This window comes from Rana temporaria, chromosome 4, assembly GCF_905171775.1.
Source record: "Rana temporaria chromosome 4, aRanTem1.1, whole genome shotgun sequence".
Classification (NCBI taxonomy): domain Eukaryota; kingdom Metazoa; phylum Chordata; class Amphibia; order Anura; family Ranidae; genus Rana; species Rana temporaria.
Window position 1 is genome coordinate 469,150,821 of NC_053492.1, and position 144,179 is coordinate 469,294,999.

Genomic DNA, 144,179 nt, shown 5'->3' on the forward strand with positions numbered 1-144,179 from the left:
ATACGACGCCTCACATTCGGACTTACGACAGCGTATCTGGAGATACGCCGTCGTAAATCCTTTGTGAATCCGGGCCCCAATGTGTACATTCCCACTAGAACAAAAAAAAAATCATCTAAATGTCTAAAAAAGAGGAATGAAAGACCCTAACGCCGTGTACTCTATGACCCCCCTCCAGTATTCCCAGTCTATGAGCCGTCATCTCCCAGTATGAGGAGGAATCAGATTTTCCATCAGACAGGTGATGAAATATTCCGGAAATAACGTTTTCTTTGTATAAAGCGGAGGGCAGATTTATAGATATTTATGATGGGGATTGAGTCAGCCGGGCCGAGGTTCCCGTACTGGAAGTGACTGCGGGTCTCGCTCACCGTCTCATCTATTCCTCATGGAAAATAATCACATGGAAAAGACGTGCGAATGGCAGCATTGCTACAGAGCTTCTGGGGGGTCTGCTGTGTGAATGTAGAGACCTACAGCCAGGGTCCCCTGAGCGAGGGGCCCCCCATGGGATGGTCACTGACTCAGTAAGCTTGGATGTTTGTAAAGCAACATATTCATGCCGTGCAGAGTCCATACATACAGAATAAGAAGAGATACCGAGAATTACACCCTGGGGGGCCAGATTCACGTACCTGGGCGCATCTTTGTGCGGGCGTAGCGTATCTTATTTACGCTACGCCGCCGCAACTTAGAGAGGCAAGTGCAGTATTCGCAAAGCACTTGCTCCGTAAGTTGCAGCGGCGTACCGTAAATTGGCCCGGCGTAAGCCCACCTAATTCAAAGTAGGAAGCAGGTGGGCGTCATCTATTTAAATTAAGCGCGACCCCATGTAAATTAATGGCCGGTCGAACTGGGCATGCGCACACGCTCAGAATCACGTCGCATATACTCCCTAAGATACGTCGGCGCAATGCCTACGACGCACAGCCCTATTCACGAACGACTTACGTAAACGACGTAAATTTCGACGGTCGTTCCGACGTCCATACCTTAACATGACTTACCCCTGCTTTATGAGGGGTAGAGTTACGCCGGTCGTACGCCTTACGCAAACAGCGTATATTAATACGCCGGGCGCAAGTACGTTCGTGAATCGGCGTATCTAGGTGATTTGCATATTTATAATGGGAACGCCAAATGCGTCCAGCGTAACTATGCACCCACGATACACCGGCATAGGCAAGTTACGTCGGACGGCCGAAGCCATGTTTTTGGACGTATATCGCTTTGTGAATCGGCGTAAAGACGTGCATGCGCGCGCAAACGGGCAACAACTCTGTAAGTTCTGTGTTCTCCTGGCGTCAGTGCCCTATTTAAGGCTTGCTGCAGCAGTTACCAAACTGCTGCATGATCTTCAGCCTTTGTGTGATCCTGAACTCCTGTTCCTGTTTTCCTGTGTACCCGTTGACGACCCGGCTTGCCTGACCAGACTTCTCCGTGTATGAACCCCCGGCTTGTCTCTCGGCTTACCCTTCATCCTGTTCCTGTCTGATTGTTCCAGTGTATGACCTCGGCTTGCCTTCTGACCTGCTCCAGTCTCTTCCTGCTTCCTGTGCATGACTACCGGCTTGGCTCCTGACTCCGCCCCTGGGTTTTCCTGCGACTCTACCTCATCTGGTACTTCCGTGGTACCCCTGCTTGACTACATATCCTGGTAGACAGCTGATCCCCAACACCTTCTCAGCAAGTCGCAGCTGGCAACCCCTGCATCTCTGGGCATAGCACCCCCAGGGGGCGTTCTGCACTCAGTCGCAAGGGAAGCCCTCTCAGCACTTCGGCCTCTGGTAAGGTACGTGACACAATTCTCCAAGGGGGGGCAAACTTTGGAGCACAACTGTAATAATAAAATTGTCTGACTTGTTTTCTTGGGTCGTTGAGGACAGACGGACGTTGTGGTGAATCACCTTGTAGTAAGTGTGGTGGTTGATGACGTCACACATTGCTGGTGACGGAGAAGGTTTTCCTTGACGTCTTGGGATATGTTTGCACTTTCTCCGGTGAACTCAGTATCTGGCTCCGCGGGTCTGGGTCGCGGTGATGTCACCAAACTTCCTGACTGGCTACACGCGGCGTGTCAACGTGATGGACGAGCGCATGTGTTATCATTGGCTGAATCACAATGTTATGATTACAGATGGACTCAGTGGTATTGTGAGTGGAGAAATACCTTCCATCCCGATGTCTAGGAGGGTAAAAATAGACTTTCTCCCAAGTTTATTGTTGAATCATCTTTCCTGGACTGGCCCTTCTATTGCTTGGAAGGTGTTTTTTCCTCCAGATGTAGAACAGGAGTGTGAAGAAAATAGACTTTATTCTGTATTTTCTCATAGGTTCCGTTTGTTTTTTAAGAACCCCTGGACCGATCTGGGTGAAATTTGGATATGTTGGTCCCCCAGATCGGGGCTATCAGGGGATATGTAATGGTAGGGATACCTTGTGTGGAAATGGGTGTTCCAACTTTTGGGATAATTGTGTGCTCTCTGCCTGGAGATAATTGGTTTATTCCTTAACTGATCTCAATGGGGTAGATTCAGGTACCTTTTGCGCCCTCTTACGGAGGCGCAGCGTACCGTTTTAACGCTGCGCCTCCGTAAATTACGTGCGCTACGCTTCATTCATGAAGCAGTAGCTACGTAATTTGCGCGGGCGCTCCTTAAAAATGCCCGGCGTAAGGGCGCGTAATTTAAATGATCCCGTAGGGGGCGAGGATCATTTAAATTAGGCGTGTTCCCGCGCCGAACGTAGTGCGCATGCTCCGTCGGGAAACTTTCCCGACGTGCATTGCGGCAAATGACGTCGTAAGGATGTCATTTGCTTCAACGTGAACGTAAATGGCGTCCAGCGCCATTCACGATTTACTTACGCAAACAACGTGATTTTCAAACATCGCAACGCGGGAACGACGGGTATACTTAGTATTGGCTGCCCCTGCTAATAGCAGGAGCAGCCTTACGCGGAACCCGACGAACGTAAACGACGTAAACTGCATACGTAGGGCGCGCGTACGGTTGTGAATCGGCGTTAGTATGCAATTTGCATACTATACGCTGACCACTACGGGAACGCCACCTAGCGGCCAGCGTAAGAATGCAGCCTACGATACGACGGCATAAGAGCCTTATGCCAGTCATATCTTAGGCTGCAGTCGGCGTATCGAGCTCTCTGAATCAGGAGCAGTCAATACGCCGGCGCAACTAAGCAATTGCGCTGCGTAACTATGGTTACGCAGACGCAATTGCTTTCTGAATCTACCCCAGTATCTCCCAGGCAGAGAGAGGGCAGGTGTACTATAAAAGCTTGCTGTGGTAATGTCGTCTGCTACTGTCATGTAAATGAACCCTAGTCTGGCTCTCAGGAACCTTTCATGGTGTGATGCTAATTGACACTGTATTGTGTGAATTTCGATTGATGATAAATGTGTATTGTGTAGCAGGTGAGAAGAGCTTGGGCCAGATCCACAAAAACGGGCGTAGCGCATCTCATATGCGCTACGCCGCCGTAACTCAGAGTGGCACGTAGGATATCCACAAAGCACTTGCTCCCATATGTGCGCCGGCGTAACGTAAATCGGCCGGGCTAAGCCCGCGTAATTCAAAGTAGGCTTGGAGTGGGCGTGTTGTATGGTAATCTGGTATGACCCCACGTAATTGACGCTTTTTACGAACGGCGTTTGCGCCGTCCGTGGACGTATCCCAGTGCGCATGCGCAAAATCACGTCGCAAATAGTCAATGCTTTCGACGTGAACGTAACTTACGCAAAGCCCTATTCGCAAACGATTTATGCAAACGACGGAAAATTCAACGCTGTCCCGGCATCCATACCTAACATTGCGTACACCTCATAGAGGCAGGGGTAACGTGACGCCGATAAAAAGCCTTACGTAAACAACGTAAAAAAATGCCCCGGGCGGACGTACGTTTGAGAATCGGCGTATCTAGCTAATTTGCATACTCTACGCGGAAATCAACGGAAGTGCCACCTAGCGGCCAGCGTAAATATGCACCTAAGATCCGACGGCGTACTTAGACGTACGCCAGTCGGATTGAGCCCACATTTAGTCGTATCTTGTTTTGTGGATACAAAACAAAGATACGACAGGGGATCGTAGAAATTACGCGGCGTATCAATAGATACGCCGGCGTAATTTCTTTGTGTATCTGGGCCAATCAGTTTATTCCTTAACTGATCTCAATATCTCCCAGGCAGAGAGAGGTCGGGTGTACTATAAAAGCTTGCTGTGGTAATGTCGTCTGCTACTGTCATGTAAATGAACCTTAGTCTGGCTCTCAGGAACCTTTCATGTTGTGATGCTAATTGACACTGTATTGTGTGAATTTCGATTGATGATAAATGTTGTATTGTGTAGCAGGTTAGAAGAGCTTGGGCCAGATCCACAAAAACGGGCGTATATTTAGGCGGGCGTAGTGCATCTCATAGGCTTGTAGGATATCCACAAAGCACTTGCTCCCATATGTGCGCCGGCGTAAGCCCGCGTAATTCAAAGTAGGCTTGGAGTGGGCGTGTTATATGGTAATCTGGTATGACCCCACGTAATTGACGCTTTTTACGAACGGCGCATGCGCCGTCCGTGGACGTATCCCAGTGCGCATGAGCGAAATCACGTTGCAAATAGTCAATGCTTTCGACGTGAATGTAACTTACGCAAAGCCCTATTCGCGAACGATTTACGCAAACGACGGAAAATTTGACGCTGTCCTGACGTCCATACTTAACATTGCGTACACCTCATAGAGGCAGGGGTAACGTTACGCCGAAAAAAGCCTTACGTAAACGACGTAAAAAATGTGCCGGGCGGACGTACGTTTGAGAATCGCCGTATCTAGCTAATTTGCATACTCTACGTGGAAATCAACGGAAGCACCACCTAGCGGCCAGCGTAAATATGCACCTAAGATCCGATGGCGTACTAAGACGTACGTCAGTCGGTTTGAGCCCACATTCAGTCGTATCTTGTTTTGTGGGTACAAAACAAAGATACGACGGCGCATCGTAAAACTTACGCGGCGTAATAGATACGCCGCCGTAAGTTCTTTGTGGATCTGGCCCCTTATCTTTTGTCACCGAAATGATTAGTAATTAACTCATGTAGATTATCTCAGAGACAGAATGTCTGTCTCCTAAAAGATGTGTATTGGAGGCTCATTAGTACCCATTGTATGATGTTGTGGGTGGAGTGTACCATCGTCCATCCGATTACTGCAAGTATTCTTTTTGGTGTATATAAGAGCCTGCCTTCTCAATAAAGTTGTTCTATGCCTGGTACACCCTTCATGAAGTCTTGGCTCATGTTTGGGGGAATATTCTAACCATTGGGAAGAATCATCCTGGAAACTGCATTCATCTCCACTATCCCTCTACCTCCTCTGGTAGCGATAATTACCTATGCTCGGCGATTGAGGGATGGAAAGAAGGCCGCAGTACCATAACCACTGCAGGTCCTAACAAGGAGGAAGAATGAGGTTTGAAGCATCAATGGAAATAATGATTTGCAGATTCTGAGCTCCAGACGTGACGTGACGTAACTCAGAGTGGCTCGTAGGGTATCCACAAAGCACTTGCTCCCATATGTGTGCCGGCGTAACGTAAATCGGCCGGCGTAAGCCCACGTAATTCAAAGTAGGCTTGGAGTGGGCGTGTTGTATGGTAATCTGGTATGACCCCACGTAATTGACGCTTTTTACGAACGGCGTATGCGCCGTCCGTGGACGTATCCCAGTGCGCATGCGTGAAATCACGTCGCAAATAGTCAATGCTTTCGACGTGAACGTAACTAACGCAAAGCCCTATTTGCGAACGATTTACGCAAACAACGTAAACGACGGAAAATTCGCCGCTGTCCCGACGTCCATACCTAACATTGCGTACACCTCATAGAGGCAGGGGTAACGTGACACAGATAAAAAGCCTTACGTAAACAACGTAAAAAAATGCGCCGGGCGGACGTACGTTTGAGAATCGGCGTATCTAGCTAATTTGCATACTCTACGCGGAAATCAACGGAAGCGCCACCTAGCGGCCAGCGTAAATATGCACCTAAGATCCGACGGCGTACTAAGACGTACGCCAGTCGGATTGAGCCCACATTCAGTCGTATCTTGTTTTGTTGATACAAAACAAAGATACGACGGCGCATTGTAGAACTTACGCGGCGTAATAGACACGTTCTTTGTGGATCTGGCCCCTTATCTTTTGTCACCGAAATGATTAGTAATTAACTCATGTAGATTATCTCAGAGACAAAATGTCTGTCTCCTAAAAGATGTGTATTGGAGGCTCGTTAGTACCCATTGTATGATGTTGTGGGTGGAGTTGGGTCATTGTCCATCCGATTACTGCAAGTATTCTTTTTGGTGTATATAAGAGCCTGCCTTCTCAATAAAGTTGTTCTATGCCTGGTACACCCTTCATGAAGTCTTGGCTCATGTTTGGGGGAATATTCTAACCATTGGGAAGAATCATCCTGGAAACTGCATTCATCTCCACTATCCCTCTACCTCCTATGGTAGCGATAATCACTTATGCTCAGCGATTGAGGGATGGAAAGAAGGCCGCAGTACCATAACCACTGCAGGTCTTAACAAGGAGGAAGAATGAGGTTTGAAGCATCAATGGAAATAATGATTTGCAGATTCTGAGCTCCAGACGTGACGTGATAAGAGATGTGATGCAAAGTTCAGGCAGGTTGGTAGCCGTTCCCCCCCAAAACGTAGATTTTTCTTGGCCCAGGATGGACGTAATTCAGAATGGAGGGGGCACTGAATTCTAATGTTTTCCAATTATTCTGGTGTTGGGCACAGATTGGACCAGGTAGTAGGCCCTTTGTGTTTGTAGCAGGGTTTGGCCTTCAAGGTCCTGGCAAGATGCTTAGACCTTGATTAAGGGGGAGGTTTCCTTATCAATCCTTGGCAAAGTCCTCGTGGTGTGTGAAGAGCTCCCATGGATTGACAATGTGTGGGTGTAGGGCTAAAGCCACCCTTGGGTGCATAGACATCCTAGAGAGTGGAGCAGGGGTCTCCAAACTTTTTACTTCGAGGGCCACATTCTATATTATACACATATTCGCGGGCCGGAAAAATCATTCATAAATAAATCCACAGTAAAAGAGTGAAATATAATTTGACTTACTGCTGACAGCAGGACTGCATGGTGCTCCTGTATCCTTTGCTGGCACCTAAACGCTGGAGCATCATGCAGTGGGGCTAAACTTCCAGTGTGCATGAGGCTTTACATGCGTTTCCCCATCGTGTTCCCCTTACATCTGTGTCGCCATCATTTTCTCCAAACATCCATGTCCCCATCATGTTCCCCTTTAAATCCGTGTCCCCATCATGTTCCCCCTAAATCCGTGTCCCCATCATGTTCCCCCTAAATCCGTGTCCCCATCATGTTCCCCCTAAATCCGTGTCCCCATCATGTTCCCCTTAAATCCGTGTCCCCATCATGTTCCCCTTAAATCCGTGTCCCCATCATGTTCCCCTTAAATCCATGTCCCCATCATGTTCCCCAAACATCTGTGTCCCCATCATGTTCCCCAAACATCTGTGTCCCCATCATGTTTCCCAAACATCTGTGTCCCCATCATGTTCCCCAAACATCTGTGTCCCCATCATGTTCCCCAAACATCTGTGTCCCCATCATGTTCCCCAAACATCTGTGTCCCCATCATGTTTCCCAAACATCTGTGTCCCCATCATGTTTCCCAAACATCTGTGTCCCCATCATGTTCCCCAAACATCTGTGTCCCCATCATGTTTCCCAAACATCTGTGTCCCCATCATGTTTCCCAAACATCTGTGTCCCCATCATGTTTCCCAAACATCTGTGTCCCCATCATGTTTCCCAAACATCTGTGTCCCCATCATGTTTCCCAAACATCTGTGTCCCCATCATGTTTCCCAAACATCTGTGTCCCCATCATGTTCCCCAAACATCTGTGTCCCCATCATGTTCCCCAAACATCTGTGTCCCCATCATGTTTCCCAAACATCTGTGTCCCCATCATGTTCCCCAAACATCTGTGTCCCCATCATGTTCCCCAAACATCTGTGTCCCCATCATGTTCCCCTTTAATCCGTGTCCCCATCATGTTCCCCTTTAATCCGTGTCCCCATCATGTTCCCCTTAAATCCGTGTCCCCATCATGTTCCCCTTAAATCCGTGTCCCCATCATGTTCCCCTTAAATCCGTGTCCCCATCATGTTCCCCTTAAATCCGTGTCCCCATCATGTTCCCCTTAAATCCGTGTCCCCATCATGTTCCCCTTAAATCCGTGTCCCCATCATGTTCCCCAAACATCTGTGTCCCCATCATGTTCCCTTTAAATCCGTGTCCCCATCATGTTCCCCAAACATCTGTGTCCCCATCATGTTCCCCTTAAATCCGTGTCCCCATCATGTTCCCCTTAAATCCGTGTCCCCATCATGTTCCCCAAACATCTGTGTCCCCATCATTTTCCCCAAACATCCGTGTTCCCCTTACATCAGTATCCCCAACATTTTCCCCATCATTTTGTGTTCCCATCATTCATCAGTCTCCCTGCATCCCCCATCAGCCCCCACATTTGAGTCTCCATCAGAGCCATCAGGCCCCCCCCCCCCCCCCCCTCACCACACACACACACGTTTGTCTCCCAATCAGCCCTCCCCAGATGTCTGTGTCCTCATAAGAGCCATTAGCTCCCCCCTTCCAATTTCTGTGTCCCCATCCAGAGCCATTCAACTCACCCCCCACATGTGTAACCATCACAGCCCCCCTCCTTGCATGTGTACTTGATTCATACCAGCGCGTCTCGGACGTTACACTGGCTGTGCTGACCTGCTGCACCTCCCGACCCCCACCCCTCTGGTATTACACGCTGGTTAACAGCGAGGCAGGAGGCGGGACCCGGGAGGTGGCAACAGGTCTGCATTAAAGCACCTCATTGGCTGCTAGGATGCCGGGGTCCCAGCAGCCAAGACAGAGAGACGCCGGGAGAGATTGCGGGACCTGCGCTGCATATTGCCGGGGTGAATATGCAGCGCAGGTTCCACAACTGACAGGAGGACTAAGGACTCCAGCTGCGGGCCGTAATAAATGGCCTGGCGGGCCGGATGTGGCCCGCGGGCCGTACTTTGGAGACCCCTGGAGTGGAGTCATGAGCATGGCAATGTTGGGCTCAGCCTGGGCTATTTATTTATTTATTACAGGTACTTATATAACATAGTCACACCTCCCAACTTTCTGAGATGAGAATGAGGGACACCTATCAGCAAAAGTATGCAGGCATAGTACACACCCCCTTACCACGCCCCCTTAAAGGAGAATTGTACAAAAAAACAAGATTGGTTAAACCCACAAGGACTTTTTTTTAACATTACTATTCCTTTAAATTGGCTTTTGGAATTTGGAAATGCAGCAATTTAGAAATCAGATGAAAGGTTTAGCTCTGGGAAACACTTTTTGATAGTTAAAAAGTGCTTTTTATATACATCTATATGGATCAGACCAAAATGAGGGACAAATGAGGAGGAATGAGGGACAGAGGGACATTGCTCCAAATCAGGGGCAGTCCCTCGAAATCAGGGACAGCTGGGAGCCATGACTGCAAGTGACTATTGCACCATTGCTGATTACATACACATGCATGCCCTATGCCTTGCTTCTGAATCTGCGTGTATGTGTATGACGACTGGGGTTCTTTTTATTTTTAAATGTTTTTATTTATTTTATATTAAATCATTTCTAAATAGTTTTTTTTATTTTAATTTGTATTGCTATCACAAGGGGGCTAACAAGCCCCTATGTGATAGCATGGGCAAGTGACAGGTTCTCTTTGTGGAGACATTAGGGGTAGCCCCCAGTGTCTCTCTTGCCCTGCTCCCCAGCTAATAGCACAGATTGTGGGAGGGAGAGGGAAGGATTGTTGGGTTCCCTTTCTCACCACCATGCAAAAGTGATAGGGCAGCTGTAGAGCTGCCCGGATCACTTTTACTGAACAGCCGAATGTTTTAACCCCTTTGAATCCAGGATGTTTATAAACAGTAATAAGAACTAAACTGCATACACAACTATTGGTGGTGTGCCCAGGGACGAACTGACCATTGGGCCTCTCGGGCACTGCCCGAGGGTTCCATGCCACTAGGGGGCCCCATCAGGGTTGCCAGGCTCAATAAAACCAGGGACAGTATGTAAAAATCTGTATTTTTTTTACATCTGTCCCTGATATGTCCAAAACCAACATGCTTTTAATGTGAAAATCCTGAGATTTTAGCTGCCCTGCCTCTGCACTGCCTCCTGGCGTGATGGCCACCTGTAAGCCCACGCGTGGGCCCCATAATCTTCTATTGCCCGGGGGCCCCATGAGTTGTCAGTCCGCCCCTGGGTGTGCCCCATCTGCTCCTCCTGTTGTGTGCCTCCACTCCCACCGCTTGTAATCACATCACTGTGCGAATACTCTACCCAACGCATTTCGTCACCCGGACGTTATAAGGAGCCGTCCCTATTGGAATCCACCAATGCCAATATTAAAGGGGTGGTTCACCCTAAAAACTACTTTTTTTTATTACACTGGCCCCCCACATTACAATACGATTAAGGCTATTAGTTTTTTTTGATGCTGTACATACCTTTGTACAGAATATTCACCCGTGGCTTCCGGGTTGCGAGTCCCGTGGGAGTGGGCGTTCCTAACATGTCTGTGATTGACGTTTTGACCAAAAACAAGCTCCCCCCGTCGCGTAAGCCGTGTCACGGTTGGCGAAAGGAGCGGAATGGCGAGTCGGCGCTATACTGCGCATGCGCATCGCCGTTCGGCTCCTTTCGCCAATCGTGACGCGGCTTACGCGACGGGGGGGAGCTCGTTTTTGGTCAAAACGTTAATCACAGACATGTTAGGAACGCCCACTCCCGCGGGACTCGCAACCCGGAAGCCACGGGTGAATATGCTGTACAAAGGTATGTACAGCATCAAAAAAAAATAATAGCCTTAATCGTATTGTAATGTGGGGGGCCAGTGTAATAAAAAAAAGTAGTTTTTAGGGTGAACCACCCCTTTAAGAACACGAAGGTCATTATTTGCTCGTTATTTACATGATAGATGGGGGACCTGAACATTTGTGTCACACTATACGCCTAATAATGCCTCGTACACACGATTGGAATTTCCAATGGAAAAAATCAGACCGAATTTTTTCATCGGATATTCCGACCGTGTCTATGGGCCCCATCTGATTTTTTTCCGTCTGATTTTAGGAACAGAATATGTTCTATTTTTTTCCGATGGAAAAAAATCATATCGCAAATTCCAATCGTCTGTGTGAACTCCGATGGAGAAAAAAACACGCATGCTCAGAATCAAGTCGACGCATGCTCGGAAGCATTGAACTTCATTTTTCTCCGCTTATTTTGGACGGTTGAAATTTGGCATGAAAGTGTGTATGCAAGACAGCTTGAACGGTATTCCGTCTGAAAATTCAGTCAGGCCTCGTACACACGATCGGTTAACCTGAGGACAACGGTCTGATGGACCGTTTTCATCGGTCAAAACTGATCGTGTGTGGGCCCCATAGGTTATTTAACCATCGGTTAAAAAAAAGCCAACTTGCTTTAAATTTAACCGATGGACGCCTAACCGATAGGTCAAAACCGATCGTTAGTAGGCACGACCATCGGTTAAAAATCCACGCATGCTCAGAATCAAGTCGACGCATGCTTGGAAGCATTGAACTTCATTTTTTTCAGCACGTCGTTGTGTTTTACGTCACCGCGTTCTGACACGATCGGTTATTTATCCGATGGTGTGTAGGCGCGACGGACCATCAGTCAGCTTCATCGGTTAACCGATGACAACGGTCCATCAGAACGTTCTCATCGGATGGACTGATCGTACGTGTACGAGGCTTCAGAGTTTATTACGTTTGGAAGAACCGATCGTGTGTACAGGGCATAAGGGTCAAGGGAGGTTTTTTGAATCCATGACACATACTTTGAAGCCTTATTTTAAAGGCACTGTAATCCGAGGAGGAGATTCAAACTTACCATTCGACCTCTCCTTATGCCGCGTACACAAGATCGGAATTTCACGACAAGAAAACCGTGGATTTTCTTTCCGACGGAATGTTGGCTGAAACTTGTGTTGCATACGCACGGTCACACAAATGTTGCTCTGGTAAGGAAGGGGGTAAATTCTTCCGGGGCTGAAGTGGTTAAATGAAAAACCTTTAACCACTTAAGGACCGCCTCCTGCACATATACGTCGGCAGAATGGCACGGCTGGGCACATCCACGTACAGGTACATCCTCTTAAAGTGCCCAGCCGTGGGTCGCCGAAGCTCCGTGGCCGCTGGACCCGCGGACCCGATCGCCGCTGGAGCCCCGCGATCGGTCCCCGGAGCTGAAGAACGGGGAGAGCCGTGTGTAAACACAGCTTCCCCGTTCTTCACTGTGGCGCCGTCATCGATCGTGTGTTCCCTAATATAGGGAACCGCAATCAATGATGTCACACCTACAGCCACACCCCCCTACAGTTAGAAACACAGATGAGGTCACACATAACCCCTTCAGCGCCCGCTTGTGGTTAACTCTCAAACTGCAATTGTCATTTTCACAGTAAACAATGCATTTTTAATGCATTTTTTGCTGTAGGTATAATAAAAACAATATACAAAAAAATAACATTGTCCCTATAAAAAAAAAAAATAGAACTGCTTTGTCATACATCCAGTCATAGAAATGTAATAAAACAAAGCGGATTATCAGGTATAATAAAATCAGTATGCATAAAACCATTATTGTCCATAATTAAAAAATATTATAGGTTATATAAAAATAAAAAATAAAAATGTCCATAATAAAAAGCTGCTCTGGCCTACATATGGTGTCCATATAACAATGGGGATGCTTTTATGCTTCAACAGTGTTGCAAACATGAATATTGTAAGAACATACGAGGGCCAAATGATCCTTTATATTAAATATTCATTAAATCTTTCTATATAAAAAGATGAAATATCAGGGTGAAAGGATCTCAGTTATGTGATTATATAGGAAAGCATACATTAGAAACGTTATCAGAGCATAAATTGCATCATTAACATGAATTACTAAACAGATCTGTGTTAAAATACTGTTTAAAATGGTTTTATTGCTTTTATGCATATTGTTTCTATTATACTGGAAAATCTGCTTTATTACAGTTCTAGCATTAGATGAATCGCATATCAGAGCCGTATCCAGTTTTATATGGATATTTTTTTGCACATTGTTTTTATTATATCTAATATTCTGCTTTGTCCTAATATATCTACAAGATATTAAATATATTCTAAGACATTTTTTAAACCATTTTTTTTATTAACAACCCATCTTATATATATGTTTATATAATTTATATACTGTATATATATATATATATATATATATATATATATATATATATATATATATATGTATTTATATGTAGCAAACCCCCGAGGGAGCTGCTCTTGTTTGTTCAGTCCGTTACTCTTTCCTTCAACCCCAATGAACTGCCCCAGCCCCTCTGGCACACCTAGCAATGTGATTAATAGAATAACTCAGAGTCAGCAGGAATACACAACACAGTTTTTCTTGTAGTTTACTTAAAGAAAAGTAAAGTTCAGGTTAACATTAGTCAGCCAGGACCTGTGTAAGTACCCGGGACTTGGTTGAAACAGTTTAAAAAAAAAAACAGTCAGGAACTCTATACAAACAACGAAAGCAATAGGTAACAATTAGTATAGATTAAATAGACTCCCCAATAACTTTTGGTGTGTGTGGGATGCTGTGGCTAAAGGGGAACCCCAGGCCGGCCTACGATACCTCAGTACACACCCAGTGAAATTATATCAATACCCGTGGTGTGTCCCCTTTAAGAGCATTTTCAGGCGTAAAGTTATTCCATCAAATAGCTGGACTAGTAATGTTAAGTATGGCCGTCGTTCCCGCATCGAAATTTGAATATTTTACGTTGTTTGCGTAAGTCGTCCGTGAATAGGGCTGGACGTAATTTACGTCCACGTCGAAACCAATACGTCCTTGCGGCGTACTTTGCTGCAATGCACACTGGGATATGTCCACGGACGGCGCATGCTCCGTTCCTAAAACACGTCAATCATGTCAGGTCAACCCATATTTACATAAAACACGCCCCCCCCCAGCATAATTTGAATTAGGCGCGCTTACGCCGGCCACATTTACGCTACGCCGCCGTAACTTAGCAGGCAAGTACTTTGTGAATACAGTACTTGCCTAGCTAACTTACGGCGGCGTAGTGTAAATCCAGCTAATAGAGTGCAGATGCTCTCCTGATGGGGTGCAGGCAAAGGCAGAGGCATGATGGGACTTGGCTCCCAAAGCCAGAGGCATGATAGGACTTGGCTCCCAAAGGCAGAGGCATGATGGGACTTGGCTCCCAAAGGCAGAGGCATGATGGGACTTGGCTCCCAAAGGCAGAGGCATGATGGGACTTGGCTCCCAAAGGCAGAGGCATGATGGGACTTGGCTCCCAAAGGCAGAGGCATGATGGGACTTGGCTCCCAAAGCCAGAGGCATGATAGGACTTGGCTCCCAAAGGCAGAGGCATGGTGGGACTTGACTCCCAAAGGCAGAGGCATGGTGGGACTTGGCTCCGAAAGCCAGAGGCATGGTGGGACTTGGCTCCCAAAGCCAGAGGCATGATGGGACTTGGCTCCCAAAGCCAGAGGCATGATGGGACTTGGCTCCCAAAGCCAGAGGCATGGTGGAACTTGGCTCCCAAAGGCAGAGGCATGGTGGGACTTGGCTCCCAAAGGCAGAGGCATGGTGGGACTTGGCTCCCAAAGGCAGAGGCATGGTGGGACTTGGCTCCCAAAGGCAGAGGCATGATGGTACTTGGCTCCCAAAGCCAGAGGCATGATGGGACTTGGCTCCCAAAGCCAGAGGCATGATGGGACTTGGCTTCCAAAGGCAGAGGCATGATGGGACTTGGCTCCCAAAGGCAGAGGCATGATGGAACTTGGCTCCCAAAGGCAGAGGCATGGTGGGACTTGGCTCCCAAAGGCAGAGGCATGATGGGACTTGGCTCCCAAAGCCAGAGGCATGATGGGACTTGGCTCCCAAAGCCAGAGGCATGGTAGAACTTGGCTCCCAAAGGCAGAGGCATGATAGGACTTGGCTCCCAAAGGCAGAGGCATGATGGAACTTGGCTCCCAAAGGCAGAGGCATGGTGGGACTTGGCTCCCAAAGGCAGAGGCATGGTGGGACTTGGCTCCCAAAGCCAGAGGCATGATGGGACTTGGCTCCCAAAGCCAGAGGCATGGTGGAACTTGGCTCCCAAAGGCAGAGGCATGGTGGGACTTGGCTCCCAAAGGCAGAGGCATGGTGGGACTTGGCTCCCAAAGGCAGAGGCATGGGGGGACTTGGCTCCCAAAGGCAGAGGCATGATGGTACTTGTCTCCCAAAGGCAGAGGCATGATGGAACTTGGCTCCCAAAGGCAGAGGCATGGTGGGACTTGGCTCCCAAAGGCAGAGGCAGGATGGGACTTGGCTCCCAAAGCCAGAGGCAGGATGGGACTTGGCTCCCAAAGCCAGAGGCATGATGGGACTTGGCTCCCAAAGCCAGAGGCATGATGGGACTTGGCTCCCAAAGCCAGAGGCATGGTGGGACTTGGCTCCCAAAGCCAGAGGCATGGTGGGACTTGGCTCCCAAAGCCAGAGGCATGGTGGGACTTGGTTCCCAAAGCCAGAGGCATGATGGGACTTGAAGTTCTGCAACAGCTGGAGGGCCGCAGGTTGGACACCCATGAACTAGAGGCATGTCATGCCATGTCACCAACCCACCTGCCTTTCCCTTGCCAACTAAGCCTAGTGCCATCACCGCATATTTTTCTCCTTCTTTCTACAGAAGTGGTAGAGGGGGGTGTGGGGCGAGCATTTTCTGAGGACTGAGTGGTGCTCATGTAATGATGTGTGAGCCCCGTTCAGTCCTGGATTACTGGGAGCCCATCCTATACTATTATGCGCCCCCTAGAGGGCAGTTAAAATGTCAGGCTGAGCTCAAAGGAAAAAGGAAAGAGAACCACCGTTGTTGGACCAAGGAGAAATTTAGACAGCTCTTTGCTTAATGGGGTGGACCCAATAACTAAAAAGAAATCTGGAGTTCTACTATAACACCATAGCTCCCAACTGTCCCTGATTTCGAGGGACTGTCCCTGATTCAAAGCAATGTCCCTCTGTCCCTCATTCCTCCTCATTTGTCCCTCAATTTTGGTCTGATCTATAAAGTTGTATAAAAAATGCACTTTTTCCCTTTCAAAAGTGTTTCCCAGCGCTAAACCTTTCATCCAATTTCCGAATTTCTGCATTTGTAAATTTCAAAAGCCAATATAAAGGAATAGTAGTGTTTAAAAAAAAAAAACGTACTGTTGGGTTTAACGTATAATTTTTTGGTGTGATTCTCTTTTAAGGGGCGTGGCAGGGGTGTGTGTCCTATGAGTCAGGGCTCAAGTACTGCGGGAACGCGTGGGAACGGAGTTCCTGCACTTTTTTTTACAGCAGGAACGCATTTCCCTTTGCAGGACTAGAGCAGCCGAGAGCAGCCGAGCCACCCGAGCCAATCCTTCACTAAGCGGCGATGCCCAGCTCGAGTCACTGTCAGGGGCAGGCGAACCTTAGTAATCTGTTATGTTACTGGCCACTTCCTGTATATGGATTCATCGGGTAGTGTGCGGGTATTCCGTCACTTCCTCGATGCCGCAATGTCTCTTGGGAGCTTTTGTCATTGTTCCCAGGAGATATTGCCGAGGTCTGCCGCGAGTTATCGCGGGATTTAGAAAGAACTTGCTTAAAGCGAATTTTTTTTTTTTAACATTAGATTGAGGCTAATTGTGGGGTGCAGAATCGGGTGTTTTTTTTTTAAATCAATGCAGTACATACCGTTTTAGAGATAGATGTTCTCCGCGGCTTCCGGGTATGGTCTGCGGGACTGGGAGTTCCTATTTGATTGACAGCCTTCCGACCGTCGCATACAGCGTGTCACGAGTTGCCGGAAGAAACCAAACGTCGGTGCGGCTCTATACGGCGCCTGCGCACCGACGTTCGGCTACTTTCGGCAACTCGTGACGCACTGTATGCGACGGTCGGAAGGCTGTCAATCAAATAGGAACGCCCAGTCCCGCAGACCATACCCGGAAGCCGCAGAGAACATCTATCTCTAAAACGGTATGTACTGCATTGATTTAAAAAAAAAAAAAACACCCGATTGTGCTTCCCGTAATTAGCCTCAATCTAATGTTAAAATTTTTTTTTCAGGTGAACCCCGCTTTAAAGGGTGAGAACAATGACAAAACTCCCAGGAGACATTGCGGCATTGAAAAAAACGTTGTTTTTCCAAAACGTCATTTAAAATGATGGTGTGTGGGCTTCACATCATTTTTCAGGTTCTGAAAAATGACCCAAAAAAAATTTGAACATGTTGCATTGTTTAACGTCGTTTTACACGATGCCGTTTTTCGTGTTGTAAAAAACCCGCGCATGCTCAGAAGCAAGTTATGAGACGGGAGCGCTCATTCTGGTAAAACTACCGTTCATAATGGAGTAAGCACATTCATCACGCTGTAACAGACAAAAAAGCGCGAATCGTCTTTTACTAACACGAAATCAGCTAAAGCAGCCCCAAGGCGAATAGAACTTCCCCTTTATTGTGCCGTCGTACGTGTAGTACGTCCATACCTCCCAACTTTTCAACTTCAGAATGAGGGACAAATGAGCGTACCTCCCTACGAAGTTGTTGAGCGGGGGGTAATTCAGTGGACCAGAGTTGTTGAGCAGGGGGGGGGGGGTCCGCGGATCAGAGTTGTTGAGCGGGGGGGGGGGGGAATTACGTGGATCTGAGTGGTTGAGCGGGGGGGTTGCCGCAGAATCGCGGGACTCTAGCACTGATCGCGGGATTTACCGCGCATCGCGGGACAGTCCAGCGAAATCAGGGACGGTTGGGAGGTATGGTACGTCGCCGCGCTTTGCTAGATCATTTTTTTAAAACGATGGTGTGTAGGCAACATCGTTTTAATGATGAAGTTGGAAAAACATAGTTTTTTCGACATGCTGAAAAATGATCGTGTGTACGCGGCATTAGGAAATACTATATAGGTAAAAATCCGTCCAGCTCCGAACTCCACCCTGCAGCTGCCACCAAATAAACACAACACAAGCTGTTCACAGGAGGAAGCCACAGATATTTATTGAAGCAAAAAATAATCCGAACAAAACCCCAAGCAGCTGGGACACTCGGGGTGATGTACGCCCAGCGCTGCGGCTCCAGAACCCATTCTGTTTATTATTAGAGGCCTTAATGTTGCTCAGAATGATCCAGACTATGGACAGGTCAGTGGGATCACCGCAGGACTCTGCAAACCACAGGATGATGGACAGAAACATCCCAGCAGATTGCATTCCCCTAAAAAAAAGAAGAAAAAAAAGAAATGTATTGAGACAAAAATCCAATATCTGTTGTCCTTAAAGGGCCAGTCACTCCATTGATTGAGAGATGAGAGACCTATGCCGTCATGTTCACCGGTCACATGTTCTGGTGGTAGTGACAAAATGTGACCCTATTATTCTGCTGTATGGTTTTGATTTAAAACATTTAAAAAAAAAATCCCAATAAATGTGTTTGCGTTAAAGTTAACATCTAAGGAGATCAAGGGGTTAATTACCGTATTTATCGGCGTATACCGTGCACTTTTTTGCCCTTAAAATCAGGGCAAAATCGTGGGTGCGCGATATACGCCGATACCCGCTTTCCCGCGCGGAGTTTGAATACTGCGCCGACATATACCGAGCGCAGTACACTCGGGTATAGTCGGGCAGTCTCGGCTCCTTCCGCGCTCACGTCCTGGACGTACAGGACGTCAGCGCGAGAGTTGCCGAGCCTGCCCGATAATACACGAGTGTACTGCGCTCTGTATATGTCGGCGCAGTATTCAAACTCGGCGCGGGGAACAAGCGGGGAGGACGCGAGGACGCCGCAGAAGGACCCCGGACCCGACGAAGAGGACACCCGAAGCCGCAGACGGAAACCGGACCCGACCAAGAGGACACCCGAAGCCGCATTAGGACGCCGACCCGACGAAGAGGACACCCGAAGCCGCAGACGGACGCCGGACCCGACGGACGAGGCCGCCGATGGACGCCAAAACTGTAAGTACAAAAAAAACTTTTTTTCCACAGGATTCGGGCCAACTTTAGGGTGCGCGGTATACGCGGGAACGCGTTATACCGCGATAAATACGGTATGTGTTTTTAACTACATGTAATATGTGTAAAGTGTGCAGCTTTTACTAATAAATCTCTTAGTTTCTCATCCCAGATTTGCAGGGATGAGAAACAGAGAGATCTTAATATAGGCCCAGATCCACGTACCTCGTCGCATCTGTAAGTCCGGTGTAGCATAGCTCAGATACACTACGCCGCCATAACTTACAGCGTATTTTCCGTATCCACAAAAAATTTGCGCCGTAAGTTAACTTACGGCGGCGTAGTGTAACTGTGTTGGCGTAAGGACGCGCAATTCAAACGGATGAGATGGGGGCGTGTTTTATTGTAATTCCTATTGACCCCACGTAATTGACGTTTTTTTTTAACGGCGCATGCGCCGTCCGTGGGGGTATCCCAGTGCGCATGCTCGAAATTAACCCGCAACAAGCCAATGCTTTCGACGTGAATATAATTCTACGCAAAGCCCCTATTCGCGAACGTTTTAGGCAAACTACGTACATAACGGAAAATTCTACGCTGGCCGGACGTCCATACTTAACATTGTGTACGCCTCATAGACCCAGGAGTAACGTTACGCCGAAAAAAGCCTTACGGAAACTACGTAAAAAAATGCGCAGGCCGGACGTACGTTTGTGGATCGCCGTATCTAGCTCATTTGCATAATCTACGCGGAAATCAACGGAAGCGCCACCTAGCGGCCAGCGTAAATATGCACCTAAGATCCAACGCCGTACTAAGACGTACGCGAGTCGGATCGAGCCCACCTTCAGCCGTATCTTGTTTTGTGGATACAAAACAAGATACAACGGGGCATCCTAGAACTTACGCGGCATATCAATAGATACGCCGGCGTAATTTCTTTGTGGATCTGGAACAATGATTATAAAGGTTAACACTCTGTACAGTTAGGATTCCGGTGCCAGGAACCCAGAGGCTAGTGAAGAACTAGCCCAGGTGAAGCTGGGGCTGGATCCTTGGACAGGTAATGTCCATTTATTCAAAGTCAGCAGCTATAAGATTTGTAGCTGCTGATTAAATTATTTTATTGTTTTACAGACCGTAACTCCTCTTTAACAGCTTGCCAACCAGCCGCCGTCATTATACTGCGGCAGGTTGGCACGGCGCCGTGAATCGCCGTAGCTGTACGCCGGCCGCTTTAGGAGCTATAGGGGCCGCGACAACGGAGCCGATGCACGTGCCAGCCAGAACTGTCATTGGGATCTGTCAATGTAAACGGACAGATCCCCGTTCTGTCAGAGGGAGTAGAGAGAGATCTGCTGTTCTTAGTGATCAGGAACAGCAATCTCTCTCTCCCCCAGTCAGTCCCCTCCCCCCACAGTTAGAAACACCTCTCTAGGGAACAGTTAACCCCTTGATCGCCCTCTAGTGTTAACCCCTTCCCTGCCAGTGACATTTATCCCTTTCATGACTAAGCCTATTTCTGACATTTGGGCCCGGATTCACGTAGAATGGCGTATCTTTGTGCGGGCGTAACGTATCCTATTTACGTTACGCCTCCGCAACTTTTACAGGCAAGTGCCGTATTCTCAAACGAAAGTTGCGGCGGCGTAGCGTAAATAGGCCGGCGTAAGCCCGCCTAATTCAAATTGTGAAGAGGTGGGCGTGTGTTATGTAAAATAACCATGACCCGACGTGATTGACGTTTTTACAAACGGCGCATGCGCCGTCCACGGACATATCCCAGTGTGCATTGCTCCAAAGTACGCCGCAAGGACGTATTGGTTTCGACGTGAACGTAAATTACGTCCAGCCCCATTCACGGACGACTTACGCAAACAACGTAAAATGTTCAAATTTTGACGCATGAACGACGGCCATACTTAACATTGGTACGCCGCATGTACGCCTCATATAGCAGGGGTAACTTTACGCCGGGAAAAGCCTAACGTAAGCGGCGTATCTGTACTGCGTCGGCCGGGTGTACGTTCCTGAATTCGCGTATCTAGCTGATTTACATATTTCTAGGCGTAAATCAGCGTACACGCCCCTAGCGGCCAGCGTAACTATGCAGTTAAGATCCGACGGCGTAAGAATCTGAATACTGTATATTTTTTTAAATCCGGTGCCTTTGGCAGCCGAGTAAACCGGAAGTGACGTTGTGACGTCGCCTCCGTGTTTACAGAGAGAAAACTGAAACTAAGCCGTTTCCGGCTTCATGCCAGTCTATCTCTAGGCGCCGGAAGTGGCGGACCTGCAGCTGCGGGCATCATCCCGGTATAACCCCCTAAAGCTGAGGATGCATATATGCGTACGGTCAACACGAAGGGGTTATACAGTAATCAGTGGCTATTTTTAGCTCTGGTTGCTGTGTAAACGTCAATAGTCCCAAAAAAGAGTCAAAAGTGTCCGATGTGTCCACCGAAATGTCGAAGCCCCGATAAAAATCGCAGATCACCGCCATTACTAGTAAAAATATAAATAAATATAGGTAAATATATAATAAAAAATATATAAATAAATATAAGTAAATAAATTATAAAAAAAATATAAATAAATATAAGTAAATAAATAATAAAAAATATATAAAAAAATATAAGAAAATAAATAATAAAAATGCCATTTTGTAGGCTCTATAACTTTTACACAAACCGATCAATATACGCTTATTGCGTTTTTTTGTTTTACCAGAAATATGTAGAAGAATACATATCGGCCTAAACTAATGAACAAATGTGTTTTTTTTTTTAAAACTATTCCTATATTTATTATAGCAAAAAGTAAACGAATATTTTTATTAAATTTTTTTAAATTGTTGCTGTTTTTTTGTTTAATAGCGCAAAAAAAATAAAAAAAATGTATGGCAGAACGATCGCGCAATTGTCAGTTAAAGCAGCGCAGTGCCGAATCGTGGAAAAAAAAAGGCCTAGTCATTAAGGGGGCAAATCCTTTCCGGTCCTTAAAGCGGAGTTCCAAACAAAAATGAAGCTTCCGCTTTTTCTGAACCCCCCCCCCCTCCTGTGTCACATTTGGCACCTTTAAGGGGGGAGGGGGGGTGCAGATACCTGTCTAAGATCACTGCATTATCTGCGGGAGTCTACGCCACACCCGGCGCCCCCCGCTGTCTCCTGGGGAACACACTGGTCCCAGGAGCGAGTGGGGACAAGTGACGGAGCGCCGCACTACTCATGCGCAGTAGGGAATCGGGCAGTGAAGCCGCAAAGCTTCACTGCCTGATTCCCTAACCGAGGACGGCGGCGGCAGCATCCGAGAGACGAGCGATTGCTCGGCCTCGTCTGCCGACATCGCGGGCGCGCTGGACAGGTAAGTGTCCATTTTTTAAAAGTCAGCAGCTGCAGTATTTGTAGCTGCTGGCTTTAAAAAAATAAAAATTTGGGTGGACCACCGCTTTAAGTGGTTAAAGTGGAGGTTCACCCTCAAAAAAATTTATGACATCACATGGAGTCGAGCCATCCTACCGACAGAATGCCGGGTGTTTTTTTTTTTTTCTCAGCACATACCTCGTTATCAAGATTTTCACCCCCCGGCAATCCCGCGGGACTGGGCGTTCCCAAGCACTGCCTGTGATTGACAGGCTTCCGAACGGCGCATACTGCGCGTCACAGGTTGCCGACAGAACCGGAACGTTGGTGCGCAGGCTCCGTATAGAGCCGCACCGACGTTCGGGTTTTTTCGGCAACCTGTGACGCGCAGTATGCGCCGTTCGGAAGCCTGTCAATCACAGGCAGTGCTTGGGAACGCCCAGTCCCGCGGGATTGCCGGGGGGTGAAAATCTTGATAACGAGGTATGTGCTGAGAAAAAAAAACATCACCGGCATTCTGTCGTAGGATGACTCGACTCCATGTGACGGCAGAATTTTTTTTGAGGGTGAACCTCCACTTTAAGTTAAAAGAGAGACTGGATGTGATTATGAACCGGCTCTGCCTGCCTAACACGGTACACAGCCCTCCTCTGGGACTGGGGATGCTGGGTGTTATAGTGAGGCTCCAATTAAAACAACCAATGTACATAAATAGCGCAAGTCAGCGCATTGTAGATCTCTCGTTGTCTGTGAGCCTGGGTACAGCCATTTGCAGCGAATTCCTTCTCGCATGGTGCGTCTCGCTCATCCCTAACCATAAAAGCCGCTCGATAGTTCTCCTGACATAATTTTGGAAATGGCGCGGCGACATTACAGAATATTTGGTCATCTTGGCATTGACCAGATTTTTGTTTGTATGGAGAGTTCGGTCTGCAGTCTCTATAGCCGTAGAGGAAGCGGGCGACCCATACAGGGACCAGTATAGGACGGGTGCCGACCTTTACACGCTGTGCCCGCTCGTCTTCCAAACCACATGTAATTCTGGGTTTCAATGGTGGCGGTAAAAGTCAGTAAACACTGCAGACCGCGGCTGTTTATAGTCACATATTTTTACCCACTGGAATTCATCCCGTACTTCGCCGGGCCCCGCGATTTAGAAGCGCCATCTCAGACGTCACACATCCATAGGCGCGAATGCGATATGATTACAAGCCGTGCTGTCGGCTGCGTCCAAACGGCGAATGCGCTTTTCCTGTGTTTTTTCTTTAATTAAACCCTCGTCTATTTCTGTGAGTTCCAACGACAAATTATTTTCACTCTGCTCAGAAATATCTCTGCATGTTTGCAGCAAATACCCCTCTGTGCAGGAAATGGGATTATTTTAGTCTGCCGTTCCTATTTACGCCGTGCAAACATTGCACAAGGCTTCCAAAAATCTGAAGAGGTTTGTTCTGAATTCTTAGCCCGTTCACAACTTCACACTGTTCTTAACCACTTAAGCCCCGGACCAATATGCTGCTAAATGCCCAAAGGCGTTTTTACAATTCGGCACTGCGTCGCTTTAACAGACAATTGCGCGCGTGCGACGTGGCTCCCAAACAAAATTGGCGTCCTTTTTTCCCCACAAATAGAGCTTTCTTTTGGTGGTATTTGATCACCTCTGCGGTTTTTTTTTTGCGCTATAAACAAAAATAGAGCGACAATTTTGAAAAAAATTCAATATTTTTTACTTTTTGCTGTAATAAATATCCCCCAAAAACATATATAAAAATGTTTTTTTTTCCTCAGTTTAGGCCGATACGTATTCTTCTACCTATTTTTGGTAAAAAAAATCACAATAAGCGTTTATCGGTTGGTTTGCGCAAAATTTATAGCGTTTACAAAATAGGGGATAGTTTTATTGCATTTTTATTAATTTTTTTTTTTTACTACTATTGGCGGCGATCAGCGATTTTTTTCGTGACTGCGCCATTATGGCGGACACTTCGGACAATTTTGACACATTTTTGGGACCATTGTCATTTTCACAGAAAAAAATGCATTTAAATTGCATTGTTTATTGTGAAAATGACAGTTGCAGTTTGGGAGTTAACCACAGGGGGCGCTGTAGGAGTTAGGGGTCACCTAGTGTGTTTACAACTGTAGGGGGGTGTGGCTGTAGGACTGACGTCATCGATCGAGTCTCCCTATAAAAGGGATCACTCGATCGATGCAGCCGCCACAGTGAAGCACGGGAAGCCGTGTTTACATAGGGCTCTCCCCGTTCTTCAGCTCCGAGGAGCGATCGCGACGGAGCGGCTATAAACGAATAGCCGCGCCGTCATCCCGAATCGCTCCCCGCGGGAATCCAACCGCCGCATGTAGCGGGGGGGGGTCCCGATCGGACCCCCGACTGGCGGAAAGGCAGGGACGTACATGTACGCCCATTTGCCTGTACGTGCCATTCTGTGGACGTACATATACATGCGGCAGTCGGGAAGTGGTTAAAGACAGACTTCAGAAAAATCACAAGCCAACGTCTATAAAATAAGGGTGTATGAGCCCAGTCATTTACTTTTCGTAATACATGTGTAGCGCCCTGCTACTGTTCATAGCTGTTGCTGTTGTAAATCTAGAGGGTGGCCAGAGAGTTAGTTGCCTATTTGGCTAAATTCAGGGCCTCTGTTCCAGCTTTGGCTGTACTATGTGTGTACACTGTTGTTGTCTGGGGAGCTGGTCCCCCCCTAGACCGACAGGTGGCAGCAGTAGTGTGGATATTCCTCCTCGGCAGCCAATCAGGAGGGTTGATCGCCTCGCTGTGCATGCTGGGGAGGGGTATTTAAGGGCATACTCCATTGGTTCGGGGTCGTCTTTGCCGCCATCCGCCTGGGCAGTCGTCCCACCACCCCCGTGTGTGGACCTCCTGGCTGGGGTGTGTGTTGCAGTGTTCCTGGCTCCGGGGCCACGTTGGTCCAGAGCAAATGACCTGCTTTGTGGGCTCAGTGTGTAGACTGAGTCTGCGGTTGCAGAACCGTCCTGTGCTGTCCGTCCCGAGGGAGGAAGCCGACCGATGAAGTACCTGTCTGAGGGAATACCGAGCATGAGGCTGGTATCTCAGGAGAGGCATACTGCTTCATCGAAGGACACATCGTTTCTGAGAGGCTGGACGAAGGTCGCCTATCAGTCCTAAAATAATACAAGCTGTTCAAGGGAGATCCAGGTGCTTAATCCAGTGTTGAGAAGGATTTTGGACTGAGAATATCTCCACCTTTGGGAAGGTCTGTGGCAGAGGCTTTGCTAAAGTTCCGAGTGACACTCTGGCTGCTAGGCCGGTGGGAGTGGCCTATCCAGATGCACTATACTCACTCTGGCGACAAAAGTTGTCAGTGGAAGCAGGACTGCTTCCGAAACCCAGTTACACGCCTGAATCCATTACCTACTACTACTACTACTACTTTTACCATTTTTACCCCGTTGGGTAAGATACCTACAGTGTGGACATTGACTTCATTACAGCGCTCATCCAGTACCCTAGACGGTGGAGAAATAGAGGTAACATGCCACCCAAATCAAACCAGCAGCTCCTTCGGGGATAGTGCAAGATGTGGGGGCTCGTCCGGGATTGGGTTTTACCTCTGGCAACTGAACTGAGTGTTTTATTTCGCCATTGAGAGTCTGAAATTGTTAAGGTGTCACTGTGCTGGTGAAGAAGGGGTTAAGGTCAAGTGTTGAAAAGTTCTGGGCGCACGTGCAGCGGAATGACGTGTCCCAGCAACGTGCTCAGAAAATAACTCAATAACTCAAAGTGGGAGGAGTTACCCTGCGTGAGACGTAGGCGTGTTCTGTGCCAAAGGACAGTGTGATTTGCCCGCTCTAGAGAGAAGATCGTGCAAGTATGTCCGCGTATCCAACGCCATTTGAGAGGTTGAGGCCTATCATGCCTCTCACGGAAGTTAACCCGATTCCTGTCCCTACCGGAGCTTCCCTGACGGACACTGGAATTCGCATGAAGACACGGGGGTGTTTTTTACTGTACACAAGCAGCGGCGTGGAGGCACTTGGCGTGTCTTTCTCCAGGTGCACAGACCTAATGATCCGGATCCAATAATTCGTCCGATGTGCGAGTTGCGGTGAGTACCTCTTTCAAGTGGATCAGCCCACGGAGTCGTCCCGCGCTTATCGGGTAGACTGGGTTACAGGGACTGTGACTGCGGAGGAAGTTACTCCCTGGCCCACTCCTACTACTACTACTGCTACTTTGACTTTGATCACCACGCCAATTGTATCCCCAACTGTGAGTGACTGTGATGCCAGTGAGAAAATTGTGCCCACCGTGAAAGTGGATGCTGCTACTGAAACTGTGTGCACGGCGATGGTGCCCTCTTGTTTTGCAGTTAAGGAAGTGGGAGACCTGAAGGCCTCCCACGGCGGTGGTCGAGGCCTACCAGGACCAGACTCCAGGAAGGATGTTGCCCCTGTCGAGGCCAAGCGGAAGACTGGTAAGCAGGCCAGGGACAGTAATTCAAAAGTTGTGCGCACTTGTTTGCCTGCGGAGGAGTATGCCAGCTCTGAAATTGTGTATGTTACAGTGTTCCTGGCTCTGGGACCACGTTGGTCCGGAGCAAATGATCTGCTTTGTGGGCTCAGTGTGTAGACTGAGTCTGCGGTTGCAGAACCGTCCCGAGGGAGGAAGCCGACCGATGAAGAACCTGTCTGCTGGAATACCGAGCACGAGGCTGGTATCTAATTTTTACCCCGTTGGGTAATAAAGCACAGAAAAAGATACCTACAGTGTGGACATTGACTTTATCACAGCTCTCATCCAGTACCCTAGACGGCGGAGAATTAGAGGTAACATGCCACCCAAATCAAACCAGCAGCTCCTTCGGGGGAAGTGCTACATGTGTATGAATTAGTGTTGCGCTATGAACATGAATCAAATATGCGTACATGAAAAAAAATTCATCCAAATATGTATGGCACTAAAATACCACAACCATGCACATGAATCCAGATGAAATATGAATAAACCTAAAATATTTCCACAATTCAGAAAAAAAAAAAAAAACCAGCCCTCTATGTATGCTGAACAACACTTGATGGGTGTCTTTTCAGAGCTGTTCTCTGTATAATCTAGAGCAGGGGTCTCCAAACTTTCTAAACAAAGGGCCGGACTACTGTCCTCCAGACTTTAAGGGGGCCGGACTGTGGCCATCAGGAGTACAAAATCCCCCATCATTGGTGTCATTGGGAGAAAGTCTGCCCCGTCATTGGGAGAAAGTCTGCCCCGTCATTGGGAGAAAGTCTGCCCCGTAACTGGGAGAAAGTCTGCCCCGTAACTGGGAGAAAGTCTGCCCCGTAACTGGGAGAGAGTCTTCCCCGTAACTGGGAGAAAGTCTTCCCCGTAACTGGGAGAAAGTCTTCCCCGTAACTGGGAGAGAGTCTTCCCCGTCATTGGGAGAGAGTCTTCCCCGTAACTGGGAGAGAGTCTGCCCCGTAACTGGGAGAGAGTCTGCCCCGTAACTGGGAAAGAGTCTGCCCCGTAACTGGGAGAGAGTCTTCCCCGTCATTGGGAGAGAGTCTTCCCCGTCATTGGGAGAGAGTCTTCCCCGTCATTGGGAGAGAGTCTGCCCCGTAACTGGGAGAGAGTCTGCCCCGTAACTGGGAGAGAGTCTTCCCCGTAACTGGGAGAGAGTCTGCCCCGTAACTGGGAGAGAGTCTGCCCCATAACTGGGAGAGAGTCTGCCCCGTAACTGGGAGAAAGTCTGCCCCATCATTGGTGTCATTGGTAGGAATTCTTCCCTTCATTAGTGCCAATAATTAAAAAAGCACCCCAAGGGCCAGATGAAACCAAGCAAAGGGCCACATCTGGCCCCCAGGCCGCAGTTTGGAGACCACTGATCTAGAGATTGCAGTGTGTGAAAATTCCAGTTGGTCAGCATTGTCCAGGATGATGCCCCCACCATGTGTGCCACACAGTCAACCCACCTTTTCTTCTCCATTCCAATGCTTGGTTGAACGACAGATACATTTCTTGAATATATCTGTGTGCTTTATGTATGTAGTTGCATTGCATCTAGAAGTTATACCTACCGTATATGAGCTTGTTGGACATCCTATACCAAGGCCATGGTCTTTATTATGGAGTTGTCCTCTTTTTGTGGCTATAGCTTCTTCTGGGAAGGTTTTCCACAAGATTATGCAGCATGAACAACTGGAAATTACACCTGTATGAGATTGTTGGAAATCCCATTCAAAAACCATGGGCATACTTATGGAGCTGGCCTCTTCTGGGAAGGCTTTCCACAAGATTGTGAAGTATTTGTGCCCATTTATGAGATCTGGTGCTGATGTTGGATGAGAAGATTTGCCTTATAATTGCATTCTGTTTCATCCCAAAAGGGTTGAGGTCAGGGCTTTGTGCAGGTTCAGGTGCACACTGCAGAGGACACAGGCAATACACCATGTGAGAATACTGCAGCTAGCACAATCACCTGCCTGCCAGTAAATTAGGAATAGCTGATCTAGCTAAACTATACAGTGTATAAATATATATACAACACCTGGGATGCATATATATCCTCTACACACTGTAACTTTAACTGACTAGCCTGCCTGCTCTATCTACCTGCAAAAAATGACACTCACTCTCTCTCTCTCTCTCTCTGTCTGTTCTCTCTTAACCACCGCAACACACTACACAAGGCCGACCTGCAGGCGGCCTTTTATAGTGTGGGGCGTGTACTAAACCCCTGAGCCATAATTGGCCAAAGCCACCCTGGCTTTGGCCAATTATGGCTCTCCGTTTTTTGCAAGCTGTGATTAGCCAAGCATGCGGGTCATAGTGCATGCTTGGCCAATCATCAGCCAGCAATGCACTGCGATGCCGCAGTGAATTATGGGCTGTGAAACGTAACTCGAATTTGGCGCGAACGGCCCAAAACCTTCGTAATTCGACGAACGATCGAACATATGATGTTCGAGTCGAACATGGGTTCGACTCGAATACGAAGCTCATCCTTACTCCCTACCCATGGACTCTAATTTGACCTCCAATAGCGCTTTTCTTGTTTGGATCTGAGTAGACTGTCTTTCAGACCTGATATAATGACCGGGGAGAAGGAGGGGGCACAGAATATGGATTGGTCACCAATCCTGGACCTTACCACACAATACTTCTGCCAAGTACTTTCCAACAGTCCTGCGTTTTGTGGAAGGGGAGGGTAATTCTTAAAGGACAGAGCACCCAGTAATTCTATAAAATACATCCTGTGGCTATTTCCAGCTACATGTGTTTGCTTTGCGGGTGAAGTTTAGTAGTGTCACATTTCTGCGCATTGAAGGGATCCGTTCACAGAAGTAGCTGCTAATTTTTGCTGGGTGTTTAATTAGGTGTGTACGCCTGTCTAAACATATCACTGGCCAAAAAGTGAAAGCGCCAGTGTTTACATGAAGCTCCAGAGCCCGTGTGCACCAGTTTAACCAGCTAGTAGCACTGGGACCATTAATCCCACCAACCCGGTGTCACTGATACCGCACAACTTTGCCTCAAGTTCAGTCATTTAGGGGGCCAATGAGAAAGGTGGAACTATGGAATGGTGGTCTTTGGTGGTTTTTAGGACTTTAATTGTCTCCCGAGGGATATGAACGATCCTTTCATCTATTCTGGACCTGTGCCATAAAAAATAATGGAAAGAAAGGTAAATAGAAAAGAAGTAAAATAAAAAAATGCAAAGTGACAATGTGCATATAATTGTAGCACGGCCCCCTAGAGGACTGATTAGAATTACCTGCTCATGTGCACAGCCATGACCTGGTGACCTTTCCAACCCACCTGACACTCTGGGTTCAGACATCCTTGTACCACAGTAGAGTAATAATTAGACAACTCAGCGTATTTAGGTTCTATGAATATTTTACTTGAACCAATAATGGGGAACGTGGTCACAAAGAGGAGGTAATAGATCTGCCGAGTTCTAGGCAACAGCGCCAACTCAGCAAAATAATTCCTCCGAAAGACACAAGACAAATATTAACAATGACAATACAATATATATATATTAATATCACCCCCTAGTCCATGGGCGCTCAACCTGTGGCCCGCCAGCTGTTGTGGGACTACAAGGTCCATCATGCCTCTGCCTTCATGTCATGCTTGTAACTATCAGCCTTCCAATGCCTCATGGGACCTGTAGTTCTGCAACAGTTGGAGGGTCACAGGTTGAGCACCCATGCCCTAGACCAGGGATATGAAATTAGCAGACCTCCAGCTGTTGAAGAACTACAGGTCCCATGAGGCATAGCAAGACTCTGACAGCCACAAGCATGACACCCAGAGGCAGACATGATGGGACTTGTAGTTATGCAACAGCTGGAGGTCCGCTAATTGCATGTCTCTGCCCTAGACGAATGTTTCAGCTAACTGCTTATACTGCCACAATGTAAAAGATGGATACTAGCCAGCCTATAACTCTATCCTAAGAATGGAGAGCAGGTCTAGAAATGATAATATAGGGGCCTTTCTATCAGTAATGGCAATTAAGTCCACGTTGCAGATCTGATGTTCTTCACCGGCTTGTTGGAGCTCGTTAACTGTAATCCAATTACGTGTAAGGGGAAACAATAGATATCTTGTAAGGAAGAAGGCTAATGATGTCTAAGCAGTGTTCAAATAAATGCAGTGAAGTCTTCCGGACAGGAACTCGTCTAGCGACACTCATGCAGCAGATTCGCTGTCTCGATCTCCCGACTTGAAGCTTGACACACACCGACGGCGAGTGGTGCTGGAAAGATGTCCGACAGCAAGCGACAGAGCTAGGCCTCTCAGGTTACGGGTAGGCCGCGACCTCGCTCTCCCTGTTGCAAAGAGAGGTCCATCTTGTGATCGGCCCAGGAGGAAGAGAGCTCTGTGCGGGCTTTTGCTTCTTTTATAGCTACTACCCGCAATCTCCCGATGGCAGCAAAGATCCCTGGGATATGTAGTCCTGGCGCATAATCGTGCAAAGCAATTATCTGACGGGAGGACTATTCATCCCAAAATCCTTTTGTTTGGCATTACACTCTATTGTTGACCCAGCACATAGGCCAAGTTAGGTCCAGACTGCACCTTACACTCAATGGCTGGGCTCAGCAGATTCACAAAGTTAGGTCCAGGATTCCCATTATACTCAATGGATTGGCCTAACACGTGCATCAAGTTAGGTTCAGGCTGCCCATAGGCCTGGCTTGTGTGCTTTGTTAGGTCCAGGTTGTCCATCACACACAATTGCTGGTCCCCACAGTCAGGCTTCAGCAAATGTGAGGTTCCCAGACAATTAATGTAATGGGCAGTAGAGATATGCAAAACGGAATTTTTTTTTTGGATAGATTCGTTATGTAGCTAATGTTAGTTTAGTTCTGGAATTAGTTTAGTTTGTTTTCGGAATAAGTTTTATTTTGTTTCGGTTTCGTTAAATTAAATTTTCATTAAAATTTGTTTGATTTATAAATTACACCCTACTAGGCTGGTCACACCAAGATACACCAAGTTAGGTTAAGGCTGCCTTGTACGCTCAATGGCTGGGCCCCACACATCTGCCAAGCTAGGTCCATGGTGCCCATTACCTGCTACAGTTGGGGCCACCACATTCTGAAGTTAGGGCCAGGCTGCCTATTAAGCTCAATGGCTGTAAATAGCACATTTGCTGAGGTCTAGGCTGGTCATTACTCTTTGGGGGCTAGACTCAACACATACCCATTGTTAGACCCAGGCTGCCATTTACTCTATATGGCTGGGAACAACACATATGCCAAGTTAAGTCCAGGCTTCCAATTACACTCAATGGCTGGGCTCAGCACATATGTCAAGCTAGGTCCAGGCTGCCCATTACTCTCTAAGGCTGGCCCTGGCACATTTTCCAAGATAGACCCAAGCTGTCCTCCTTAATCTCTATTGTAGGGCTCACCGCATTTGCAAGTTAGGCCCAGGCTGCCCATTACCCTCTAAGGCTGGCCCTGGCACATTTTCCAAGTTAGACCCAAGCTGTCCTCCGTCCTCTCTATTGCATTGCCCATCGCATTTGCAAGTTAGGCCCAGGCTGCCCATTAACCTCTAAGGCTGGCCCTGGCACATTTTCCAAGTTAGACTCAAGCTGTCCTCCTTACGCTCTATTGCAGGGCCCACCGCATTTGCAAATTAAGCCCAGGCTGCCCATTACCCTTGAAGGCTGGCCCCAGCACATATTCCAAAGTTAGAGCCAGGATGTCCTTACCTTCTATGACTGGGCCCACCACATCTGCAAGTAGGGCACAGGCTGCCCATTATTCTCTAAAGGCTGGCCCTGGCACATATTCCAAGTTAGATCATGCTGTCCTTACTCTCTATTGCAGGGCCCAGCGTATTTGCAAGTTAAGCCCAGGCTGCCCATTACCCTTGAAGGCTGGCCCCAGCACATATTCCCAAAGTTAGAGCCAGGATGTCCTTACCTTCTATGACTGGGCCCACCACATCTGCAAGTAGGGCCCAGGCTGCCCATTATTCTCTAAAGGCTGGCCCTGGCACATTTTTTTAAGTTAGATTAAGCTGTCCTTACTTTCAATTGCAGGGCCCACCGCATTTACAAGTTAGGCCCAGGCTGCCCGTTACCCTCTACGTCTGGCCCCTGGCACATTTTCCAAGTTAGAGCCAGGATGTCCTTACCTTCTATGACTGGGCCCACCACATCTGCAAGTAGGGCCCAGGCTGCCCATTACGGTCCATTGATGGACTCACGTACTGACTGGAGTATGAACTAAAGGAGGAGATGGAACACTGCCAATGATTCAATTAGCGTTAGAGGTCATTGATATGATTTATCACATTGATCCGGCTTTCAGGGATGGCGGTATGGATCTAAATTTTACAATGTCATATTCTCTTTAACTTGTTCGGACTTCTCTCATTTTGTAATCATAATCTGAGACCAAACACCTGCTCAGAAGATAACATAACAATTCTCAGGTCCTGGCACCTTCGAGGTATTCTACGGAATTGGGTAAGAAAGGCGATGCCGCGTTGTGTATTATTATGTCAGTTGATTGCATTGTGACGAAGGGCGAGAGCGAAGAACGGGTTAAGTCTCCCTCGTTTCACGGGCGCTCTCCTGCAATCTGGCTCTCGGGACTCAAGTTTCAGATTGATGCTACGTGTCTGTATCCGCGTACGCACCAACAAGATTTGCATTGTGTGTCTGGCAGGGTAACACAGGCCCTTGTCTCCGGGCTGCCAGAGGCACATGAATGCAGCAGGAAGAGGGGCCGGGACAAAGGACGATTCTCACTAGAATGACCCTTTTTTTCTCAATGCCAAATGCCCAAGAGAGACGGGTTCATCATGTGATCACTGGAAAGGAGCCCCGTTCTGCCCGCCGTAACGCCAGCCGGGCGCAGGGTGTCGCTGTGAAATCAGCATAAGGAAGGTGTAATAGATCCCATCTACCTGAGTGCTTCATTTTAAAAAGAATATCAACTCTGAGGGGACTTTATATATTATATTATATACTAATGGGTAGATTCAGGTAGGGGCGCGCTAATTTGCGTCGGCGTAGCCTAGCGTGTTTACACTACGCCGCCTTAAGTAAGAGAGGCAAGTACATGATTCTCAAGGCACTTACCTCCTTACTTAGGGCGGCGTAGTGTAAACGCGGCGGGCTTAAGGGCGCCTAATTCAAATGGGTTGGAGGGGGGCGTGTTGTATGGCAATAAGGCTTGACCTCACGTTTTTGAAGTTTTTCTGTTACTGCGCATGCGCCGGGCACCTACATTTCCCAGTGCGCATTGCTGCTAAGTACGCTGTACGGGCCTATTGATTTCGAAGTAGACGTAAATCCCGATTCGCGGACGACTTACTCAAACGACGTAAAAAATTGGAACCTCGCGGCGGGAACGGCGGCCATACTTTAACATTGTTATTCCACCTCATAGGTGGAATAACTTTAGGCCGCCTAAGGCCTTACGGAAACGGCGTAAAGCAACTGCTCATTTACATATTCTACGCCGGCCGCAATGGAAGCGCCACCTAGCGGCCATCCGAAAAATTGCAATCTAAGATAGGACGGCGCAAGCCGTCGTATCTTAGATATGTTTAAGCGTATCTCTGTTTGAGCATACGCTTAAACATCCGTCGGCGTAGATTCTGAGTTAGGCCGGCTTATCTACTGATAAGCCGGCCTAACTCTTTGTGAATCTACCTAATAAAGTGGACTTTACAAGTCTCCATGAATACCTTTCTGACAGAAATAGTATCATTTGTCAGAAAAGCTCCAACTTTTATTATTATGAAGCCATCCTTGTACTCCTATCAGTTACTTTGCCCAGGTTGAGATGATGTCATTACCCTGCTGCAGGCAGGAAGAAGCATTTCCCCAGTCTCCCCTTCCCCAGTGACCAGACCACAGCCACCCTCATGTTCCATTCAGTGACTTTACTTAGGCAGAGATGATGTCATCAGTCTGCTGCAGGCACGAGGAAACATCTCCCCAGTCTTCCCTTTCCCAGTAATCAGACTGCTGCATTGTAACTTTATAGAGGAAAAATTAGCCCTAAGATTTCATCAGTTTACTGCAGGAAGCACTTCCCCAGTCTTCCCTTCTCCAGTAATCAGACTGCTATAATGTAACTTTACAGAGGAAGAAGCCACCTTTATGTTCCATTGAGTGACTTTGCTTAGCAGAGATTACCGTATTTATCGGGGTAAACCGCGCGCCGGCGTATAGCGCGCACCCCAAGCTTAGAAAGGTAGTTTAAAGGTAGGGAAAAAAAAGAAAACTTACATTTTTGCCCTGCATCCATCGGAGGCCTTGTCCGGCGTCCGTCTGCGGCCTTGCGCGGGGTCCGTCCAGCCTTGTGGGGGTCTGTCTGCGGCTTCCTTGCGTGGGGTTCCTTCCAGCCTTGTGGGTGTCCGTCTGCGGCTTTGGAGGTGTCCGTCTGCGGCCTCCATCCAGTTGTCCGTCTCCGTCCAGCGTGTCCGTCTGCGAGTCCATCCGCACCTTGCCCGGGGTTGCAGCGGTGTTTGTTTTTGTATTTGGCGCCTCGGCCGAGCCGAGAGGAGCCGGATTTCCTGTGTGTTCGACTCCTCTCGGCTTATCTCGGCTCCTCTCGCGTGGCTGCGGACGGAGCCGAGCCTAGCCGAGTGCGCAGTACACTCGGCTTGGCTCTAGGCTGCGGCGGGCGGAGCCGAGCGTGGCTGAGCCTAGCCGAGTGCGCAGTACACTCGGCTCGGATCGGCTCTAGGCTGCAGCGCTCAGACACGGGGGATCGGCGTATATCGCGCACCCACGATTTCCCCCTGATTTTAAGGGGAAAAAAGTGCGCGTCATACGCCGATAAATACGGTATGTCATCAGTCTTCTGCAGGTAGGAAGAAGCATTTCCCCAGTCTTCCCTCCTCCAGTGACCAGACTGCTACATTGCATTATGGAGGAAAATGTAGCCCTCATGTTCCATTCAGTGATGTTGCCTAGGATGAGATGATCAGTTTGCTGCAGGCAGGAGGAAGCACTTCCCCAGTAATCAGACTGCTACAATGTAACTTTGCAGAGGAAGAAGCCACCCTAATGTTCTATTTAGTGACTTTGCTTCGGCAGAGATGATGTCATCAGTCTGCTGCAGGCAGGAGGAAGCACTTCCGCAGTCTTCCCTTTCCTAGTAATCAGACTGCTACATTGTAACTTTATAGAGGAAGATGCTGCCCTCGTGTTCCATTCAGTGATGTTAAAAAAACAATAAGAAGTATTGGGAAAAAACAATAAATCAACAATACAGAAATATGCAAGCCAGCACTAAGGATAAATTCATATAAAACGTCCCATAAAAAATCATGACTATAGTATAACAGATGTACTATTAACCGACCTTGTTACCCCCCAAAAGCCCAACCCCAACCTTCCTCCCATTAAATGGAGACCACACCAGTTGTTGTTGGGTAATTATAGGCCGTAGCAGCCTTCTTTTATTAAGGGTAATAATTTAACAATTTAAACATAAAACACACCTGTCACACTAGCTAAACTGACGTTGGTCTCCGCAGGCAAAGGCCTCTAACTGTAACACTATATATATATAAACATATACAGTGATGAAAATAAGTATTTGAACACCCTGCTATTTTGCAAGTTCTCCCACTTGGAAATCATGGAGGGGTCTGAAATTGTTATCGTAGGTGCATGTCCACTGTGAGAGACATAATCAAAAAAAAAAATCCAGAAATCACAATGTATGATTTTTTTAACTATTGATTTGTATGATACAGCTGCAAATAAGTATTTGAACACCTGAGAAAATCAATGTTAATATTTGGTACAGTAGCCTTTGTTTGCAATTACAGAGGTCAAATGTTTCTTGTAGTTTTTCACCAGGTTTGCACACACTGGAGGAGGGATTTTGGCCCACTCCTCCACACAGATCTTTTCTAGATCAGTCAGGTTTCTGGGCTGTCGCTGAGAAACACGGAGTTTGAGCTCCCTCCAAAGATTCTCTATTGGGTTTAGGTCTGGAGACTGGCTAGGCCACGCCAGAACCTTGATATGCTTCTTACAGAGCCACTCCTTGGTTATCCTGGCTGTGTGCTTCGGGTCATTGTCATGTTGGAAGACCCAGCCTCGACCCATCTTCAAAGCTCTAACTGAAGGAAGGAGGTTGTTGCCCAAAATCTCGCAATACATGGCCCCGGTCATCCTCTCCTTAATACAGTGCAGTCGCCCTGTCCCATGTGCAGAAAAACACCCCCATGATGCTACCACCCCCATGCTTCACAGTATGGTGTTCTTGGGATGGTACTCATCATTCTTCTTCCTCCAAACCCGGTTAGTGGAATTATGACCAAAAAGTAATATTTTGGTCTCATCTGACCACATGACTTTCTCCCATGACTCCTCTGGATCATCCAAATGGTCATTGGCAAACTTAAGACGGGCCTTGACATGTGCTGGTTTAAGCAGGGGAACCTTCCGTGCCATGCATGATTTCAAACCATGACGTCTTAGTGTATTACCAACAGTAACCTTGGAAACGGTGGTCCCAGCTCTTTTCAGGTCATTGACAATCTACTCCCGTGTAGTCCTGGGCTGATTTCTCACCTTTCTTAGGATCATTGAGACCCCACGAGGTGAGATTTTGCATGGAGCCCCAGTCCGAGGGAGATTGACAGTCATGTTTAGCTTCTTCCATTTTCTAATGATTGCTCCAACAGTGGACCTTTTTTCACCAAGCTGCTTGGCAATTTCCCCGTAGCCCTTTCCAGCCTTGTGGAGGTGTACAATTTTGTCTCTAGTGTCTTTGGACAGCTCTTTGGTCTTGGCCATGTTAGTAGTTGGATTCTTACTGATTGTATGGGGTGGACAGGTGTCTTTATGCAGCTAATGACCTCAAACAGGTGCATCTAATTTAGGATAATAAATGGAGTGGAGGTGGACATTTTAAAGGCAGACTAACAGGTCTTTGAGGGTCAGAATTCTAGCTGATAGACAGGTGTTCAAATACTTATTTGCAGCTGTATCATACAAATAAATAGTTAAAAAATCATAAATTGTGATTTCTGGAATTTTTTTTTTTGATTATGTCTCTCACAGTGGACATGCACCTATGATGACAATTTCAGACCCCTCCATGATTTCCAAGTGGGAGAACTTGCAAAATAGCAGGGTGTTCAAATACTTATTTTCCTCACTGTATATACAAATTAAACCCTATATATATAAACATATATATATACAAATAACTCCTCTATTGCACTGCGGTCTCTCGTGACCTTCTGACAGGCCTCAAGCCGATGCGTGCTCAGAGACCCTCCCGACCGCAGTGCTCCATACCATTCCCTCCAGGTAACCTCCTTTATCTGGGCACCATCATTTTCCCTGTCACCGACAGGTCTTAAATCCCTTCTTTAACCGGCTCCTCCTTCACCCGCAGAGACCAAACCACGCTGCCACGACAACCTCATCGAACCTATGGATGAAACAAGCAAACACAAACAAACATACAACGCTACAACACAGACATACCCCATGGACCAACATAAAGAGAATGCCAACCAAACAAGGGAGGGTGGGTGGGAACTTTTCAGTGCGCTGTGCTTGCCAGGGGGCGGGAACATGCCCTTTTATGACTTCCTCTATCCTCCCCCTCGCCCCCTGACAGCCAATAGTTAATTTTGTCCCCTGTTCACATAGTCATGTGGGCCCTCCTCTGAGTCCCTGTGTTCGTTGCTCCGGGCTTTCTTAATATAAACAGTGCAGCGCAAAACATAAAACAAGTAAAGTCCATAAGTGAATGTGAAAAAGAAGCAATCCAATATATTTCCAATAATATTTCCAATCACGTGGTGCAGATAATAAAAAGTGACCCCGTGGGTATCCTCCACCGTGAATAAGGATGGCCTCTCACCTCAATCATTCGAATTAAGGCCCCGTACACACGACCGAACATGTCTGCTGAAACTTGTGCGACGGACCAGTTTCAGCAGACATGTTCGGTCGTCTGTACAGACTCACCGGACATGTCCGCTCGACCCAAACCCCTTTAAAGTGATTCGACGCATGCGTGGAAGCATTGACCTTCCAGGGCCGCGCACGTCGCGGTGTAATCGTCGCGGCGACGGCGCGGCCACATCACCGCGTATCGTGTCCGCGCGGGTTTCTGTTTGATGCATCAAACAGAAATCTGGCAGAGGACTGTCCAATGAAAACGGTCCGGCGGACCTTTTTCATCGGACAGTCTGTCCGTGTGTACGGGGCCTAAAAGGTCACTGCGCATGGCAATCAATCATAGGATCCAGATAAGATGTGTCAAAAATTCTTTGGCAGCTCAGTGGAAAACCGACCAGTGACAGCAGCAATGATCCAACATAAAAGGACACAAAGGGAGAGAGATCTAATGCTCTCAGTAGCGACAGTTTATTTATAAGCACAGTAAAAACAGGCAACTCACACGCTAGGGCACTCTGAGCCGAGTGCCAGCTTAAAAGCGTGTATTGTAATCAGATGCAGTACTGCGGTGACTGTGGGTGACGTCAGGCGTAGCTCCTCCCTAGTACGTGTTACGTCCTGTGGGCGGAACTTCTTCAGCGTGGGGCAGGAAGATACACCGACGTCCCGCTGATGGAAATATAAATAGTGGATGGACGCCATGGCAGCCGCTATATTGACCTATAGGATCTCCCAAAGGATACAGCCACCCCTAGCTCTTGTCTCATACAGAGCCTGCATCTCCAAACAGAGCGGGGGCACCGATTGGTCACACGATATTGCCATAGAGAGAACAACACACTAAACAACTGCTGAACGGGGGCGCAATTGATTAATGATATATGCAGACTGGTCACTTACTGCATAAAGAAATGGCTATACTTAAAACGTTATTTAAATGGTAATAGATGTGCGAATCAGGTGGGAGAGAACCCTGATAAGCCATATGATAGCCAATTAGCCCTAGCGTGTGAGTTGCCTGTTTTTTCTAGGCTTTTTTTTTATAAAGTGTCGCTACTGAGAGCATTAGATCTCTCTCCCTTTGTGTCCTTTTATGTTGGATCATTGCTGCTGTCACTGGTCGGTTTTCCACTGAGCTGCCAAAGAATTTTTGACACATCTTATCTGGATCCTATGATTGATTACCATGCGCAGTGATCTACCCACCCTTATTTGAAGCCAATTAAAGCCTCAGGCTCTAATCATGCGCTTCAAAAACAAACAAAAAAAACATTGAAATCCATGAGGCCAGTGTCCTGCATGTAGATTAGGGGGGCGGGGTCTAGATTTGTCATTACTCTGTACCAAGTTAGATCCAGGCAGCCTATTATACTCAATGACTGGGCTCAGCACATAGGCCAGACTGGATCCAGACTGCCAGCTATTCTCTATGGCTATAGGTCCAAACAAATATCCTAAATTGGGTCCAGGCTGCCCATTACACTCTATGGCTGGACTAGGCATGTAGGCCAAGTTAGGTCCAGGTTACTATTACACTCTATGGGTGGCCAGGTACGTAGGTCAAGTTAGGTCCATGCTGCCCTTTGCATCCAGTGTCTGGGCTCAGCTGGTACTCTGAGTTAGGTTCAAAATGCTCATTATACTCAATGGCTTGAGCTAACACATACACCAAGTTAGGTCCAGGCTGCCTGAGGGCTCGGCACATACAGTATCTCACAAAACTAAGTACACCCTGTGACGGTATCGGTATGATATCCCCGTCAAGCATTCCCTCCTCTCCATACAAGAACATCACAGGATCATCCACACATGAGTCAAGACTGAATGCTGGAACCAAGACTGATTTATTGGCAGCTTGCTGCTGGTTATAAATACAGTTTTACAAGCTAAATCCTTAATCAAGGAACAATGGGAGCTCCACCCCCTTTTCACACACTCTGGAGTTTCTCATACAGAATATAGCCAGGCAATTCGGAGCCGACCTGAGACACATTTTCTTTAAATAATGACATCAGGGAAGTTAATTACAAGGTGTACAGAACACATTAGCTGGGCAGCCTGGCACCGCATAATGAAGCAATCAGAATACATAACATGAGTCACCTCTAATCATAGTAAACAGGATTAACATCCCTTTGAAATAAGGAGCTAGCTGCAGACGGGTCATTAACATGTCAATAGCTTGTAACACATGAATCCATTTTACCTCTAACCCACAATTTAACCAAGCAGGGAGAATTACACTGACATATCCTTCACAATGGCCCCCCTTTTTCTCCCTGCTACGGCAAACCCGGTTGGACCTTCCCTGGTCCAGTAGGGTTGACGGGTTCAGAGCTTTTAGTCCGAGGTTAACTCCGTTTGGCGTGACTGACCTCCCTTGGTAACTGCTTCCGACTCAGGTATGCCACCGGGTCGTCAGATCACACGCCGGTCAGTCCCCAAGTCTTTGTGCGATCTGCAGAGTCACCAGAAGTCAGTGTGAAGACGGCGAATGGGTCTGTGCGCCGCCGTCTAGGTGTCCCGCTATGGGAGGGGCAGGTTATGGCTCTGAAGTGACAATCACAGGAGATTCATAAAAAGGAAAAGTTATATTTGTTGAAATGCTGTAGCACTGGTGCTCAGAGTCCGGGGGGGGGAGGGGAATCAGAGCCCCATAAGGTCAGCCACCCCCTGCTCCCTCCGCAGCCGCCGGTTCTCCTCTTTGAGCTTCTCCAGCTCCATCTCCAGTTCATGGAGCCTGGGGGGGTCGGCCTGCTGTGACCTCAGGCGGTTGTTCTCCTCCTCCATGCGGCTTATGCACTCCTCCAGCTCCATGTATTCACGGATCAGCTCCTGCTTGTCCTGCAGGCTTTCCACGTGGTCCTTCATCATCAGGAACTGGGTGGTGGTGTAAGGGGCCACCGGTGGGCCCTTGGCGAACATCTCGGCCTGCATCTGGGGCGCCCGCTGCGATTCCATCTCCTCCAGTCGCTTCTTCTCCTCCCAGGTCCGCTGGTTATATGACTTCCAGGACCTCTTCTTCTTGGAGGGTAGCCGGCGGTGCCTCTTTCTGCCCAGCTCCCTCCAAGGCCCCTCTGGCTCATGGCTGTCGCCCATGACCAGCTGACAATGGTGTTCCCTGTTGTCCGTAATAACAGATTGTACCATGAGGGCTTCGTAAGGGGTGCCCAATGGTTCTTCCTGACCCAGCTCCTGGGGATCCCAAGCCGAGTCTACACAATGGGCTGCTGCTGGTGGGCGGTACCCAGGTTGAGACCAATTTGATCTGGTGTTGTAATTCAGGGGGCAATTCTGCTTGAAGTGACCCAACTGTTTGCACCGGAAGCAGCGTTGTTCGTTGTCCTTCTGGCGTGGATAGTGAGGGCTCGATGTCATCGGTCTGTTAGGCGGTTGGTATCTAGCGGCTGGTGGGTGTGAGGGCGCCATTGGTCGTGGAGGTTGTACCCGTGGTGTGACCTGGTTTGTCTTGCGAGTATCCGCATATTCATCCGCCAACTTCGCGGCCTCTGGTAGAGTCATGGGCCTGCGATCTCTCACCCAATCTTTGACATCCGTCTGGATGGGATTGTAAAATTGCTCCAGGAGCATTAGTTGCAAAATGTCCTCTGCGGTGGTGGCCTGGCTGCTGTTAACCCAGTTAGAGGCCGACAGGGACAACTGGCATGCCCATTCCGCGTAAGAGTCTTCCGTGGTTTTGCGTGAGTCCCTGAACTTCTGTCTGTGGGACTCTGGGGTTACTGCATAACGAGCCAGGAGCGCTTCTTTAACCCTGGCGTAGCTATGGATATCCTGATCTGGCACGGTCCGGAAAGCATCAGAAGCTTTGCCTGACAGTTTGCCTGACAATATTGCAACCCACTCTCCTCTAGCTATTCGGTGCAGGTTACATTGTCTCTCAAAGTCTGCCAGGTAGTTATCAATCTCTCAGTCCTTTTCATCAAAAGCTTTAAAAGCGCTAAACGGAATCTTCCTTGTGTCTGCTGTGCTGTACTCACTGTTTGGAGAATGTGCGGCTGCTTGTTGTACTGCTGCCAGTTTTAACTGTAGCTCTGCGTCTCTTATTTGTTTATCCTTCTGTAGCTCTGCGTCTCTTATTTGTTTATCCTCCTGTAGCTCTGCGTCTTTTATTTGTTTATCCTTCTGTAGCTCTGCGTCTCTTATTTGTTTAGCCTCCTTCGCTAACAGGTCCATCACTTTCAGCACCACATCCGGCGTTGGGTTCGGGCCGAACCACGCTAGCTTTTCTCTCATTAGCTTGTTGGCTGGCGATTCCTCTTCCTGAATCACTGGTGTCTCCATCTCTTGTACTGCTGGCGTTGCTGCAATCCCGTCCTCCTGGTCTAGCTCCATTAATTCTGCTATGATGACCCACTTGGTTTTGTTGCTAGCAATCCTTCCACGAACTTCCAGTAGTTCTTTCAGTGTATTTCTTTTAAGCAGGGTGTAGCAGCCTTCCATTCACTGTTCCCAGTGTCTGCTTGGAATCCTGGTGTAAGGGAGAGTAGAAGGGAAAATCCCTCTGCTGCCAACCAATTGTGACGGTATCGGTATGATATCCCCGTCAAGCATTCCCTCCTCTCCATACAAGAACATCACAGGATCATCCACACATGAGTCAATACTGAATGCTGGAACCAAGACTGATTTATTGGCAGCTTGCTGCTGGTTATAGATACAGTTTTACAAGCTAAATCCTTAATCAAGGAACAATGGGAGCTCCACCCCCTTTTCACACACTCTGGAGTTTCTCATACAGAATATAGCCAGGCAATTCGGAGCTGACCCAAGACACATTTTCTTTAAATAATGACATCAGGGAAGTTAATTACAAGGTGTACAGAACACATTAGATGGGCAGCCTGGCACCGCATAATGAAGCAATCAGAATACATAACATGAGTCACCTCTAATCATAGTAAACAGGATTAACATCCCTTTGAAATAAGGAGCTAGCTGCAGACGGGTCATTAACATGTCAATAGCTTGTAACACATGAATCCATTTTACCTCTAACCCACAATTTAACCAAGCAGGGAGAATTACACTGACATATCCTTCACACACCCCTCACATTTTTGTAAATCTTTTCTTGTATCTTTTCATGACAACACTGAAGAAATGACACTTTGTATCTACAATGTTGTGTAGTGAGTGTACAGCTTGTATAACGGTGTAAATTTGCTGTCCCCTCAAAATAACTCAACACAGAGCCATTAATGTCTAAACCGACTGCATTGATGGGTGCTGGTAGGCTGCATTGATGGGTGCTGGTGAGGCTGCATTGATGGGCACTGGTGGTGCTACATTGATGGGCGCTGGTAGGCTGCATTTGATGGGTGCTTTATTAAAAAGTGGGGTATACATGGGCACAGAAAAGGGGGCGGGGTCAGGGGAGGGGCCAAGGGGGGCAGGGCGGCAAAATTAGTTTTCGCCTAGGGTGTCAAAAATCCTTGCACAAGCAGTGACTACAGGCTAGGAGGAAGTCAGTTGCTGGTCAGGAGAAGGTCAGCTGCAGGTCTGGAAAAGGTCAGCTTTAGGTCAGGAGAAGGTTAACTACCTGCCCACTGCACATGCACAACCACCCTACCCTAGCTGCTAGAAAACAATCCAATGGCTACACATGCACAATGCCCCCTGGGTGGTAGAGGAAGTGGTGGAGAATGTGTGCACCAGAACAAGGTACATCAATCTACATCATGGGTTAGCAGCAGGAGAGGGAGCACAGTGATGCCACGTACACACATTTGAAAATTTCCGACAAGAAAACTGTGGTTTTTTTTCCCGACTGAATTTTGGCTCAAACTTGAGTTGCATACACACTGTCACACAAAATTCCGACCATCAAGAAGGCGGTGATGTACAACACTACAACGAGCCGAGAAAAATGAAGTTCAATGATTCCGAGCATGCGTCGACTTTATTCTGAGCGCGTGTGTTTTTTTTGCACGTCGGAGCTGCATACAGACGATCGGAATTTCCGACAAAGAACTTTTCCCGTCGGAAAATTTGAGAACCGGCCAAAAGCTCACATCGGACTTTTCTTGTCGCGACTTTGCCCCTGGGTGCTGGAGATCCTTGTCCTAAAATGCTAGATGTTCCTAAGTTTGGAAATAAAATAGTTTATAGTTAGTGCATGCATTGTACAGAGGTGCTAGATTGAAGACTGGTACATTTTTATATTGTTGGATGTATCCCCCCCCCCCCCCCCCCATGCACCTCCTTTTTGCTCTGGGTTTATTCTGATGTGAGCGGTTGCCATTTCTCATACACAAGATGAACGCAAATCTATTTCCCCAAATATATGTAGCGCCTGGTTACTTTTCAGAACCGGTAATTGAAATTAATTTAGAGGGGGGTCAGAGAGTTAAAGGAGTTGTAAAGGAATTTTTTTTTTTTGCTGAAATTACTGTTTACAGGGTATAGAGACATAGGGCCAGATTCAGGTAGACTTACGACGGGCGTAACAGTAGATAAGCCGTCGTAAGTCCAAATCCGCACCGTCGCAACTCTAAGCGTATGCTCAAACTGAGATACGCTTAAATGTTGCCAAGATACGGCCGGCGTAAGTCTCTTAACTGCATATTTACGCCGGCCACTAGGGGCGTGTATGCTGATTTACGGCTAGAATATGTAAATCAGCTAGATACGCCTATTCACGACCGTACGCCCGGCCGTCGCAGTACAGATACGCCGTTTACGTAAGGGGTTTTCAGGCGTAAAGATAAACCACCAAAAAGATGGTGCAGCCAATGTTAAGTATGGACGTCGGAACCGCGTAAATTTTTTCAAATTTTATGTCGTTTGCGTAACTCGTCCGTGAATGGGGTTGGCCGTAATTTACGTTCACGTCGAAAGCATTGACGATTTGCCGATGTCATTTGGAGCATGCGCACTGGGATACGTCCATGGACGGCGCATGCGCCGTTCAATCGAAACGTGGGGTCACACTTAATATACATAAAACACGCCCACAGCTTCAACATTTGAATTAGGCGGGCTTACGCCGGCCCTAATACGCTATGCCGCTATAATGACGCTATAACTTCGGCGGCAAAATCTTTGAGAATACCATACTCGCCTCTCAAAGTTACAGCGGCGTAGCGTATAGGAGATACGCTACGCCCACCTAAAGGTATGTGAATCTAGCCCATAATAGTTAACTGATTCCTTTTAAAAACGAATTAAAAATAGATAAAAATCAATCATATAATGTACCTGTAGTTTCAGTTTTGTTTATGCATCTAGTTTCATGCTTCTGTGAAGTACAGAGACACAGAGCCAATAGAGGGCAGTGATGGTTTGTAAAACTAAAGTGATTGGTTCTGAGGGGTTTAAGACACACAGTAATCACACCTCCTTGATTAGTGCCACAGAGAGAAAGCTCCCATGACTTTTTTCATCAGGAAATAGACTGTTCAGAACAGAGAGGAATTACAGCAACATCATAGCAAAAACGAACAATGAGGACATGAAACCAGGACTGCAGTAAGGTAAAGGAAGCTATTTAGCTAAAAAAAATAAATATTTTAGTGACCCTTTAAGTAACTCTGACCATTGTTAATTGGTTCAAATTTGGAGCTTCTGTCCCAGCTTGGCTGTGCTGTGGGCTTATGCTGTTGTTCCTGGGGTGCAGTTCCATCCCAGGTCGGCAGGTGGCAGCAGTGGAGTCAAGGGATGGATACTTTTCCCCAGCGGCCTATCAGGGGGAGGCTTCCTCGCTGTGCATGCTGGGGAGGGGTATTTATGGGGCAGAGCACCATCTTCCTGGGTCTCTCCTCGTGTGGCACACACCTTCAGGGTAGCCACTCCGCGGTGCCCCGGCATATGGCCTTCCGGACCGGGGTGCACATGCTACGCAGAGATCCTGGCTTTGGGACCACGTTGGCCCGGAGCATTTGATCTGCCGCTTGGGACTCGGAGTCCCGCCTAAAGACGTCCTGGGCTGTCCGTCCTGTTGGAGGAAGCTGTTTGGTGGAGAGTCTGCCTGAGGAGTGCCAAGAGAGGCTGGAGTTCCAATAGGGGCCTGACCATCCATCGGGGACCAGGGGAACCGGACACTGAGAGGCTGAATGTCACCTGTCAGTCGGTACCCTAATCTAACTACCTGAAGGAGATCCAGGTGATAAATACGGTCAAGAGGACTTCGTACTACTAATTTCTGCAACCATTGGAACGGTCTGTGGCAGAGACTTAACCCCAAGTTTGAATGTCATTCTGGCTGCCAGGCTTGTGAGAGAGGCCTGTCCAGGTGCGCTATACCCATTCCGGCTGGAGTGGCGAAGTGAAAGTTTGTCGTTGGAAGCGGCAGGACTGTTTCCCATCTACATACACCTGAATCTGTGTTCTCCATCTCTGCTAATCCTCTATTCTTCACCAAGTTCAACTGTTTTACCTTGTTGGGTAAATAAAAGCACAAGAAAAAGACACCTGGGGGTAGATTCAGATAGATTAGCGGATCTTTAGATCCACGTAATCTATCTGATTTACGATCCGCCGGCGCAAGTTTGAGAGGCTAGTGCTGTATTCAGAAAGCACTTACCTCAAAACTTGCGGCGGCGTATCGTAAATCCCCCGGCGGAATTCAAAATTCCGTGGCTAGGGGGAGTGTAGTATTTAAATCAGGCGCGTCCCCGCGCCGATTTAACTGCGCATGCGCCGCCCGCAAATTTTCCCGGCGTGCATTGCTCCCAATGACGTCGCTAGGACGTCATTGGTTTTGTCGTGAACGTAAATTACGTCCATCCGTATTCGCGACCGACTTACGCAAACGACGTAAAAATTCAAAACTCGGCGCGGGAACGACGGCCATACTTAACATAGGATACGCCGCATATAGCAGGGGTAACTATCCGCCGGAAAAAGCCGAACGCAAACGACGAAAAAAAAAAAGCGGCGGGCGTACGTTCATTTCTGAATCGGCGTAAATACCCAATTAGCATATTCCTTGCGTAACTATACGGAAGCGCCACCTAGCGGCCAGCGTAAAAATGCAGCCTAAGATACGACGGTGTAAGACACTTACGCCAGTCGGATCTTAGGGAAATCTATGCGTAACTGATTCTATGAATCAGGCGCATAGATACGACGCCGCAATTCAGAGATACGACGGCGTATCCGGAGATACGCCGTCGTATCTCGTTTCTGAATCCAGCTCCTTTTTTCTTTGCTGAGGCTTCTCATTGACTGTCTCTAGCAGCCACATCCTCTATTCCATGGTCTTATCGTCGTGCCTGGGGGGGGGGCTCCCGGAAACCCTCTGTGGCTGTTGGCGCTCACAGGTGGGTATGAGATGTGCGTAGAACACGTTCTCTGGACTCAGTTTAACAGATCTTTTGTCCGGGGGAGCTCAGGCAGCAAAAAGCTTTGAACAACGACACCCTTCTGTGTCTTCATTCATCCAGTGGTGATGTCAGCTGAGAACCCTGCAAGAGAACTGAACCACGCACGTCCTCGTGCAGCTGCCTCCGCTCGTCTCCTCCGGCTCCTCAAAGACTTCTCTGCTCCCTGCAGGAAATGCCACCTAAATCGTTAAAAAGGGAGACACGCTTTTCTGTATAATGTGGAAAATGTCAAGGAGATGCCGCAATTCTCCAGCTGGGCTACGTGTGCAACGAGGCGCTCTTATGCCGCGTACACACCGTCGTTTTTCCTGTCGTTCAAAAACTCAGCACAAGGATTACTCCGCCTGAGCCCCGAAAAATCACCAAATAGTCCCGGTGGAGTAATGCTTGTGCTGCGCCATTGCCCGGCAGATTGGTATAGAAGTGGACATCGGGACAATGATTACATTGTTGGAACTGCTGAATATAGATAAGAGCTTGTGCCTGATAACGTTACCTAGTCATGTTCCTTCCCCTGGCCACCAGCTGAGGCGATGGAGCCCAGAGCCAACCCTAGGTAAGAGACTCTGGGCTATGGGCCTCAGATTCGGGGCTATAGCCCCAGTAGCCGCCCCCCAGCGACGCCACTGAGGCCAAGTAAGGTCCATGATGCCCTTTGCACCCAATGGCCGGGTCCAACAGGTATGCTAAGTCAGGCTCAAGCATGTCCATTACACTCAATAGATTGGCCCAACTCATACACCTATAGGTAGATTCAGGTAGATTGCCTTAAACTTGCGGCGGCGTAGCTTAGCGTGTTTAGGCTACGCCACCGTAAGTTAGCTAGGCAAGTACATGATTCACAATGTACTTGCCTGCTAAGTTACGGCGGCGTAGCCTAAAGTGGGCGGGCGTAAGGGCGCCTAATTCAAATGTGTGTAAGGGGGCGTGTTTTATGTTAATGGGACTTGACCTTAGGTTTTTAAAGTTTTTTTTTGACTGCGCATGCGGCGGGCGCCTACATTCCCCAGTGTGCATTGCGGCTAAGTACGCCGCACGTGCCTATTGATTTCGACGTGGACGTAAACGACGTAAATCCCTATTCACAGACGACTTACGCAAACGACGTAAAAAAATCGAATTTCGATGCGGGAACGGCGGCCATACTTAACATTACTACTAGGGCCTAGCTCTAACTTTACGCGGCCTATCTCTAACGTAAATGGCGTAAAAGTACTGCGTCGGCCGAGCGTACGTTCGTGAATCGGCGTATCTACTAATTTACATATTCTACGCCGACCGCAATGGAAGCGCCATCTAGCGGCCAGCCTCAATATTGCAATCTAAGATAGGACGGCGCAAGCTGTCGTATCTTAGATATGTTTAAGTGTATCTCTGATTGAGAATACACTTAAACATAAGTCGGCGTAGAATCGGAGTTAGGTCGGCTTATCTACTGATAAGCCGGCCTAACTCTTTGTGAATCTACCTACAAGGCTTTATCCAGAGCCCAGGGGTGTCAAACTGGCGGCCCTCCAGCTGTTCCGAAACTATAAGTCCCATCATGCCTCTGCCTGTGAGAGGCATGCTTGTAACTGTTAGCCTTGCAATGCCTCATGGGACTTGTAGTTTTGCAACAGCTGGAGGGCCGCCAGTTTGACACCCCTAGATCCAGGCTGTCCAAGGGCCTGTCACATATGACTTGTTAGGTCCAGGTTTCTCATTACAGTCTATGGGGACATTGGGGGTGATTCACAGAGAGTTAGGCCGGCGTATCAGTAGATACGCCGACCTAACTCGGAATCTACGCCGCCAGATACGCTTAAATTAGGCTCAGATACGAGCGGCGTAAGTGTCTTACACCGTCGTATCCTAAAGTGTAATTTTTAGGCTGACCGCTAGGTGGCGCTTCCATTGCGGTCGGCCTAGAATATGTAAATGAGTAGATACGCCGATTCACGAACGTACGCTTGCCCGATGCAGTAAAGATACGCCGTTTACGTAACGCACTTTCAGGCCTAAAGTTATTCCATCAAATAGCTGGAATAGTAATGTTAAGTATGGCCGTCATTCCCGTGTCGAAATTTGAAAATTTTACGTCGTTTGCGTAAGTCGTCCGTGAATAGGGATTTACGTTATTTACGTCCACATCGAAAACAATAGGACCGTGCGGCGTACTTTGCCGCAATGCACACTGGGATATGTACACGGACGGCGCATGCGCCGTTCGTAAAATACGTCAATCACGTCAGGTCACCCCCCATTAGCATAAAACACGCCCCCTCAGCCGAATTAGAATTAGGCGCCCTTACGCCCGCCCGATTTACGCTATGCCGCCGTAACTTAGCAGGCAAGTACTTTGTGAATCATGTACTTGCCACGCTAACTTACGGCGGCGTAGTGTAAACACGATACACTACGCCGCCGCAAAATTAAGGCGCTCTACTTGAATCTAGCTATATGCCTGGGCCCAGCACACACACCAAGTTAGGTCCAAGTTGCTCATTACATTCAATGGCTGGGCTCACAGAACGTGCCAAGTAAGGTCCAGGTTGCCCATTACCCTCTATGACTGGGCCCATCACATTTACCAAAATTGGTGTCCATTACAGTCTATTCTGGGCCCGGTACATAGACCCAATTAGAGCCTGGCTGCATTTCTTTTCCCATTTGCTCTTTTTGATTTTTCTTGTTGGGGAGGGGGTGTGGCTCAACAATGCTAACAATCATATTTTTGCACACGTACCGTTTTTCATGACGCGATTCCTTTCCAGCCTGACTTGCATACACACGTTCATGCAAAAAAACGTCCGACCAAATCGCGGTGACGTACAACACATACGACGGCACTATAAAGGGGAAGTTCCTTTCAAATGGCGCCACCCTTTGAACTGCTTTTACTGATCCTCGTGTTAGTAAACGTTTAGTGAGAGACGATGCACGCTTTTCAGTCTTCGTGCTTTTCAGTCTGTTACAGCGTGATGAATGTGCTATCTCCATTACGAACGCTACTTTTACCAGAACGAGCGCTCCCGTCTCATAACTTGCTTCTGAGCATGCACATTTTTTTTTTACCCTCGGAAAAGCATGCACACAACGGCCCCGATTCAGTAAGCAATTGCGCCTGCGTAACCATAGTTACGCAGCGCAATTGCTGACTTGCGCCGGCGTAACGAGTTCTCCTGATTCAGAGAACTCGTTACGCCGACTGCAGCCTAAAATCTGCGTGGCATAAGGCTCTTATGCCACGCAGATTTTAGGCTGCATTCTTGCGTTGACCGCTAGGGGGCGCTCCCATTGTGGTCAGCGTATAGTATGCAAATTGCATACTTACGCCGATTCACAATGTTGCGCGGGCCCTGCGTACGCAAGTTATGGAGTTTCCGTATGGCGTCTTTAGCGTAAGGCTGCCCCTTCTAATAGTAGGGGCAGCCAATGCTAAAGTATACCCTCCGTTCCCGCGTCGTGAAATTTGAATTTCACGCCGTTTGCGTAAGTGATACGTGAATGGCGCTGGACGCCATTCACGTTCACTTTGAAGCAAATGACGTCCTTGCGACGTCATTTGCCGCAATGCACATCGGGAAAGTTTCCCGACGGCGCATGCGCTTTACGATCGGCGCAGGAACGCGCCTAATTTAAATGATTCCCGCCCCCGGCGGGATCATTTACATTGCGCGCACTTACGCTGGGCAATTTTGCCGGCGCGCCCTCGCAATTTACGGAGCTACTGCTCCGTGAATCGAGGGCAGCGCAAAATATTTGTCGTTGCCCTGCGCCTCCGCAAATAGAGCGCAGATCTCTTTGAATCCGGGCCAACGGTTTTTCGCAATGAGAAAAAGACTGACGTGAAACACGACGAGAAAAAAAGAGAGCTTGTTTCAATTTTTGTTTTCTCGACCAATATAAAAAATGGCAGTTTTCTCGTCGTGAAAAATGGTGGTGTGTAGGAGGCATCATGCTTCGTACACACCACCGTTTTTCCCATCGGGAAATCTGCCATGAGCACTATTGGCCGGCAAAACTGGCCGTGTGTTTGCTCCATGGCAGTTTTCCCGACAGGAAAACTGCCACAAATCGCAGCGGGAAAAAAGAGAACATGTCTCTATTTACCTGCCGCAATTCCCGGCGGTCTTTTTCCCGGCAGTTTCCCTATGGGAAACACTGCGGTGGGGCATACACACGACCGGGATTCCAGGCCAAAGCTCTCAACACAGTTTTCCTGAAGGGAAAACCTCTGGTGTGTATACAGGGTAAGTGACCGAGCAGGTTCTTGGTTTTCCCGCCGGGATCCCTGGTGGACTTTTTACCGCCGGGAATGCCGGTCGTAGTAATAGCAATCAAATTTGGCAACATTGGGAATATCTGCAGATATAAAGCAGACATAAACCTTAAATCAGGGGTCTCCATACTTTTTAAACAAAAGGCCAATTTACTGTCCTTTAGACTGTAGGGGGGCCAGATGTTGGTGTCAGTTGGAGGAATATTACCCCATCATTGGTGTCAGTGGGAGGAATATTGCCCAATCAATGGTAGTGGGAGGAATAGTGCCACATCATTGGTATCAATGGGAAGAATAGTGCCACATCATTGGTATCAGTGGGAGGAATAGTGCCCCATCATTGGTGTCAGTGGGAAGAATAGTGCCCCAACATTGGTGTCATTGGGAAGAATAGTACCCTATCTTTGTACCCCAGAAGTTGGTGCCCCAAAGTTTGTGTTAGTGGGAGGAATAGTGTCTTGTACCAGTAGGAGGAATAGTGCCCTAAGGGCCGGATAAAGGCAAGCAAAGGGCCGGATCTGGCCCCCAGGCCGCAGTTTGGACACAACTGCCATAAATAGATTACAATTAGCTTGCTATGTGGTGTATCATGATTAGCATTTCAAAAAAATATATAACATAAGGTCATCTACTTCTTGGACTGAGATGCCGAGGTCAGACAATCGTGTGAATCCTCGAGGCTGTGCAGTTCTTGGCTGTGTTCTAAAGCTTTACAGGAGACACTGAGAGCAGACAAGCCATAGGCTCCTGCTGCTGTCAGTCAAACACCTGTGAGGAGGGAGCAGGGGCGTGGCTTGCCCGGTGTTGTGTGTATCTATGGATGCACACAGTCCAGCTCCGGATCATGCCTGCACGGGTACCCCCTTAGCAGCCAGCTTCCTGAAGGGGCGCTCAGATGAAGGAGTGGAGAGCACTGGCATGGGACTGCCAAAGAGGAAGTAAAGGACCATTCTGTGCAATGTTGTTGCACGAAGCAAGCAAGTATAACCTTATTATTTAAAACAATTTACTGCATCTTTAGTACCGCTTTAAAAAATAAGATTAAACATTACAAAAATGGCTGTTCTAATCAGCTAGGGGCACATGGGCAATGGGAAAAGAGGGGCCCACCTGGGCATTATGACAGGAGAGGGGTGCCTGGGCATTATGACAGGAGAGGGGTTCCTGGGCATTACAACAGGACAAAGGTACCTGGGCATAATGACAGAAGAAGGGTATCTGAGAATTATGACAGAAGAGGGGTACCTGGGCATGATGACAGGAGAGGGGTACCTGGGCATTATGACTGGAGAGTGGTACCTGGGCATGATGACAGGAGAGGGGTACATCAGCGTTATGACAGAAGAGGGGTACGTGAGCGTTATGACCGGACCGAGGTACCTTCGTATTATGACAGGAGAGGGGTACCCGGGGCATTATGACAGGAGAGGGGTACCTGAGCATTATGACAGGGGAGCCAAGGCTGTCTTAATGTGAGGGCACACCTGGGCATTGCCGGGGGGCCCCAGCTGCATGGGGGACCCCTGGATTTTGCTGGGGGAAATCAAGGGTATATGGGGGGAAAACAATGCTGAGGTGGAATCATTACTACATGACAGAGGTACCTGGGCATGATGACAAGAGAGAGGTACCTGGGCATTATGGCAGGAGAGGGGCACCTGGGTAAAGTGACAGGAGAGGGGTATCTGGACATGAGTACAGGAGAGGGGTACCTGGGCATTATAACAGGAGAGGGGTACCTGGGCATGACGACAGGAGAGGAGTACCTAGGCATTATGACAGGAGAGTGGCACCTGAGCATTATGACAGGATAGAGATGCCTGGTCATTATGACAGGAGAGGGGTACTTGGGCATGATGACAGAAGAGAGGTACCTGGGCATTACTACATGATAGAGGTACCTGGGCATGACGACAGGAGAGGCGTACCTAGGCATGATGACAGGAGAGTGGTACCTGGGCATTATGACAGAAGAGAGGTACCTGGGCATGATGACAGGAGAGAGGTACCTGGGCATGATGACAGAAGAGGGGTACCTGGGCATGATGACAGGAGAGGGGTACCTGGACATGATGACAGGAGAGAGGTACCTGAGCATGATGACAGAAGAGGGGTACCTGGGCATGATGACAGGAGAGAGGTACCTGGGCATGATGACAGGAGAGAGGTACCTGGGCATGATGACAGGAGAGGGGTACCTGGACATGATGACAGGAGAGAGGTACCTGAGCATGATGACAGAAGAGGGGTACCTGGGCATTATTGCAGGAGAGGGCTACCTGGGTAAAGTGACAGGAAAGGGGAATAATGTGGACATGAGGACAGGAGAGGGGTACCTGGGCATTATAACAGGAGAGGGGTACCTGGGCATGACGACAGGAGAGGCGTACCTAGGCATGATGACACGAGAGTGGTACCTGGGCATTATGACAGGAGAGGGGTACCTGGGCATTATGACAGGAGAGGGGTACCTGGGCATTTTGACAGGAGAGGGGTACCTTGGCATGATGACAGGAGAGGGGAACCTGGGCATTATGACAGTAGACTGGCACCTGGGTAAAGTGACAGGAGAGGGGTACCTGGGCATGATGACAGTAGAGGAGTACCTAGGCATGATGACAGTAGAGGAGTACCTAGGCATGATGACAGGAGAGGGGTACCTGGGCATGATGACAGGAGAGCGGTACCTAGGCATTATGACAGGAGAGGGGTACATGGGCATTACGACATGCAAGGGGTACCTGGGCATTTTGACAGTAGACTGGCACCTGGGTAAAGTGACAGGAGAGGGGTACCTGGGCATTATGACAGTAGACTGGCACCTGGGTAAAGTGACAGGAGAGGGGTACCTGGGCATGATGACAGGAGAGGGGTACCTGGGCATTATGACAGGAGAGGAGTACCTAGGCATGATGACAGGAGAGCGGTACCTAGGCATTATGACAGGAGAGGGATACATGGGCATTATGACATGCAAGGGGTACCTGGGCATTTTGACAGTAGACTGGCACCTGGGTAAAGTGACAGGAGAGGGGTGCCTGGGCATTATGACAGTAGACTGGCACCTGGGTAAAGTGACAGGAGAGGGGTACCTGGGCATTTTACCAGTAGACTGGCACCTGGGTAAAGTGACAGGAGAGGGGTACCTGGGCATTATGACAGAAGGGGGGGCACCTGCGCAGGACAAGAAGGTGAAGTGTGACAGTAGGACACCTGGATACACACTATACCCCGGAATGGCACTGGGCACACGTGTATTCATTTCTCCAATGTCGGGGTTTTTGGAGTGGAGTCAGGAATCTGCGGTGGCAGAGAATTATATTTGTAGGTCGTCAGCCAGCAAACATTGGCACGGCGGGGCAGAGCCTCCTCTTCAGGATGAATTTTTATCACATCAGCCAGAAAAGTTCTCTTCTCTGCCGCCGCTCACATTCCCCCCCGTGTGCGGACAAGTACCCCGCCATGAAAACAGTAATTATAGATATAGATATATCCATCTAATCCAACTACACAAGTCTTATATCATATGGAGTATATTAAATAACATGGAGCAAGGAACAACCCAGCCAATCGCAGATCGGATTTCATTTGTTCAAAGAAGAACTTTGCCAAATGGCAAATATACATTGTATACATTGGCATGGTAATGCTGCATAAATGGGCATAAAAAAATTAGACCTGCTGGGGTTGGTCTACATTATAAATATGCAAATGGATCGCACCCAGGGAGGTTCGGCTCATCGCTTTCCTTGACATAGTTACATAGGAAGCCAAAGAACAAAAATAAATGAATACACCTTGCAGCATCTCACACAACCCTAAACACCAGAGCTGGTCCAGAAGAAGGTAAAACATGATAAAAGGTGGTCAGATTTCCTCCAGAAGGGTAAAATTCTGAAAAAAAAACCCCCATCAATGGCAGCCTCACTGTGCCCATCAAATGCAGCCTTACTGTGCACATCAATTGTAGCCTCACTGTGCCCATCAAACACAGCCACTGTACCAAACGCAGCCACTATGCCCATTAAAGCAGCCACTGTACCAAACACAGCCACTGTGCCATCAAATGCGGCCACTGTGCCCATTAAACGCAGCCACTTTGCCATCAAACGCAGCCACTGTGCCCATTAAATGCTGCCACTGTGCCCATCAAATGCAGCCACTGTGCCCATCAAACACTGCCACTGTGCCCAAACGCAGCCACTGTGCCCATCAAACGCAGCTACTGTGCCATCAAACGCAGCCATTGTACCAAACGCAGCCACTGTGCCCATCAAACGCTGCCACTGTGCCCATCAAACGCAGCCACTGTGCCTATCAAAATCAGCCACTGTGCCATCAAACGCGGCCACTGTGCCCATCAAACGCAGCCACTTTGCCATCAAACGCAGCCACTGTGCCAAACGCAGCCACTGTGCCCATTAAATGCTGTCACTGTGCCCCAAATGCTGCCACTGTGCCCATCAAATGCAGCCACTGTGCCCATCAAATGCTGCCACTGTGCCCAAACGCAGCCACTGTGCCCATCAAACGCAGCTACTGTGCCATCAAAAGCAGCCATTGTACCAAACGCAGCCATTGTACCAAACGCAGCCACTGTGCCATCAAACGCAGCCATTGTACCAAACGCAGCCACTGTGCCCATCAAACGCTGCCACTGTGCCCAAACACAGCCACTGTGCCCATCAAACGCTGCCACTGTGCCCATCAAACGCTGCCACTGTGCCATCAAACGCTGCCACTGTGCCATCAAACGCTGCCACTGTGCCATCAAACGCGGCCACTGTGCCATCAAACGTGGCCACTGTGCCTATCAAACACTGCCACTGTGCCCCAAACGCTGCCACGGTGCCCATCAAATGCTGCCACTGGGCCTCAAATGTTGCCACTGTGCCCCAAATGTTGTCACTGTGCCATTAAATGCTACCACTGTGCTCCAAATGTTGCCACTGTGCCCCAATTGTCACTGTGCCCATTAAATGCTGCCACTGTGCCCCAAGTGCTGCCACTGTTACAATAGAAATCTGCCACTGTGCGCCCCAGCCTGCCCGCCCACCGTCTGCCCGGCACTTATCCTGTCTCGGGTGGGCAGTGGTTGACGGTTGTCTTCCTAGATGTCTTCTCCCGCCTGCTCCTCCCGTCCTCTCCTATGATAGGGCGTCCAATCACAGCGCCTGTCGTTTCAGCCAATCAGGTGACAGGTAACACAGACCCGGTGCACCTGATTGCCTGGTCAGTAGCGTTTCAGTGTTAGCAAAGCGAATTCCTTTGCTTTGTTAACACACAGCTGAGTGAACAGCGAATGCACAGCATGGTGTCCACAGTTCACCTTTTTGGCCTACGGCTCTAATCAGATGCTTCCAAAAAACACCCCGCCGCTGTAATTGAGGCGCCCGGTGCTCAAAAAGGGTCTGGACACCTAAATGGGGGGGGGGGGGGGGCGTCAGCTGCGACCATAGATAGATTCATGCATTGCATGAATCTATCTATGGTAATAGAATGGTTCCAGGAGAGAGGGGGCGGCGCTCCTGCACCCTTTATGGACGCACCGTCACTACTGACGGTGCAGAAAGTGCAACTGCACTGGGGCCCAACAGAACAAGGGAAGCCACCAGGGAGGTGTATAGGGATGGGGGGTAGGTGGGCAGGACAGAGGTTGGAGAGATGAAGCCTATTTTTAGGCGTATCTCAGCTTGTGGGTCAGGCGCACAGATACGACACGCACATTTATACTTATGTCGGCGTATCTAGAGATACGTCAGCGTAAGTGCTTTGTGAATCCGGGCCACAGTGTGTAGAGGATATATATACATCCCAGGTGTTGTATATATATTTATACACTGTATTGAGTTTAGCTAGATCTGCTCTTCCTATTTTACTGGCAGGCAGGTGATTGTGCTAGCTGCAGTATTCTCACGTGGTGTGTGTACTGCCCGTGTCCACTGCAGTTTGCACCTAAAGCTGCGCGGTGTGTACTGCCCATGTCCTCTGCAGTGTGCACCTAAAGCTACGTGGTGTGTACTGCCATTGTCCTCCGCAGTGTGCACCTAAAGCTACGTGGTGTGTACTGGCAGTGTCCTCTGCAGTGTGCACCTAAAGCTACGTGGTGTGTGTACTGTCTGTGTCCTCTGCACATTGTGCACCTAACGTAAAGCTGGTGTTTCTCATATTTACTCCTAGAGTCAGGGATCTGCTCATATCAATACTATAGGCAGAGGATATTGCTGCAAGTACTTTCACGTGGTGTACTGCCCGTGTCCTCTGCAGTGTGCACCTAAAGCTACGTGGTGTGTACTGCCCGTGTCCTCTGCAGTGTGCACCTAAAGCTACGTGGTGTGTGTACTGTCTGTGTCTGTGCTATTTTTGTCAATGATTTTCATCCATATTGCAGGGACCAGACATTACATTAAAGCCGCAAGCAGTCTTAAATTACTTTTTTCTTATAGTAATCTCATTTTGTGCAGGGACAGTTCTAAACACGTGCCACTTCACAGGCATACTATAGACACCCAGCAGGTGTGATATTTAAAGGAATTTTTCTAATTTTTTTCCACTTTAAGCATCATTAAAATTGCTGCTGCAGAAAAAACTACAGTTTTTAAAACTTTTTTTTCCATTGATACATGTCCCCTGGGGCAAGACCCGGGTTCTCAAACCCGTTTTACGACAATAACTTGCATATTAGGCTTTAAAATGAACACTTCGAACGTTCGAGTCCCATAGACTTCAATAAGGGTTCTAAATGTTCGGTCCGTTCAAAGGTTCTGGTGCGAACCGAACGGGGGGGGGGGGGGGATGTTCGGCTCATCCCTACTGAACACAGGGGCGGCCCATCCATTAAGGGCGCATGGGCGTCTATCGCCGCTCCTCCATCCATGCATCTGGCCCCTTTCAGGACACCAGTGGCTCTAATAGGCTTCAATATAGCTGTTGCAACACTGATCCTCCTCCTGACCAATCAGGAAGCCGGTTTTGACACCGGTCAACTGATTGGCTGAACGGATAGGCGATCCTATTGGACGCCTAGGAGGAGGAGGAAAGGAGCTGGAAGCCGCTATGGAGGAGAGGATACGGAGCCGCTGCACCATGCTGCCTGCCACCCGCCGCCGCCGCCAAAGTGCCGGACCGACCAGCAAACAGTTGGGGGGGTTACCGCTTGGGGGGCAGGAGATGGGAGGTTGTTTGCCGCCCCCCCCCCCCCCCAAAAAAAAACACCAGCCACCAATGGCTGGACAGATTTTTTGGCACTATCATGGTGGTCATCACTGCCAACTCCTGTGTGTACCCCAGGGGGTAGGTAACTGACTCCACTCATTACCCCGCATCGCCTTCTCCATTTAGAATGGCACAGGAGTCGTCTCCTCAGTCTCCCTCGTCTTGTCCCAATATCACCCTGCAGCATTCCCGCCATGTACAATAGCAGGGGTTGGATGGGTGTGCTCTCGCCCTGATATTTACCTTTCTGGGACGGGACTTGGCTTTATCACCGCGGATAAACACAGCGCTCGTGTTACTACTATGTAAGCAGTGAGAGGCCAGGCTCAAGGAGCTGACAGACATTTCCTGTGTGATTATGTAATCCAGGGCCAGCGGGTGATGCACAGGAGCTTACAATCAGATAAATGAAATCAACAATGGATATCGAATTTGTAGGCTAATGTTTGCATGGATATCATTTTATTGTGGCACCTGCACTGCATTCAGGGCTCCACAACCCCACAGAGGGGCCAAATTTCACTTCTGCATTATTGAAATGCATGATAACACCAATTGTGTGCATTGGTGTGATGCTGTGCCATTACTATTCAATGGCAGTCCAAGGTACCCGCGTTGTAGTATTGCATGGTCATGCCTACTTTTGGACATACTGGGGTGAGTTGGCAGCCTACTCAAAATCAACAGGCTCCTTTTAACCACTTAAGCCCCGGACCAAAATGCTGCCTAAAGACCCAAGTGGTTTTTACAGTTCGGGACTGCCTCGCTTTAACAGACAATTGCGCGGTCGTGCGACGTGGCTCCAAATTGCATTGTTTATTGTGAAAATGACAATTGCAGTTTGGGAGTTAACCACAGGGGGCGCTGTAGGAGTTAGTGTTCACCTAGTGTGTGTTTACAACTGTAGGGGGGGTGTGGCTGTAGGACTGACGTCATTGATCGAGTCTCCTTTATAAAAGGGATCACTCGATCGATACGCCGCCACAGTGAAGCACGGGGAAGCCGTGTTTACATACGGCTCTCCCCGTTCTTCAGCCTCGGGAGCAATCGCGACGGAGCGGCTATAAACCGTCGTCCCGGGTCGCTCCCCGAGGGAACCCGACCGCCGCATGTCGCGGGGAAGGGGTCCCGATCGGACCCCCCACCCGCGGAAAGGCAAGGACGTACCTGTACGCCCATGTGCCTGTACGTGCCATACTGTGGACGTACATATACATGCGGCGGTCGGGAAGTGGTTAAGGCAGTGTACCTCAACGTGTGACATAAAACAGTGGCGGTGCGTCCATAGTGGGCGCAGGAGAGCCGCCCCCTCTCTCTCCTGCACCGTCACTGAAGTCAACGGTACATAGATTCATGCATTGCATGAATCTATGTATTGTCGCCGGCGTCGCTGCCGCCCACTATTCAGATGGCCGGCCCCCTGGTGAGCGCCGGCCATCTGAATAACAGCAGCTGGTTGGCTGTGGAAGTGTCTATCAGAGTCAGCGGCTTCCCGATTACAGCCTGTGGGCTCTAATCGGCTTCCAAATAGTTAACCAAAGGGTGCACAAGGTGTGCGTTCCCTGGTTAACGCTGACCTGCGTCTCAGCCAATCGGGTTAACCGGGTCTGGTTACCGGTCACCTGATTGGCTGAAGCGACATCGAGGGCGGCAGAAGACATCGGGGGATCGTGGAGGAGGATGGCTGACCCGAGAAAGGTACGTGCTGAGCGGGGAGGGGGCAATCTGGTGGTATTTGAGGGGGCAATCTGGCGCCATTTCACGGGAAAAAATTTGGTTTTTGAGGGGGCAAACTGGCGGCAATTGATGGGCACAGTGGCAACAATTAATGGCATGGCACAGTGGCGACAATTGATGGGCACAGTGGCGACAATTGATGGCATGGCACAGTGGCGACAATTGATGGGCACAGTGGCCACAATTGATGGCATGGCACAGTGTCGACAATTGATGGGCACGGTGTCGACAATTGATGGCACAGTGGCTGCATTTGATGGCTTGGCACAGTGGCGACAATTGATGGGCACAGTGGCTGCGTTTGATGGCATGGCACAGTGGCGACAATTGATGGGCACAGTGGCTGCGTTTGGCATGGCACAGTGGCGACAATTGATGGGCACAGTGGCTGCATTTGATGGCATGGCACAGTGGCGACAATTGATGGGCACAGTGGCTGCGTTTGGCATGGCACAGTGGCGACAATTGATGGGCACAGTGGCTGCATTTGATGGCATGGCACAGTGGCGACAATTGATGGGCACAGTGGCTGCGTTTGATGGCATGGCACAGTGGCGACAATTGATGGGCACAGTGGTTGCATTTGATGGCATGGCACAGTGGCGACAATTGATGGGCACAGTGGCTGCGCTTGATGGCATGGCACAGTGGCTGCGCTTGATGGCATGGCACAGTGGCGACAATTGATGGCACAGTGGCGACAATTGATGGCATGGCACAGTGGCAACAATTGATGGCACAGTGGCGACAATTGATGGGCACAGTGTCGACAATTGATGGGCACAGTGGCGGCAATTGATGGGCACAGTGGCAGCAATTGATGGGCACAGTAGCTGCATTTGATGGGCACAGTGAGGCTGCAATTGATGTTTTTTTTTTTTTCGTTTGTTTGCGCCCCCCCAAAAATTTGGAGCACCAGCCCCACTGGACATAAACCTAATACACTGTAACCTTTCTGGATGTGGGTCTTCTTCCTGTTCCAGGTCATACAGCATCCATTGCATACTTTGTCTACCTCTCTGTATAAGTCTGTCAGACCTAATTACTGTGCGGCTCCCACCTGCACCAATGCTAGACTGAGAAACCCAGGGGTTGTGGGATACTTTCTTCACAGGAAGTGTCAGTTCTTACACTACAGACAGAGGTCATACATTAACCTGTGCAGTGCCATGCTGCAAGCCTCATGTTTCAACACAAACTGAAACTGCAGACACAGAAATTTGAAGATTTACTCTACTAAAGGCTGTGCATATAGGGAAACCAATGACATCATGAAGGTTTAATGCACATATTTGAGCAGGTGAAAAGCACAAGATGCAGGAAGGAAAGTTTATTATGCCTTTAACCGATTCAATACCGGGCACTTTCACCCCCTTCCTGCCACAGGCCAACTTCAGATTTCATGGCTGTCACACCTTAACCGCTTCAGCCCCGGAAGATTTTACCCCCTTCCTGACCAGAGCACTTTTTGCGATTCGGCACTGCGCCGCTTTAACTGACAATTGCGTGGTCGTGCGACGTGGCTCCCAACCATAATCGACGTCCTTTTTTCCCCCCACAAATCAGCGATTTTTATCGTGACTGCGACATTATGGCGGACACATCGGACACTTTTGGTGCTATTTTGGGACCATTCACATTTATACAGCGATCAGTGTTATAAAAATGCACCGATTACTGTGTAAATGTGACTGGCAGTAAAGGGGTTAACCACTAGGGGGCGGGGAAGGGGTTAAGTGTGTCCTAGGGCAGTGATGGTGAACCTTGGCACCCCAGATGTTTTGGAACTACATGTCCCATGATGCTCATGCACTCTGCAGTGGAGTTTAGCATCATGGGAAATGTAGTTTCAAAACATCTGGGGTGCCAAGGTTCGCATTTACTGTCCTAGGGATTGATTCTAACTGTGTGGGGGTGGGGCTTACTGCGCCACGACACTGATCGCTGCTCCCTGATGAGAGGGAGCTGTGATCAGTGTCCTGTCACTAGGCAGAACAGGGAGATTACATAGGCAATTCTCGTTCTGCAGCTCCATGACACACGATCGTGGGACTCCGGCGGACATTGGCAGGCATCGAGTATGCGTGTCTCGCGGGCACAATCACGGATCTTGCAGCAGGGGCGCGCGCATGCCCACGTGGCGGCAAATTTAAAGGGAAGTATATATATATGCCCATTTGCCTGTCCGTGACATTCTGCCGACGTAAATGTTCGTGTGGCGGTCGGCAAGTGGTTAAGGCAGTGTACCAGTGGCATTTTTGGGGGAGTGGCAAACAAACCCCTCCCGGTCCGCACTCACTCCACAAATGGAGCCCTTCAGCGGTCACGGCTCCCCTGATACCCTGCGCCACGGGTCCCACTCAGCTGACCCAGTCTTCTTTAGATCCACCTCCTGTCCTGATTGGCTGAGACGAGAAGCCGGAAAACTATGGCGAATATTGATTCGCTAGTTGGTGGCTTCGGGCGCAGAGCTCTTCGCCGCCCTGAGGACAACCTTTTACAAGCCAATTAGAGCCCCAGGCTTGTAAAAAACTGACAGCCCTCATAGAAAGCTATTAGTCCACTTATCGCCATTATTACTAATTTTACCTACCTGACCATTACACTGACCTACCTACCTGACACATACACTGACCTGCCTGACCATCACACTGACCTACCTACCTGACACATACACTGACCTAGCTGACCATTACACTGACCTACCTGACACATACACTGACCTACCTGACCCCTACACTGACCTATCTGACACATACACTGACCTACCTACCAGACACATACACTGACCGACCTAACTGACACATACACTGACCTACCTGACCCCTACACTGACCTACCTGACCCACCTGACCCCTACACTGACCTATCTGACACATACACTGACCTACCTACCAGACACATACACTGACCGACCTACCTGACACATACACTGACCTACCTGACCCCTACACTGACCTACCTGACACATACACTGACCTACCTACCAGACACATACACTGACCGACCTACCTGACACATACATTGACTTACCTGACCATTACACTGACCCACCTACCAGACACATACACTGACCTACCTGCCACATACACTGACCCACCTACCTGACACATACACTGACCTACCTGCCTGACACATACACTGACCTACCTGACACATACACTGACCCACCTACCTGATACATACACTGACCGACCTACCGGACACATACACTGACCGACCTACCTGACACATACACTGACCGACCTACCTGACACATACACTGACCGACCTACCTGACACATACACTGACCCACCTACCTGACACATGCACTGACCGACCTACCTGACACATACACTGACCTACCCGACACATACACTGACCGACCTACCTGACACATACACTGACCCACCTACCTGATACATACACTGACCCACCTACCTGATACATACACTGACCCACCTACCTGACACATACACTGACCCACCTACCTGACACATACACTGACCTACCTGACACATACACTGACCGACCTACCTGACACATACACTGACCCACCTACCTGAATGAATGAATGAAAAACTTATATAGCGCGGCACATGCGAACTAAATCGCCTCTGGGCGCTTGTTGTTCCTGTCTCCTTTGATATCAAAAGAGATGAGTTTTGATCTTTCTCCTGAAAGCTAAGTGATTTTCCTCCAACCGAATGCTGGTTGGTAAAGCGTTCCATAGTCTGGGACCCTGGACCGCGAATCTTCTTTCTCCTTTGGACTTGTATTTGGCTTTCGGTATTTGGAGCAGATTTTGGTCGGTGGATCGCACAATGCGATTGGAGTTGTGAGCTTTTATTTTTTCGCATAGATAATGGGGAGCGTTCCCATGGATACATCTATGCGTTAGACAGAGTGCTTTAAAGACAATACCTGACACATACACTGACCGACCTACCTGACACATACACTGACCGACCTACCTGACACATACACTGACCCACCTACCTGACACATACACTGACCCACCTACCTGACCCATACACTGACCGACCTACCTGACACATACACTGAACCTCCTACCTGACACATACACTGACCCACCTCCCTGACACATACACGGACCTACCTGACACATACACTGACCGACCTACCTGATACATACACTGACCCATCTACCTGACACATACACTGACCGACCTACCTGACACATACACTGACCGACCTACCTGACACATACACTGACCGACCTACCTGACACATACACTGACCCACCTACCTGACACATACACTGACCGACCTACCTGACACATACACTGACCCACCTACCTGACACATACACTGACCCACCTACCTGACACATACACGGACCTACCTGACACATACACTGACCGACCTACCTGATACATACACTGACCCATCTACATGATACATACACTGACCCACCTACCTGACACATACACTGACCCACCTACATGATACATACACTGACCCACCTACCTGACACATACACTGACCCACCTACATGATACATACACTGACCCACATGACTCCTTCACTACTCACCCCCCCCCCCCCCCCCCCACTGGGACAAAGGCTGTGGCAGTCCCCTAGGTGGTAGTACGCCCTAGGCAGCCACCACTTCGCCTAGTGGTAGCGCCGGCCCTGCATAGACACAAAGGGCCAGGAGGATGCTGTGAACCTCATGTCACCTCTGGCAGTCTGCCTGTACAGTACATTAGGAGCGTGTTTATGTGTCAGACATGATCGGAATTTAGGTGAGGAATTCGTTCCTTTCAGTGTACAAAATCCAATGTTTGTTCATTCATACTTATAAATCAATGGAGACTATGTACAAGTTCTAGCAATGGTTTCTGGTAGAGGTGTGAACTTTACAGAGTCAGCATTAGTCATCCGATAAGACTGTACACACGTGACGGCTGGTGCTCAACATTTTTGGGGGGGGGGGGGGGGCAAAGGAAAAAAAAATTGCAGTCTCAGTGTGCCCAAATGCAGCCACTGTTACATGCCATCAAACGCAGACACTGTGCTATCAATTTGCACCACTGTGCCATGCCATTAAACGCAGCCACTGTGCCATCCATTGTCACCACTGTGCCATACATTGTCACCACTGTGCCATGCCATTAAACGCAGCCACTGTGTCCTTTAATGGTCGGCGCTGTGCCAATTGTCCCCACTGTGCCCTGTAAATTGCTTTCTCCCCCCCCCCCCGCCCGGCACTTACCTTACTGGTTTTAGGCATCCACGTCCCACGATGTCTTCTCCCGCCCTCGATGACAGCCAATCAGGTTACCGGTAGCCAGAACCGGCCAACCTGATTGGCTGAGACGCATGTCATCTTATTCAAGGGGCGTACAGTCTGTGCGCTCCGAGAATAAGCTTCCGGGACCCGAGGGCTGTACTGTACACACGTGGTTGGGAAGACACCGTGGTACGCGATATGATCCAGTGCTCAGTGTTAGCAAACAGTCCATCTGTAAAACGTATCCCCATAGTATACACTATACCCCAATGTGTCTCAGTGTATGCACCCCAATAATAATGTCTGGGGACTTACCATGTACTCCCTGGTGGTGGGCACCATAGTACCATGTACACCTAGGGACTTTCATTGCGTTTAAATGTTTTATAAGTGTAGCACTACCCCCGGAGGAGCTGCTGGATGTTTGGGCGGCACATTACCTCATGGCTCCTCCGAATTCCTAGGGGTGAATGATGTGTATTGCATATAGTATAAGTAAAGGAATGTCCAAGACAGGTGCTCTTTGCTGTGCTCTTTATTACCCAGTCGGGTAAAAACAGTAAACTTGTGGTGAGGAAAGTAAAGCTGAAGAAGAAAGGTAAACAGCAGATTCAGGAGTGATGATAGGAAACAGTCCTGCTCCCAAGCGTAACACTTCTCTGCACCACTCCTGCGTGAGTGGGTATAGTGTACCCGGACAGGTCTCTCTCACTGACCTGGCAGCCAGAGTATCACATAGTTGCCAACAGTCCCGGATTTCCCGGGACATTCACGGATTTAGGACCCTTGTCCCGGATTGTTTTTGTCCCGATTTTTTTTCCCGAGACTTTGTCCCGGGAAATTCAAAAATGTTTTTGCCAAAAAACGGCAACGGCTACACCAAAATGGCCGCCGCCGCCACTGTCTTGTTTCCTATAGTCCTCTTGTGTTCAGTGTAGAGGAGAGGGGCAGCCAATCGGCTTCTCTCTTTTGGCGGCCCCTCCCCGATATCCACTGAACATGTGGATGGGATGCGATCTTCCTCTACCCGCCGCTGCCGCCACCTAGTTCATGGGTCTGCAAAGTTCATGGGTCCCCGAGGTACGATTGATCATCCGGCCCGCTATGTGCTTTTATCCGGCCTGCGGAGTCATCAGACTTAGTGCAGGTACGGACTCTGGTCGAGTTGCGGGAGTCGCGGGGCTTCTAACTTGGCCGGTAAGCTATTCACACAGATCTATAGCAGGCGATAGTGGGGAAAGGAATGTGCGGGGGGTACAAGTGTGGAGGGGCTCTGATGACACAAGTGTGGGGGGGACTCTGATTTAAACGAATGTCACGCCCCCTAATTATAGCAAGTCTCCGCCTACATGCAAAAAAGTGTCCCGGATTTATTTTTTGCAATGTTGGCAACTATGGTATCACTCAGACAATTTGTAGGATAAAGTCTCTGCCACAGACCCTCCTTGGTGAAATAGTCTCTGCCACAGACCTCCCTCAGGGAGCCTTCAGAAAGACACCTCTGCCACAGACCCTCCTTGGTGAGCCTCAGAAAGACACCTCTGCCACAGACCCTCCTTGGTGAGCCTCAGAAAGACACCTCTGCCACAGGCCCTCTCTGGATTGAATTCTTGGAGATATCCCTCCTTGGATAAGTTACGCCTGGATCTCCTTCAACTTGTCGCCCAGGTGCAGACTGACAGGTGATCAATCCCTCAGTGTCCGGCTACCTTTATCCCCGGTGGTCTGTCCAAGCCCTTTCGGACCGCCAGCCTCTCAATGGCGCTCCTCAGACTGACTCCCCACCGAACAGCAATACAGCTTGGGATCTTCAGAAGTGGGAACACAGTCACTCACTGGGTCCCTGTCGCTGTTCAGATGCTCCGGGCCAACATGGTCTCGGAAACCAGGAACACCGCGTGGCACGCACGCCCCGGCCAGGTAGGCCATATCGCCGGGGGGGCCGTGATGTGGTCACCCTAAAGGTGGGTGCCACACTGGAGGAAGAAGATAAATACCCCTCCCCAGCATGCATAGCGAGGACAAACCCTCATGATTGGCTGCTGGGAAAGAGCACCCAAACCTTGACTCCACTGCTGCCACCTGCAGCACCGGGGCTGGAAGAACACCCCAGCAAAACAGAATAGCCCACAGCACAGCCAAGCTGAGACAGAGACCCTGTTTTGCACTTAACAATCTGGATCAGAGTTTAACTACACTCTGATCTCCCTCTAAATTTAACTAGCACCAGTACCATAAAGTACACAGGCACTACATATGAAGTTTTTAAAGAGATAATCCCAATGATAGTTTTACATATTTAATGCTGGAACAACAAATTGTTCAAATTTACGTAAAAATAATAGCCACTTTCGGACCGCCGCATGTACATTTACGTCGGCAGAATGGCACGGACAGGCACATTGGCGTACCTGTACGTCCCTGACTAGACGTGGGTCGGGGGTCCGATCGGGACCCCCCCCCGTACATGCGGCGGTTCCCGTGGCTTCAGGAGCGATCCGGGACGAGGGCGCTGCTATTCGTTTCTAGCCGCCCCCTCACGATCGCTCCCCGGAGCTGAAGAACGGGGAGAGCCGTATGTAAACACGGCTTCCCCGTGCTTCACTGTGGCGGCTGCATCGATCGTGTCATCCCTTTTATAGGGAGACTCGATCGATGATGTCAGACCTACAGCCACACCCCCCTAGTTGTAAACACACACTAGGTGAACACTAACCCCTACAGCGCCCCCTGTGGTTAACTCCCAAACTGCAACTGTCATTTTCACAATAAACAATGCAATTTAAATGCATTTTTTGCTGTGAAAATGACAATTGTCCCAAAAATGTGTCAAAATTGTCCGAAGTGTCCGCCATAATGTCGCAGTCACGAAAAAAATCGCTGATCGCCGCCATTAGTAGTAAAAAATAAATAAATAATAAAACGATCCCCTATTTTGTAAACGCTATAAATTTTGCGCAAACCAATCGATAAACGCTTATTGTGATTTTTTTTTACCAAAAATAGGTAGAAGAATACGTATCGGCCTAAACTGAGGAAAAAAAATTGTTTATATATGTTTTTGGGGGAATATTTATTATAGCAAAAAGTAAAAAATATAGCATTTTTTTCAAAATTGTCGCTCTATTTTTGTTTATAGCGCAAAAAATAAAAACGGCAGAGGCGATCAAATACCACCAAAAGAAAGCTCTATTTGTGGGGAAAAAAGGACGCAAATTTTGTTTGGGAGCCACGTCGCACGACCGCGCAATTGTCTGTTAAAGCGACGCAGTGCCGAATTGTAAAAACCCCTTGGGTCATTTAGCAGCATATTGGTCCGGGGCTTAAGTGGATAGTACCTCCTAAATCAACCAAAGATTTGGTATGGGTGGGATGGGGGCTCCAACTTCACACCGCTGTAAATAAGAGTTTGTGTTAGGTGGTCCTGGCTTTTTGATGGGGAGAGATTGGAACCATCAATAAATGTTGATGCATTCTTGAATGCACAGGATATAGCTGGCTATTATAAGTGTAGCCCTACCCCTGTAGGGGCCACTGGAAGATGACTGTCCCCAGAGGTTGCCCTGAACTTGCAAGCCTCCCGACACCTCTGACACCCTTGGGTTTGGACATAATTCAAAGACAGAATGCAAATGCAAAAGACAGCAAAGAAATAACAGAGGCTGTAAATGGACATTTTACTGGATATTAATGAGTATATAAGGGAAAGAAGAATGTAAAATGGGGGTACAGTGGAACCTCGGATAGCGAGTAACGCGGTTAACGAGCGTTTCGCAATACGAGCGCTGTATTTTTAAAAATTCGGACTCGGCTTGCGAGTGTTGTTTCAGGTTTCAAGCCAAAGCGGTGCGCAATACCGCGTTTGGCCTGAGGTGGGGGGCGCTGGAGACTGCGCTATTGAACGGCGCAGATTGGAGCCGATCTACGCCATTCGGAGCCATTCAGAAATGATCGGAAAATCTCGTAAAAACTCTGGCCTTTCCGAGTGTTTACGAGGCTCTCCGGCGCCCTCCACCTCTGCCAACATGCAGTATTGCATGCCATTGAAGTCAATGCGGAACACATTATTTTAGTTTCCATTGACTTCAATGGGGAAAATCGCTTTGATATGCGAGTACTTTGGATTACGAACATTCTGCTGGAATGGCAGCTTTACCATTAAGAAGAATTCCAGAGATTTGCAATGAAATGGCAATAACAGTGAGCCCGGTGGTAGAAACCAACAGAACTTAAGGGGACCTATGACCCCAGGTACAAAAAGGGGGAGAGAAGACTTTTTGTCAGTCAGCTCCCTCTACGCCCTGATGCCACAGGTGGAAAGAAATAACAAACAAAATTGAGATTGACAACCCCTGCCCTAGGGGATCATGAAGGATTTTATTCCTGTGATGGAGCAAATTGGATCATGCTTTAAGGTTTTCTTGCCTTCCTATGGATCAACTGTAGGTATAGGGTTCTGAATATAGAGTTTTTTTTAAAAGAAGAATTCCAGGTATGGAAATTTTTATATAGTTACATTGTTCCATCCCTCTGCCTCTGATCCCATCTATCCCTCTGCCCCTGATCCAATACATCCCTATGCCTGATCCCATCTATCCCTCTGCCCCTGATCCAATACATCCCTCTGCCTGATCCCATCTATCCCTCAGCCCCTGATCCCATACATCCCTCTGCCTGATCCCATCTATCCCTCTGCCCCTGATCCAATACATCCCTCTACCTGATCCCATCTATCTCTCTGCCACTGATCCCACAATCCCTCTGCCTGATCCCAGCCATTCCTCTGTCTGATCCCACTCATCCCTCTGCCTCTGATCCCATCTATCCCTCTGCCCCTGATCCAATACATCCCTCTGCCTGATCCCACCATCCCTCTGCCTGATCCCATCTATCCCTCTGCCCCTGATCCAATACATCCCTCTACCTGATCCCATCTATCTCTCTGCCACTGATCCCACAATCCCTCTGCCTGATCCCAGCCATTCCTCTCTCTGATCCCACTCATCCCTCTGGCTCTGATCCCACCTATCCCTCTGCCCCTGATCCAATACATCACTCTGCCTGATCCCACCATCCCTCTGCCTGATCCCATCTATCTCTCTGCCACTGATCCCACTCATCCCTCTGCCTGATCCCAGCCATTCCTCTGCCTCTGATCCCATCCATCTCTCTGCCTCTGATCCCATCCATCCCTCCGCCTCTGATCCCACCATCCCTCTGCCTGACCACATACATTCCTTTGCCTGATCCCATCCATCCATCCCTCTGCCAGTGATCCCATCCATCTCTCTGCCACTTATCCCACTATCCCTCTGTCTGATCCCACCCATCCCTCTGCCTGGTCCCAGCCATTCCTCTGCCTCTGATCTCATCCATCCCTCTGCCTCTGATCCCACCATCCCTCTGCCTGATCCCGTCCATTCCTTTGCCTGATCCCATCCATCCATCGCTCTGCCACTTATCCCACCATCCCTCTGTCTTATCCAATCCTACCCTCTGCCACTGATCCCATCCATCCCTCTGCCACTGACCCCACCATCCCTCTGCCTGATCCCATCCATCCCCCTGGCTCTGATCCCATCCATCTCTATGGCACTGATAAGATTTGAACCTCTCAGGTTAAAAAAAAGTACAAAGGGGTTAGGGGTGTACCATCATCCTCCCCGCCCACTCATTGTCTGTCAGCTTTCAGGGTTTCTGGGGATTCCCTGAACCCGTCAACTTTATCTATGGCACTGATACCATCCATCCCTCTGCCTCTGATCCCATCCATCCCTCTGCCTCTGATCCCATCTATCCCTCTGGCTCTGAGCCCATCCATCCCACTGCCTCTGATCCCATCCAGGGTTGTCAAGCTCCCGCAGCATTTTTTACTGTCAAAACATGGAAAATTTACTGATGGAGCACATTTTTTACTGGCAACCTGAGAAATTACAGAACTCCTATTGAAAACTAACACAGTGAATATTTGAACAGTATAAACATTACATGGAAACACTGACAATACCTATAACAAAGTAATTTGCTTGATTCACACTTAAAAAGTCAACACAGCATGAAATTATCAGCCCCTGATATTTTTTCTGGCAATTGTAAAAAAAATCACAGATTTTTACAAACTGTCAGTAAATTTACTGGTGGTTGGCAACCCTGATCCCATCCATCGGCGGCAGCTCTTTGCGGCGGCGGTTAATGATGGGATGTGGGGTTCTAGCACCTTGTACCTCTGGACCCCTTTACATTACACAGCACCCTGCACCTCTGCACTCCTTTACATTACACAGCACCCTGCACCTCTGGACCCCTTTACATTACAAAGCACAGCACCTCTGGACCCTTTTACATTACACAGCACCCTGCACCTCTGGGCCCCTTTACATTACACAGCACCCTGCACCTCTGGACCCCTTTACATTACACAGCACCCTGCACCTCTGGGCCCCTTTACATTACACAGCACCCTGCACCTCTGGGCCCCTTTACATTACACAGCACCCTGCACCTCTGGACCCCTTTACATTACACAGCACCCTGCACCTCTGGACCCCTTTACATTACACAGCACCCTGCACCTCTGGACCCCTTTACATTACACAGCACCCTGCACCTCTGGACCCTTTTACATTACACAGCACCCTACACCTCTGGACCCTTTTACATTACACAGCACCCTGTAGAACACAAGTTAGAAAAGACCACCTGCAGTATTACCAAACTTCCCATGCACCGTATGCACTGCAGAGCTTTTTATCCAGACTGAGAGGCTTCCTATTAATTATGTGTTAGATGCCTGTGGCCCTGAATGACTCAGAGATCAAAGAGATCGGAGGGATTAGTATATCTCACCTAATTGCTGTTGTATTTCTACTGGTGGTATGACCACCTACATTCCTCTCCCTCCCCAAATGCCCTAAACAGGAATGTTCATGTGACCGGGCCATCTGATTTTAGGGCAGAACCTGGCAGAAAAAGACATCATGAGATTATTTTTTTTATTGCTGAGCAAGGTATATATTACTGCCAGTAGATATATTGCTAGGCTGGACGTGTACTACGGAGGAAGTTGGTAGGCCAGAATATACAGTAGGATATTGATGGAAGGTGCTAGATTGTTGGGTTAGAAATGTACTACTATTGGGAGAGGGGTGTATTGTTTGACACTACTAGCAGATCATATCGATGGAGGTCTGCAGAGGTGACAATGTTCAGTCCAAGTCCAATACATTGACCAATGTACAATGGCCTGCGTAAAGATCATATTCAGTCTATCCACCAATATCTGGGAGGGTCTCCTTCCTCAGTAAGACTATCTAGGAGGGTCTCATTTCTCAATAAACCTATATAGGAGGGTCTCCTTCCTCAATAAGAGTGTTTCCTTCCTCAATAGGACTATCTGGGAGGGTCTTATTCCTCAATAAGACAATCTATGAGGGTTTCCTTCCTCAACAAGGCTACTGTATATAGGAGGGTCTCCTTCCTCAAAAATAGGACAATCTGGGAGGGTCTCCTTCCTCAAAAAGACTATCTAGGAAGGTCTCCTTCCTCGATAAAACTATCCAGGAAGGTCTCCTTCCTCAATAAAACTATCTAGGTGTCATGGATATGCAATAAAGTCTGGCAGCTTACCTGTCTCATGTGTTCATTAGAGGCCTGACCCTCCTTCTGACTTTTATCACCTTCCTCCCTGTATTGCTCCACCCCAGGCCATCCCAGGAAGCCTATATTAACCACTGCACTGCTAGTCTGCTTTGCTGTTCAACATTTGTTTGTAGCTTGTGCCTGTCTGCAGTGTGTTACGTTTACCTTTCTGTGTACCGACCTTGGCTCGTCTCTGACTTCTTCTGTTTGCCTGTTTCCCTGACCCTTGTCCTGTTCCTTGTTTACCCTTGTCTGCCTGTTGCCCCGACCTCGGCTTATCCATCACTATCGCTTGTCCTGGTTGCTGCTTCCCCTCTCTCCCTGCGGAGCATGACCTTGGGGACCCCAGGGGTTGCGACCTGGATCCAGCTGCTGCGAAGGCCATCCTCACCACCAGAGGCTCTGGTGAACACAAAGCTGGGTTTTGGACTCCGCGCCCTGGGGAATCTTGGGCTCACGCTTCCTCTCTGATCGCAGCAGTCGGCCATAGGGTTCACCCCAACGGGGTGCACTTATCACCTGGCCAAAGGTGACCTGACACTAGGAAGGTGTCCTTCCTCAATAAGTCTATCTAAGAGGGTGTCCTTCCTCAATAAGTCTATCTAAGAGGGTGTCCTTCCTCAATAAGTCTATCTAAGAGGGTGTCCTTCCTCAATAAGTCTATCTAAGAGGGTGTCCTTCCTCAATAAGTCTATTTAGTAGGGTTTCCTTCCGCAATAAGACTATCTAGGAGGGTTTCCTTCCTCAATAAGACTATCTAGGAGGGTTTCCTTCCTCAATAAGACTATCTAGGAGGGTCTCCTTCCTCAAGAAGACTATCTAGGAGGGTCTCCTTTCTCAATAAGACTATCTAGGAGGGTTTCCTTCCTCAATAAGACTATCTAGGAGGGTGTCCTTCCTCAATAAGACTATCTAGGAGGGTTTCCTTCCTCAATGAGACTATCTAGGAGGGTCACTTTCCTCAATAAGACTATCTAGGAGGGTCTCCTTCCTCAATAAGACTATCTAGGAGGGTCTCCTTCCTCAATAAGACTATCTAGGAGGGTTTCCTTCCTCAATAAGACTATCTAGGAGGGTGTCCTTCCTCAATAAGACTATCTAGGAGGGTTTCCTTCCTCAATGAGACTATCTAGGAGGGTCACTTTCCTCAATAAGACTATCTAGGAGGGTCTCCTTCCTCAATAAGACTATCTAGGAGGGTCTCCTTCCTCAATAAGACTATCTAGGAGGGTTTCCTTCCTCAATAAGACTATCTAGGAGGGTCTCCTTCCTCAATAAGACTATCTAGGGGGGTCTCCTTCCTCAATAAGACTATCTAGGAGGGTTTCCTTCCTCAATAAGACTATCTAGGAGGTTTTCCTTCCTAAATAAGACTATCTAGGAGGGTCTCCTTCCTCAATAAGACTATCTAGGAGGGTTTCCTTCCTCAATAAGACTATCTAGGAGGGTTTCCTTCCTCAATGAGACGATCTAGGAGGGTCTCCTTCCTCAATAAGACTATCTAGGAGGGTTTCCTTCCTCAATAAGACTATCTAGGATGGTTTCCTTCCTCAATAAGACTATCTAGGAGGGTCTCCTTCCTCAATAAGACTATCTAGGATGGTTTCCTTCCTCAATGAGACTATCTAGGAGGGTTTCCTTCCTCAATAATACTATCTAGGAGGGTTTCCTTTCTCAATAAGACTATCTAGGAGGGTCTCCTTCCTCAATAAGACTATCTAGGAGGTTTTCCTTCCTCAATAAGACTATCTAGGATGATCTTCTTCCTTCAGTCACCAACAAAGTGCCTCAATAGGACCAGCTATGTTACCACTAGACATGTGCGAACATTTCCATTATCCAGGGATTCACAGACACAATTAAGGCCTCTTGCACACAATACTCTTGTTTGAACATCTATTTTTTAAGCAGTTTTTTCTTGTATGTATTTGCGCGTATTCTCACGCATTTGCGTTTGTGCTATTTTGCGCATTATTGCGTGCGTTCTCGCTTTCACAATATGTTAATGGATTTTCATGTGAAAATGTTACACTCCTTGGGCCAGATTCAGGTAGGGCCGCGCACTGATACGGCGGCGCAGCGTATCGTTTTTATGCTACGCCGCCGTAAATTACAGGAGCAAGGCTGTATTCACGAAGCACTTGCTCCGTAATTTGCGGCGGCGTTGCGTAAAAGGGGCCGGCGTAAGCGTGCGTAATTCAAATGATCCCGTAGGGGGCGTGGATCATTTAAATTAGGCGCTTTCCCGCGCCGAACGTACTGCGCATGCGCCGTCCCTAAATTTTCCCGACGTACATTGCGGTAAATGACGTCGCAAGGACGTCATTGGCTTTGACGTGAACGTAAATGGCGTCCAGCGCCATTCACGGACGACTTACGCAAACAACGTAAAATGTGAAAATCGCGACGCGGTTACGACGTCCATACTTACTATTGGCTGCGCCTCCTAATAGCAGGAGCAGCCTTACGACGAAACCGACTTACGCAAACGACGTAAAAAACTACCGCCGGGCGCCAGCCTCAGAATGCACCCTAAGATACGACGGCGTAAGAGACTTATGCCAGTCGTATCTTAGGCTACAGTCGGCGTATCTAGCTTTCTGAATACAGAAAATAGATACGCCGGCGCAGCTTTTGAATTACGCGGCGTATCTATGGATACGCCGGCGTAATTCTTTCCTGAATCTACCCCCTTGAATATACTCTATACGTGGTGTGTAGATATTTCACCTTATGGCAAGTTCCTCTCTTTTTTTGGCTGAAACACACCTAAAGCACTCCTGCATTGAAGCCATCTGCACGCTGTTTCTCTGTCCCCGCTTGTGACATGTGGTTGGGCATTTCCTGTTTCTCTTTTTCTTATGCAACTTGGTACCAATAGGATCTCCTGAGAAAGCTATATGCGAAACACGTAGTGATCCCTCGATGCATTGATTTCCTGTGGGGCCCCGATATGTAAGACCTTCCGAGTCCTACCGGCTTCAGAGTCCATCATATCTATGGTCATATCTATGGTCATACCTACAGGGTTTCTCAAGGGTTCATATAGGTCTCACCACACAATTTGATATGTATTTCAATATGTGTTTTAATATGTTTTTTTATACAATGTTAAATAAATTTGGATTTTCATGCAATTGAGTGCTCTCTTTTTGATCTTGGGTCTACTGTCCATGTTCATTCTTGGTTCTTTTTCTTTGCATATAATAAAAACAGAACAGAATAAAAAACAAAATATAATGGAATAGAATAAAACAGACTAGAATAAAATGGAATAGAATATAACCGAATATAAAATAATGGAATAGAAAAGACTAGACAATACATGAATAGAAAATGTAATAGTAGAATAGAATAGAAAAAATAGAATAGAAAATAATCAAATATTTTTTTTTTTAACCACTTCAGCCCTGGGTCTCTTTTTTACAATTGTTGTTTACATCATTTTTTTTTGCTAGAAAATTACTTAGAACCCCTAAACATTTTGGCCCAGATTCAGAAAGCCCGGCGTTACTTTGTGCGGGCGTAGCGTATCTCAGATACGCTATGCCGCCGTAACCTAGTGAGACAGGTTCTGTATTCAGAAAGAACCTGTGCCCTAAGTTACGGCGGCGTAGCGTATGAGGGGCGGCGTAAGCCCGCCTAATTCAAAATAGGAAGACATGGGCGTGTTTTATGGTAATTCAGTGTGACCCCACGTAAATGACGGCATGCGCCGTCCGTGGACGTATCCCAGTGCACATGCTCCAAATTACGCCGCAAAGCCTCATTGGTTTCGACGTGAACGTAACTTACGCAAAGCCCTATTCCTTGAACGACTTACGCAAACGACGTAAACGACGCTAAATTCGATGCTGGCCCGACGTCCATACTTAACATTGGCTACGCCTCATGTAGCAGGGGTAACTTTACGCCGGAAAAAGCCTTACGTAAACGACGTAAAAAAATGAGCCGGGCGGACGTACGTTTCTGAATCGTCGTATCTACCTAATTTGCATATTATACGCGTAAATCTCCGGAAGCGCCACCTTGCGGCCAGCGTAAATATGCACTTAAGATACGACGGCGTAAGAGACTTACGTCAGTCGTATTTTAGCCAAATTTCTGAATACAGAAAGAAGATACGCCGGCGCATGCTAGAATTTACGCGGCGTATCAATAGATACGCCAGCGTAAATTGTTTCTGAATCCGGGCCTCTATATATATTTTTTCTGACACCCTACAGCAGGGGTGTCAAACTCAATTTCATTGTGGGCCGCATCAGCATTATGATTGTCCTCAAAAGGGCCGGTTGTATCTGTAACATTAGATGTCAAGAGCCACCCCACCATCAGAAGTTGAGTCCTCCACTTTCCCTTACATCACAGTGCACCCCCCTTTCCTTATGCTGCTGCTGGGAAGAAGCTGGATACATTGCTTGAGGTCTTAGGCCTTAGGTGTTCAGGCACCCTGTGCGAGATAATCCTGTGGCGCCCCCCCCCCCCAAATGGCCCCTGTAAATTAAAGTATAGGGTGGTATTGGGACGGCTGGGGCGATATAGGGCAGGTTGGGGTAATATAAGGCAGGTTGGGTTAATATAGGGCAGGCTGGGGTGGCATAGGGCAGGTTGCGGTAGCATAGGGCAGGTTGGGGTGGTATAGGGCAGGCTGGGGTGGTATAGGGTAGGTTGGGGTGGTATAGGGCAGGTTGCGGTGGCATAGGACAGGTTGCGGTGGCATAGGGCAGGTTGTGGTGGCATATGGCAGGTTAGGGTGGTATAGGGCAGGCTGGGGTGGTATAGGGCAGTTTGTGGTGGTATAGGGCAGGCTGGGGTGGCATAGGGCAGGTTGCGGTAGCATAGGGCAGGTTGGGGTGGTATAGGGCAGGCTGGGGTGGTATAGGGCAGGCTGGGGTGGTATAGGGTAGGTTGGGGTGGTATAGGGCAGGTTGCGGTGGCATAGGACAGGTTGCGGTGGCATAGGGCAGGTTGTGGTGGCATATGGCAGGTTAGGGTGGTATAGGGCAGGCTGGGGTGGTATAGGGCAGTTTGTGGTGGTATAGGGCAGGCTGGGGTGGTATAGGGCAGGTTGCGGTGGCATAGGGCAGGTTGGGGTGATATAGGGCAGACTGATGTGGCATAGGGCAGGCTGAGGTGGCATAGGGCAAGTTGCGGTGGCATAGGGCACGTTGCGGTGGCATAGAGCAGGTTGGGGTGGTATAGAGCAGATTGCGGTGGCATAGGGCATGTTGGGGTGGTATAGGGCAGGTTACGGTGGCATAGGGCAGGCTGGGGTGGTATAGGGCAGTTTGTGGTGGTATAGGGCAGGTTGGGGTGGTATAGGGCAGGTTGTGGTGGCATAGGGCAGGCTGGGGTGGTATAGGGCAGGTTGCAGTGGTAAAGGGCAGGCTGAGGTGGTAAAGGTCAGTTTGTGGTGGTATAGGGTAGGTTGGGGTGGTATAGGGCAGGTTGTGGTGGCATAGGGCAGGCTGGCGTGATATAGGGCAGGTTGCGGTGGTATAGGGCAGACTGATGTGGCATAGGGCAGGTTGCAGTGGCATAGGGCAGGCTGAGGTGGCATAGGGCAAGTTGCAGTGGCATAGGGCAGGTTGCGTTGGCATAGGGCACTCTGGCGCTTGAGCGCCCCCACCTCTGTGGCGCCTGGGTGAACTGCACCCCATCTAGGATCGGCCCTGATGTGACTCACATTCTGTGAGCTGTGTGTGCCGCATGGCGCCCCTGTTGCCCATGGCGCCCTGTGCAGCCGCACGGCTCGCACACCCCAAAGGCCGGCCCTGCCCGCGGGCCTTATGTTTGACACCAAAGAATAAAATGGCAGTCGTTGCAATACTTTCTGTCACACCATATTTGAGCACTTTTTTAATAAAAAAATAAGTTGGCCCAATTTTTTTTATATTGTGAAACATATTGTTACGCCGAGTAAATTGATACCCAAAATGTCACGCTTCAAATAAAAGGGATTGAGATCTTGCGGCGAATTCGTCACCGAGACCACTTTTATCCTAAAGAGAAACGCACAGCTTTCCCGAAAATTCTGGGGTTATGGCAGATAGCTGCTGCCATAACCCCGGTATTTAGCGTCAAAGTACCGACATACGGGTACGGCGAATTGTGTGAAGTGGTTAAATAGAATAAAATACAACGAATATAGCCGTCCTTTGAAATGTGAATTTCGAATCATTCCAACACAACGAATATGACGAAATGTAATTATTAACCTCACAAACTAATCTGAAACAAAACTTTCCGTTGCACATCTCTAGTTACCACCCTGGGACCATTATAGATCTCCCCATGGGTATAATGCCGCGTACACACGATCGGACATTCCGACAACAAAACCGTGGATTTTTTTTCGACGGATGTTGGCTCAAACTTGTCTTGCATACACACGGTCACACAAATGTTGTCTGAAATTCTGATCGCCAAGAACGGGGTGACGTACAACACTACAACAAGCTGAGAAAAATGAAGTTCAATGATTCCGAGCATGCGTAGAATTTTTGTGCTTCGGAATTGGATACACACGATCGGAAATTCCGACAAGAACTTTTGTTGTTGGAAAAATTGAGAACCGGCTCTCTAACATTTGTTGTCGAAAATTCCGACAGCATTTCACACGGTCGAAATTTCCGACAAAAAGCTCACATCGAACATTTGTTGTCGGAGATTCCGATCGTGTGTATGCGGCATAAGAGGGGACATAAAAAAGGTGCCCCTTTCTCGTAGGCGGCTCCAATGTTATCATGGACACCAGTGGCGACTGGTGCTCAAAATTTTTTGGGGGGGCGCAAATGAAAAAAAAACAATTGCAGCCTCACTGTGCCCATCAAATGCAGTCACTGTGCCATCAATTGTCACCACTGTGCAATGCCATCAAACACAGCCACTGTGCCATCAATTGTCACCACTGTGCCATGCCATCAAACGCAGCCACTGTGCCATCAATTGTCACCACTGTGCCATGCCATCAAACGCAGCCACTGTGCCATCAATTGTCACCACTGTGCCATGCCATCAAACGCAGTCACTGTGCCATCAATTGTCACCACTGTGCCATGCCATCAAACGCAGCCACTGTGCCATCAATTGCCACCACTGTGCCATCAATTGTCACCACTGTGCCATTCCATCAAACGCAGTCAGTGTGCCATCAATTGTCACCACTATGCCATGCCATCAAACGCAGCCACTGTGCCATCAATTGCCACCACTGTGCCATCAATTGTCACCACTGTGCCATGCCATCAAACGCAGCCACTGTGCCATCAATTGTCACCACTATGCCGTGCCATCAAACGCAGCCACTGTGCCATCAATTGTCACCACTGTGCCATGCCATCAAACGCAGCCACTGTGCCATCAATTGTCACCACTGTGCCATGCCATCAAACGCAGCCACTGTGCCCATCAATTGTCGCCACTGTGCCAAGCCATCAAATGCAGCCACTGTGCCATCAATTGTCGCCACTGTGCCATCAATTGTCACCACTGTGCCATCAATTGTCACCACTGTGCCCATCAATTGTCACCACTGTGCCATCAATTGTTACCACTGTGCCCATCAATTGTTACCACTGTGCCATCAATTGTCACCACTGTGCCCATCAATTGCAGCCACTGTGCCCCGCAATTGTCGCCACTGTGCCCAGTAAAATGCTGCCACTGTGACCTGTATGTGCCATCAATTGTTACCACTGTGCCCAGCAATTGTAGCCACTGTGCCCCGCAATTGTCGCAACTGTGCCCAGTTAAATGCTGCCACTGTGACCTGTAAAATGCCCCCTCCCCCCCCCGCCTGGCACTTACCTTTCTGGGGTCGGCCGTGCTTCTACCGTCCCTCGATGTCTTCACCCGCCCTCGATGTCTTCACCCGCCACTGTGACCTGTAAAATGCCCCCTCCCCCCCCGCCTGGCACTTACCTTTCTGGGGTCGGCCGTGCTTCTACCGTCCCTCGATGTCTTCTACCGTCCCTCGATGTCTTCACCCGCCCTCAGCCAATCAGGTTACCGATAACCAGAACCAGTGAACCTGATTGGCTGAGACGCCTGTCAGTCTTATCCAAGGAACGCACCGCCGGTACGTCCCGAGGATAAGCATTCAGGAAGCCGACTAGAGCCTGAGGGCTGTACTCAGAGCCGCTGGCTCTGATAGGCACTTCCACACAGCCAACCAGCTGCCGTTATTCAGATGGCCGGCACTCAGCATCCGGCCATCTGAATAGTGGGCGGCAGCGGCGAAAATACATAGATTCATGCAATGCATGAATCTATGTATTTCAGTGGCTGTGCGGGAGCCAGAGGGGGGCGGCGCTCCAGCGCCCTCTATGGATGAACCGCCACTGATCAGGGGTCTTGGTGGTCCACCCCAACCTCAATCTTAGTCACTCAATGGCAGGAGCACCTCAGTCACTTGCACAGGTGAATTGCCGGGACGGGGACATTTCTCAGGGAAGTGGAAAAGGTGTCCAAGATAAGTCTGATGATGGCATGTGTATGATATTGATCTGTAGATATTGACCCCCGCCACCGAGGTGAGAATTGGGTGAAAATGATGGAACCAGGATGTGACTTGCACAGCAGCGAAAGTCCTGATGAATGGATAATATATTGTGTGCGGGAATCCTGAGTCACCTATGAGTCAGCCCAGGACACGCACAGGACCCGGCGGCAGGTATGAGTGGGACGTGACAGCTGCAGATTGTGGAGCAACGCCGGTGATCAGCCAGGTGAAGGAGGACCTTATCTGTCTCCTCATATCATGGAAGGAAGTGAGAACAGCCAATACGAGGACAATGACAGTGTGACATAACATGAAAGTAAACAGCTGCCCCGTCCCTATGAAAGAAGCCGGCTAGGTACACGGTTGCTGGCCTTATCTCTATAGTTTCATTATAAAATTGAAGCTTTCAGAACGTTCAATCAATTATTATTATTATTATACAGGATTTATATAGCGCCAACAGTTTGCGCAGTGCTTTACAATGTAGAGTGGGAACAATACAATTACAATGCAGTTCAATGCAGAAGGGACGGGAGGGCCCGGCTCGCGGAGCTTACAATCTACAGTGAGGGGACCCGGACCACCGTGGTGGTTAATGATGGGATGTGGGGTTCCAGTACCTTGTACATTAACCACTTAAGCCCCGGACCTTTAGGCAGCTAAATGCCTAGGCCAGGTTTTGCGATTCGGCACTGCGTCGCTTTAACAGACAATTGCGCGGTCGTGCGACGTGGCTCCCAAACAAAATTGGCGTCCTTTTTTCCCCACAAATAGAGCTTTCTTTTGGTGGTATTTGATCACCTCTGTGGTTTTTATTTTTTGTGCTATAAACAAAAATAGAGCGACAATTTTGAAAAAAATGCAATATTTTTTACTTTTTGCTATAATAAATATCCCCCAAAAACATATCTAAATTTTTTTTCCCTCAGTTTAGGCCGATACGTATTCGTTTACCTATTTTTGGTAAAGAAAATCGCAATAAGCGTTTATCGATTGGTTTGCGCAAAATGTATAGCGTTTACAAAATAGGGGATAGTTTTATTGCATTTTTATTAATTATTTTTTTTTTTACTACTAATGGCGGCGATCAGCGATTTTTTTCGTGACTGCGACATTATGGCGGACACTTCGGACAATTTTGACACATTTTTGGGACCATTGTCATTTTCACAGCAAAAAATGCATTTAAATTGCATTGTTTATTGTGAAAATTACAGTTGCAGTTTGGGAGTTAACCACAGGGGGCGCTGTAGGAGTTAGTGTTCACTTTGTGTGTGTTTACAACTGTAGGGGGGTGTGGCTGTAGGTCTGACGTCATCGATCGTGTCTCCCTATAAAAGGGATCACTCGATCGATACGCCGCCATAGTGAAGCACAGGGAAGCCGTGTTTACATACGGCTCTCCCCGTTCTTCAGCTCCGGGGAGCGATCGCAACGGAACGGCTATAAACGAATAGCCGCGCCGTCGTTCCGGATCGCTCCCCCAGGGAATCCGACCGCCGCATGTAGCGGGGGGGGGGGTCCCGATCGGACCCCCGACCCACGTCTAGGCAGGCACGTACAGGTACGCCAATGTGCCTGTACGTGCCATTCTGCCGACGTATATCTACATGAGGCGGTCGGGAAGTGGTTAAGGTGACCAGATTTTTTTTTATGAAATCCGGGGACATTTCTTTTTAGTAATGGCAGTAATCAGCGACTCTCTATCCATCGCCGCCGCTGCCCGCCTCACAGCCTGTCAAGTCTTATGCCGCGTACACACGATCATTTTTCGGGTTGTAAAAAAAACGACGTTTTTCAGGCTCTAGAGAAAAACAATGGCCCAGATTCTCGTAGAATCGTCTATCTTTAGGCCGGCGGAGCGCATCTGAGATACACTACGCCGCCGTAACTTAGAGCGGCATGTCCCGTATTCTCAAAGAATTTGCACTTTAAGTTACGCCGGCTCAGTGTAACTGGGCCGGCGTAAGCCCGCCTAAATCAAATGTTGAAGTGGTGGGCGTGTTTTATGGAAATTAATCGTGACCCCACGTATTTGACGTTTTTTTTCGAACGGCGCATGCGCGCGCATGCTCAGTATCACGTCGAATTTTCAAATTAAATTGCGCCCGTTCAATGCCTAGTCGACGTGAATGTAACTTACGTCCAGCCCCATTCACGGACGACTTGCGCAAACGACGTAAAACGTGAAAAATTTTACGTTGTTCCGACGTCCATACCTAACATTGGTACGCCTCATCAACGCCTCATAGAGCAGGGGTAACTTTACGCCCAAAAAAGCCTAACGTAAACGACGTAAAAAAAAAGCGCCGGCCGCACGTACATTTTGAGAATCAGCGTATCTAGCTCATTACCATATTCAACGCGTAAATCGACGGAAGCGCCACCTAGCGGCCAGCGTAAATATGCAACTTAGATAAGACGGCGTAAGAGACTTACGCCGGTCGGATGTAAGACAAATCTATGCGTAACTGATTCTAAGATTCAGGTACATAGATACGACGCCTCAAACTCAGAGTTACGATGGCGTATCTGGAGATACGCCGGCGTAACTCCTACGAGAATCTGGGCCAATGTTTTTTTCAACTTCATCATTAAAAAGGCCTTGCCTACCCACGATTGTTAAAAAAAACCTCTAAGCTCTAAGAAAGCGCGGTGACGTACAACACGAACGGCGGTGCTATAAAGGGGAAGTTCCATTCGGATGACGCTTTAGCTGATTCCGTGTTAGTAAAAGACGATTCACGCTTTTCTGTCTGTTACAGCGTGATGAATGTGCTTACTCCATTATGAACGGTAGTTTTACCAGAACGAGCGCTCCTGTCTCATAACTTGCTTCTGAGCATGCGCAGGTTTTTCACGTCGTTAAAGCCCACACACGATAATTTTTTACAACCCGAAAATTTTAAAGCAAGTTGGCTTTTTTTAACCTATGGTTAAATAACCTATGGGGCCCACACACGATCGGTTTTGACCGATGAAAACGGTCCTCTGGTTAACCAATCGTGTGTACGAGGCCTTAAGCTGCCTGTGGATAGTGCCAAGTAAGCAGGGGTCCATACTGTCTGGACTGAACAGGTTCAAGGAGGATGTCAATGCATAAATACCTTGAATTGTTACACACATAAGAAGATAGGTCTATGTTAATGCCCCCAGAGTATGCAACTTCAGTGCCAGCTTGGATCGAAAGACTAAACCCTAAGGCCCCATACACACGAGAGGATTTATCCGCGGATACGGTCCAGCGGACCGTATCCGCGGATAAATCCTCTCGAGGATTTGCGCGGATTTCCATGCGATGGAGTGTACTCACCATCGAATCGAAATCCGCGCCGAAATCCTCTGGCGATGACGTGTCGCGCCGTCGCCGCGATTATGACGCGGCGACGTGCGCGACGCTGTCATATAAGGAATTCCACGCATGCGTCGGATCATTACGACGCATGCGGGGGATCCCTTCGGACGGATGGATCCGGTGAGTCTGTACAGACCAGCGGATCCATCCGTTGGGATGGATTCCAGCGGATAGATTTGATAGCATGTCATCAAATATTTATCCGCTGGAAATCCATCCCAGGGGAGAAATATCCGCGGAAACAGATCCGCTGGAGTGTACACACCATAGGATCTATCCGCTGAAACCCATTCGCTGGGATTTTTCAGCGGATGGATTCTATCGTGTGTACGGGGCCTTAGACTGGGTTCACATTGGTTTGACAAACGCTCTTACATTGGGAGCTCATGTCGCATGACGTGTAAAAATCAATGTTACTCTATGGGAAGCCGCCTTAACTGGTCCGACACAAGTCGGTCCGACTTTGAAAATGCTCCCTGCACTACTTTGTTGAGGGCATGCGGCCAGTGGCGTCTCCAGCTTTCATATTTAGGGGGGGCACATGGGGGGACAGGGACAAAAGTAGGGGGGCCAACTATAAAATGCAATTATATATATATATATATCCTGGGGCCCTTTACTACGATCCCACAACGGGCCCTTTCACATGTTCTGCAGTGAGCTCCCTTTCTACTATACTGGGGCCCCCCAGGGTGGCAGAAAACAAGAGATATATGTCACCAGCACACCAAGAAAATATAAGGGTCCAAAGCAGTGGGAGAACTATCAGGGTTGCAAAGGTTGTCTTGCCACCGGGCCCTGGTGTTCTGCCACAGTGGGGATCCCCAGCTGTCCTGTCCCTGCTATTGACAGCGCTGGTCTGGCGTCTGTCTCCTTGGCAGCGGCGGCAGTCTATTAGGACCTAGTGCTGGTGACATTATGGGTGCATGCAGGGGAAGGCTGGCACTGTTGGTTATAGAGAGCCGAGCCCCCAGCTGGTCACCTAGCAGCAGTAATGCTGTATAACCTTCTCTGTTGACATGCTGATCGGCATGTGATCCAGGTAATGCTCCCAGTCAGATCTAATAAACACAGTATTTATTAGCATCAAGAGTACAACCACATGAATATAATCAACCGTATGATCAGCAGCCATGTGGGCTCTATGCCTGTAAAGTGTGGGCTTTGATCAATAAAATCACTGATATTTATGACTAGGATTTGACTAAGAGCATCACCTGGATTGCATCCCGATCAGCATGTCAGAGAAGGGTCCACTGCTGCTAAGCAACCTGCAGGGAGCTCAACTGTCTACAACCAATAGAGATGGGCTCGGGTGTGTTTGAAATCCCACATGCCCGATCACGCCAGGAAGCCGACACTCCACAGTGCTAATCAATGTATGGGCTGCCTAAGAGCTAAGACCAGCCATAGACAGTTTAAATCTCAGCTGGTTCAGCAGAAACTGGCTGAGATTTGAACCATTAATGAGCAGATTCTCTTAGAATTATCACTAGTGGTTGCTGTATAGCCACTGGTGAAAATCACTGTTTGTCAGGAGAATACAATTGCTGGGCAGGAGGGATATTCCCCTGTCACCACTGTCTGTTGATGGGGGAATCATGCAAGTTTCTTTCCTGCAATCTGTGGATGCAGGAAAGAAATTTGCACCATATATTATCTGTCTAACTGAAAGTGAAAGTAAATTGTGAATGTTTTGAAAGAACAGGAGAGGGGGAGGGAGACAGATGGAGGGGGAGAGAAGGGATGGAGATAATGTAGTTCAGTGATTACAGTGTACTGCAGTCTGCAGTGCACACACTTAAACACGGTCCAGGCTAGAATATCTGGTTGTGTGAGCGCTCGCATTATGCAGTGTCGGCGAGCAGAGGGAGGGGGAGGAATCCCCCGCAGAGCTGACTGGGGACGCTCTCCCTCTCGGGGAGCAAAATACAAAAATTGGGGGGGCACATGGTGGGGCACAGCATGATGTTGGGGGGGGGTCAGGGCCCCCTCTGGCCCCCCCTAGGGACGCCTCTGCATGTGGCCTGGTACGGTTCAGGAGGGGGGGGGGGCGTTCGCTTGTGTGCTCAGATAAGGGTCGGTATGGATTTTGGGGGGGGACCCCCACGCTGTTTTTTTGGCGTAGGGGGTTCCCTTTAAAATACATACCAGACCGAAGGGCCTGGTATGCTCTTGGAGGGGGAACATATGGCGTTTTTTTTTTTTTTTTGGCGTGGAGTTCCCCCTCAAGACACAGTGCCTGGTATTGTCGGGCATCGAAGTCAGATCCCTGTTCATTGAAGTCGGACGCATGTCGCTGGGAAAAGTCGGATCCAAAGTAGTACGACTGTCGTGTACCAGTGTGAACCCGGTAGGGTGACCACGTGTCCCGGATTGCCTGGGACAGTGTCGCATTCTGCAGGTCTGTCCCGGGCACCTTCACTCTGGGACAATACAGTGTCCCGGAATGAAACTGACACAGGTTCCAGCATGAACCCCTCAGAGCTTAAGACGTGACACCCCCCCCCCAAACTAGTGAAGAACTACAGGTCCCAGCATAGATCTGTGAAATCTATGGGATCTCACCCTTAGATCTCAGGGGGTTCATGCTGGGTGTTGTAGTCCTTCAAATTTGGGGGGGGGGGTCACATCTTTAGATATTAGGAGTTCATGCTGGGACTTGTAGTCCTTCACTTTTTGGGGGGATGTGACCCCCAAAAATGAAGGACTACAGGTCCCACCATAAACCCCTCAGAGCTGAAGATGTGACACCCCCCCCCCCCAACCAGTGAAGAACTACAGGTCCCAGGATGAACCAGTGAAATCGATGGGGGTCAAAAAAAGAAGTATAAAAAATTATCTTTTTTTAGGAAGGGGGGAGGAGGGGGGCTGTCCCTGAATGGCAGTTTGGAAATGTGGTCACCCTAGAACCCGGCCTAACTCACACCTTCATCAGCTGACTCAGAGACACCAATCTACCCAGATGACTATCATTTCACAAGCCCCCCAAGTGGAGGTTAAGAGCCAGTTCACACAGGGGCAACACGACTTTCAGCGCGACTTTGGGAGGCAACTTGAACACGACTTGAGTTCGAGAACGCGACCCACGACCCACAACATGACTTGAAGTCGCCTCCAGGAAGGGGAAATCGATGCCAAATTTTAATTAAAAAACCGACATGGGTTCCCCCTCCAGGAGCATACCAGGCCCTTAGGTCTGGTATGGATTTCAAGGGGAACCCCTACGCCAAAAAAACGGCTTGGGGGTCCCCCCAAATGCATACCAGACCCTTATCCGATCACACAGATCAGGAAAGGGGTGGAGACGAGCGAAATTGAAATCAATGGGTACAAGTTGCCTACAAGTCAGATTGAAGTAGTACAGGAACCTTTTTTTAAGTCGGAGTGAGTGCAGTAGTGTACATTAAGTCGGCTCCATTGACTTCCATTAATTTCTTCATGCAGCGCGACTCGAGGCGACTAGGGGCGACCTGAAGTCGGATCCCAGGTCGCCCCTGTGTGAAACGTCTCTAATAGTATAAAAGATTCAGGTGAACTTTGTAACAACTGATAAGAAAACCAAACCTTGCAACAATTATTGGAAATGTATTTGGTGCATTTTCTAACCATATAGCAGAAAGCAGCGCAATCCCTCTGGTATAATATTTAATTGCGATTTAATCTCTTTGGCCTTCGCGCTCGACTACAGAGTCACTGAAGGGAGAAACTTTTCACACCTGATTGATAATATATAGAGTCCTTCTATGTTCACACTTCACGCCCCATTTCCAATCGAGCCGTCTTTATACACCTGAATATCAGTGCACACAATAGAGGCATGCCTGGTACGCCGCGTCTTTCCTGACAGAGCTGTCTGATGGCTGTCACTAAAGCTTAAAGAGGAAGTAAACCCTGATGGGTGTTACTTCCTCTATCTTTCCCTGCAAAGGTAAAGCATAATGGGCTACTATGCATCGCAATATGCATCGTAATTGGTTCCACTAGATTTTAGTTGGGGGTATCAGAGTAAAGGGGGCTGAATACAAATGCCCCCCCCCCCCCACACTTTTCACATACCGTATTTTCCAGCGTATAAGACGACTTTTTAACCCCTTAAAATCTTCTTAAAAGTCGGGGGTCGTCTTATACGCCGGTAACCTAACATCCCTTACCTTATCCTAAGACATGCAGAATCGCGGCTGTCCATTTTTCAAAGCCGCGCCTCCTACTTCTTCTGTTCCGTGATAGGCAGAACACTCAGCTTCCCACTGTGTTTAGTGTCCACCTATCACGGAGGCCCTCTCGTCCTCGGACCGTGATAGGCGAACACAACACAGTGCCTCCTGGGAAGCTGAGTGTTCCGCCTATCACGGAATAGAAGAAGTAGGAGGCGTGGCTTTTGAAAAACGGACGGCCGCGATTCTGCATGTCTTAGGATAAGGTAAGGGATCGTCAAGACACAGTCAGGCATGTCATAAGGGAACAGCGAATCTGGAATGTAATGGAGCACAGTGAGTCTGGCATGTAATGGGGCACAGTGAGTCTGGCATGTAGTGGCACAGTGGGCATGTAATGGGGCACAGTGAGTCTGGCATGTAATGAGGCACAGTGAGTCTGGCATGTAATGGGGCACAGTGAGTCTGGCATGTAATGGGGCACAGTGAGTCTGGCATGTAATGGGGCACAGTGAGTCTGGCATGTAATGGGGCACAGTGAGGCATGTAGTGGCACAGTCTGGCATGTAATGGTGGCACTTTGAGGCGAGGCATGACTAGTAGGAAGGGGGTAGTCTTATACGGCGAGTATATCCCAAAACCAACATTTTAGCTGGAAAATTACGGGGTCTTCTTATACGCCCAGTCGTCTTATACGCCGGCAAATACGGTATTTATTTGTAAACAAAATTTAAAACTATTTATCATTTTCCTCCACTTCACAATTATGTGACACTTTGGGGCTGATTTACTATAAACAATGCGTTGCGCCGGTTCATGGCTTAATTGGCGCCCTGGATAAATCATTAATTGGGCGTATGAACCGGCGCAGCAGAGGGCGCAATGCAATACATATATAAAGCCGCCGAAGTCTATGGGAGAAATCAAAAGTGTTCATTTTAAAGGTTAATATGCTAATTTTTGTCCTAAAAAGTGTTTGGGGACCTGAGTCCTGCCCCAGGGGACATGTATCAATGCATTTTTTATTTTTTAAAACGGACGTTTTTTCGGGAGCAGTGAATTTAATAATGCTTAAAGTTCAACAATTCAAGTGAAATATTAATTTTAATTTCGTACCTAGGGGGTGTATAATATGCCTGTAATTAGCACATGTTTCCCGTACTTAGAACTGTCTCTGCACAAAATGTAATGCCTGAAGGAAAAAAAGTCATTTAAAAAATGACTCGTGGCTATAATGAATTGTCGGCTCCCGGCAATTCAGAGAAAATTCATTCATAAAAAAAAAAGTGTGGGGTATTTAATTACCAGGCCCTTCAGGTCTGGTATGGATATTAAGGGGAACCCCGCCGTCAAATAAAAAAAAAAATGACGTGGGGTTCCCCCAAAAATCCACACCAGAACCCTTATCCGAGCAAGCAACCTGGCCGGCTGCAGGAAACGAGGGGGTGATAAGAGAGTGCCCCCCCTCCTGAACCGTACCAGGCCACATGCCCTCAACATGAGGAGGATGCTTTGGGGTCCCCCCAAAGCACCTTGTCCCCATGTTGATGGGGACAAAGGCCTCATCCCCACAACCCTGGCCGGTGGTTGTGGGGGTCTGCGGGTGGGGGGCTTATCGGAATCTGGAAGACCCCTTTAACAAAGGGGACCCCCGATCCCGCCCCCCCTCCTGTGTGAAATGGTAATGGGGTACATTGTACCTCTACCATTTCACCCAAAAAAAATGTCAAAATGTAAAAAAAGACAATAGCCGGTTTTTGACAATTCATTTATTAATGTCCTCTTTCCGCACTTCTTCTCCCATCTTCTTCATTTGTGCATTCATTCGGGTTTCTTCCTCCATCTTCTTCTTCCTCTGCTTCTTTCTTGGGTCTTCCCGTCCGCATCTTGCACCGGCTTCTTCTTCCCCAGACGACCCGACCCGCTTGCAGTTGAAGTTCCCGCTGTGCTCCTGAAGGGGAACCCACAACGTTTTTTTTTTAAATTTGGCGCGGCGTTTCCCTTCATGGTCAACGTAACCTAAAAAAGATTCTGCCATTCAGGTGCGCCGTTTCAAGCCACACAAAGGCAGCTACGCCGCTTGATATTTACCAATATGTTGCCGGCGTAGTGAAGCGGCGCATCTGAATTGCCGAAAATGCCGCTCACGCATGCGCAGTACACAAATAAACCTCCCGCAGGTTTAAATGTACTAGCAGGCGCAGCGGCTGCTTTTTACAAAAGTCACATTCACTTTCAGTTCAGGCCGTATACGTTACACAAACACATGTCACTACACTTCCCCACATCATCCCACATCCCCCTCATAATAAACTCACCCCCAAACACTTTTATTTTACATTTCTAGATGCCGTGTGCCAGGTCCATAGGGGGCGGGGCGCACCATGCGCCCCCTCCTGGGCGCATTTGGCATTATAGTTAATAAGGAATTGTGCTGCATTGCCAGCGCACTCCTTTAGTAAATTTCATAACGGTCGTTGCTCCAGCCGATGCGCCATGAATCATGGAATGAATGAATGAATGAATGAAAACTTATATAGCGCAACACATGCGAACTTAATCGCCTCTGGGCGAAAAAGGCTTGGTAAATCAGCCCCTTTGTGTTGGTCTATCACATAAAATCCCAATAAAATACATACATGTTTTTGGTTGTAACATGTCAGGATGTGGGAAATTTTAAGGGGTATGAATACTTTTTCAAGGCACTGTACACTTCCAAAATGTGATGACTGACCATTTTTGTTTCTAATACTATCATTTCCAAATGGATTATTGGCTAGCCGGCCACGGCAAAAGTACCGTATTTATCGGGGTATAGCGCGCTCCCGCGTATAGCGCGCAACCCTAAAGTTGCCCGAATTCCTGTGGAAAAAAGATGTTTTGTACTTACAGTTTTGGTGTCTTGCGTGGCGTCCATTGGCGGCCTCGTCGGGCCCGGCATCCGTCTGCAGCTTCGGGTGTCCTCTTCGTCGGGTCCGGCGACCTTCTGCGGCGTCCTTGCGTCCTCCCCGCTTGTTTCACGCGCCGAGTTTGAATACTGCGCCGACATATACCGAGCGCAGTACACTCGTGTATCGTCAGGCAGGCTCGGCAACTCTCGCGCTGACGTCCTGTATGCTCAGGACGTCAGTGCGAGAGGCGCAGAGACTGCCCGAAGATACACGAGTGTACTGCGCTCGGTAATTGCCGGCGCAGTATTCAAACTCGTGGCGGGAAAGCGGGTATCGGCGTATACCGCGCACCCACGATTTTGCCCTGATTTTCAGGGCAAAATAGTGCGCGGTATACGCCGATAAATACGGTACTTATCGCCGGTTCTACAAGTCAGGACAGATATTCTGTTTCTGCTCAGAATGCATAACAAATGAACCTCTCGTGAATTCCCCCATAGCAACCACCATGTTGGAAATTTCTTGGTACTCCTGTGTTGTGTTTCCACAGGCGAATGGCGGCGGGTTAAGGGTCAATGTTATACTGTATCTACCAGTAGTAGGTACAGTATAAGGAATAGTAGTGAGGAAGTAGTAGTGGGGAATTGGTATTGAGTCCATGGTGACTTAAGGGTTAATACTCACCCGGGACATTCAACGGGCAATATTTGGCTTTCTCCAGCTGGCATCACAAAGGATGGGCATGGGTGGGTGCCGCAGTGAGTTGTTACTTGCTCAGATCAATGGGTGTTTGGTTTAGGATTTTGCTGCAGGCAATTTGGCAAAGATGCAGAAAGTTGTGATAGTCTTTTATATCACTTCTGAAATCATTGCAGGAAATGTAAAGTAGTTTGATGAATACATTCTTTATTTATTTGGTTTGGTCAACATATCTTTTCATGTGACAACACTGAAGAAATGTCTCTTTGCTACAATGTTGTGTAGTGAGTGTACAGCTTGTATAACAGTGTACATTTGCTGTCCCCTCAAAATAACTCAACACACAGCCATTAATGTCTAAACTGCTCGCAACAAAAGTCAGTACACCCCTAAGTGAAAATGTCCAAATTGGCCGCCATTATTTTCCAGCACTGCCTTAACCCTCTTGGGCATGGAGGTCACCAGAGCTTCACAGGTTGCCACTGGAGTCCTCTTCCCCTCCTCCATGACGACATCACAGACCTTGCGCTCCTCCACCTTCCGTTTGAGGACGTCCCACAGATGATCAATAGGGTTTAGGTCTGGAGACATGCTTGGCCAGTCCATCACCTTTACCCTCAGCTTCTTTAGCATGGCAGTGGTGGTCTTGGAGGTGTGTTTGGGGTCGTTATCATGTTGTAATACTGCCCTGCGGCCCAGTCTCTGAAGGGAGGGGGATCATGCTCTGCTTCAGTATGCCACAGTACATGTTGCCATTCATGGTTCCCTCAGCGCCACACAGTGAAAGCCAGAACCTCAAGAGGCACCAAACGACCAAACGACCAAAGCTTCTGGCTTTCACTGTGTGGCGTTTGTCCGGAAGTGCTGTTTTTTTCTATAATTTATACAGTGTTCATTTCCTTTATTTCCCTTTGGTAAGTCCAACCTGCGCCATTTTTTAGAATTTATTGAACATCTTCTGCATTAATTCAAATTACCGTATTTTCCGGAGTATACGACGACTGGGCGTATAAGACGACCCCCTAATTTTCCAGGAAAATTTTTGGTTTTGGGATATACTCACTGTATAAGACTACCCCCTTCCTACTAGTCTTTCTGGAAGCTGAGGGGTAGCCAGAACCGCTGACAGAAACAGGCTTTTTCAAATCTCACTGTGCCATTACATTACATTCCTCACTGTGCCATTACATTACATGCCCCGACTGTGCCATCACTTGCCCCCACTGTGCCATCACTTGCCCCTCTCTGTGCCGTCACTTGCCCCCTCTCTGTGCCGTCACTTGCCCCCTCTCTGTGCCTGAGCTTGCCCCCTCTCTGTGCCTGAGCTTGCCCCCTCTCTGTGCCTGAACTTGCCCCCCAGTACAATCACTGCAAACAGTGCCATCAGTCACTTTTTTTCTGGATAGACTTCAGGCGAGGCGGTGCGGTGACGGTCTCCGTGCTGCGCGTCAATGATTTAAAAGACGCGCCTTCTCCTCAGAGTGTTCCGCCTATCAGGGACGTCTTCTCATCTCGTCCGAGGATGAGAAAGCATCTGTGATAGGAGAAACACTGAACAGAGGCCCTGCTGGGAAGATTTGTGTTCCACCTATCACAGAACACTCTGAGGAGAAGGAGCGTCTTTTAAATCATTGACGCTCTCGCAGCACGGAGACCGTACCCGGCGTATAAGACGACCCCCGACTTTGGATGCATTTTTTTGCATCCAGAAAGTCGTCTTATACGCCGGAAAATACGGTATGTAAATTTCCCTTTATACTCTGTGATGACTTCATGTATTTTATTCTTGCATTCATTTGCTGATACTTTATGTAATTATGATAGTCAATTAATCATTTGTAATTTTCTTTTGATACCCAGCATTGCTTCATAACGCTCCTGAAGAAGCTCCATACCGAGCGAAACATGTAGAGCAAACATACAAGTCAATGCTTCTTTTGATCTCCTATGTATAACCTATTGGAGATCTTATTTATTTATCGTTATTGATGTTATTTAATTGTCAAAAATAAAATATTTTTCTATTTTTCTACATTCCTTTGTCTTTGAATCTCTATTTGCACCGTCTAATAGTCCCCGGGTCTTACTGGTACCCTTTTCCCTTCCTATTCTCTATCAATTAACGTAATGGGACGAGGTGCTTAGACAATTGACATTTGTCCACTAATATTATTTTTTACACAACATTAAAGCAAAGTGTCATTTCTTCAGTGTTGTCACATGAAAAGATAGAAGAAAAGATTTACAGAAATGTGAGGGGTGTACTTACTTTTTTGAGATACTGTATATTTCTTGTTATATCACAATATCCATTTCAGTTTTTTGGGTTCTCCGATGTCTGGAACACATCAGTTGCGGTGGTGAGTTTGTTTCTTTCTGTCCAGGAAACTGTGCACATCGCGGCCCGGCTGTGACCTCTTATCGTTACTCGATCAGTTTACCGTTTATTGGAAACTCATCAGCCCCGACTCATTGAATAAACACCACGCAGCTCCCCGTCACCTGTCACATTTCCTCGTTGTGTCATCCCGTGACGTTCTCTGGCGTGAAATCTTCCCCAACTGTCAGATCCTGCGTGTGATACGGATCAGTGACCAGCCTACAGAACGTGACGATTGTTTCTGGAATGGATAGGAAAGTGCGGGGAATCCTCTCTCTTCTCCGCTCCGGTCGCAGGGCTGACCCCGCGCATCACCGGGATATTTTTATCCTTTTCACTTCTTCATCATATTTCGGGAATTTACGGAAAAATCCACAGATGAGGGAACCAGCTGGAGCCCCGTGTAGGGGGACCCATGATAGACTTAAAGGGAATCTGTAAAGGATCAACTTTAACCACTTGCTTACCGGGCACATATACCCCCTTCCTGCCCAGGCGAAATTTCAGCTTACGGCACTGCGTCGCTTTAACTGACAATTGCGCGGTCGTGCGACGTGGCTCCCAAACAAAATTGACGTCCTTTTTTCCCCACAAATAGAGCTTTCTTTTGGGGGTATTTGATCACCTCTGCGGTTTTTTATTTTTTGCGCTATAAACAAAAAAAAGAGCGACAATTTAGAAAAAAACACAATGGCCCGGATTCACATACATCGGCGCATATTTATGCCGGCGTAGCGTATCGAATATACGCTACGCCGACGCAGCGCAGAGAGGCAAGCACAGTTTTCACAAAGCACTCGCTCCCACTTGCTTCCGAATCTGCGCTGGGTTTTGAAAGCGTAAGTCGTCGTAATTGGAAGTGGGCGTGAGCAATGCAAATGAGGCGTGACCCCATGCAAATGATGGGCCGAGCGCCATAAAGATACGAATAACGAACGGCGCATGCGCCGTCCCGTGGATGCATCCCAGTGCGCATGCTCAGAATCACATCGGAACTACTCCCTAAGATACGACGGATCACTGCCTATGACGTTAACGTAACCTACGCCTAGTCATATTCACGTACAACGTAAACGACATAAGATACGACGGCTTGTGTTCCCTGGTCCATACCTTTGCATGGGTTGCGCCTCATCTATGGGGAATAAATTTACGCCGGACGTACGACTTACGCAAACCGCGTATATTATTTGCCGCAAGTACGTTCGTGAATCGACGTATCTCCCTCATTTCCATATTCGAATAGGAAGTCAATGGGAGCGCCAGATGCGTCCAGCATAACTAAGCGCCCACGATACGCCGGCGTAGGAAAGTTATGTCGGTCGGATGAAGCCTATTTTCAGGCGTATCTTGGTTTCAGAGACCGGCGCCTAGATACGACAGCGCATATTTACACTTACGCTGCGTTTCTCGAGATACGTCGGCAGGGCTGCCATTAGGGGGGTACAGGCAGTACACCTGTAAGGGGCCCGGATGGCAACCCCCTTTAAAAAAAAAAAAAAAAATTATATATTTTTATTAAAGGGCCCAGAGGTCCACAGGGCCCTGGATGGCAACCTTTTTTTTTTTTTATAAATGTTTATTTTATTTTTTTTATATATTTTTTTATATATTTTTTTTATTTATTTTTATTAAAGGGCCCAGAGGTTTTTATTTGTTTTTATTATTAAAGGGCCCAGAGGTCCCAGATGGCAACCCCCCTTTTTTGTAATTTCTTTTTATAAAAAAATAATAATAATTTGTATGTATATATATATATATATATATATATATATATATATATATATATATATATATATATATATATTTATATATATATTTATTTAATTTTTATTACAGTAAAGGGCCCAGAGGTCCCCAGGGCCCGGATGGCTACCCCCCTTTTTTTTATATATAGATTTCTTTATTTCTTCTTTTTTTTGTAAAAAATTCAATTCGCGGCAGCACCCCCCCCCCCCCGCTTCTCAATTTCAGGCGGCCCATGCCTGAAGCTGTGTAAGGGGCCCCATAATTCCTGATGGCTGCCCTGTACGTCGGCGTAAGTGCTTTGTGAATCCGGGCCTATATCTTTTACTTTTTGCTATAATAAATATCCCAATTTTTTTTTTTTTTTTAACTTTTTTTTTTTTAAACTTTTTTTTTCTCAGTTTAGGCTGATACGTATTTTTCTACATATTTTTGGTAAAAAAAACAAATAAATCGCAATAAGCGTATAGTGACTGGTTTGCGCAAAACAAAATAGGGGACATAATTATGATTTTTTTTTTTTACTAGTAATGGCGGTGATCTGCGATTTTTATTGGGACTGCGACATTGCGGCGGACGTATCGGACACTTTTGACACATTTTTGGGACCATTCACATTTATACAGTAATCAGTGCTATAAATATGCACTGATTACTGTATAAATGTGACTAGCAGGGAAGGGGTTAACACTAGGGGGCGAGGAAGGGGTTAAATGTGTGCCCTGCATAGTGTTTCTAACTGACTGGGGGAGGTGACCGATGCTGTGTCCCTATGTACAAGGGACACAGCATCGGTCTCCTCTCTCCCTGACAGGACGTGCAGCTCTGTGTTTACACACACAGAGATCCACGGCCCTGCTCAGTTACTGGGCAATCGCGGGCATGCGCATCGGGTTCCCAGTAACGCGGCGGGTGCGCGCCCCCCCTAGTGGCTCTGAAAGACGAGGACGTCATATGACGTCCTCTCAGAATAAAAGAGGTATCGTGCCGCGGTCAATTGACGGCGGCCGGTAGTGAGAAGGTTAACCACTTAAGGACCACTGCACGACGATATATGTTGGCAGAATGGCACGTAGCTCTTTAAGCCCAGCCGTGGGGTCGCAGGTGCGTGCCCGCCGGCGTGCTCCTGCCGGCGTGCTCCCGCGACCTGGTCTGAAGCTCCGTGACAGTGACCGCGGGACCCGCGGACCCGATCACCGCTAGAGTCCCGCGATCGGTCCCCGGAGCTGAAGAACGGGGAAGCTGTGTTTACACACAGCTCTCCCCGTTCTTCAGCTCCGGGGACCGATCGCGGGACTCTAGCGGTGATCGGGTCCGCTTTGGCGGCGTCATCGATTGTGTGATGACGTCACACCTACAGCCACACCCCCCTACAGTTGTAAACACACTTCAGGTCACACATAACCCCATCAGTGCCCCCTTGTGGTTAACTCACAAACTGCAATTGTCATTTCCACAGTAAACAATGCATTTTAAATGCATTTTTTGCTGTGAAAATGACAATGGTCCCAAAAATGTGTCAAAATTGTGCGAAGTGTCCGCCATAATGTCGCAGTCATGAAAAAAATCGCTGATCGCCGCCATTAGTAGTAAAAAAAAAAAATTAATAAAAATGCAATTAAACTATCCCCTATTTTGTAAACGCTATAAATTTTGCGCAAACCAACCGATAAACGCTTATTGCGATTTTTTTTTACCAAAAATAGGTAGAAGAATACGTATCGGCCTAAACTGAGAAAAAAAATAGTTTTTTATATATTTCTTGTGGATATTTATTATAGCAAAAAGTAAAAAATATTGATTTTTTTTCAAAATTGTCGCTATATTTTTGTTTATAGCGCAAAAAATAAAAACCTCAGAGGTAATCAAATACCAGCAAAAGAAAGCTCTATTTGTGGGAAAAAAAGGATGCCAATTTTGTTTGGAAACCACGTCGCACGACTGCGCAATTGTCAGTTAAAGCGACGCAGTGCCGATTTGCAAAAAGGGGCCTGGTCCTTTAGCTGCATTTTGGTCCGGGGCTTAAGTGGTTAATTTAGGTTGCGGTGAAATGGTATTTATAACTAGACACGTGCATTCGTTTTCGTCCAAATGCATTTTCGTCCGAATTTCTGGTATTTTCGTTATCGCTTTGACAAATGAAAACGAGCGCGCAGAATCCGAAATCCGAAAGATCCGACATAAAAAATGCTTTATTTTTGTTTTCGTTGCTACAGCAGTTGGATATAGATAGGAGATTCGACATGACGGTGACAATAACAATCTGTGTCTATAGAACCTGCGGTCGAATGTGCCTAACCTAATTCTATTAGTCCAAGATTATTCTACATAGAGAGGAAAGATTCGACATTATAGAGACAGTGTTGGGGACCATTCGACAGGAACGACAAAGATTCGACGAAGCAGCGAAAAAAATACAAACGTCGAATCTGTCATTGAAGGCTTATGGTGTCTGTCGAAAGTTCTAAGAAGATTCGACCAGCAGCTAAACTGTACGACGCCGCGATCGTACATTTCCGGGCGAATGCTCGGCCCACAGGCTATAGAAGAATTCGAATGTTGGTTGACTAGTAATAATAATTTATAAATATAATTATTACTAGTGTCATACAACATTAGAATTCTTCTATAGCTTGTAGAAGCCCGGAAATGTACGATTGCAGCCTCGTACAGTTTAGCTGCTCCGTCGAATCTTCTTAGAACTTTCGACGGACACCATAAGCCTTCAATGACAGATTCGACCTTAACCGCTTAAGGACCGCCCACTGTATATATATATGTCTGCAGAATGCCACGGACAGGCATAATCACGTACCTGTACGTGGCCCTTTAAATGCCTGACGTGTGTTGTCGCGAGCGTGTGTTGTCCGCGGGTCCCACGGACTCGATCGCCGCGGATGTCCCCGCGATCGTCTCACGGAGGTATAGAGCGGGGAGATGCTTGTGTAAACATTAAAAAACTGCTGACTTGCAAAAAAAGGGAGTTGTTTATAGAGCTATATACAAGGTTGCAATCAGAGACAGAGTGCCTGAAAGCAAACAACATCTACCATCTTCTATCTTTAGATACCCCATAGTCCTCTAGGAGTCCTTTGTGTTCTATATCAAATATCAATTTGTTTAACAAAGATTGTATGTGTATGGTCAAACATCCATTAAAAAACTGCTGAGTTACAAAAAAAGGCAATTGTTTATAGAGCTATATATAGCTCAATCAGAAAATCATGAACACACAATCTATCTTTAGATAAACCATAGTGCTCCAGGAGTCCTTTGTGTTCTATACCAAATATCAGTTTAGTTAACAAAGATTGTGGGCCAGATTCACGTAGCGCAGCGGATCTATAGATCCGCTCGATCTACGTGAATTAAGATCCGCTCCCGCAAGTTTAGGAGGCAAGTGGCTAATTCACAAACCACTTACCTCCAAACTTGCGACGGCGGATCCTAACTCCCCCGGCGGAATTCAAATTCCGCGGCTAGGGGAGTGTACTATTTAAATCAGGCGCGTTCCCGCGACAATTTAAATGCGCAGGCGCCGTCCGCGAAATTTCCCGGCGTGCATTGCTCCCACTGACGTCGCTAGGACGTCAGTGGTTTCGACGCTTACGTAAACGACGTCCGTCCGTATTCGAGAACGACTTACGCAAACGACGTTAAAAAATTCAAATTCGACGCGGGAGCGCCGGCTATACTTAACATTGGCTGCGCCTGATAAAAGAAGGGGTAAGTATACGACGGGTACGCTGCTACGGAAACGTCGTAAGAAGACTGCGTCGGGTCCGCGTACGTTCGTGAATTTGCGTATCTCGCTGATTTACATATTATTTATCGTAAATCAGCGGGAACGCCCCCGGCGCCATTTTTAAATTTAAAATAAGATCCGACAGTGTAACACAGTGTAACACTGTCAGATCTAAGCCCTATCTATGCGTATCTGATTCTATGAATCAGGCGCATAGATAGGACCAGTGTAAGTCAGAGATACGATGGTGTATCTGTAGATAGACCGTCGTATCTCTTTGTGAATCTGGCCCATAGAATCAGTTACGCATAGATATGTCTAAGATCCGACAGGTGTAACTGTGTTACACCGTTGGAGCTTAACTGCAATTTAAAAATGGTCGCTGGGGGCGTTCTCGCTGATTTACGCAGAGAATATGTAAATCAGCGAGATACGCCAATTCACGAACGTACGCGGGCCCGACGCAGTGTTTTTACAACGTTTACGTAAGGGTTTTCCCGGCGCATAGTTATCCCTGCTTCTATGAGGCGCAGCCAATGTTAAGTATGGCCGTCGTTCCCGCGACAAAATTTTAATTTTTTACGTTGTTTGCGTAAGTCGTTCGCGAATACAGATGGACGTCATTTACGTAAGCGTCGAAACCAATGACGTCATTGCGACGTCATTTGGAGCAATGCACGCTGGGAAAATTTTCGGACGGCGCATGCGCTATTCGATCGGCGCGGGGACACGCCTGATTTGAATAGTATACTCCCCCTAGCCGCGGAATTTGAATTCCGCTGGAGGAATTACGATCCGCCGCCGCAAGTTTGGAGGTAAGTGTTTTGTGAATTACCCACTTGCCTCTAAAACTTGCGGCGGCGGATCTTAAATCAGATAGATTACGCGGATCTAAAGATCCGCTGATCTATCTGAATCTGGCCCATCTAGTTCAACCAATAACCGACAAATTAAAAAGCTGCTGAGTTGAAAAAAAAAACTGTTGTTTATAGAGCTCAATAGCTCTATAAAATTCAAAAACACAATTGATGCATTGACTCTCCCTCTTCTCTCACTATATAAAGGGGTTCAATCAGAGACAGGGTGCCTGAAAGCAAAAAAGCTTCTACAGTGTTCTTTTGATAACCCATAGTGCTCTAGGAGTCCTTTGTGTTCTATATAAAACATCAATTTATTTAACAAAGATTGCATGCGTATGGTTAAAAAAAAAAGGTTCTAAAACATCCATTTAATAGCCTTCAAATGTAAAAATAAAATGTAGCAATAACATTTTCCCAAAACCATAATAGTTTACCTATTAATAGTTTTTAAAGAGGGATTGAACCCTGGCAAAAACTCCCCGTCTAGGGTTTACAATGTAATAATAGCAAATTTTTCAATCCGACCGTTACTTAGGGCCAGATTCACGTAGGGCAGCGGCGGCGTAACGTATCGTAGATACGTTACACCGCCGCAATTTTTCATCGCAAGTGCCCGATTCACCAAGCACTTGCGATGAAAACCTACGCCGGCGGCCTCCGGCCCAAGGCGGGCCAATTTAAATGGGCGCGTGCCATTTAAATTAGGCACGCTCCCGCGCCGGACCTACCGCGCATACATCGTTTCCGAACTCCCGCCGTGCATTGCGCGCCGTGACGTCATTTTTTCGAACGGCGACGCGCGTAGCGTAATTCCGTATTCCCGGACGGCTTACGCAAACGACGTTATTTTTTTAATTTTCGACGCGGGAACGACGGCCATACTTTATACAGCAATACGATTGCTGTGTAAAGTTAAGGCACCAAAAAAAACGACTAACTTTGCGACGGGAAACTAGACTAGCGGCGACGTAGCGAACGCGAAAAACCGGCGGAAATCGCCGTAACTCCTAATTTGCATACCCGACGCTGGTTTACGACGCGAACTCCCCCCAGCGGCGGTCGCGGTATTGCATCTTAAGATCCGACAGTGTAAAACTATTACACCTGTCGGATCTTCTGGCTATCTATGCGTAACTGATTCTATGAATCAGTCGCATAGATAGAAACAGAGATACGACGGCGTATCAGGAGAAACGCCGTCGTATCTCCACTCTGAATCTGGCCCTTAATTTTTGGCTGTTTGGAATAGAGGTTGAATGAGTCAAATACAGAGCTCCCTCTAGTGGCCAATCTACAATGCTCTGTATTTCATCCATTGGCCCAGATTCAAGAAGCACTTGCGCCCGCGCAACCATAGTTGCGCGGCGCAAGTGCTTACTTGCTCCGGTGTAACGAGTGCTCCTGATTCAGGAACCTCGTTACACCGACTGCAGCCTAGGATGTGACAAACATAAGCCTCCTTATGCCTTCACATCCCAGGCTGCATTCTTGCGTTGGCCGCTAGGGGGCGCGGCCTTTGTGATCGGCGTATAGTATGCAAATTGCATACTACCACCGATTCACAAAAGTTGCGCGGGCCCTGCGTACGCAAGGTACGGAGTTTCCGTACGACGCCTTTAGCATAAGGCTGCTCCTGCTAATAGCAGGCGCAGCCAATGCTAAAGTATAGCTGCGCTTCCCGCTCGCGATGTTCAAATTTTACGTCGTTTACGTAAGTGAACCGTGAATGGCGCTGGACGCCATTCACGTTCACTTAGAAGCAAATGACGTCCTTGGGACGTCATTTGCCGCAATGCACATCGGGAAAGTTTCCCGACGGAGCATGCGCTGTTCGCTCGGCGCGGGAGCGCGCCTAATTTAAATGATTCCCGCCCCCGGCGGGATCATTTACATTAGGCGCCCTTACGCCGGGCTATTTAGCATAGCGCCCGCGCAATTTACGGAGCTACTGCTCCGTGAATCGCGGGCATATCAAAATATTTGCGTGGGCGCAGAGCAAAAATCGTTGCCCTTTGCCCACGCAAATATTGCACGGATCTACCTGAATCTGGGCCAATGTTGGCCTCTGAGTGGTTCATAACACACTGCTACAATTACTGACCATTTGAGATTACTGTTCATGTGCTATAAAACTTGGGTGGATATTTGGGGGGGGGGGGGGGCAGGGATTAAACTGACTGTGGTGTGGTGTGGTGTGGGGGGGGGTAGAGGAAGCAGAGTGGGATTTGGTGGTTGCATCCCCCAAAAAAAGAGGCATTACCTTAGCTAATAATTGACAATGGGGGCAAGAAAGGGGATATGGGATGGCAACTGATGATGGACCAGGTGACCTAGAGAGATAGAGCAGGAGCCAACCATGGCAGGTGGTGGAGGGGAGACAGAAGTGACAGTTGACCATGGAACATCAGAAAGGGGCGCAGAGCAAGATCTGATCCTGGAGCAGGAAAAAGACTGGGATCCAATCATAGACTACTGGGACAATGGGTGAGAGGAGCTGAGCATGGTTCACCACACACTATTATTATACATTTGTATAGCTCTGACATATACCGCAGTGCTGTACAGAGAACACTGAGCCAGGCACATCAGTCTCTGTACCAGAGGAGCTTACACTCTAATGTCCCCCAACAGTGGCGTCGCTAGGGTTGGTGTCACCCGGTGGAAAGAAAAAATGGTGTCACCCCCCCACCAACTATAGTCCTCCCTCGGTACAGACCCCCCTGCCGCAGTACAGAACCCCTCCACTAACTACAGACCCCCCTCCCGCACTACAGACCACCCTCCCGCACTACAGACCCCCTTCACTAACTACAGACCCCCCTCCCACAGTACAGACCCCTCTCACTAAGTACAGACCCCGTCCCTCAGTACAGACCCCTCCACCAAGTACAGGCCCCCTCCCTCAGTACAGACCCCCCACTAAGTACAGGCCCCCTCCATCAATATAGACCCCCTCCCTCAGTATAGACCCCCTCAGTATAGACCCCTCCATCAGTGCAGACCCCCCATCAGTACAGACACCCCCAACCAAGTGCAGACCCCCCCATCAGTACAGACACCCCCACCCAAGTGCAGACACCCCCACCCAAGTGCAGACCCCCCATCAGTACAGACACCCCCCACCTCAGTGCAGATCCTCCATCAGTAGACACCCCCACCTCAGTGCAGACCCTCCAGCAGTACAGACACCCCCAGTGCAGACCCCCCAGCAGTACAGACACCCCCCCCTCAGTACAGACCCCCCCTAAGTACAGGCCCCCTCCATCAATATAGACCCCCTCCCTCAGTATAGACCCCCCTCAGTATAAACCCCTCCATCAGTGCAGACCCCTCATCAGTACAGACACCCCCAACCAAGTGCAGACCCCCCATCAGTACAGACACCCCCACCCAAGTGCAGACACCCCCACCCAAGTGCAGACCCCCCATCAGTACAGACACCCCCACCTCAGTGCAGACCCCCCCACCAGTACAGACACCCCCCCTCAGTACAGACACCCCCCAGCAGTGCAGACCCCCCAGCATTACAGACCCCCCCCAGTGCAGAACACCCCCCTAGTGCAGACCCCCAGCATTACAGACCCCCCCCCCCCTTACATACCTCAGAACAGCACTGACAGATACACACACTGTGTGTCCCTCGAGCGCAGGCTCCTCCTCTGTGGATGTAAACAGAGAGGAGGAGGCGGCTTCGGTCCACGCTGCTGTGTACCACAGGCACAGCTGATCAGGGCAGCTAGAGTAGCTGCTACCCACAGGTGTCACCCCTCTGGCGGGTGTCACCCCCGGGTGCGGCCCGCCCCCCCCGCACCCGCCTAGCAACGCCTCTGTCCCCCAACAGTCACATGCTAGAATTATTATATATTTATATAGCTCTGACATATACCGCAGTGCTGTATAGAGAACACTGAGCCAGTCACATCAGTCTCTGCACCAGAAGAGCTTACACACTGCCCCCCCCCCCCCCAGCCAAACAATATTATTATTATACATTTATATAGCTCTGTCTTATACTACATTGCTGTACAGAGAACACTGAGGCCCAGATTCTCATACAATTACGTTGCTCCTGGGCAGCGTAACGTATGTGATTTACGTTACACCGCCGCAGGTTTACAGCGTTAGTGCCTGATTCTCAGAACACTTACCTGTAAACTTGCGGCGGTGTATCGTAAAAGCGCTCGGCGCAAGCCCGCCCAATTCAAATGTGGCGGGCACCATTTAAATTAGGCGCGCTCCCGCGCCGAGCGTACTGCGCATGCTCCGTCGGGTAAATTACCCGACGTGCATTGCGCTAAATGACGTCGCCCCAACGTCATTTGCTTAGACGTTAACGTAAATGGCGTCCAGCGCCATTCACGGACGTCTTACGCAAACGACGTCATTTTTTTAAATTTCGACGGGGGAACGACGGCCATACTTAACATTGGTTGCCCCTCATAATAGCAGGGGCAACTTTACACGTCGCTTAAGCTACCGAAACGTCGTAAATTCTCTGCGTCGACCGCGCGTATGTTCGGGAATCTCGCGTAATTACCTCATTTGCATAGACGACGGGGAAAACGACGATGCGACACCTAGCGGCGGGAAAAAAAATTTAAGATCTGACAGCGTAAGAGCCTTACGCCTGTCAGATCTAATGGGTATCTATGCGTAACTGATTCTTAGGCCCCGTACACACGAGAGGATCTATCCGCTGGAATTGATCTGCGGATCGGTTTCAGCGGATAGATCCGCTGGTGTGTACAACCCAGCGGATATTTTTCCGCTGATTTTTTTCGGGCCGACCGATTTCCAGCGGATAAAAATTTCTTATCATGCTAAGAAATCTATCCGCTGGAATCGGCTCCGGAGGACCGTTTCCGCGGATAAATCCTCTCGTGTGTACCCGGCATAAGAATCAGTCGCATAGATACCCGGGGCCAGATTAGGACTTACGACGGCGCAAATGGTGTTGCGCCGTCGTAACGCCATTGAGAATCTGGGCCTGAGTCTTTAAAATCATTCACCGCAGCAGAGGAGCTTACACTCTCATGTCCTCCCTCTGTCATATACAATGTATTGTAATCATAGTGTATCTCTGACATATACTGCAGTGCTGTACAGAGAACACTGAGCCAGTCACCGTCTCGGAACCAGAAGAGCTTACACTCTGATGTCCCTCCCTCACCCTCTCTGATACTATAGTATACAGATGGGGGTGTAAATCAGGAATGTATTCGTGGGAAGAATTTCTTATCGGTAATGAATGCAGGAAAGGAGAATGAAGGAGATGAGATGAATACTCGCAGTGTGCCGCCACGGACGTGCGCAATCTCCCCCAAATGTTGCATCATTCCCGGCTGCCATACACAATGCATCAGGAGAATGGCGTGGATTTAGCACAAATATCAGCCCCGGGCTCTGTGACGATTATTCAGCTGCAGGGAAATTTTGCTGCACCTTCGTCTCACCGATAATTTTATTTTGTAAACTGTGGCCCGGATCCACAAAGAAGTTACGCTGGTCTATCTATTGATACGCCGCGTAACTTCTAGGTTGCTCCGGCGTATCTTTGTTTTGTATCCGCAAAACAAGATACGCCTGAAGCTGTGCTAGATCCGACCGACGTACGTCTTAGTACGCCGTCGGATCTAAGGTGCATATTTACGCTGGCCGCTAGGTGGCGCTTCCGTCGATTTCCGCATCGAGTATGCAAACTAGCTAGATACGCCAATCCACAAACGTACGTCCGCCCGTCGCTTTTTTTTTACGTCGTTTACGTAAGGCTTTTTTCGGCGTAACGTTACCTGTGCTCTATGAGGCGTACGCAACGTTAAGTATGGACGTCAGGGCCAGCGTAAAATTTTCTGTCGTGTACGTCGTTTGCGTAAAACGTTCGCGAATAGGGCTTTGCGTAAATTATGTTATAAGGAGTATATTGTGCCATTATGGGGAAAATAGACGCAAGCTGGAGGAGAGCTACACGGTTCAGGTCTGGCCACTGACCTGCAATGCAATAGAAATAAGACATAAATGTGTTCAAATCCCAACAGTTTCTACATATATATATAATCCATCCAGTGGCGGTCCATCTATAGAGGGCGCTGGAGCGCCGCTCCCTCTGGCTCCGCACCGCCACTGAAATAACATACATTCATGCATTGCATGAATGTATGTTATTGTTGCCAATATGGACCTTGAACGCCGACCACCTGAATAACGGCAGCTGGTTGGTTGTGCGGAAGTGCCTATCAGAGCCAGCTGTACAGTTATAGGGTCTACAAGCTATGGTGCCAATTACTGAAAATGTATCAATTTGATCACACCTGATGTACTGACAGCCTCTCTCATTTCTTGAGACCCTAACAAGCCAGTAAAGTACAAATACCCCCTAAATGACCCCTTTTTGGAAAGTAGACATTCCAAGGTAGTTAGTAAGAGGCATAGTTCGTTTTCCGAATCGGACTGAGACTCAGAGAGCTCCCCGATGCTCTTATCGGTCATGCATAGGTGTTGGTAGGCCTCCTCAGTAGTAAAAAACTTTTTTGCCATACTGGTGGCTGGTGGCACTGGTGGGCACAGGTGGCAATGATGGGCACAGGTGGCACTGATGGGCACAGGTAGCACTGGTGTGCACTGTAGTGGCACTGGTGTGGCTCTGCTTGTACTGGTGTGGCTCTGCTTGTACTGGTGTGGCACTGGTGGGCACAGGCGGCACTGATGGGCGCAGGTGGCACTGATGGGCACAGGTGGCACTGATGGGCACAGGTGGAACTGATTAGCACACAGGTGGCACTGGTGGCCCCAATGATACCGAACCTGCGCCCAGACAGCTCCCGGACAGCAACAGATTTGTGTGTGACTATCTTGCTTACCTGGGGAGCCACAGCCTGCTCTGAATAATGTGTCCGGGTTTAAGTCTGCCTGAAACACGAACACATGATTCAAAACCCGGACAGGCGGCAACCCTAGCTGCAGGCATCACTCAGATATCCCCCTGCAAAGCCCAGGACGTCATATGACGTCCACCCAGGATGGGAGATCCCATCTGTGGACGTCATATGACGATGGGCCGGTATTGAAGTGGTTAAGCAAGTAAAGAGATGACTGGGGGCGTTTTGTATCTTCTGGCATGGGCCATTATGTGGGATCTAGAGAGGTTTTTACTTCTTTTTGCAGTTTTTCTAAAACTTAAACTGAAAACCCAACAGGAAGAATGGGAGCCGCTCCTAAACCTTGGAACTTTATCATAGTGGTCTCACCACTAGTGTTGAGCAGAATACGCCGTATTCGATTTCGCGATATATCACGAATATATAGCCGAGTATTCGAGAAATATTCGCTAAATTCGAATATTCATGATATTTTATCGAAATGAAATGTTTGCGAAATTTCGCTATTGCGAATGCGAAAATAATTGCGAAATTTCGACAACTGCGGTAGGAGCACTCTGATTGGCTCAGAATATTCATGATATTTTATCGAAATTTTGCAAAATGCAAATGCAATATTTATTGCGGAATTTCGACAACTGCGGTAGGAGCCCTCTGATTGGCTCAGAATATTTGTGATATTTTATCGAAATTTCGCAAAATGCGAATACGATATTTATTGCGGAATTTCGACAACTGCGGTAGGAGCCCTCAGATTGGCTCAGAATATTCGTGATATTTTATCGAAATTTTGCAAAATGCAAATGCGATATTTATTGCGGAATTTCGACAACTGCGGTAGGAGCACTCTGATTGGCTCAGAATATTCGTGATATTTTATCGAAATTTCGCAAAATGCGAATGCGAAATTGATTGCGGAATTTCGACAACTGCGGTAGGAGCGCTCTGATTGGCTCTGATGCAAAAGAAGGGCGGAGAAAATAATCGCGCAATATTCCTATTGCCGAATATTCGCATTGCGAATATTCGGCAATATAAAATGATCGCTTCAGCTACTCGGCCCAGGGTCTCTAATCATACCAGCAATGCTTTTAGACGTCGATGGAGATCACTAGGATGTGATCTGTTCTAAAAATAAAATTGAAAAAATCTGAATATTCGGAATAGCGAATATTGACCGCGAAATTCGAGATATTCGCGAATACTCGAATATGCCATATTCGAGCCGAATATTCGCAATACGAATATTCGTGAGCAACACTACTCACCACCAGACTCCACGAGAGACATACAGTATATAAACCTGAAATACCAGTTTTGGATAGACCGATCCTTTGCAGAACCAGCAGCCCACGCAGGAGATGTATACATAGCACTTTGCATTCTTTCCTCATATACAACCATAGAGAAACATCAAAATGTGTGGCTTCCAGGATTTCGTCTGACCTCCGAAATATGTTAGTGTATTGGAATAAATATGACTCAGCTACTAAACATAAATCTCAAAGGATTCATCAAATACAAACAGTTCTGGATAAATTCTATCTGTGAGGTCCAACAGAAATTCAAATTTTGTAACTGGCCCCCTTTTCAATAGGTGGCAGTAGAGCACTTTGGGCCTAATCCTCAAAAACCCAGCGCAACGTAACTTTTTCCATTTAAGTTACACCGCCGCAAAATCTCTAACTAAGTGCCCGATCCACAAAGCACTTACCTAGAAATTTTGAGCAGTGTAACTTAAATCCGGCCGGCGCAAGGCGTTCCTCTTCTCCAGGGGGCGATTCCCATTTAAATTAGGCGCGCTCCCGCGCCGGCCGTACTGCGCATGCTCGTGACGTCATTTTCCTGACGTGCATAGCGCGAAATTACGTTACGTCGGGCTTTGTAGATTGCGACGGGACAATAAAGTTGCGTCGGGTAAAAAAAAAAGATACGGCGCCAAAAAAAAAATTTACAATTAAAAAAAAATCGCGTCGCTAGCAAGAAAGGTCTGTTTTTACAAGGTGTAAACAGTTTACACCTTGTAAAAGCAGCCCTAATTTTGCGTTTGCAAAATAAAACTTACGGAGAAAAAACGAAGCTGAAAAGCTTAGTGGATCTCCGTAAGTCCTAATTTGCATACCCGAGGCGGCATTTCGACGCGAAATGCCCCCAGCGGCGCATGCGGTACTGCATCCTAAGATCCGACAGTGTAATTCAATTACACATGTCGGATCTTCGTCCTAACTATGGGAAACTGATTCTGTGGATCAGTTCCATAGTTAGGACCAGGGATACGACAGCAGTTACTCCGTCGTATCTCTTTTGAGGATTTGGCCCTTTGCCTTTCACCATTAGTTTCTATGGGAGACGTTGGATATCCTGATTGCCACTGTATCTGCCTTGTGAGTTCTGGATGTTGGCTGGAGGACCAAAGATAATAAATAAACTACTAACGCATTTTTTTTTTTATCTAATGCTACTGAACAGTGTAACATTGTGTTGTCAATGTCGTAAATCCTACTGGTAACACAAATTAAATAAATGTCAAGGTCTTTGAAACTCCATCGCAATGGTCTCACCAGTAGACTTTCTGAAAGATATACAGTACATAGAAATAAAAAACTATTTTGTAAAAATGTGTCCTTTGCAAAACCAGCTGTCCACATGGAGAATGTACAATACACATAGCACTTTACATTCTTTCCACGTACAAAGTCATGGAGGAACGATAGAGTGAGGCACGGAGCAAACAAAGTTTGGGGGAGGAACGGCATGACAGGATGGGACTGGCCGTAGGTGATAGGCTCCTTCTGGGGGGAAGGGGTGGGGTAGGCTGTGAGTGGGTGGGGGGCGGCAGAGGTGGTTGGCGCGGAGGAAGTGACGTTTCGTCACTCCTCCATTTTCAACTGAGGGTGAAGCTGCCCACCCACCCTCCTTGGTTTTTGACTTTCTGGGGGCGGTTTTGGGTCTATGGAAGACGAGGAAAGGTTGGAAGTTGGGGTAGGAAAAAGGTTGTACCCATAGGTGGTATGGGGGGTTATTGGGTACCTTTCGGTTGACGAGGGTTAGGGCCGCCATCAGGGGGGTACAGGCAATACACCTGTAAGGGGCCTGGAGGTCCACAGGGGCCCGAATGGCAACCCCCTTTAAAAAAAAAAAAACTTTTTTTTTTAGAGGTCCCCAGGGCCCCAGATGGCAACCCCCCTTTTTTTATTTATTTTTTATATATATAAAAAAAAATGTATATATTTTTTAATTTATAAATATATATATATAATATTATTATTATTAAAGGGCACAGAGGTCCACAGGGCCCCGGATGGCAACCCCCCTTTTATTTATAATATATATATATATATATATATATATATATATATATATATATATATATATATATATATATATATATATATATTATTATTATTATTATTATTATTAAAGGGCCCAGAGGTCCCCAGGGCCCTGGATGGCAATCCCCCCTTTTTTTTTTTTATAAATGTTTATTTTTCTTTTTTATATATATATATATATATATTTTTATTAAAGGGCCCAGAGGTTTCTTTTTTTTATTTTTATTAAAGGGCCCAGAGGTCCCGGATGGCAACCCCCCTTTTTTTTGTAACTTCTTTTCATAATTTTTTTTATTAAAGGTCCCCAGGGCCCCAGATGGCAACCCCCTTTTTAAAAAAAAAAAAAAATGTTATTTTATTAAACCTCTGAAATATGTTGGTGTGTTGAAATAAAAACGATACAGCTATTAAACACAAGTCTCAAAAGATTACCTAAATACAAACAGTTCTGGTTAAATTCCATCTTCAAGGTTCTACTGGAATTACAATTTTGGAACTGTCCCCTATTTCAATAGGTGGCAGTAGCGCGCTTTACCTTTCACCTTTAGTCTCTATGGGAGACATTGGATATCCTGATGGCCCTGTATCTGCCTTTTGAGTTCTGGATTTTTGCTGAAGGACTAAAGATAATAGGTAAGCTAGTTTTTTTTTTTAATCTAATGCTACTGAACAATGTAACGTGTTGTCAAAATAGGACATAACATTTTGTTGTCATGTTCAACAATCCTACTGGTATCAGTAGGACTTGCAGTAACGCATTGAATTGTACTGGGTTAAACAGAAGGCAACACACTGCAATATACGGCATTAAACTTGCAGTAAGGCATTGAAATATATTGCGTTAAACGTAGAATAGCGCACTGAAATTCACGGCGTTAAACTTGCAGTAACGCACTGAACTATACTGCGTTAAACAGAAGATAACGCACTGAAATTTACGGCGTTAAACTTGCAGTAACGCATTGAAATATACTACGTTAAACGGAGGATGACGCACTAAAATATATGGCGTTAAACTTGCAGTAACAAACTGAACTATAATGCGTTAAACGGAGGATAACGCACTGAAATATACAGCGTTAAATTTGCAGTAACGTACTAAAATATGTGGTGCTAAGCGTGCAATAACGCACAGAAATGTACTGCATTTAATGGCACGTGACGCACTGAAATATACTGCGTTAAGCATTCACTAATGTACAGAAATGTACTGCGTTAAATGGAAGATAACGCACTGAAATATATGGCGTTAAACCTGCAGTAACGCACTAAAATAAACTGCGTTAAATGGCACGTAACGCACTGAAAGATAGGGCGTTAACCTTGCAGTAACGCACTGAAATATATGGTGCTAAGCGTGCAATAACGCACAGAAATGTACTGCATTTAATGGCACGTGACGCACTGAAATATACTGCGTTAAGCATGCACTAATGTACAGAAATGTACTGCGTTAAATGGAAGATAACGCACTGAAATATATGACGTTAAACCTGCAGTAACGCACTAAAATAAACTGCGTTAAATGGCATGTAACGCACTGAAAGATAGGGCGTTAACCTTGCAGTAACACACTGTTAAGCGTGCAATAACACACAGAAATGTACTACGTTTAATGGCGCGTAACACACTGAAATATACTGCGTTGAGCATGCACTGATGCACAGAAATGTACTGCGTTAAAAGGAAGATAACGCACTGAAATATACGGCATTAAACCTGCAGTAAATTACTGAAATAAACTGCGTTAAATGGCACGTAACACACTGAAATATAGGGCATTAAACTTGCAGTAATGCAATGAAATATACTGTGGTAAAAGGTCACTACACTCACACTGACTGAACTTTCCCTAGATTCACACTAATATAAAGATGAATGATCGCACTACACTCACAATGACTGAACTATCCCTACATTCACACCAATGTAAAGATGAATGGTGGTCACCACCCTCATACTGAACTTTTCCTAGATTTGCACTAAACTGATATTCTACACTAGAATCAGAATAGCACACTAAGGCCCAGATTCTTAAAAGCGATACGACGGCGCATTTCCAGATACGCCGTCGTATATCTGCCTAGCGCCGTCGTATCTATGCGACTGATTCTTAGAATCAGTTACGCATAGATATTCATTAGATCCGACAGGCGTAAGTCTCTTACGCCGTCGGATCTTAACTGCAATTTTTTTTTGCCCGCTAGGTGGCGCTTCCGTCGATTTCCCCGTTGAGTATGCAAATTAGCTAGATACGCGAATTCCCGAACGTACGCGCGGCCGACGCAGTAAAGTTACGACGTTTACGTTAGGCTTTTCCCGGCGTAAAGTTGCCCCTGGGTCTATGTTAAGTATGGCCAATGTTAAGTATTGGCCGTCGTTCCCGCGTCGAAAATTAAAAAATTTACGTCGTTTGCGTAAGTCGTCCGTGAATGGGGCTGGACGCCCTTTACGTTCACGTTGAAAACAATGACGTCCTTGCGACGTCATTTGGAGCAATGCACCCTGGGAGTTTTTACAGACGGCGCATGCGCAGTTCGTTTGGCGCAGGGACGCGCTTCATTTAAATGAAACACGCCCCCTACCCGCCCTTATGCTGCGAGAGATACACTACGCCGCCGTAACTTACGGCGCAAATTCGTTGAGGATTCAAACCAAAGCCAAGTAAGTTACAGCGGCGTAGCGTACCTTACATCTGCGCCGGGCGCAGCGTATGTATGTGGATCTGCCCCTAACTGTCTAATAGCACTGAACAGAGTCCTGTTCTATCTCTCTCCACACCAATATCACACTGAAAATACTAGACATGTGCATTAGTTTTCGTTAGAATGCATTTTTGTCTGAAAATCAGTTTTTTTCGTTATCGTTTTAACAAAGGATAACGAAAGTGCAAGAAACGAAAACCGAAAGATCCGACATAAAAAATGCTTTATTTTCGTTTTCGTAAAAATTCGATGTAGAGAGATTCGACATTATAGGGAAAAGATTCGACATCATAGAGAAAAGATTCGACATTATAGAGAAAAGATTCGACACTATAGAAATAATAGATTCGACATTACAGAGAATAGATTTCGATTTATGAGAAAATAGATTCGACATCATAGAGAATAGATTCGACATTATTACTAGTCATACAACATTAGAATTCGTGTAGGCGGAATATTCGAGCGGAAATGTACGATTCGACGTAAAGATTCGACGTTCCGTCGAATATTTTTTTGACCATTAGACAGCAACCAACAAAAATTTGACGTTCCGGCAAATATTCTTTTGACCATTCGACAGAAACCAAGTATTATTGGATTTTCGGACGAAAGCTATTCCCCAACGAAAAACGAAATAAATCAAAACGATTTTCGGGAGTAACTAAATAAATTTATTTTCCAAACGAAAACGAAAAAACGGAACAAAATATTCCAGTCTGCACATGTCTAGAAGATACTTTTATAGTGTGAGGCGGGACTAACAGCAATGAGCCATGATTGGATAGATTCATCATGACAGCATTTAATCATGGCTCTGACAGTGCCCTGTGCCCTGATTGGGCAAAGCTTTCATTGTGTCAGACAATCAGGGCTTTCAGTGCACTGTGCCATGGAGCAGTGCATTGTGGTCGTTCGGTGGGCCGAACAAACGGTCGAACGTTCTGATAATTCGGTTGTTCGGTAAAAATGCAAACAGCCAATGTTCGGCCCGAGCCAATGCTCAGGCCGAATCGTTCGCCCATCCCTACTCACCAGTAGGCCAAAGAGATATGCAGTCCTGTACATAAAACAAACCAATTTTGTATGGATTAGTCCTTTGCACAACCAGCTGCCCTCACAGTAAATGTATACATAGTACTTTACATTCTTTCCACACACAAAGTCATGGAGGAACGTCAGAGAGTTTGGCTTCCAGGTCTCTGACTTCCAAAGTATGTAGTTGTGTTGGAATAACTGACACAGCTAATAAACATAAATCTCAAAGGATTCATCAAATACAAATAGTTCTAGATAAGTTCCATTCGTGAGGTTTGACTGAAATTCGAATTTTGGGACTGACCCTTCCATTCAGTAGGTGGCAGTAGCGCACTTTTCACCGTTACCTTTTAATGGGAAACATTGGATATCCTGATGGCCCTGTGAGTTCTGCATGTTGGCTGGGGGATTAAAGATAATAGATAATCGACTAAGGACTTAAGACTTTATCTAATGCTACTGAACGATGTAAGGTTGTGTTGTCACTGACCCTACTGAGATCACATTGAAAAAATCTTCTGCAAATGAGATGAATGTCATGGATCTGGTGTCAGTGCCAGGGTACCAGAGCCAGTCTTAGGGCACCAGGTCAGTGTCAGGCCATCAAGGTCAGTGTCAAGGCGCTGAATCAGCATTATGAATCTGGTGTCAGTGCCAGGGCACCAGTTCAGTGTCATTGCCCCAGAGCCAGTGTCAGGGCACCAGGTCAGTGCCAGTGCATCAGGGTCAAAGTGAGGGCATCAGTGCCAGTCTCAGGGTACTGGGGTCAGTGTCAAGGCATGAGGATCAGTGTCAGGCCACCATGGTCAGTGTCGAGGCACTGGGTCAGCATCATGAATCTGGTGTCAGTGCCAGGGTACCAGAGCCAGTCTTAGGGCACCAGGTCAGTGTCAGGACATCAGAGTCAGTGTCAGGGCATCAGAGCCAGTGTCAGGGCACCAGGTTGGTGTCAGTGCATCAGGGTCAGAGTCAGGGCACCAGAGCCAGTCTCAGGGTACTGGGGTCAGTGTCAAGGCATGAGGGTCAGTGTCAGGCCACCAAGGTCAGTATCAAGGCACTGGATCAGCATCATGGATCTGGTGTCAATGCCAGGGCATCAGAGCCAGTCTTAGGGCACCAGGTCAGTGTCAGGGCATCAGAGTCAGTGTCAGGGCATCAGAGCCAGTGTCAGGGCACCAGGTCAGTGTCAGTGCTTTAGGGTCAGAGTGAGGGCATCAGAGACAGTCTCAGGGTACTGGGGTCAGTGTCAAGGCATGAGGGTCAGTATCAGGTCACCAAGGTCAGTGTCAAGACTTCTGGATCAGTGTCATGGATCTGGTGTCAGTGCCAGGGTGCCAGAGCCAGTCTTAGGGCACCGGGTCAATGTCAGGGCACCAGGGTCAGAGTCAGGGCACCAGAGCCAGTCTCAGGGTACTGGGGTCAGTGTCAAGGCATGAGGGTCAGTGTCAGGCCACCAAGGTCAGTATCAAGGCACTGGGTCAGCATCATGGATCTGGTGTCAATGCCAGGGCATCAGTGCCAGTCTTAGGGCACCAGGTCAGTGTCAGGGCATCAGAGTCAGTGTCAGGGCATCAGAGCCAGTGTCAGGGCACCAGGTCAGTGTCAGTGCTTTAGGGTCAGAGTGAGGGCATCAGAGACAGTCTCAGGGTACTGGGGTCAGTGTCAAGGCATGAGGGTTAATGTCAGGCCACCAAGGTCAGTGTGAAGGCTTTGGGTCAGCGTCATGGATCTGGTGTCAGTGCCAGGGTACCAGAGCCAGTCTTAGAGCACCAGGTCAGTGTCATTGCACCGGAGCCAGTCTTAGGGCACCGGGTCAGTGTCAGTGAATCAGGGTCAGAGTTAGGGCACCAGAGCCAGTCTCGGGGTACTGGGGTCAGTGTCAAGGCATGAGGGTCAGTATCAGGCCACCAAGGTCAGTGCTAAGGCTTTGAGTCAGCATCATGGATCTGGTGTCAGTGCCAGGGTACCAGAGCCAGTCTTAGGGCACCGGGTCAGTGTCAGGGCACCAGGGTCAGTGTCAGGACACTAGAGCCAGTCTCAGGGTGCTGGGGTCAGTGTCAAGGCATGAGGGTCAGTATCAGGCCACCAAGGTCAGTGTCAAGGCTTCTGGATCAGCGTCATGGATCTGGTGTCAGTGCCAGGGTACCAGAGCCAGTCTTAGGGCACCGGGTCAGTGTCAGGGCACCAGGGTCAGTGTCAGGACACTAGAGCCAGTCTCAGGGTATTGGGGTCAGTGTCAAGGCATGAGGGTCAGTGTCAGGCCACCAAGGTCAGTGTCAAGGCTTTGGGTCAGCGTCATGGATCTGGTGTCAGTGCCAGGGTTACCAGAGCCAGTCTTAGGGAACCGGGTCAGTGTCAGGACACCAGAGCCAGTCTCAGGGTACTGAGGTCAGTGTCAAGGCATGAGGGTCAGTGTCAGTGTCAGGCCACCAAGGTCAGTGTCAAGGCTTTGGGTCAGCGTTATGGATCTGGTGCCAGTGCCAGGGTACCAGAGCCAGTCTTAGGGCACCAGGTCAGTGTCAGGGCACCAGGGTCAGTGTCAGGGCACTAGAGCCAGTCTCAGGGTACTGGGGTCAGTGTCAAGGCATGAGGGTCAGTATCAGGCCACCAAGGTCAGTGTCAAGGCTTCTGGATCAGCGTCATGGATCTGGTGTCAGTGCCAGGGTACCAGAGCCAGTCTTAGGGCACCAGGTCAGTGTCAGGGCACCAGGGTCAGTCTCAGGGTACTGGATCCAGGGTCAAGGAACTGGGTTCAGTGTCAGGACCAGTCTCACGGCACCAGAGAAGCTTATAAAGTCTAATCGCAATCACACACTATTATTATTATTATTATTATTATTATTATACATTTATACAGCTCCGAAATATTTTCTAGTGCTTTATAAGAACACTGAGACATTCATGTCAGTCTTTTCACTAGAAGAGCTTACACTCTAATGTCCCCACCACAGTCACATTTATAATTGTATCTTTGCTCCCAGCTAGGGCCAGTCACAGATCGGGTCTCCATCATCCTATTGGACACTATAGAATAGGTGGCCTCTGAACACACAGGCTGCCATTGTGCAGATGGGGCTGTAAATCAGTAAATCAGAATTTCTTATTGGAAATGATTGCAGAAAAGGAGAAGAAAGGAGATGAATCCTCGCAGTGTGCCGCCACGGGCGCGCATGTAATCCCCCCCAAACGTTGCATCATTCCCGGCCGCTGTGAACAATGCGGTGCGAGGATGGGGTGGGTTCAGCAACCCGGGACTCTGTGAATATTAATCGGCTGCAGAGAGATGATGCCAAACCTTCATCATGCAGCTCCAGCACCATGCCAGGGCACTGAGTGTCATTAAGGAGATCGCCTCTACTTTCACTCAACCTGGTGTTAAAAGTCATAAAGCTAGATTCACGTAGGGCGGCGCATCATTGAGGCGGCGTAGCGTATCGTATTTACGCTACGCCGCCGCAAGTCAGAGAGGCAAGTGCTGTATTCACAAAGCACTCGGGGCCAGATTCACATATATCTGCGGCGGCGTAACGTATCGTCTTTACGCTACACCGCCGCAAGTTTTCAGTGCAAGTGCCTGATTCACCAAGCAATTGCGTGTAAACTTACGGCGGTGTAACGTAAAGCCGTCCGGCGCAAGCCCGCCTATTTCAAACGGGGCGTGTACCATTTAAATTAGGCGCGTTCCCGCGCCGAACGTTCTGCGCGTGCTCCGTTGTGAAATTTCCCGACGTGCTTTGCGCGAAATTACGACGCCCCAACGTATTTTTTGAACGGCGACGTGCGTTACGTCGTTTCGTATTCCCGGACGTCTTACGCAAAAAAAAAATTGAAATTCGACGCGGGAACGACGGCCATACTTTAACATGGCTGTTCTAAATATAAGCCGTGAAAAAGCAGGCCTAAGTTTGCGACGGGAAAAAACGACTAGCGACGACGTAAGAGATTGCGACGAACGCGCGTATCTTCGTGGATCGCCGTAATCAGCTAATTTGCATACCCGACGCTGGAAAACGACGCAAACTCCACCCAGCGGCCGCCGGAAAATTACACCTAGGATCCGAAGGCGTACGAAGCCGTACGCCTGTCGGATCTTAGCCAAAAGCCGGCGTATCTTTTTTGTGAATTACAAATAAAGATACGACGCGGCAAATTTGAAAATACGCCGGAGTATCAGCAGATACTCCGGCGTATTTCCTCTGTAAATCTGGCCCTTGCCTCCTAAGTTACGGCGGCGTAACGTAAATGGGGCCGGCGTAAGCGCGCCTAATTCAAATGAGGATGAGGGTGGCGTGTTTTATGTAAATGATTGGTGACCCGACGTGATTGACGTTTTTTACGAACGACGCATGCGCCGTCCATGTACATATCCCAGTGTGCATTGCTCCAAATTACGCCGCAAGGATGTATTGGTTTCGATGTGAACGCAAATTACGTCCAGCCCCATTCACGGACGACTTACGCAAACAACGTAAAAATTTTAAATTTTGACGCGGGAACGACGGCCATACTTAACATTGACTAGGCCAGCTATTTGTTCGACTAACTTTACGCCGGAAAAAGCCTTACGTAAACGAAGTAAAAAAAAATGCGCCGGGCGCATGTACGTTTCTGAATCGGCGTATCTAATCATTTGCATATTCTATCATTTATTTTTTTCATCACGTGGAGGGGGTTCACCTTTTGGCACCTAGACGTGACTTGAAACTTGAGCTTACTCACCGTAATGTATGGCAGAGTCCCCATACCTAAAAAAAATCTGTAACTATTGTTCCACAAGGAACAGTCTACCAGGGTTTATGAGTATGAAACACACAGAGTGCAGGGGTCAGGAGTGGGCAACACACAGAGTGCAGGGGTCAGGAGTAGGCAACACACAGAGCGCAGGGGTCAGGAGTGGGCAACAAACAGAGCGCAGGGGTCAGGAGTGGGCAACACACAGAGCGCAGGGGTCAGGAGTGGGCAACACACAGAGTGCAGGGGTCAGGAGTGGGCAACACACAGAGTGCAGGGGTCAGGAGTGGGCAACACACAGAGTGCAGGGGTCAGGAGTGGGCAACACACAGAGTGCAGGGGTCACGAGTGGGCAACACACAGAGCGCAGGGGTCAGGAGTGGGCAACACACTGGGCCAGATTCATCAAGAGATACGACGGCGGATCTCCTGATCCGCCGTCGTATCTCTGAGATCCGACGGTCGGATCTATGCGACTGATTCATAAGAATCAGTTCCGCATAGATCTCCCTTAGATCCGACTGGTGTAAGTGACTTACACCGTCGGATCTTAGGCTGCAATCTCCCGCGGGCCGCTAGGTGTCGCCTCGGTCTTTTACGCGTCGGATATGCAAATGAGGAGAACCGCCGATTCAGAAACGAACGCCCGCCCGTCGCTTTTTTTTTACGTCGTTTGCGTTCGGCTTTTTCCGGCGGATAGTTACCCCTGCTAAATAGGGGAAGCTAATGTTAAGTATGGCCGTCGTTCCCGCACCAAGTTTCAAATTTTTACGTTGTTTGCGTAAGTCGGTCTGGAATACGGATGGCCGTCAGGGGTCAGGAGTGGGCAACACACAGAGTGCAGGGGTCAGGAGTGGGCAACACACAGAGTGCAGGGGTCTGGAGGATATTAGTTATGAGGAAAGGTTGCAAGCACTGAATTTATTCTCTCTGGAGAAGAGACGCTGGAGAGGAGATATGATTTCAATGTACAAATACCGTACTGGTGACCCCACAATAGGGATAAAACTTTTCCGCGAAAGGAAGTTTAGCAAGACACGTGGCCACTCATTAAAATTTGAAGAAAAGAGGTTTAACCTTAAACTACGTAGAGGGTTTTTCACTGTAAGAGCGGTAAGGATGTGGAATTCCCTTCCACAAGCGGTGGTCTCATCGGGGAGCATCGATAGTTTAAAAAACTATTAGATAAGCACCTGAATGACCACAACATACAGGGATATACAAGGTAACACTGACATATAATCACACACATAGGTTGGACTTTTTTCAAACTCACCTACTATGTAACTACAACAAAACATTGCCTCCCTCCCCAAGCCGAAATTCCCCTTCAGTACAGATCCTCCTTCCCACTAGTAAAGATCCCCTCCTCCCAGTACCGATCTCCCCCAAAGTACAGATCCCCCAGTACAGACCTCTCCCCCACACTAGTAAAGACTCCCTCCCTCCAGTATAGATCTCCCAGTACAGATGCCCCCAGTACAGATCTCCCCCTCCCAGAATGATTCTCCCTCCCAGTACAAATCTCCCACCCAGTACAGATCCCCTACCAGTACAGATCTACAGACCTCCCCCCCCCCACTAGTAAAGATTCCCTCCCTCCAGTATAGAGCCCCCTATCCAGTACAGATCCCCACAGTCTGGATTCCCCTCCAGTAAGGATCTTCCTTCCAGTACAAATCCCCCACCTCAGTACAGATCTCCCACCAGTATAAAGATCCTCTCCCTCCACTATAGATCTACCCCCTCCCAGTACTGCTCCACCGAGTACAGATTACCCCCCCCCCCCCAGTACAGATCTTCTAACCCAGTCTTTCCCTCTTTACGAAACCCACGAACAAGACCAGGCATTTTATGAGCTCAGTGGAGGGAAGTCACCCTTCTGCTGTCATGTTAGGAGTAGATAAAAAGAACGTTCCTCTCTCTGAACTGGCGCTGTCTGCCTCTGAATCCTGAAAGGTGGCAGGAGCCGCAGTGCTTTCATTGAGAAACCAGCTAAAGTACCAGCTGTGGCGCCTTGGATAGTCTGGGAGGGTTTGGACCCCCCCATCCCCTTTTTTATCTACATGCCTTGGTCAGGGCACCTGGGTCAGTGTCAGGACAGCAGGCTCTTTAAGAGGGTACTTGAGTCAAGGTCAGGGCACTGGGGTCAGTGTCAGGACAGCAGGCTCTTTAAGAGGGTACTGGAGTCAAGGTCAGGGCACTGGGGTCAGTGTCAGGACAGCAGGCTCTTTAAGAGGGTACTGAAGTCAAGATCAGGGCACTGGGGTCAGTGTCAGGACAGCAGGCTCTTTAAGAGGGTACTGGAGTCAAGGTCAGGGCACTGGGGTCAGTGTCAGGACAGCAGGCTCTTTAAGAGGGTACTGAAGTCAAGGTCAGGGCACTGGGGTCAGTGTCAGGACAGCAGGCTCTTTAAGAGGGTACTGGAGTCAAGGTCAGGGCACTGGGGTCAGTGTCAGGACAGCAGGCTCTTTAAGAGGGTACTGAAGTCAAGGTCAGGGCACTGGGGTCAGTGTCAGGACAGCAGGCTCTTTAAGAGGGTACTGGAGTCAAGGTCAGGGCATTGGGGTCAGGACAGCAGGCTCTTTTAAGAGGGTACTGAAGTCAAGGTCAGGGCACTGGTGTCAATGTCAGGACAGCAGGCTCTATAAGAGGGTACTGGAGTCAAGGTCAGGGCACTGGGGTCAGTGTGAGGACAGCAGGCTCTTTAAGAGGGTACTGAAGTCAAGGTCAGGGCACTGGGGTCAGTGTGAGGACAGCAGGCTCTTTAAGAGGGTACTGAAGTCAAGGTCAGGGCACTAAAGTCTGTGTTGCAGCCGGACTGAAGTCTTGCGACACAGACTTTATCGGTTGTTAAGGAGCGGGGCCGCCACCTCCTTAACGACTGACGACTCATTCAGCTGTCAGTGGGGTTCCCCTGTTGACAGCAGAAGTGTAAATGAAGTCGGAGCTGTCAAAGAAAGAAAAAAAAGTAGCTGGGCAATTGTTATCAACAACATTGCTCAGTGCCTGAAACAGAAAGATAAAAATAAACATTGTTTCTTTTTGTATCTTTCTGTTTATTTATCGACAGATCAAAGTGATGAACTTTGACCTGCAGATGAAGGCAGATGCCTACCGCCAGGACTGGTGCAAGGATTTTTGACAACCTAGGCGAAATCTAATTTTGCCGCCCCATTGGCTCCACCCCTGACTCCACCCCTTTGCCCTGCCCATGTATAACCCACCTTTTTAATGAAGCACCCATCAAATGCAGCCAACCAGCACCCATCAAATGCAGCCTTACCAACGTCCAACAATGCAGCCTACAAGCGCCCAGCAAATTCACCTGGAACATCAACACAAGGAGTCATATCCACGACGGTGTCCAAGGAGGGCGTTCGGCCCATACAAGCCTTTGGGACCCACCCACCGTACGGTGAGTCGTGGGTCAACATCAGCTGGTAAGCGTATTTAACCTATTTATATGCCATGGAATATCTGCCTGGAGATGTGATGTTTCTGACAGAGGGGACAATATATCTGTATGCATCCATGCATAGGCGTGCGCACAGGGTGTGCCAGGTGTGCCCAGGCACACCCTAATCACCCTGTGTAGAACAGATTCCCCCTACTGACCTGGCTCCCCCTCCTCCCCCCCTCAGCACTGACCGGCTTCCCCCTCTCCCACTGGTTGTTGTGGATGTTTTTGGATGAGTGGGGGAAGGGGCCAGTAAATATGCCATTTACCGACCCCTTACCTTTCTGTATAAACATCGTGAGTGATCAGTAGAGTGTGTTTGAGCTTTGGGGTGCACACCCTAATGCCAAAGGCTGCGCACACCTATGCATCCATGAGAATTTAAAGACCGTCTTTTCATGTACATGGGACTATACTTTTCACATATCTGTTTGAGTACAGATTCACTTTGGTTTTTGGTTTATTTTATTACATTGTTTCAATTTACAATATTTTCATTCATATATTTGCTTCAGCAATATATGATCTTTTTGCACCTTGTTTGGCTAAACACTGGGGATTAGATGTGAGATGTATCTCCTAACGTGATTGCACTTCACCTGGGATCCACCCTAGTCGGTGGATCACTCAATTTTTTATTTTTTTGGCGCTGCATTTTTTCTTTTTAATCTTTGACTTTTTATCCATTGGTGTGTTGGCTGCCTTAATTATTATAGTTACACGGATCTAATTCAATTTATCACCATTTATTATTGTAATAGTTTAGCGCAATATATTTATTATATATATCTCTCCTATGATTGGATGCTTGATCGGCTTCCAATCACTGCGCCTGTCATTTCCGCCAATCAGGTGGCGGGAAACAGACGGAAAGGCGGTTAGGTGTTAGGAAAACAAATATTCATTCGCTGTTCTAACACAGCTGGATGATCTGCGAGCGCCAAGAATGGCGCTCGCTGTTTACCTTTTCTTTGATGCCTATGGCTCTAATCAGGTGCTTCAAAAACGCCCCCCACCGCTGTAATTCAGGCGCTGGTTCCCGAAAAGGAGCGAGGCGCCGGAATAGTGGGTGGCAGCGACGGCCATGGATAGGTTCACACAATGCATCTATCTATTGGTGATAGAGGGGGTGGCTGGAGAGAGAGGGGGGCACCCCGTGCTCCCTTATGGAGGCACCGCCACTGATTAACCACTTAAGGACCGGACCAATATGCTGCTAAATGACCCAAGGGGTTTTTACCATTTGGCACTGCGTCGCTTTAACAGACAATTGCGCGGTCGTGCGACGTGGCTCCCAAACAAAATTGGCGTCCTTTTTTCCCTACAAATAGAGCTTTCTTTTGGTGGTATTTGATCACCTCTGCGGTTTTTATTTTTTGCGCTATAAACAAAAATAGAGCGACAATTTTGCAAAAAATTCAATATTTTTTACTTTTTGCTATAATAAATATCCCCCAAAAACATATATATATAAAAAAAAAAATTTCCTCAGTTTAGGCCGATACGTATTCTTCTACCTATTTTTGGTAAAAAAAATCGCAATAAGCGTTTATCGATTGGTTTGCGCAAAATTTATAGCGTTGACAAAATAGGGGATAGTTTTATTATTTTTTTTTTTTTTACTACTAATGGCGGCGATCAGCGATTTTTTTCGTGACTGCGACATTATGGTGGACACTTCGGACAATTTTGACACAATTTTGGGACCATTGTCATTTTCACAGCAAAAAATGCATTTAAATTGCATTGTTTATTGTGAAAATGACAGTTGCAGTTTGGGAGTTAACCACAGGGGGCGCTGAAGGAGTTATGCTTCACCTAGTGTGTGTTTAGAACTGTAGGGGGGTGTGGCTGCAGGTCTGACGTCATCGATCGAGTCTCCCTATAAAAGGTATCACTCGATCGATGCAGCCGCCACAGTGAAGCACGGGGAAGCCGTGTTTACATACGGCTCTCCTCGTTCTTCAGCTCCGGGGAGCGATCGCGAGGGGGCGGCTAGAAACGAATAGCCGCGCCCTCGTCCCGGATCGTTCCTGAAGCCACGGGAACCGCCGCATGTACGGGGGGGGTCCCGATTGGACCCCCCGACCCACGTCTAGGCAGGGACGTACAGGTACACCAATGTGCCTGTCCGTGCCATTCTGCCGACATAAATGTACATGCGGCGGTCCGGAAGTGGTTAAATATAATCATATTGCTACACTTAGAGGCGCCTCTCTTCTCTTTTATTCTCAGATGTGACACGACGCTACTCTTATATCAAGACATCGCTTGTATATCAAGTCAAAGTTTATTTTACTTGTCTTGCAAAACGCTCTCAAACCAAGTTACTCTCAAACCAAGGTTTTTCTGTATTTGACTGATCCAGCCCACTGCGTGCGTTTCTAGGCGGACAATGTCGCTGTATAAAGGTCTCTTCATTCTGATCTTTGTCCATCTTACCATTCAGCTGAATCATCCAAATCACATCTTCCTGTCCTGTAACGAGATCTGTCTGTGCACACAGGGCACTTCCTCTCTAAACGCTGAATATTTCATATTATTATTATTATTAGGGGCCCCCGGGGACCCGTCTCTTTCTCCAGAGCTCCCTCTCGGCCCCGGGGATCATTATCATGTCAAACACAGAAAATAAGAAGCAATTATTAACGCCGCCGCTGACTGACAGAGGAAACCCCCGGCCGGGACCGAGCAGCCGGCTTCATAATATATTCTGATTTATTCTGATTATTGTCTGACACTTTAAACAGTTCGGCCACATGCTGCCGCCTCGGGGGAAATCCGACTAATTAGAGGAAGCGTGACATTACAATCGTCTGGATTAGGCAACGAGGACACCGATTGGTGGATTCTGATTCCCGATGGAGAAGCCGATATATCAATATGTTGTTACTATGCTGACAAGTGCGGGATTTGTACACTTCTATGTCATGACATCTTTCAGCTATTTCCTCTCCGATGACTTCACTGTCTGTCAGACGTCAACCCCTGGAGCTCCGTACCCTGTGATCCAGGAGAATGGAGAACCTGGCAGGTTATGGGGAGGTTAAGGAACAAATAGGTAGATTCACGTACAGTGGAATAAAGTTACGGCGGCGTAGCTTAGTGTGTTTAGGCTACGCCGCCGTAAATTAGCTAGGCTAGTAGTGATTTTCAATCTACTTACCTGCTAATATACGGCGGCGTAGCCTAAAGCGGGCGGGTGCAAGGGCGCGTGTTGTATGGAAATGAGGCTTGACCTCACGTTTTTTGAGGTTCTTTGCTACTGCGCATGCGCCGGGCGCCTAAATCTCCCAGTAAGCACGCCGTACGGGCCTATTGATTTCGACGTGGACGTAAAGGACGTAACTCCCGATTCGCGGACGACTTACGCAAACAACGTAAAAAATTCGAACCTCGCGGTGGGAACGGCGGCCATACTTTAACATTGTTATTCCACTTCATAGGTGGAATAACTTTAGGCCGCCTAAGGCCTTACGGAAACAACGTTATTCGACTGCGGCGGCCGGGCGTACGTTCGTGAATCGGCGTACAAGCTAATTTACATAATCTTCGCCAGCCGCAATGGAAGCGCCACCTAGCGGCCATCAGAAACATTGCAATCTAAGATAGAACGGCGCAAGCCGTCGTATCTTAGATATGTTTAAGCGTATCTCTGTTTGAGAATACACTTAAACATACGTCGGTGCAGATTCAGAGTTAGGTCGGCTTATCTGTAGATAAGCCGGCCTAACTCTTTCTGAATCTACCTAAAAAAGCCTCCAAATTGATTTTGGCCTGCTGTGTAAAATATCTTTATGGATAATAAATAGGTCTAGAGCTGCACAATTAATCGTTAAAAAAATCGTGATCTCGATTCAACCCCCCCTCGCGATCTCTATTGCAGAGTTTCCCGATTCTTTCATGTAACAAGTGTAGAGACTTCTCTGGCAGTCTGCAAAGTTTTTAACAACATTGTCAGTGCTAGTATATAAGTAGAAACATTGTAACGCTTCCTTCTTAGATCAAAGGGATAAAACTTAAAGCGGTGGTTCACCCTCCATAACAACTTTTTAGCATAAAATGAGGCACAGTAGCGCTAGCTACAGTATGCCTGTCTTTATTTTTTTATCCCCGTACTCACTGTGCAATCGTAGAGACAAGATTCCGACTCCCCATGGGGAATGGGCGTTCCTATGGAGCGGGAAGGTGATTGACGGCCGGCTCTGGCACGTCACGCTCCCCGAAGACAGCCGGAACAGGTCTCGGCTCTTCACGGCGCTATACGGCGCCTGCACACAGACTATGCGCAGGCGCCGTGAAGCGCCAAGTCCTATTTCGGCTATTTCCGGAGAAGCGTGACGTGCCAGAGCCGGCCGTCAATCACCTTCTCTCTCCATAGGAACGCCCATTCCCCGCTGGGAGTCGTAATCTTGTCTCTACGATTGCACAGTGAGTATGGGGATACAAAAATAAAGACAGGCATACTGTAGCTCGCGCTACTATGCCTCATGTTATGCTAGAGGAAATTTTTTATTTATTTTTTTATTAATAGGGTGAACCCCCGCTTTAAGTGTGGAAATCAGGGGTGCCCAACCAGTGGCCCGTGGAGCCCTCTGATGTGGCCCGCGACCAGCACCGCTTGAAGGAACTTGGGGGCCCCAAGCAAAATGGACATGGAGGCCCCCAAACACCAGATACCCCCCCCCCCCACGCACGCAAAGCCTACAGGAACCACAGCATAGCGATACAGTTTAAGTTCACCCATACATTACATAAATAAAAAATGTTTACAGTGCAAATACTGCTGTTGCATATAATGTGCATAAAATTTGAACATTTTCAACAATTGAACATTTGCAAAAAACACCACTGTACCATAAAATCAATTAATATACATAAAAAAGTGCACAATAACTAAATCCAACATACTTATTACTCCCCCCCCTACAGCAGGTGCCCCCATCAGAGTCCCCCCCCCCACAGCAGGTGTCCCCATCAGAGTCCCCCCCACAGCAAGTGGTGTCCCCATCAGGGTCCCCCCCACAGCAAGTGGTGTCCCCATCAGAGTCCCCCCCACAGCAGGTGTCCCCATCAGAGTTCCCCCCCACAGCAAGTGGTGTCCATATCAGGGACCCCCCCCCCACAGCAGGTGTCCCCAGCAGAGTAGGGGATAAGTGTCTGTGCTGGTGGGGGGTGGAATGAGTGTCAGTGGTGGGGGGATGAGTGTTAGTGGTGGGGGGTGGAATGAGTGTCAGTGGTGGGGGGATGAGTGTTAATGGTGGGGGGTAGGAATGAGTGTCAGTGGTGGGGGGGTAGGAATGAGTGTCAGTGGTGGGGGGTAGGAATGAGTGGCAGTGGTGGCGGGTAGGAATGAGTGTCAGTGGTGGCGGGTAGGAATGAGTGGCAGTGGTGGGGGGTTGGATGGAATGAGTGTCAGTGGTGGGGGGTAGGGATGAGTGTCAGTGGTGGGGGGGTTGGAATGAGTGTCAGTGGTGGGGGGTAGGGATGAGTGTCAGTGGTGGGGGGGTTGGAATGAGTGTCAGTGGTGGGGGGTAGAAATGAGTGTCAGTGGTGGGGGGTAGGAATGAGTGTCAGTGGTGGGGGGTAGGGATGAGTGTCAGTGGTGGGGGGTAGGAATGAGTGTCAGTGGTGGGGGGGTAGGAATGAGTGTCAGTGGTGGGGGGTAGGGATGAGTGTCAGTGGTGGGGGGTAGGAATGAGTGTCAGTGGTGGGGGGGTAGGAATGAGTGTGGTGACGTAACCACTGTGCTGCTCAGTCTCCTTAGCGCTTTGTAAACTTTTGTAAAAATATGTTCTTTCCAATGAACAACGGCAGGAGTTTTTGGCTGACGTTGGCAGTCTAGTCACCTCTCATAATGAAGATGGGGCACGGCACGTGTCTACCCGTAAATACTCCACCCAACCATAACCGGCATGGACTCAATGGAATAAATGAGTCAAAGGCTGGCACGCGGCGTTCAATGGCCACAGCGCTGTTATTGTGGTTTAGATGATCGATGACATAGACAATATTTACAAAATACAGAGATAAAACTAATCTTTATTTATCAAACAAGAAAACTTTCACCGGGAATCAAGAAACACGCCTAGTCAGATGACTCCAGCAAAACCAAATAAGAAGCTTAAAGCGGAGGTTCACCCGCACAGGACACTATTTTCCCCCTAGATGGATGCTCGTTTTGTCTAGGGGAATCGGCTAGTTGTTTTAAAATATGATCCGTACTTACCAAATACGAGATGCATCTTCTCCGTCGCTTCCGGGTATGGGCTGCGGGACTGGGCGTTCCTATTTTGATTGACAGTCTTCCGAGAGGCTTCCGACGGTCGCATCCATCGTGTCACGATTTTCCGAAAGAAGCCGAACGTCGGTGCGCAGGCGCAGTATAGAGCCGCACCGACGTTCGGCTTCTTTCGGCTACTAGTGACGCGATGGATGCGACCGTCGGAAGCCTCTCGGAAGACTGTCAATCAAGAAGGAACGCCCCACCTGCACTGCGGCCAACAACCGTTTCTCCCCTAACTTCTCCGACCAGCTTATCGCAGAAGACTCATACAGAATCTCGGCCATTTACAGACCCCTACTCCTCAAAACCACTCCTCCCTTGCGTGCCTCATCCGCAGCTAATTGGGGCAGAGACTTCCCAGATGACAACCTAGTCAATAAGCTACTTCAAGGCCTCAACAAGGTCCAACGTCTGACCCCCAATGAAATTTGGAGAGAAACTCAACTGAAAATCATCCACCCGGCGCACATACCCTTTCTCTACTCCGCAACGGACCCTGAGGCCGCAAAATGCCCCCTGTGTCATCATCAGAGACCTTCCCTGACCCACCGTTTTTGGTCATGCTCGTTCATATCTTCCTTTTGGGACCAGGTACTGGCCTACATCTTTAACATTACTTTATTAAAACTACCCAAAGACCCTCTGCTTCTTATCTTTGGCTATTGGGATCCTCTACTACTGCAATGGTCCCGACAAGCACGCCCACCTACGCCGGCCCACCAGGCTCCCGCAAGTCCCAACAAAGACTGGTCTCTGCTATGTCTCCTGGTCGAACGGAGAGCCATCTTAAAAAACTGGACGTCCGCCCTCCCTCCCACGGCAACCCAAGTACAACATGAGCTACTCCTCCTCCTCTACAGGGAACGTGCAACCACCGACTTCAATCGCAAACTCTCTAAATCTCGTTTCCTGGCAACATGGGAACTCTTTATGCAATCTACGCTATCTGCGGAGGAATGCTCTAATTTTGGTCAATACACCTTCTCTTTTTTCAGATCCCCCCCACCGTCCAGACCTAGGAGGAACAGTTCACCATGAGGATCATTCCTTGAGTCGCCACAACACCCCCCCCCCCCTGAGTGCCCCCCCTCCTTTTTGAGTATTTCTTATAGGCCGCTTATATACGTCCTTAGATCCCACGGTATTTCTTTGGCCCTCACCAATGAGTAAGATCCATCCAGAGTTGACTGCTCTATTGTAAAGCTTTAACCATGCGTTATTTGTTTTGTTCTTATGTGGTTTCCTCTTTACATGCACACCTGGTGGGTCCAAGGTCAACTCGTGCTTTATACCTGCAGGTCAACCCCACCCACCCTTCCCATAATATTACCCGTATTGGGTATACCCTCTGTAAACATGTTGACCTGCGGAATGTATTTCCCTATGTTTCCAGAAGCTGTGTAAAGCACCTTTGTATGATGTATGTAATCTAACTGTACCATGTTCGGTACGCCTGCCATCACCTTATATGTATCCTTTTCCTTCTGTATGTCTCTCAAAACTTAATAAAAATTATTTGAAAAAAAAAAAAAAAAAAAAAAAAGAAGGAACGCCCGCTCCTGAAGACCCATACCCGGAAGCGGCGGAGAAGATGCATCTCGAAAACGGTAAGTACGGATCATATTTTAACACAACTAGCCGATTCTCCTAGACACAACGAGCATCCATCTAAGGGGAAAAGAGAAAAAAATATATAATTGGGTGAACTCCCGCTTTAAATGTCACACCACTTGTTCACAACAGTGGTGTGTCTGCTCCAGATTGGGGCAAAAGGAGCATTTATATCAAACCCAACATAGATCCCTTACATTAAAGAGTCCATTCAAGTAATAGACTTATAGGTAATAGGTGGATTCAGAAAGACCGCCCTAACTTTGCGGCGGCGCAGTGTATCGTCTTTATGCAACGCCGCCGTAAGTTAGCGAGGCAAGTACATGATTCACAAAGTACTTGCCTGCTAAGTTACGGCGGCGTAGCGTAAATGCGGCGGGCGCAAGCGCGCCTAATTCAAAATAGGCTGAGGGGGGCATGTTTTATGGTAATATGGGTTGACCCGACGTGATTGAAGTTTTTTAGGAACGGCGCATGCGCCGTCCGTGTACATATCCCAGTGTGCATTGCGGCTAAGTACGTCGCACGGACGTATTGGTTTCAACATGGACGTAAATTACGTCCAGCCCTTTTCACGGACGACTTACGCAAACGACGTAAAATTTTCAAATTTCGATGTGGGAACAACGGCCATACTTAACATTACTAGTCCAGCTATTTGATGGAATAACTTTACGCCTGAAAATGCCTTACGTAAACGGCGTATCTGTACTGCGTCGGCCGAGCGTACATTCGTGAATAGGCGTATCTAGTGATTTACATATTCTATGCCGACCGCAATGGAAGCGCCACCTAAATATTGCACCCTAAGATAGGACGGCGCAAGCCGTCGTATCTTAGATAGGTTTAAGTGTATCTCTGTTTGAGAATACACTTAAACTTAGGTCGGCGCAGATTCCGAGTTAGGTCGGCGTATCTACTGATACGCCGGCCTAACTCTTACTGAATCTGCCCCTTTGTCTGTTCGTATTTTCATTCGTATGTTCGTATTTTCATTTGTGTGTTTTGTAAATCCGTTTCTTTGTCTGTTCGTAAATTTGTGTACTTGTATCGTTCTTTCGAATGGGCACTGGGCAGTGTAGTTAGTGAGTGATTACCGTATTTATCGGCGTATACCGCGCACTTTTTTGCCCTGAAAATCAGGGCAAAATCGTGGGTGTGCGATATACGCCGATACCCGCGCCGAGTTTGAATACTGCGCCGACATATACCGAGCGCAGTACACTCGTGTATTGTCGGGCAGTCTCGGCTCCTCTTGCGCGGACGTCCTGGACGTACAGGACGTGAGCGCGACAGTAGCCGAGCCTGCCCGAGTGTACTGCGCTCGGTATATGCCGGCGCAGTATTCAAACTCGGCGTGGGAAAGCGGGAAACGAGCGAGGAGGACGCCGCAGAAGGACGCCGGACCCGACGGAGAGGACACCCGAAGCCGCAGACGGACACCGGACCCGACGAGGTCTCCGATGGACGCCGCGCAAGACACCAAACTGTAAGTACAAAAATCTTTTTTTCCACAGGAATTGGGGGCAACTTTAGGGGTGCGTGCTATACGCGGGAGCGCGCTATACCCCAATAAATACGGTATCTTACTTAATATCTTAGCCAATCAGCTTATCCCTTTTGTGCTGAGTCACATTGGACAGTGTAAAGCCTCGTACACACGATCTGACTTCAAACAAACTTTTCTGTGGATTTTTGTCTGAAGGGAGTTGGCCGGAACTTCTGAAACCAAAAAAGTTTGTCCGATAGAGCGTACACACGGTCGGATTTTTTGTAAAACGCTCATTTTGACGTTTGTTGGCAGAAAGTCCGACCGTGTGTACGGGGCTTAAGAGAAAGTCTATCTTACTATGGATTAGCCGCGTGTTGCGATGTATTTACGAAAGTAGAAAATTACGAATCCATTAAACGAAAATTATTATCTAACAAAATTACGAATTTCGAATCAACGAAAATAAATGAGACAGAATTACGAATTATTCAGTATAAACGAAAATAAAACTGTTACGAAAATACAAACGGGTCCGAATAGGAAAACTTGCGTCTTACGAAATTACGAATCTTTACGAATCTACGGAACGTGTTGTGCACATGTCTAGTTATTGATGGTAAAGGGGGCAATACACGGAGGTTCACCCTAAAACAATTATATACCATCCCATCCAGCATACTGCCGACATGTACAGTATGCTGTTTTTTGTTTTTGTTTACACACACCTCTCCCCGTTCTTCAGCTCCTGTGACCGATCGCGGGACACTGGCGGCGATCGGGTCCGCGGGTCCCGCGGGCGCGGTCACGGAGCTTCGGATCGGGTCGCGTGCGAGCGCGCGACCCACGGCTGGGCTCTTAAATTCGACGTACCTGTACGTGCCTGTGCCCAGCGGTGCCATTCTGCCGACGTATATCGGCGTTAGGCGGTCCTTAAGTGGTTAAAGTGACGCAGTGTTGAATCGCAAAAATGGCCTGGTCATTAAGGGGGAAAATCTCTTAATGCAACGCATGTTAACAGGAGAAATAGTGCCCATGGCCATGCAGTGCAACGCCCTGGATATATGTTAAGGGGGGATTAAAGAGGAACTCTGGGCCAGATTCACGATCAATTACGGTGGCGTAATGTATGCCCTTTACGTTACTCCGCCGCAAGTTTTCATCGTAAGTGCTTGATTCACAAAGCACTTGCGTGTAAACTTGCGGCGGCGTAGCGTAAAGCCGTCCGGCGCAAGCCCGCCTAATTCAAATGGGGCGTGTACCATTTAAAATAGGCACGTTCCCGCGCCGGACGTACTGCGCATGCTCCGTTTTGAAATTTCCCGCCGTGCTTTGCGCGAAATGTCGTCGCCCCGACATAATGTTCTGAACGGCGACGTGCGTTACGTACTTTCGTATTCCCGGACGACTTACGCAAAAAAAATAAAAAATTGAAATTCGACGCGGGAACGACGGCCATACTTTAACATGGGCTGTCTATTTTTACACCACCTAAATAGCAGCCGTAACTTTGCGACGCGAAAAGCTGACTAGCGACGACGTAAGAGAATGCGACAAACGCGCGTACCTTCGTGGATCACCGTAAACAGCTAATTAGCATACCCGACGCGGAAAACGTCGCGATCTCCAACCAGCGGCCGCCGAAGTATTGCATCCTAAGATCCGAAGGCGTACGAAGCCGTACGCCTGTCGGATCTTAGCCAAATGCCGTCGTATTTTTGTTTGTGAATTACAAATAAAGATATGACGCTGCAAATTTGAAAGTACGCCGGAGTATCAGCAGACACTCCGGCGTACTTCTTCTCTGAATCTGGCCCTCTATACTCTGTAATCTCTGTAACATAATAAGGTGATATATTACACGATATTACCGGTGTTCAGATTGCCATCAGGTGGAGGATGACTGCTGGATAGAAGTTTGGCAAGCAGATCACTCGGTGAAGGTAACGTGGGCGGACAAGAAGCAACACGCAACTCTAAAAATGATTAAATAAATAATCTCCGCTTACAGTTATTATGCTGTATAATGTAACAAAAGCCAATCCGGAGGACATCACCAGACTGGTCCAGACACAATTCTGCCTGCTGTGTGTCCAGAGGTTTTGTTATATATCACGCCGGCATACAATACAGACGCAGGGCGCGCCCACAGCGCACGGGACATGTCTGTACAACTTATCCAGGATGCTTTTATACAATATAGTATAGATATCAGGGCATGCTGGGATTTGTAGTGAGCCAAAGCTGTGCAGAATTCTATATGACTTTGTGAACAAAAACAAATTGAAATGGGACTGGACGTGTGCACTGCCGAAAAATGTGTTCGTTTTTGTTTCATTCGTTTTTTTGTTTTTGTTTTTAACCACTTAAAAATTGTTTTTGCTGAAATGACTGTTTACAGGGTATAGAGACATAAAAGTTAACTGATTCCTTTTAAAAATGATTAAAAATAGATTAAATTCAATCATATAATGTGCCTCTAGTTTCACTTTCGGTTTTAAACTGGTTTCATGTTTCTGTGAAGTAAAGAGACCCACAGAACAAAAACAAACAAATCCAGGGCAGTGTTTTGTTTTTAAAATGAATCTGATTGGTTCTGTTAAGTTTTAGACACACAGTAATGACAGCTTAGACCACCGTGAAAATCTCCCAGTATGATGGTTATAAGGAGCCAGACAAGCAGGAAGTGTGGAGATCAGAGCAGAATTACAGCTACTTCAAAGCAAAAACGAACAATAAGGACATGAAACCAGTACTGCAGTAAGGTAAAGGAAGCTTTTTAGCTAAAAAAAAAAATTCCTTTAGTGATCCTTTAAGGATCCCTATACGTCGGCAGAATGGCACAGCTGGGCGCCATCACGTACCTGTACGAGTCTCTTTAAACCCAGCCATGGGGTCGGGAGCGCGCCGGCGGCAGCGTGCTCGCGACCCGATCCAAAGCTCCGTGACCGTGCCCGCGGGACCCGCCGCCCCGATCGCCGCCAGAGTCCCGCGATCGGTCACCGGAGCTGAAGAACGGGGAGAGGTGTGTGTAAACAAGCCTTCCCCGTTCTTCATTGTGGCAGTGAGTGAGTGAGTGGAAAACTTATATAGCGCAACACATGCAAACTGAATCGCCTCTGTTCCCAAAAAAAACAACCGTTTTTAAATCTTTTTTTTTCATTGATACATGTTCCCTGGGGCAAGCCCCGGGTTCTCAAAGACGTTTTCCCGACAATAACTTGTATATTGGGCTTTAAAATGCTGCCGCCTGAAACTGGGAAGCGGGGGGGGGGGCGAGGGTAGGTTGCCACGAATTGAGAAGCGGGGAGGGGCCCTTTACAAAAAAAAAAAAAAAATAAAGAAAAATATGGGAACCTCTGGGCCCTTTAATAAAAAGAAATAATATATATATATATATATATATATATATATATATATATATATATATATATATATATATATATATATATATATATATATATATATATATATATATTTTTTTTTTTTTTAAAAAGGGGGGTTTTTATCTGGGGCAAGGGGGGTTGCCATCTGGGATCCCTGGGCCCTTTAATAAAAATAAAAAAATAAACCTCTGGGCCCTTTGATAAAAAATAAATAAAAAAAAGATATATATATATATATATAAAAAAAAAAAACATTTATATTAAAAAAAAGGGGGGGGGGGGTTGCCATCCAGGGCCCTGTGGACCTCTGGGCCCTTTAATAAAAAAATAAAAAAATAAATAAATTATATATATATATATATATATATATATATATATATATAAACGATAATAAAAAAGTAAACATTTATATATATATATATATATAAAAAAAAGGGGGGGTTTGCCACATGGGGCCCTGGGGACCTCTGAGCCCTTTAATTAAAAAAAAAAAAAATATATATATATATATATATATATATATATATATATATATAAAAAAGAAATAAAAATAAAAAAAGAATTGTCCCTTTAATAAAAAGTAAAATAAAAATATATAAAAATTGTTTTTGTTTTTATAAAAAATAAATAAAAACAGAAGGGGGGGGGGGTTGCCATCCGGGGCCCTGGGGATCTCCAGGCCCCTGGGGACCTCAGGACGCCTAAAAAAAAAAAAAAATTGTCCCTTTAATAAAATAAAAATATATTAAAAAAAATATATATTTTTTAATAAAAAAAAGGGGGGGGTTGCCATCTGGGGCCCTGGGGCCTCCGGGCCCCTGGGGACCTCTAAAATAAAAAAAATATTGGCCCTTTAATAAAAAATAAAATAAAAATATATTTAAAAAAAATATATTTTTTTTATAAAAAAAAAAGAAAAAAAAAGGGGGGTTGCCATCTGGGGCCCTGGGGGCCTCTGGGCCCCTGGGGACCTCTAAAATAAAAAAAATATTGTCCCTTTAATAAAAAATTAAATAAAAATATATTAAAAAAATATATTGTTTATTATAAAAAATAAATAAAAAAGAGGGGGGTTGCCATCTGGGGCCCTGGGGACCTCCGGACCCCTAAAAAGGGGGGTTGCCATCTGGGGCCCTGGGGACCTCCGGACCCCTAAAAAGGGAGGTTGCCACCCGGGCCCCTGGGGACCTCCGGGCCCCTTACAGGTGTACTGCCTGTACCCCCCTGCCTGCATTTATAACCATACACCTGCCAGTTACAGGGGAACGATCCTCAGGAATAAAAATTTCACAGGGACAAACAATATAAAGCCAGTGCGTATCACGCAGGAAGTATTACTGGCCATGTAAAAATAGACTTATATGATGGATATAATGTGCATTTTGAGGAAGAAGGTGAAACGTAACACAGACAATAAAACAGAAAAGGAAATGTGTCAGTGGAGTCGCCGTCGGGTTTACACGTCACACTGGCAGCTGTTATGCCAATACAAATAAATAGCGGATAACGTGAAACTTTTATACGTCTGTCCTGTTTATCGTGAGTGCGCGCTCACGTGATTATTGCTTGCCATTCCCATTGTGCCCGCAGGTGTTATTCTGGAGGTGTCACTACCGGGAAAGACCCGGCACTAATCACCCACATGGCATGACAGTCGGTGTCTGAAGGGAGCAGCATGTCGTCTACAGCGTCTGACATCTTTCTGAACATGCTAGCTTTCTGGCTATTTCTGGCTTCAACGCTCTCTGAGCTACAATTCCAAAATGAGCATGCAGCCAATCAAGTTAGAGCAGTAAGAACTCCTGATCTGAAAACGTATTCTGCAGCCTGTGACTCGGAAACTATTTAAAGGGGTTTTCCACCCTTTTTTTATGTTTATTAAAAGTCAGCAGCTACAAAAAGTGTAGCTGCTGGCTTTTAATAAACTGACACTTACCTGCTCCACGGCTCCAGCGACGCGCCGGCCGGGGCTCCGCTCCTCTCCCCCCCCTCGTCTTCATTCCTAGTGTGGGCACCCGGCAGTGACAGCTTTCGGCTTCACGGCCGGGCACCCACTGCGCATGCGCGAGCGGCAGTGCGCATGCGCGAGTGGCGCGGTGCCGTCCGATTGTACAGGCGCTCGCCTACAGGGAGGGGCTGTGAAAAGGCGATTTAGCTAATCGCCTTTCCAGCCCCTCGGCGGAAGGAGGAAGTGGGACAGGAAGTCCCCTTCTCCTGAAGCCCCCACTCCCCCCCCAAAAAAATTACATGCCAAATGTGGCATGTAAGGGGGCGAGGAGTGGGTTAAGAGGAAGTTCTATTTTTAGGTGGAACTCCTCTTTAAGACTAGAGATCGATCGATATATCGGCCGGCCGATATATTGGCCGATATTTAGCATTTTTAAAGAAATCGGCATCGGCCGATTATTATGTAAAAAAGGCAGATTGTCAGGGATCTGAGGCATGGTCGTGCTGCCGCTCGCTCACTGCTATCACGGTCACTGTCTGCAGTGGAGGAAGTCAGCAGCGGCAGCCACCGATTGGCTGTTTCCAGCCCACACTGCTTTCTGGGGTTTGTAGGCAGAGGCGGGGCGCGCAGCACGTCAGGGCCAGGGACGAATGGAGCTTTCTTTGGCTAGGCTAGGAGATGGAACAGAGCCGGGGGCGCTCCGCTGGTGGGCATTGATGAGGTGGCAGTGAATGACATTAGGCTGTACTGGTGGGCACTGATGAGCTGGGACTGATGTGATGCACTGATTGGCACTGATGTGATGCACTGATGTGATACCCTGGTTGGCACTTATGTGATACCTTGGTTGGCACTGATGTGATACCCTGGTTGGCACTGGTGAGGTGCGCTGGTGGGCATTGATGAGGTGGCACTGGTGGGCACTGATGTGATGCACTGGTTGGCACTGATGTGATGCACTGATGTGATACCCTGGTTGGCACTGATGTGATACCCTGGTTGGCACTGATGTGATACCCTGGTGGGCACTGGTGAGATGCGCTGGTGAGAAGCACTGGTGGGCAATGATGGGATGCACTGGTGGGCATTGATGAGTTGGCACTGATGGGCTGCACTGGTGGGCACTGATGAGGTGGCACTGGTGGGCACTGATGAGATGCACTGGTTGGCACTGATGAGCTGCACTGATGGACACCAACGAGGTGGCACTGATGGCAAATTTACGCTGTTATACAAGCTGTACACTCACTACACAACATTGTAGCAAAGTGTCATTTCTTGAGTGTTGTCACATGAAAAGATAGTAAGGATTTACAAAAATGTGAGGGGTGTACTTACTTTTGTCAGATACTGTAAATACCAGACCCTTCACTTCCAGCAGCAACTTGTCAGTGTTTTGTTTAGGTAGTATAGAGAGAGCTGACTCTGTAGGAAAAGTTAGTTGCTATATGGTTCTATGTTGTGGTATATATTATGCTATTTTGCTATGGTTTGTAGTGTGGTGTGCGCTACACATTCTTGTTTACGCCTTCCGGGTTCACAGTTTAGAGACCCAACAATCCTTTTTAGGACTACAGCGGAAAACTTGGTTTATGAGTGACGCGGTTAACTAGCGTTTTGAAAGGCGAGCAACTTTAAAACTTTGGGCTAGATTCAGGTAGGGGCACAAAGATTCACAAAGCACTTGCTCCGTAAGTTGCGGCGGCGTAGCGTAAATGGGGCTGGCGTAAGCGCGCGTAATTCAAATGTGGAAGGGGGGGCGTGTTTTATGTAAATATATGATGACCCGACGTGATTGACGTTTTGCGCCGTCCGTGTACATATCCCAGTGTGCATTGCTCCCGAGTACGCCGCAACGACGTATTGGTTTCAACGTGAACGTAAATTACGTCCAGCCCTATTCGACTTACACAAACAACGTAAAAAATTCAAATTTCGAAGCGGGAACGACGTCCATACTTAACATTGGCTGCGCCTCCTAATAGCAGGAACAACCTTACGCCAAAAAAGCCTAACGCAAACGACGTAAATAAATTGCGCCGGGCGTACGTACATTTGTGAATCGGCGTATCTAGGTAATTAGCATATTCTACGCCGACAACAACAGAAGCGCCACCTAGCGGCCAGCGTCAGAATGCACCCTAAGATACGACGGCGTAAGAGACTTATGCCAGTCGGATCTTAGGCTAATGTCGGCGTATCTAGCTTTCTGAATACAGAAAGAAGATACGCCGGCGCAGCTTTGAAATTACGTGGCGTATCTATGGATACGCCGGCGTAATTCTTTACTAAATCTACCCCTTTGTCTCGCGAAACGAGCAGAATTCAAGCTAATGGTGTGTGCAGTACCGCATTTGGCCAGAGGTGCGGGGGCGCCAGGGACATTCAGAACGGTTCGGAGCCGTTCGTAAATACTTGGAATCACTCGGAAATACTCCATTCCCGAGCCTTTCCAAGGGTTTCCGAGATCAGCCGAGCCGTCCCTGAGTATTTCCGAGGCTCTCCGGCACCTCTGGCCTCGTGCGGTATTGCATGCCATAGAAGTCAATGCGGAACGAATTATCTTCGTTTCCATTGACTTCTATGGGGAAACTCGCTTTGGATTACAAGCGTCCTCCTGGAACGGATTACGCTCGTAATCCGAGGTTCCACTGTACATTTTCGTGTGTGTCAACAACAGTACTTGCCGTTTTTCTGCTGGTTTCCCTGGGCATTATTCAACTGGAATGAATGACTGGAAGACTGGGGACATCTTATGGTGAATAGGAGGTACTGCAAGGGACAGCTCCAAATAGAAGGTGAATATTGCAGTGTAAACTGCTTTTTTTTTTCCTGGTGGAACAGTAAAATATTAGCCAAACGTTTGACTTTGACATTAGGGAAACGATCCTCAGGAATTAAAATTTCACAGGAACAAACAATATAAGGCCAGTGCATATCACGCAGGAAGTATTACTGGGCAAATATAAACTTATATGGAAGACATGATTTGCATGTTGAGAAAGAAGGTGAAATGTAAAACGGAAAAGGAAACGTGGCAGTGGAGTCACCGCCAGGTTTACACGTCTCACACTGGAGGCATCTCTTATGTCAATGCAAACAAACGCAGGTTTTATGACCCGGACCATTATGCAGGTTAAGGACCTTGCCCCTTTTTTGCGATTCGGCACTGCGTCCCTTTCACGGACAATTGCGCGGTCGTGCGACGTGGCTTCCAAACAAAATTGGCGTCTTTTTTTCCCCACAAATAGAGCTTTCTTTTGGTGGTATTTGATCACCTCTGCGGTTTTTATTTTTTGCGCTATAAACAAAAATAAAGCGACAATTAAAAAAAAAAAAATGCAATATTTTTTACTTTTTTCTATAATAAATATCACCAACACATATATTAAAAAAAAACGTTTTTTTCCCTCAGTTTATGCCGATACGTATTCCTACGATTAAGTGGCGTAGTTCAGCCACGCAACGCGTCAGGTGTTTGGAGAAGTGCCGTCGGTGACGTTATTTCCGCTCACGGCCGAGAGCGGAGATTAGCTGTCTGTCATTTTGTTTGTCTGTGAGCCGTTTGCTGTTGCTGCTGGTGTTCAAAGATTTTAACTAGCGGCTGGGACCTTATGTGATGAAAATTACCTGGGACCTTATGTGATGAAAATTACCTGGGCTGCCCTGGATCCAGAGCTATCCCCTGCTGACCTTCATATTACCTAAAGGCTCTAATTAGCCTTTCATGAGGTGAGAGGCTAGTACAGGGATCCTCAAACTACGGCCCTCCAGCTGTTGCGGAACTACACATCCCATGAGGCATTGCAAAACTCTGACATTCACAGACATGGCTAGGCATGATGGGAATTGTAGTTCCTGAACAACTGGAGGGCCATAGTTTGAGGACCCATGGGCTAGTATTTACCTTCTGATTCTGCACTACTACACGGAATGGATCGTGCATTGGATTGCAGCATCATCCTCTAACCTAGCACTATTGCACTTTTTGGGAATTTTTGCATCAAGCACTTTATTATTTATTCCACGTTCACTGTGATACAATTATCCTGTTTTTTGCATGGGAATTTTTTTGGGACACTTTGATTACTGGAACATTATTTATTTATGTGGCACATTTAATTAGTGCACCCCCCTGGAACATTTTTTATTTATTTATTATATATTTATATTTTTTAGGCACAGACTTTATAGTGCACGCACTGTCATTTGGGTTCACAATTTTACTACGTTTATTTGTGGTTGCATGGATTCACTCTTACAAATGCAATTATCCACATTTTGCTTCATCATATATGATTGTGTATGAACTCAAGACTTTGAGTCATAAATATTGTTTGGATATCATTATCTTCACACATCCCCTCCTTCACATCATAAGTCATTGATGTGAGAGGATTATAAAGAGGAATTTGGAGTGGAACACATTTTTGGACATTATCACACGTTGCTGTGCATTTCTTGTCTATTTTATTTATTTATTTACTGCAAGCGCCACTACACCCCCTCTTTCTAATAAGCGTTTATCGATTGGATTGCGCAAAATTTATATAGGTAGATTCACAAAGAGTTAGGCCG